Source organism: Heterodontus francisci, chromosome 33 (genome assembly GCF_036365525.1).
Source record: "Heterodontus francisci isolate sHetFra1 chromosome 33, sHetFra1.hap1, whole genome shotgun sequence".
Taxonomy (NCBI): domain Eukaryota; kingdom Metazoa; phylum Chordata; class Chondrichthyes; order Heterodontiformes; family Heterodontidae; genus Heterodontus; species Heterodontus francisci.
The window spans coordinates 43,510,154-43,632,049 of record NC_090403.1 but is presented as its reverse complement, the minus strand read 5'-3'; the positions used below and the strand labels follow the sequence as shown (position 1 = coordinate 43,632,049).

The 121,896-nt window shown below is 41.2% G+C and overlaps 1 protein-coding gene across 3 annotated transcripts; it reads left to right on the top strand.

Annotated features, from left to right (window-relative positions):
- The first annotated feature begins 1,345 nt into the window (after positions 1–1,345).
- Positions 1,346–85,889, top strand: LOC137348150 (V-type proton ATPase 116 kDa subunit a 1). Of its 3 annotated transcripts, none has more exons than XM_068013411.1 (21): positions 1,346–1,452; positions 4,766–4,936; positions 6,127–6,205; positions 6,642–6,739; positions 7,892–8,020; positions 19,330–19,412; positions 21,619–21,745; positions 23,096–23,178; positions 29,132–29,225; positions 30,171–30,383; positions 40,812–40,962; positions 41,088–41,227; positions 42,438–42,598; positions 43,329–43,419; positions 44,205–44,323; positions 45,096–45,312; positions 47,474–47,581; positions 49,890–49,997; positions 53,730–53,847; positions 63,743–63,914; positions 82,840–85,889. In XM_068013411.1, exons 2-21 carry the CDS (start codon positions 4,820–4,822, stop codon positions 82,931–82,933), a joined length of 2,502 nt encoding a protein of 833 aa, XP_067869512.1. In that variant the 5' UTR covers positions 1,346–1,452; positions 4,766–4,819; the 3' UTR covers positions 82,934–85,889. The 3 variants fall into 3 exon arrangements, with proteins under 3 accessions (XP_067869512.1, XP_067869511.1, XP_067869514.1); XM_068013410.1 differs by having other exon boundaries at positions 19,309–19,412; XM_068013413.1 differs by lacking the exons at positions 1,346–1,452; positions 4,766–4,936; positions 6,127–6,205; positions 6,642–6,739 and adding an exon at positions 6,924–7,083 and having other exon boundaries at positions 19,309–19,412.
- The last annotated feature ends 36,007 nt before the right edge of the window (positions 85,890–121,896 follow it).

Here is a 121,896-nt window from a genome sequence, read left to right as displayed (position 1 = left end):
GGAAAAAAGTGTCCTCCTATCTAACCTATCAATGCCCCTCATAATCTTGTACACCTCAATCATGTCCTCCCTCAGCCTTCTCTGCTCCAAGGAAAACAACCCTAGCCTTTTCAGTCTCTCTTCATAGCTGAAATGCTCCAGCCCAGGCTACATCCTGGTGAATCTCCTCTGCACCCTCTCCAGTGCAATCACTTCCTATAGTGTGATGACCATACAGTACTCCAGCTGTGGCCTAACTAGCGTTTTATACAGCTCCATCATAACCTCCCTGCTCTTATATTCTATGCTTCGGCTAATAAAGGCAAGTATCCCATATGCCTTCCTAACCACCTTATCTACCTGTGCTGCTGCCTTCAGTGATCTATGGACAAGTACACCAAGATCCCTCTGACCCTCTATACTTCCTAGGGTCCTACCATCCATTGTATATTCCCTTGCAAGTGCAATCAGTTTAGAACTATAAACTAAATGAGTCATCTCATTAAAGCGATCTTGAAAATCATGATAGAAAGAAATAATAATATATCTAAAGCAGCACTTGGTGAAACATAGTCTGGATTTAGACCTGGAGTAGGAATAAAAGAGGGAATATTTAACCTAAGAACAATCTTCGATAAATATCTAGAAGTAAACAAAAACATTTACATATGCTTTATAGATTATGAAAAAGCATTCAATCGTGTTTATCACCAAAAACTAATAGACATGTTGCTGAAATGTGACATTGACAGTAAAGATATGAGACAAGATAGGGACCAAATAGCAAGCATCAGGCTAGAAGATGGACAATCAGATACGTTTCAAGTGAAGAGAAGAGAATGACAAGGTTGTGTACTTGTAATACAACTTGGTATATTGGGTATAACCACAGCTTAACTCCATGCTCACAACACGACGATTGCAATTAATTCTTCCAAATGTCACACGTCCGGTCATTGGCTGAAATCCAATGTACAGTAATAAAAAGTTTAACTTATTCTCTTGTCTTGCAGCAATGGCCATGGTTACAAATCTTTATTAAGGGCTGTGTTTCAATTTCACATTACTGACTGAGCTGACAACTTTTTCTGGGAGGGCGTGAGCTTTCCTTAGCTCTTTGCCGAGTTCTGTGTAGGTTAGCATTTAAAGTGTGTGTGTTGTTGCAATTTGTTTATTTAATTGCTTTGCAGTTTTATTATTTATGAAATTGAAAAAAAAGCATTTTGCTGAATAATCACTCCCTACCCATTGAGGGCAGGATCCTGGGATGACCAAGCGTCCCAGAAGAGATGCCGGCGGGTGCGCAAGCGCACCACTTCCGTGCCGAGTTGGAATCGTGCTGGCGAGGAGGGCGCGCAGGCGCAGGCGCGCCCGGCCGTGCAGGTGGGGCGAGACCACGTCACGTGACTAGGCGCGGCGTCGTCATCAGTCGGCCTGGGGAATCAGGTGATGCGGTGGGAGCAGAGACTGGAGGTAAATTGTCTTTGTTTGTCTTTTATATTTTTTTTTTGAAAAAATGTTTTTCTTTTTTCTTCTTTCTGATAGATCGAAGAAGACGATGTGTTAAGAAATAGATGCTGTCAGCGTTGGTTTTCTGATTGCGGCAGTTTGTACAGTGTCTTCTTACGACGTGTTTAAATTGCCCTGAGAGGGGGGAGGGGAAGAATCCAGGCTAGTTTAATTGGGGGGGGGTCTCTGTGCTGGGGATGGACACTCTTCCTCTTGGACTTCTACTATTCAAATTGATAGCATTTCTGCCTTGAGTATTTTACCTTTTTGGTTCTTCCTCGTTGCATAACTCACCTGTTAAATGGACGAAAGGGAAGGTTTTTAAAAAAAAAGCCTCTATGTCAGATGTGAATTATCGATCCGCTGCTGATCGGGGTATTGTCAGTATGGTAATGCCAGATACGCCATATGCTCTTGTTTTTTGAAGAGATCCAATGGGATGTTAATACATATTTGAAAGGAACCAGTTCCTAATCTGTCTTTGTACATGTTTGACAAAGAAATGTTCAACACAGATAACGTTTTAAACATAATGAATTGAATGGATGCATTTTAGCTGGAAGAAATAATGATTCATAACATTCTTCATTTGACATTTTTGATTTTGGTTTCAAAATAAAGATATGTTCATAAAATTAGTTTGATGTAATGACTTAGAACATTTTTTTAGTTTTGTTTGCAACTTGGTGGTATTTGATCGCAGATGCGTTTCCCAGCACACATCTGCTCCAACACCAAAACTGCTAACTTTAACCTCCTTTAACATTGTCTGACTCTGTCCTGTCTCAGCTCATTTGCTTTTCATCCTTGCCTTTGTTCCCTATAGACTTGATTATTCTAATGCTCTCCTGGCTGGCTTCCCATCTTACACTCAACATAAGTGAACTCGCCCCATGTTCTGCCTATATCCTAACTCGCACCCATTCCCGTTCACCCATCACCCCTGTATTCAGTGACCTTCCACTAGTTCCTGGTCTGGCAATGCCTGTTTTCATCATTCTCAAACCCTCCATATTCTTATTCCTTCCCCTCTCTGAAACCTCCTACAGCCCTCTGAGATATCTGCGCTCCTCCAATTCTGGCCTCTTGCACATCTTCAATTTTAATTGCTCAGCCATTGGTAGCTGCACCTTCAGCTGTCTAGGTCCTAAGCTCTATAATTGTCTCCGTAAACCTCTCTACCTCTCTCACTTCCTTTAAGGCGCTCCTTAAAAACTACCTCTGACCAAGTTTTTGGCCATCTGATCTCCTTATATGGCTCAATGTTTACTTGATGCTTCTCTGTAAACGATACTAGATAAATGCAATTTGTTAGAAAATAACCTAGGCATGGTGTTGCAGTGGAGGAAGCTTTAATGTATGTTAAACAGTTTCAGATTTAGATAACAGATCAACCTAATTGTGTTTGTATCTGAAGTACAGGTGTCAAGTATATTGATAGTTCTATCGTTGGGGAATGTGTTTAGTAATGCTGTCCTAGATGCTAGTCAGAACAGGTAGATTGGAGATGTTCTCAAGTTATAGCTTTCAGAATATTAATTCTTAATTATTTTCATAGTTATTTATAGTTTAGTTTAGAGATACAGCACTGAAACAGGCCCTTCGGCCCACCGAGTCTGTGCCGACCATCAACCACCCATTTTATACTAATCCTACACTAATTCCATATTCCTACCACATCCCCACCTGTCCCTATATTTCCCTACCACCTACCTACACTAGGGGCAATTCATAATGGCCAATTTACCTATCAACCTGCAAGTCTTTGGCATGTTGGAGGAAACCGGAGCACCCGGAGGAAACCCACGCAGACACAGGGAGAACTTGCAAACTCCACACAGGCAGTACCCAGAATTGAACCCGGGTCGCTGGAGCTGTGAGGCTACGGTGCTAACCACTGCGCCACTGTGCCGCCCCAAGTTTTTAATGAAATATTCATGGCTTAACAGAAATGATGGAACATTTTTTAAACATGTTTCTGTATGTTTGTACATGATTGTAAAACATTTTTTGAAATAATTGACAATAGATCTGTATATTTAAAAAAAAATTGTGCTAGAACTTCACTTGTTCATAATTTACATAATGAACTTCAAAGCCCTGGGTTGAGAAGGAAGGGGATTGTTATGTGAAGAAAAGGTAGGGAATTGGTATGAAAAAGATTAGAACTATCATGGCTAACAAAATAGTACAGTGGGCTGAATATCGTATGATAGCTAACTTCTGTTTTTATGATGAGATTGCAATGACAAATGCATATTACTTGCTAATTATTTGATGACTTCATAAAAATTGTCTACTGCAGTGGCACTGGTTGAAATCTAAGTATCATTCTGTTACAATACTTGACTGATTCTAAAAGTAAATATGCATTGTCTGCAGGCTTTCACAGACACTGCATAAATTCTACTGTGTATGCACTGGAACTTGAAGCCTTCATGGTTGTAATTTTTGCATCAGTTAGGTCAGATAACAGGGGAGGTAATTGGCACAATTTGAAGATTTATTTATGTTGCTTGTTTACAGCTTGGGAGCCCACAAAGGGCAGGAACTTGGAGAGAGTGGGAGGTGGGGGAAGCAAGAACTTTGGGGGAGCCAAGCACGCCTTCGGTTACTGCTCACTTGCTTGCTTACACTTAACCACAGCCATTATCGTAAGCTGCACCTGTTTTGCGGACCCCTTGGAAGGTCTCTGTGCACACCAGGGGGTTTGACTATCCTGGTTTGACTATCCTGGTTTGACAAACTGTTTCTTATGTGATAAAGGGTTGGATTGTGCTTGGTGTATTCTTTTATGCAGTTCATCTGCATGTAATCTTGGAGTTTTGGTGGTAGCTTTATTGAGATGCGCAATAGGCATAAGCTAGACTGTCATAACTTTTTAAAGTATGGAAAAGTACGTGTCATTTTTTCGTGCAATGTTGCATCTGCAGTGCCATATGTTCTTCACTGCTGTGACGCCGCCACCCCATTGTTTCTACTGACTGGTCTTATCATTTGTGTGATTTTCTGTCTTTCCACCCTAGCACTTACACCTTCAGTGCATACTAAAAGTTTGATGATGGGGGCGAGAAGAGGTTGATGTGTTATATTTATACAGACGAGTGCTTAGTCAGATTCTGTCCTTGGTTGTGATCAAAAGCATGATTTGGAATTAAATGTTTTTAATTATCTTTGATTTAATTTTGGTGAGCTATTCTTTTATAATCTTGAATCAAAAGACATTCTCATTCAGTGCATTATAGGTAGGTAATATTTCCACCTTCACTTCCTTTAGATCAAAAGAAACATCACTTATTGAGAACAGTTTGTACCACTCCAGTGATACACCATGGGGGAACTCTTCCGGAGTGAGGAGATGACATTGGCGCAGCTTTTCTTGCAGTCAGAAGCTGCTTACTGTTGCGTCAGTGAGCTAGGAGAGCTTGGAATGGTCCAATTTCGAGATGTAAGTTGATGCATGTTACTGTCTTACCTAGTTGTATAAAATTAATGAGAGCTGCCTAAATGTCTGCATGAATCTGTCTTGTTTTCCTACTGATTGACGAAACTGCCCAGTTTACTTTGGGTGGGATGGTGGGGGCAGTGGTGGTTTCATGAGCCAACATGTTATATGCAAAAACCAGATGGCTGCTTATGATTTTTTTTTTTGCTGCTGTACCTTGTCTGGTGCTTCCATAGTAGGTATTACAGTAGTCCAGGGAGAATGTCATATTTAAATTAAATTTTCACTGTAATCTATTATATGCAATAGATAATCTTGGGGAATGTGGTGACGTGGTAATGTCACTGGACTAGTAATTCAGAGGCCCAAGCTAATGCTGTGGGGACATGGGTTCCAATCCCACTATGGCAGATGGTGAAATTTGAATTCAATTAATAAGTCTGGAATTAAAAAAAACTAATCTAACGGTGACATTGAGACCATTGTTGATTGTTGTAAAAACCCATCTGGTTCACTAATGTCCTTTAGGGAAGGAAATCTGCCGTCCTTACCTAGTCTGGCCTACACATGACTCCAGACCCACAACAATGAGGTTGACTCTTAAATGCCCTCTGAAATGGCCTAGCAAGCCACTCAGTTTCTCAAGGGCCATTAGGGATAAGCAATAAAATACCCACATCCCATGAATGCATAAAAAAAAATTTGTATGACTAATTTTGTGTGCACTCCGATTTTGTCAGCAGCAGTAAATTCCTAGTATTTAGATATTCAAGTGCCACAAAGTAAGCGTCTGGCTGCTGCCAGTTGTCTCAGATCAGATACCTTGAGAGAAATTGGGAACAACTAACTTCATTTTGCCTTCATACACCTCTCTTTCTGAGAGTATTTAGGATTCTGCTTGGTATATTCATCCCGATGGCTGAATTTGGTAACTCCTGCTGTGGGCAATTATGGACATATTACTAATAAGTTATTACACTTCGATCCTGTCTTCATTTTGGTTTGTTAGTTGCACCAGTAGAGATGTCACATCCATTGTATTTTGTACATCAAAATGTAGGCAAAATGTGCTTCCATGCTTTGTCAGTCAGAAAATCCTGTAACATTTTTTGCAGTTAATGTTGTGATTTATTCCAACATCATAAAATTCAACTGCTTCTAGTTAAGTTTGCTCATTTTCCTCCTCTATACAGTTAAATCCAGATGTGAATGTATTTCAGCGCAAATTTGTAAATGAGGTTCGTCGTTGTGAAGAAATGGATCGTAAACTCCGTGAGTATCTTTAGTGCATTTGTAAGTGGCACTTGCCACAAAGTTATGATATTTCCATTAGAATGTTGGGGAAGGTGCAAGGCAATTTTATCATCTATGCAATTCCGTCTGTTCTTTCCTATTTGAAATGATAGCCTCTACAAATGCTAGCAAAAGCAAAATAAATTGCTTTGTACTAAAAGAATATTAACTAACATGGTGTTAAAAATGTGCTCAGGCTCAGGAAAGAGAAATAAGAGCATTTCTTTTGAGTGAAAATGTTGAATTTTTAGGAGCCAGAAAGCGGCTTAGAAAGAAGGATTAACACAAGTATTTGTTTAACGGTAAATAACGCTACTTCTGGGTTGAATAAAAATCTAATTGGCAGTGCATATTTGCTTAATAAAATCCTTTACTGTACAGTTTTTTTTTAAACTGATCAGTTAATTGTTTACAGGCTTTGTTGAAAAGGAAATCCGAAAAGCAAACCTTGCAATTTTGGACACTGGAGAGAATCCTGAGGTTCCTTTTCCTCGTGACATGATTGACTTGGAGGTAAACAAGTTTGGTATTATAAATTAATTTTCTCTTAAGAGCAATCATTCTGCAAACATGGACAATGATTGTTTCTCAGGCTCACAACTAACTCAATGACTATGTGTATTACAGACAAGAATTTAACTTTGATTTGTGTGATGTTTGTTCAGTTAACCAGTCTTAAGTAGAATGTCACTGGGATTTCTACGTTGGGTTCCATGCTTGCATGTTCAGGAGGGGAAAATTAGCAATGAGCATTCAAGTCGCATTTCTATGTAATGTGTGGTTTGCTGTCAAGGTTGACAAATGGAATGATGTGGACGAGCTACACGAATATTGCCTCTCCTATAATGTGAATTTATGTATGAACTTTCTCTAGTAATGGTTTTATCTTTCTTTGCCAGTATTTTGTGTAACTCTTGGGTGCAATCCTCCAGACCAGGAAGTGTACTTGAACAGGTTAGGGAGGAATTCTTGTCCCTCAGTATAGAACCTAAAGGGAATTATTGAGACTGGGATTCAGTTGTACTTGTCGTCTTTACTGTTTTGTTCTCTCGGGGAATCAAGGAATATAGCGAGCAGCAGGAAAGTGGAGTTGAAGCCTATGATCAGCCATGATCGTCTTGAATGGCGACGTAGGCTTGATGGGCCATATGGTCTCCTCCTATTTCTTGTGTTCTTATTGTCAAATAACCGTGATACAAGACAGCATTCTCAGCAAATGATGTTAAGCCAGTTAAACTCTCCTCTGCAACTTTAAGCTCTTCAAGCTTTTCTTGCAACTGCACTACACTTGTTGTTTGAATTATACTGTTTTTCAGCAGGATGCAGTGAATAAAAGACATTATTGCTTCAGTTCTCATGCAGACTGTTAGGTACAGCTGAATGATGAGTCCTACCATGAGGGAGCTTCTGAAAATGGAATAAACTTGATCAGCTATAATCTTTGGAGTGTGTTGAACAGCAAATCTCTTTTTGGGTTCAGATGACATTAACAGCAGCAACGGAGCTTGGCTTGAGCTGTTTGTCATTTAAAAATCTCAATATATGACACTAGCATTGTAATCCAGTTTAAAAATACAATCTGCAATTGATATTGGGAAATTTCATTTCCAGTGTATAATACTGAATTTTAACTAAAGGTGGCACTCTTAATTTTTTATTTATCAGGCAACCTTTGAAAAACTTGAAAACGAACTGAAGGAAATCAATACTAACCAGGAGGCGTTAAAACGTAACTTCTTAGAGTTGACTGAACTGAAATATATTCTACGCAGAACCCAGCAGTTCTTTGATGAGGTCAGATTATTGTAAACTTTGCATTTTAAATCCATTGTAATGTAACTCATTGAGGATTAGTTTAAGCTTGCAATGCATGTGTGCATCACTGGCATTTTTATCCATGTTTCTGGTTTTCTGGCTCACTTTGTGATTGCACACTGCAAAAAGATGTAATAGTTCATTCCAAATATGTCAAATATTTTCTACAACTCATTTGTATGGTAATTAAGTTGCACTTATGATAAACTGCATGATTTTTAAAGTTTGCTATTTGCTTCTCTACCTAAATACTGATAATCAGGGATGCCTTGTAATTTTATTTTGGTTTAGTAATCAGTGTAATGCTTCTGAATAACTTGATAGGGTCAAGAGTCAATGCTGTTTCGAAGCTCTTCAAGTGTTAAATGTCTTTAAATGTGAACAAAATATGATACTGATGCTGAATGGGCAAACGTATTATGCTTAACCTTTTAGGAAATTTGGTGCAAATTTACACTGAAATACTTCTGTGCTGCACAAAGTGTATTTTAAAAAAACAAGTTACCTTCACCCTTGGGATGTCACAGAAGGCAGGATGATGGTTTATGATGCCGTTCCTCATCCTGCCTTTACTTTTTCAGTGCTGTATTGTCTTAAGAGTGAGGCGCTAGATGTGCTCACCCGACTGCTCTTTATGGTCAACCCTTTATGTTGTCCAAAAGCATATTATCCAACAATTTTTAAACAACAATTAAAATTATTTATAGTCAGCTGACTGGAGGAGCAAGTCACAAGGGGAGATTATTTGTGGCTGAGAACAGGTCCTGTTAGATGAAGCCTGAAATGTTAAAACAAGAAGGATTGTGTATCAGAATAAATGAAATGTGAAATTATTGCTTGGAAATAGTGTAGCCCCGTGCATTGGTGCATTAATCTCCTGATTCATGATTATCTGCTCTGTAAATGAACAATCGGAGATGATTTTCTAAGCTTGAGATAACACTTCCCACAGTTATGTACCTCCCATTGATTGGCTTGATTGCTGTTAATGCAGATCTGGAAACAGTGTCTTGATTGAAAAGTGAGCAGTAGAAACTTCTAATTTTTGGTCGCTATAGGAAATGTACTTTTCAGTTGCATCGAATGCTCAAATTTTGTAATTTGTAATTTTCCAAAATGCATTTGTTCATATACTGCCACCCCACTGGCTTGTAGAACCCATTTGGTAACCATGTCTGTATTGATGCAGCTAGTTTTTGATGTTTAAAAAATAAGTGTGACTGAAGATAAAGATAGGTGGGCAGAGTTTCCTGTTGTTGCACCTGGGCATGTTCGATCTTAGATCCTACTAATAGAGGAAAGCCAGGTCAGTAGAATCATGTGTCCATAAAAGAGCATGTTCAGTTTTCCATCCATTTAAATTATTGGGCAGGAAATTGTTGGGCTCCTTCGAGCCTGCAAGCCATCTTGCATGATTTTCTTCCAGCTGCAGCCAAGTGATTCATTATGCCCAGGTGCAGATAGAAATACTTTTGCTGATAGAACACAGGGTGGCACATTGGCGCAGTGGTTAGCACCGCAGCCTCACAGCTCCAGCGACCCGGGTTCAATTCTGGGTACTGCCTGTGTGGAGTTTGCAAGTTCTCCCTGTGTCTGCGTGGGTTTTCTCCGGGTGCTCCGGTTTCCTCCCACAGCCAAAAGACTTGCAGTTTGATAGGTAAATTGGCCATTATAAATTGCCCCTAGTATAGGTAGGTGGTAGGGGAATATAGGGACAGGTGCGGATGTGGTAGTTTAGTTTAGTTTAGAGATACAGCACTGAAACAGGCCCTTCGGCCCACCGAGTTGGTGCCGACCATCAACCACCCATTTTATACTAATCCTACACTAATCCCATATTCCTACCACATCACAGACTCGGTGGGCCGAAGGGCCTGTTTCAGTGCTCTATCTCTAAATCTTAAAAAAATCTAAACATCAGAAGTATTTCTATGTAATATATTGAACATTAAATTATAAATCTAAGGTGTGTAAATATTGTTGCAACCAGTTTGTATGAAGCAGCAGATGCCTTAGGCATGTTAGTGTGAGAAATTCAGGGCAAATGTTAAGGTATTCTTATACATGCATAAAATTTGTGAATGTTCCAAGGTGAAGGTAAAAACAAATCTACACTTGGTCTCCCACTCAGCTTCAGTATATGGATCATTGCCTTAGACATAGCTTTTGATCCTTGCCATTTTTTATTTGTTGCAATGGAGTCTGTAAGAAGGACATGCACATTTGAAGAGTTTAATATTCTCTTGTCACGGGGAGTCTGCCTATGACTAATGTAAATACTGACATAGATATGCAAAATATCTTGCAGCTGCTAACTTGAAAATGGTTAACATGTGTAGGTGAATGTTGCTCTCAATTGGAAAACCTGAAAATAGATTGGAATTAGTAAAACTACAACATTTTAAAACCATGAAATTGCCCCTAGAAAAGCAGGTATTTTTCCTCAGTATAAATGCTTTTTAGGAGAATATTTCATATACAGCAATCGGGTACCTATTGAACTGCAATTGCCCCGATTTATATTTCTGGCCATGAGTGGTGTTGGATTTGAGGAAACCATCTCTAAATGAGAGCAGATGTTAATTTTCATTCTGTAGTGCTCCCTCCAAGGTGCCTGGCTGCAAGCTGACTGAACAGGCCAGGGTTAGTTTCACACTCTGACCTTGTGCCTAGAAGTAATGCCTGTCAGCCATTTGACTTGAGAGGATACTAATATAGTTGTCTGATGTCCAGGAAATGATAAACTCTGGTATTTTTCCAAGTCACTATTGGACACCGGTTTTCGGAGCTTAACTACTTACTGTAGGTCTCAGTTAATTTCTTGACTACCAGTTTGATTTTTGTAGCTACATTAATGTATGCATCACAATTTTGCTGCTCTCCTGCCCCTGTTTGTATTAAACTGAAGTAATTATGTATTCTTGTTTTTCTGATATTGTTTGCATATGATATGCACAGATCAAGGCTCAAATTAACCAAAAACACTTGATTTTAACAGTCATGTAGAACTTGAAGGGAAATTACTGTGAACTCTTGGACTAGTTTACACCCTAAATTGACTTTCTCCCTATTAATATTTATGGTGCTTTCGTTGCAGGTTTTGACATGCACATCTTGGATCACAGCATTTATCCATGTTTGAGTATACCTATAGAAAGACCCACTTTAATTTTATGTAACATTTGAATTGGTCATGTCAGTTTCCAATCTTAAGATTATTGTCGTATATTTGTCATTGCAGCTTACTCCAATTGGGCAGTCCAGTAAAATACTCACCATCTGCTTAAAACTGTGTAGCAATAATGAACTGCCAAAGAGGCATCTGAGGAAAAATGCCTGTTAAACATTGTTAGTGACTCGTGGACATGATGAATAGCTGTATGTGTTATTAATTGTTCTCAAAATATTTCCTTCAGCATGTCAGTGGTATATGTACTCCCTGCAGAAAGCTATTAAGCCATTTTAGCTGGCAGCTGAAGGATCAAGAATGTTAATCATGTTTGTCCTTTTCCCAGTCTTCTGTTTTTTAAACATAGGCAGAACAGTAACAACGGGAGAGCTAAGTTTTGAATCTTTCAGCGTAAAGAGCCTTAAGTGCAGAAATCTAAGGAAGACTGGAAAAGTAACAGTTAATGGCATGCAGATCCTCCCTTCCCTCCCTCCCTTTCCACCTCTTCTGGTTTTTTGTGAATCTTTTTGTTTTCTTGTGCATTTATTATTTTGAGTAAACTGTTGCAAATCTGATTTGTGTTTTTTTTTCTGGTCTACCTTTGAAAATTCAGATCTGATTTTATAATTTGGTCTCCAATAAAGAGCCACATGTGGAATATTTCTTGTGCCCATTATGCAAACTGGAGCCTATTTTTCCCTGCATTATTTAACCATTTGTATTTAAAACTCTCCGAAGGAAGGCAATTATTGGCGAATTATAATATATTTTTGGTAAAAGGGTACCAGAGCTTGTGGCTTCATAGTGGAGATCAATCTTTACTCAAGATGGGGCTTGTGATGTACTCTTCTACAAAACCTTTTTTTTTACACTTTATAGAATGATTTACTGTGCCTTTAAATTGTCCATTTATTGGAGCTGACCCTTTTGCCACTCTATTGAAAATTTCTTGGGGAGTTGTTTTGGATATCTTTGGCAAATGGTTTAAAAATAAACCAGAATTCTGCAGTTACTATACTTAACTAAACCTTTATCATCCTTTTCCAAAAAGGTATGGATCCCAGATATTTTTCTCTCGCTTCTTGTGAAAGGGCTAAAATAATTTGCTATAAAGGTTGCTGCACAGGTCTAACGATCCCAGGTTTTGTGGAAATGCTGTAATTATAATCTTGAGGCATTCAATAGTAATCCCTATGGCATCTAGTTTGCAACCTACGGTCAGTTAGATTAACCTAGTATTTGGTTATAAAATTGCAGTCTAATCAAGAGCCTCTGGTAAACTTTGGAGCAGCAAAACTGAAGTTGGATGCTATTTGAAGTATAAAACCTTGAGGCTGAATTTCAGCTTTGCATGTTAGAGATATTATAGTTTTCTTGACGTGTGGCAAGTGTGCTTGCAAAATTAAGGCATAAGTCATTAAAAACAAAATTTGCACAATTTGCAAATATTACCTAAACTTTGGTTCACTACACTGAAACATATTCCCAACTGCTTGTTAATTTTTTTCTAAATAACTTTCCGCGTTTACTGTGTATTCTCTTGGAAGTTCTCCTACTTGATACTAGTATTCCTTTTTAAAGCTGTTAAGGTTTGCTGTGCAGCTTTGCATTGTGTAGTGAAGTTTTTCAAAATTTTATTTGAGCTTGTGACACAAGACGAAGGATCTTTTTTAACACTTAAAAAAAGCTTCTGTGGAAAGGCAGTTTCTATTTTACTGAGTTGTATTGGATTTGTGCATTGAAATTAATTTTCAGCCCATGGTATTTGATGAATGCACTTAATTAAGATCCATACAAATAACATTTTGCAATGGGGCAGCACAGTGGTTAGCACCGCAGCCTCACAGCTCCAGTGACCCAGGTTTGGTTCTGGGTACTGCCTGTGTGGAGTATGCAAGTTCTCCCTGTGACCGCGTGGGTTTCCGCCGGACGCTCTGGTTTCCTCCCACAGCCAAAGACTTGCAGGTTGATAGCTAAATTGGCCATTGTAAATTGCTCCTAGTGTAGGTAGGTGGTAGGAGAATTGAGGGAAGGTGGGAATATGGGATTAATGTAGGATTAGTATAAATGGGTGGTCGTTGGTCGGCTCAGACTCGGTGGGCCGAAGGGCCTGTTTCAGTGCTGTATCTCTCTATGATGGTAAGACTGCACAGTCTCTTGTGCACTCAAAGCATAATCTAAACTTTCTTATAGTTTGCGACAGTTCACTTAACTGTGTAACATAATTGCCTAGATTTTATGGTTATAATAGCGGCGAAACTGTCAGTGTGAAACTGACGTACCTCTGACGTATGCACATGTGTATTTACGTATGAAGTCTAGAACTTGCTGTCAGTGATTCCCAGCTCCTTTCAGAAGGTATATTAGTCAAGCCCCTGAAGATGGAAATCTTTTGATAACACTTGAATTGAGGTGAACTTTCACTTTCCTGCTGCTAGTCTGTCTTTTAAAGAAAAGAAAAACTTGAAAAGTTATGCCTTGTTGAATGGGATACAGATGGATTTACCACAAAATTTGTAGTAAGTTCACTCCTGAACAACCTCTCAGGCCCTGAAAAACTAATTTTATATTTGTGGAATGTCAAACTTCTTCATTATGACTCCATAGGTTTTTAATATTTTAAGGTTGATATTTCAGCTTTACCATAATCCCATGTCCAATCTTTATTGCACTTGGTAAAAAAAAATGTAACAACTGTACTTCCTGGTGTGCTGTCTGAGAATTCTTCACATTGCTGCTTAGCCTGCTTGAACAACACCACTGTTTGGGATGCTGGAGATGCTCTATAGTTGGCATCAAAATCAAATTAATGTCCGGAAAGGTGAAATCTAAACCACAGCGATCAGAAGATCTTAGTGCCCACCTTTCTTCGAGGTCAGGGGTGAGCACTGTTATTCTGCCACTGACTATAAAATCCGTGCCATTGAAGCGATGCTACAGCAATGGCTTACCTTTCCTTTAGGTGCTTTTTGCAGTCTATTTGCAGATTGCTTAAGTAAAGTCACTATTCTAAACCTCTTACTGTTTGAAAAGATCTGGTTCTACAAAAGGTGATAATTCGGTCCTGTAAGAAGGGTGAGTGAAACTAGTAATCTCAAAACCAGTACGCACATGTTAATGGCTCTGATGCCCTCTTGAGTATTCACACCAGTCTGTATGTAGTTTTATATTACTGTTACTCCTGATATGTGGGTACTGCTCAGTAAGTAGTGAAGCCCTGTGCATATTTGCTATATACCACAAGAGACACAATTCAGCAGGGCGGCTCAACGCCTTTTTCAGGCATCCTGGATTTTATTTTAAATTGTGTATATTCAGACAAAGAATATGCTATCCAATTCTTCTGCTGTCCAGTTGGCATGTTCCAGGTGTGGTCTCACCAAAGCCCCGTACAATTGCAACAAGACTTCCTTATTCTTGTACACCAGTCCCCTTGCAATAAAGGCCAAGAAGCCAGTTGTCTTCCAAATTGCTTGCATGCTAATGTTTCATGCCCAAATCTCTCTGAACATCAGCATTTACAAGTTTGACACCTTTCAAAAAATATTCTGCTTTCCTATTCTTATGACCAAAATGAATAACCTCACACTTCCCTACAATACACTCCATCTATCACCTTGTTGCCCACTCACTTACCCTGTCTATCTCTTTGCATTCTTCTCACAGCTTGCATTCCCACTGAGCTTTGTATCAAAATTAGATACCTTACTCTCTTTGTCTAAGCCGTTAATATAGGTTGTAAATAGCTGAGGCCCAGCACTGATCCTTGCAGCACCTTACTTGTTACAGCCTGCCAACTTTAAGACACTGCGTTTATCACTACTCTTTGCTTCCTGTCTGATAGCCCATCCTCTGTCTCTTCAATTATATTGCCTCCAATTCCATAAGCCGTCATCTTTTTTTGTGTAGCACCTTATCGAATGGCCTATGGCAATTCAAGTATACTACATCTACTGATTTATCCTTTATCTACCCCCACAAGTTGCATTCTCAAAAACTCTTACATTTGTCAAACACTGTTTCCCCTTGTAAAACCATGTCCACTGTGCTCAAACTATGATTTTTATAAGTGCAGTGTTGAGCTTTCTTATTAATAGATTCCTGCATTTTCATGACAACTGATGTCAGGTTGACTGGCCTGTAGTTTCCTGTTTGCTGTACAGAGGTGTTACTTTTGCTAACTTCCAATCTGCTGGAACTGTTTTAGAATTTAGGGAATTTTGGAAAATTATAACTAGCACATCCACTATCTCTGCAGCTACCTCTTTTAGAATCCTTCGATGTGGGCCATCAGGTCCTGTGCCTGGGCCTCCAGTGGAAGTATGTAAACCTGGGGTAATTGACACACGCTGTTAGATTTGGTATTGCTCTTTCAAAACATGAGATAAATATAAATGGCTTTCTGATGCCCACCCTCTGGATTGACTGCAGTTAAGATTTGTAGATTGGTTTTTAATACAGATTCCAATCCTAGCCATTTCACTTCTGAGCAGGGCACATTTATATTAGGTACTTGCTGTAGTGTTCAGTTTGATTTGTTTAATTTTGTTGCATAAAATGACTGGTTTTAGTGTACAAGACAAGCCCTTTTCATGGTCATAACAGATTTGCTTTGAAGATGTTTAATTGTGAATTTAGAAGTTGCACTGCATGCCTTTATTCTCAAGCCTGTTGCACATATGTGTAAGTGGTATGACAGGGTGCATCTGGCCCAATGTAATTTTTACTGTAGTTCTTTTCACCAACCAGTACACAAAATCAATCGACATTGATTCCTGGAGAAAAAAGTGCTTATTTGGCGGGGTGGTGGTTCTTCTGAAGCTAGAGCCAAGATAATTTGTGGTTGATATTCAACTTGCGGCCCAGGTTCAAAATTGGCATTCTGTTTAGGCTGCCTGTTATAGAAAACCGGCTAATTTTGTAAACATTTAAACCAGTTAATACGCTTTGTGCCTGACATAAGATGATGTTTCATTCCCCATTGAGCACAAAATGACAGTGATTTTATGCAGTAGGAGCTGGAAGTACCTTTTTTCCCTAATTATACTAATTTAACAATTGTAAAGTGCATGACCTGAGTAAGTGTACTGCTATGTAGAAAAAAAACTTTAAAAAGGTTGTAAGCAATGAAAATGCTCAAACTTAAATCTGAAAATAGCTTTTCTATCAAAGTAACAGAAATTAATCAAAGAATTTCACTTAGTATAGTCAAACCAAATATGTTACATAAAATGCATTGCCACACTCAGCTGCCACATTGTTAGTGTATGTTAGAGCTCATCGTTTTTTGTCATAAACTTTTGAGGCTCAAATTATTTTCCCACTGCTTGGATGGGACATCATACTGGTCATGGTGGAGTATTGGATTAAAACCACTTGGGTGATCTGGTTGGGTCTTACTCATTGTGTAAATGTGATACAGTGCTATAATATGAATGCAGTATTCTTTATATTGATAATGTGGGCTTCCCATATTTTACAACTAACTTGGCCAGAATTTCATTGCCTTTGTTAAATGACAGTTGTTTAATAAAAAATTTAAAATAGGGTGATTAAGTAATTGTTTTTAGTAATTACAATTCAAGAATAAATATGCTAAACTGGTAGAACAAATTAATATAGATGTGCAGCATAAATTACATACTTGAAGTGATTATTAGCCTAAAATTAGCAAAAAGTCCATAGCTTATAGTAAGAATGCTTCCTCTGTATTTAGTTGAATGGTGTATTTTTTTTCACCTGTTTCTCCTTTTGGGTTTCCTCCACCCTTACTTATGGGCAGCACTTGCACCCTGGCCACTGGGAAAAACTGAGCAGCGGACCTTTTTCTTCCATCTGTGTTCTGCTGATATGCAGGCTTCTAAGAGTGATCCATTGTGGAGGACCTCCTTTGCTTGCTATCCAACAAAATAGCCTGGATGAGATTAGAAGCTCATCATACGTATCTTTTGTTTGCTTTTTGAGCTAGAATTTTAGTTTAGGTATTAGGAAAATTATTTGGAACTTTGGCCTTTCTAATTCTATTTGGCAAGTAATTTTTAAAAAAAGAAAAAACAGCCTTTATTATTTACATTTAATAAATATGGAGTGGCAGCCAACTTCTAAATTTTTTCAAAAATAATTCTTAGCCTCTGTGTGTGAATTTTTCAGTCATGCATGTGATATTTTTGCAGTGGTGGAAATTTAGGAAAAGAGATACTTAACTGATCCTTAGAAAATGTACCCCTCTAAAAACAGAATTGCAGTCTGAAATGAATTGAAGGTTCAGGCCAGAACATTTGAGAGGGAGGCAAAAGAATCCAAGTCAAACACCTTCATGCTATTTCCATGAGCATATCTTTTGGGGGAAAAAAATGGTAATCAGTTTCACAATTTGTAGTGTTATAGTTTGCTATTTTCTCATGTTTTACATCTGCCTTTGCTGGCATTTTAGGCCATCAGAAAATGCTTGATTATAACTTAATATGACTGCTGTTATACTGAGGATGAACATTTTGCTCTAGTCCTGAAGAATTTTCCTAATATTGCTTTTTTGTTTTAAAAACTGCACAGCTCCCTCATTTAGGATACTTCAAATATATACCCATGGTGCATTTCTCGTTTGGAGCAGTTATTAAATATTTGTTATCCTCATTCTGTTTCAGGATTTGAAGATCTAGATCTCTGATAAGCTTTTGTAATAATTCAGTATTGCTTTGACGATGAATACATACAGTTGTAGCAAAGCAGAGGTAAAAAGATGTAACTTGTATGCAAGTTACACCATTTTCTCTGATCCAAGAAAGACATCTTGATGAATGAGGCTTTTGAAGATGGACTTCATTGCAATTAAAATATGCTCTAATTACTATAAAATCTAGTATGTAAAGTGTTTTTGACTTTCACATTGTATTTAGAATGCTTAAACTAGGTATAAGATGTATGCACAACTTTAAAGCCAGCATTTTGGGATTATCCCAGTTGCTAGTGGGTATAAGTTTGTGCTACAAAACGGTTAATTTTATATTATCAGTAAATTGGCATTAAAAACTATAGGCATGTTTAATGTAAGTTAGAACATTTATAGGTTAGAATCAAAGTGTATTATTTGAGCAGAGTGGAGTAAAGGGAACTTCCCATTGTATTTGGAGATGGTATACCTGACCTGGAATTGCTTGGAGAACTTGAATGCCAAATATATTGATCTTCCAGTACTTGCATGAGTACAGAATGTGTGTGTTTGGAATTCTTGCAAACCTTCTAGGATGCTTATACTATTGGGGCTGGCCACTTTAAATTTGTAGCTGCATGTTCCCACCCACTCAACAGTTGTGCAGTTATGTGTTTTTTTTAAGCTGTAGTAGAGTGCAGAGAAGTGGAGTTCTTATAAAGTACTTAGAAGCAAAAAGTATTGGTATGGTGTGTTAACTTGAAAGTGGAATTTTAAATTTATTGTTATAACGGACCTTTATGTGGACGAGTATTGCTTTAATGTTGTGACTGATCTTTAGGTTTTCAGAAAAATAAGATTGTAGGATATTCCTTAAGGTGCTACCTGTTGTTTCAACTATATCTGCTAGAGCAGGTGAATGAAATTGTCAGTAAAAGGTGCAACCTTTTCAATAAATCTGTTCCCTCCTTACCTTAGTTTCTGATTAATAGACAGCAGTTTTTTCTTCTCCCTATACCAATATGCAGACGCAACAAGTATTTATCAAAATAACCTCTTCCACAAAATGCAGCAAAAATGTTGCTGGGTAACTATGTCAGTATCCTATTGATTTATTAAAAAAACAAATTTCCACTTCTGTGATTGTCTATCATTGGCATGTACATTTTGGCAACAGCATGTTGATTTTTCTGATATTCTCATCTGAGTCCTTCAGAAATATCGAACCAACCTGCTTGAATGAAGCTGCCTCATCTTTTTTTTGTTTTCCTGTGCATCTTTTCTGGCATCTTTCTATTTTCAGAGTTCATGTTTTCACTGTTAGATGTGTTTTGTCATTTTGTTTTGGTCACGTTGCCGTTTTTTTTCCTTTTCCTTTTCTCCTGGTTCCTGGTTCCCCTGCATGCCGCTAACTGATTTCATAGTGTGTTAATTGATTTGTGAATTCAGGCTGAATTGCATCATCAGCAGATGTCTGATCCAGACCTACTGGAGGAATCGTCTTCCCTGCTGGAGCCAAGTGAACTGGGACGACCTGCCCCCCTGAGACTTGGGTAACTTCATTTGTTAATTGTTCTGTAATTTTAACTATGGCTTAATTCCTGTGAAGGCTGAAGTACAATTCCTGTGCCAGAATTGCTCAATTTAAGCAACGCGAATGATAATCTATTTGTGACATTACTTTAATGGATGGGTGCGGGAGTTTCATGCTCATTAGTTGAGGTTCCGATGACCTTGTAGATCACATGACCTTTGATTAAAGGAGCTGAACTGTTTATTTTCTTACTCTTGAGTTTAAATTATTTGCTTTTAAGAGCTGTTCAATTTTTTGAACAGCCAATTTGCTTTATTGAGCTGGAACTTGTGTATTATTAATTCTAATTTCTGCACTGAACTGGCATTTATATAGCGCCTTAAATGTGCAAGTCCCAAACTGTTTCATATGGATGCAAAGCCGAAGATGACGACTTTAGGTCAACCCCCCCCCGCCCCACCAACAATGTTTGGCCCAAGAGATTAGTTTTCAGGAGGATCTTAAAGGAAGTGGAGAGTCAGAGGGAGTTTAGGGACATCCCCTAACACCTTAACATTAAAATGTTCATCCTTGTGTTTAAATTGCTTCATAGGATTACCACCTCCCTATCTCTAGACTACAACCTCCTCAGAAGTCTCCATTCCTCAGACTTAGTCCTTGTGCATCTCTCAGCTTTATCTCACCGTCGACAACTGTGCCTTCAGCTATCCAGCACCCCACCCTGTGCACCCCCCCCCCCCGCAGCATTTAAACTTCCTCCTTTTATGAACCTCTTTAAAAACCACGTCTTTGATCTATCTTTTAATTACCCTGCTAATCTCCCATGGCTTGCTATCTATTATACCTGTGGGATTTAGGACATTTTCTGAAGGAAAGATACTATGTAATTGCTTTTGTTAAGCTTTTTTTTGTTGTTGAGGGAATTGTTGACAATGAAGAAAAGAAGCTGGAGCTTATCTTTGTTTTGCAGCAATATCCTAGAGTAGTGAACAGTCTTGGCAGAAGTCAATAAAGCTTGGTATGGTTCAGCCAAATCTGACCATGTATAAGCCAACTAGTTATGTGCAGGATATGTTAAATAAATGCTCCTTGTTCTTGAGGGCATGAACAGGAACAGTGCGTTTGTGAGATTGAAGGCTTTTGGGGCAAAGGCGTCAAAGGTGGAGATGATCAAGCATTTGAACAAATCAACAGCTGCAGAGCTATTATAAAATAGGGTCAAATGCTATGCAGTTAGGAGTTTGACACTGCAGGTGTAAATAATTAGGTTGTTTTTTTTTCCACTGGACATATACAAAATTCAGTTTGAAGTGGGTAGTGAGGAATAGAACTAAGTAGTTGAAGGTTCTTTTGTCAGCCATCAGGACCACTGGAGCTGCATGGCTGTGGAAGGCATGGAAGTCAATGGGTTGTAATGAATATGGTTAACTAGAGGGAAAAGTATAGAAGAGATTAATTTAGAAGAGAGGGAGCAAGCGGAGTTGAGATGGAGATTGAAATCATTTGTGGGCTTGGAGGTTCTGAGGTGGGGGCAATGAGTTATCCTGCTGATAGTGAATTTAAAAGTACACTTTTAAACATTAAAAAAAAACTTTTATTATCATAAGTGTCACCTCCGATTTTGTGTTTTATATATCCTGCTATTATGTGGTAGGATAATGGGTTTGTAGCCATTTCTCATTCTACTTCCCTACCCCCACCTTACGTCAACAAGTTAATAATCTTGAGTTGCTTGGGAGACTTTGAATTGGGGAAGTAACCTGCATTTTTCTAAAGTATTTGACCAATAGCGGCCTCAAGTAGTTTGTTGTTTGCCCACTAGGTTTAGTGTGAGTAGGTGGAGAGTGTGTGTGGGTTTGGGCATGCATATAACCTATCATTTTTAAGAAGAAGTTGGCTTTTTTAAATAAAGTAAAATCAGTATTAAAAAAAAATGATGTGCAGGCATTTCTGAAGTACAGCAGTTAAGACATTTTTCAAAATAAAAACATTGAAGAATGCTAATTGAATCAGTTGGATATGTTGGAAGAATATATAATGTATTTTGAAAAGTGATGCAGATAGAAAAAGTCGTTTTGATTTTTCTGGATTCTGTATCTGGTATTAGAAATGTTGGTTTGTCTGATCTGTTTTGCAAGCTTTGACAGGTCATCCTTACTGCACTTTGTATTTTGCTTGTGTGTACATGCAGCTTTGTGACTGTGTGCATGTGCTTTTATGTATAGCTTTGTGGCTGGAGTGATAAACCGAGAGAGGATCCCTACGTTTGAGCGGATGCTGTGGCGAGTGTGCAGAGGAAATGTCTTTCTACGTCAAGCTGAAATTGAAAATCCCTTGGAGGATCCTGTAGCTGTAAGTGTACGGGGTGAAATTTTAATAAAGTGTCAACTTAAGGTGAAAACCATTTTTTTTTTCTGTAAGGTGTAACCCCACTATTCCTGAGGTTTAATTCTGTGATAACACTGGTTATCGACAACTTTGAAATCAAGTCTTTTGACACTCCTTTATGTAGATGAGCCAGTGTAAACTATTGCAGACACTTTTCAAGAGTCATAGCTCCAGTGCCAGGTGTACAGAATGTTGGCAGCATGAATGTAACCTTAGAACAACTGTCATGGAAACTTTTGGTTCGAAGATAGGTTGGAACGTCTACCTTGGGAGTATTGAGTTATGTTACGGTCTTCAGACATATGTTGACTGGGAAAGTATACACAAGTGCAGTATTCATAGTCAGCAGTTTAGCTGTGACAGTTGTAGCTCTTCTAGGAGATAACATACAGTTGTTTTGGGTTTAAGAACAGTTAAGTGACAAATTTGTGTGGGCTGTCAAGATTGGGAATCTACAATTTGTTTGGTTCAGATTTTAGATTTAATCAGCTGATTTCCTGTTAAAACATAAACCTTTGCATACAACATTTATGACTTTAAAGCCACCAGATAATGCACAGATTTTAAGACAGAGTGCCCATCATGTGGCTGTTCATACTTTGGGTATACAAAGGTTTTTGTGTTGTAAAAAAAGTGTTTTTTAAAAATTTTTAAATGGGACGTGTGGTTTCTGGCAAGGCCAGCAGTTGTTTCCCATCCCTAATTGCCCTTGAGAAGGTATACAAAGTGACGTCACAGAAGGTATATGGTAATTCAGTAGTGGTGGAATTATATTTGGATTTGTTTTGTCTTTTAAATCAACTGAATGCTGGGGAAACATTGGTCAAGGTGGAGCCAGGGGGAGACTGCAACAGTGAATAAAATTGTTGCTAATCATGTTTATGTTTTGGATTCTATAAGCAAGAGGTTCTGGTGTGACTAAATGGCTGCACACACTAAAGGAGTGATTGCAGTTCACTGAAAATGATGCAACCCATGGTATGAAATGAATAGGCTTTCATGCCCAGTAATTAAAGTGGAGTTTGTGTTGCTAATCACATTTCAATTTTCAGCAACCAGGGACAGACAATAAACATGGCCTTGCCAGCGTTGCTCACAAGTAGTAGAGAGAAAAAAACTGAAGAAATTGGCTACTATTGTAAGTGGTAGCTGCCTCAATGTCTGAAAGGGAAAATCATGCTATTTTTCCATTGTTTGTCCCTTCACCCGGGCTCAATAATTTTGATTTGTTTCCACACAATTTTTAAGCCATTCTAAGATGTAATTTGTGCAAGTTTTGGGGGGATTTCAGTTTAATGTGTTCTCACTTTTTAGGGAGGCCAAGTGGACAAGTCTGTCTTCATCATTTTCTTTCAAGGTGACCAGCTGAAAAATCGAGTGAAAAAAATTTGTGAAGGGTGAGATTAATTTTTTTGATCATGTATAGTAACCATTTAATTCATAAGGGGAGCAGTGGCGTAGTGAAATTGCCACTGGACTGGTGACCCAGAGACCGAGAGTATTGCTCTGGGGTCATGGGTTTGAATCCCACCATGGCAGAAGGTGGAATTTGATTTCAATTAATAAAATCTGGAATTAAAATCTAGTTCAGTGGCCATGAAACCGTTGTTGATTGTCATAAACACCCATCTGGTTCACCAATGTCCTTTAGGGAAGGAAATCTGCTCTACCTGGTCTGGCCTACATGTGACTCCAGACCCACAGCAATGTGGTTGACTCTTAAATGCCCTCTGAATTGGCCTAGCAAGCCACTCAGTTGTATCAAACCGCTACAAAGTCGATAAGGAATGAAACCGGGCGGACCACCTGGCATCGACCTAGGCACTGGAAACAACAGATGCTGTTCCTTCACTGTTGCTGGGTCAAAATCCTGGAACTTCCTTCCTAATCGCACTGTGGGTGTACCTACCTCACATGGACAGCAACGGTTCAAGAAGGCAGCTCACCACCACCTTCTCGAGGGCAATTAGGGATGGACAATAAATGCTGGTCAAGCCAGCAGCGCCTACATTCCATGAAGGAATAAAAAAAAAGATTGGCTGTACAGTAGATCCTTCATCAATCATGGTATATTGAAATTGCTGCCTGAAACTTTTAATTTATTAATATTGGAAATTTTTTCAAATAGTTGTCTGGGAAGTTTCCAAATTTGTGTTTTAATTTTCTTGAGCTTTATTTAATTGCTTTTGAAGGTCAAAAGTAAAATTGTAGTAACAAAATGGGATGATAAAAAAAAATCTGATGGAAATCAAACGAAGGCAAAAATGCACAGAAAATACATCAGCAATGGAAGAAAGAAAAGAGAAGTTAATATTTTGCAACCCATGGACTGATTTAAGGTCTCAACTCAAAAGTAACCTGTCTTCTCTATTCAGGTGCTGACAATATACATCATCTTGCTTTGTTTTATTGCATTGCAGTCTTCATGCCATTTTGAATTCAGTCCAACTGATGCACTAAATCCAATTCATTTTTAAGTTGAGCAGTATTATAAAGCTTCTCAATTTAATGGTTTGGGGGGAAAAGACGAACCCACTATATACATCAAGTTCATTCCAAATGAAGATATAGCCATGTAACCTCCTCGGATTTTCAAAGCATTTTTTTAATTGAGCTGTGTTGGCATTAGGTTTGATACAATGCAAAATACAGGAGGTCAGTTGTGGCGTTATACCTTTGAATTTAGAAATAAGGTAAATTCACATGAGTTCCACAAGGTCATATGCCTATAATTTGGCAGGTAGATCCATCGTGTTGAGATAATCTTGGCTTATTGAAGAAACTGATGGTTTAATTAGTAGATTTGATAGTTTGTGTCAGTGTTGCTGACTTTAGCAAATGTATTTTTTTATTTTGTTGGGCCAGCCTTGGAAGTAGAAGTGACTTGGGAAGTGCAGTTTAAAACATGATCTATAGGGCTGAATTTTACCAGCCCCTCAACACCGTGGGTTTTGGCGGGGGGTCCTGTAAAATGCTAGCAGGAGTGGCCTGCCTCGACACATAACGCCGAGAAGGCCCCGCTGGATATTGGCGGCGAGGCCTTGGTGCTGGCCTTCATTACAATATTGAAATTAGAGAAATTGAAATCCAGATTAACCTACCTGCTGCTGCTGGCTGTCCCATGCAGATTTTATGGCCAGTCGGCTGCAACTTGCGAGCTTTCGGATCTACTTTCATCTGTGTTCACAACGGAGAAGGATGATGTAGGTGTAGAGATCAGGGAGGGGGATTGTGATACACTTGAAAAAATTAGCATTGAAAGGGAGGAGGTATTAGTGGTTTTAGTGGACTTAAAAGTGGATAAATCCCCAAGCCCAGATGAGATGTATCCCAGGCTGTTATGTGAGGCAAAGGAGGAGATAGCAGGGGCTCTGACACAAATTTTCAGATCCTCTGTGGCCACTAGAGAGGTGCCAGAGGACTGGAGGACAGTGAATGTGGTACCATTATTCAAGAAGGGTAGCAGGGATAAACCAGGTAATGACAGGCCAGTGAGTCTAACATCAGTGATAGGGAAACTATTGGAAAAACCCCTAGGGCAGGATTAATCAAGGATAGTCAGCATGGTTTTGTCAGGAGGAGGTCATGTCTAACAAACTTGATTGAATTTTTCAAGGAGGTGACTAGATGTGTAGATGAAGGTAAAGCAGTTGATGGAGTCTACATGGACTTCAGTAAGGCTTTTGATAAGGTCCCGCATGGGAGATTGGTCAGAGAAGGTAAGAGCCCGTGGGATCCAGGGCAATTTGGCAAATTGGATCCAATATTGGTTTATTGGCAGGAGGCAGAGGGTGATGGTCGAGGGTTGTTTTTGCGATTGGAAGCCTGTGACCAGTGGTGTACTGCAGGGATTGATGCTGGGACCCTTGTTGTTTGTAGTGTACATTAATGATTGAGACGTGAAGAAAGGAGGTATGATCAGTAAGTTCGCAGATGACATGAAAATTGATGGTGTTGTAAATAGTGAGGAGGAAAGCTTTAGATTACAGGATGATCTAGATGGGCTGGTAAGATGGGTAGAGCAGTGGCAAATGGAATTTAATTTTGACAAGTGTGAGGTGATGCATTTTGGGAGGACTGACAAGGCAAGGGATGGTAGGACCCTAGGAAGTACAGGGGGTCAGAGGGACCTTGGTGTACTTGTCCATAGATCACTGAAGGCAGCAGCACAGGTAGATAAGGTGGTTAGGAAGGCATATGGGATACTTGCCTTTATTAGCCGAGGCATAGAATATGAGCAGGGAGGTTATGATAAAGCTGCATAAAATGCTAGTTAGGCCACAGCTGGAGTACAGTTCTGGTCACCAAACTAAAGGAAGGATGTGATTGCACTGGAAAGGGTGCAGAGGAGATTCACCAGGATGTTGCCTGGGCTGGAGCATTTCAGCTATGAAGAGAGACTGGATAGGCTAGTGTTTTCCTTAGAGCTGAGGGTGGGACCTGATTGAGGTATACAAAATTATGAAGGGCATTGATCGGTAAATAGGAAGAAACTTTTTCCCTTAGCGGAATTGTCAGTAACCAGGGGGCATAGATTTAAGCTAAGGGGCAGGACGTTTAGAGGGGATTTGACAGAAAAATTTTTCACCCACAGGGTGGTTGGAATCTGGAATGCACTGCCTGAAGGGGTGGTCGAGGCAGGAACCCTCACAACATTTAAGAAGTATTTAGATGAGCACTTGAAACGCCATAGCATACAAGGCTATGGGCCAAGTCATGGAAAATAGGATTAGAATAGATAGGTGATTGATGGCCGGCAGGGACATGATGGGCCGAAGGGCCTGTTTCTGTGCTGTATAACTCTATGACTCTATTTCCGAGATGAGACACTGGTGGGGAGGAATAAAATTATCAGTGGGGAGCGGGGAAAACTATACCTATTGGTTGTGGGGATGGTGGGAAGGGGTTGAAGGGCAAAAGTGAAGAGATTGGGCGGGGAAGTTGGGGCTTGAAATAATGTTCATGTTTTTCATATTGCTCAGAAAACAAACATTGGGGGGCGGGAAAGGGCCCCCAGCATTTATTTCAATTTCTCCACTCAATGCAACACAATCTCACATTAAAAATTATAATAATTTCTAAGGGTTTGAAGCCCTTTAAAAAGGGCTGCACGGTGTCATCAGAAGCCTTTGCTGGGGACGCAGTGGCTGCCCCCTCTACGTCATCGGGGATGGCTGCTCCTCACGGAATCACAGAATAATACAGTGCAGAAGAGGCCCATCGAGTCTGCACCGATGCATTTCAACACTTGACCTGTCTACCTAATCCCATTTGCCAGCACTTGGCCCATAGCCTTGAATGTTATGACGTGCCAAGTGCTCATCCAGGTACTTTTTAAAGGATGTGAGGCAACCTGCCTCTACCACCCTCCCATCCCAGGCAGGGCATTCCAGACCGTCACCACCCTCTGGGTAAAAAAGTTCTTCCTCAAATCCCCCTTAAACCTCCCACCCCTCACCTTAAACTTGTGACTCCTCGTAACTGACCCGTCAACTAAGGGGAGCAACTGCTCCCAATCCACCCTGTCCATGCCCCTCATAATCTTGTACACCTTGATCAGGTCACCCCTCAGTCTTTTCTGCTCCAGCGAAAACAACCCAAGCCTATCCAACCTCTCTTTATAGCTTAAATATTCCATCCTAGGCAACATCGTAGTGAATCGCCTCTGCACCCCCTCCAATGCAATCACATCCTTCCTATAATGTGGTGACAAGAATTGCACACAGTACTCCAGCTGTGGCCTTACCAAAGTTCTGTAGAACTCCAACATGACCACCCTGCTTTTGTAATCTATGCTTCGATTGATAAAGACAAGTGTCCCATATGCCTTTTTCACCACCCTATTACCCTGCCCTTCTGCCTTCAGAGATCTATGGACAAACACGCCAAGGTCCCTTTGTTCCTCGGAACTTCCCAGTGTCAGGCCATTCATTGAATACTTCCGTGTCACATTACTCCTTCCAAAGTGTATCACCTCACACTTTTCAGTGTTAAATTCCATCTGCCACTTTTCTGCCCATTTGACCATCCCGTCTATATCTTCCTGTAACCTAAGACACTCCACCTCACTGTTAACCACTCGGCCAATCTTTGTGTCATCCGCGAACTTACTGATCCTACCCCCCAGATAGTCATCTATATCGTTTATATAAATGACAAACAATAGGGGACCCAGCCCCAGCACAGGGGTGGCACAGTGGTTAGCACTGCAGCCTCACAGCTCCAGGGACCCGGGTTCAATTCTGGGTACTGCCTGTGTGGAGTTTCCAAGTTCTCCCTGTGACTGCGTGGGTTTTCCCCGGGTGCTCCGGTTTCCTCCCACAGCCAAAGACTTGCAGGTGGTAGGTAAATTGGCCATTGTAAATTGCCCCTAGTGTAGGTAGGTGTTAGGGAATATGGGATTACTGTAGGGTTAGTATAAATGGGTGGTTGTTGGTCGGCACAGACTTGGTGGGCTGAAGGGCCTGTTTCAGTGCTGTATAAATAAAAATAAAAAAATAAAATTAAAATAAATAAATAACAGATCCCTGTGGTACGCCACTGGCTTCCAGTCACTCCCCCTCCATTTAAATGAGCCCCGCGCGTAATATCGCGGTGGCTTTTCTGTGTCGGAGGGCCGCCGACTTCACAGTGCAGGGCGCTGATAAAACTCAGCCTATAAGCTTTGCGTGGTTTTAAATGTATTTAGAAACTTCATTGAAAGTTTGGCTGTAGAATTCTGGTGACTATTTGTCTGGTTTAGCCCAAGAAGGCAATACTGCAAAATATTATAAAATGAGTTAAAATAATTTCAGGTTGTTATGGATGATTTGAAATTTGATTCATCTTAGCCTTGTGTAAATTGTGATAGACAAAGAAACATTTGATTTGATTTAAAATTGTATACTTTTGCTTACTTGCAGTTTCATTAATGGTTTGGAACAAAATGCAAAGGCAACAGTGGAGTTGTTTTTGTTAAACTCAGGAAACTCCGAGCTGCTGTCAAACTGCTTTCAGTGCACAGATAATTTTTTTGGGTGGGGTGGGGGCGCAGGGGGATGATTACCAATATTGTTTTCATTGCAGCTGAGCTTGGTTGCAGCACTTAGTATTACTAAGATTGCATGATGGAGTACAAAATCATAGGGAGTCAACATTTTATAGGATTCACTTCATAAGCTGGGGCTGCTGCTGATGAGCAGTCTTTAGTTATACTGTTGTAGTTGCAGTGACCTCACTGACCAATGCCCCTCTCTTTTATTTCCCTATATGAGACCATAAAACTAGTGATTTACATAGTAGGATCTGCTTCAAAATCAGTTACTTTAGTTGTTATTGTCAGCACTTTTAATGAGAACCTTGCTCTTACAGGTTCCGAGCCTCCCTCTATCCCTGCCCAGAAACTCCTAATGAGCGGAAGGAAATGTTAGCTGGTGTCAACACACGAATTGATGATCTTCAAATGGTATAGTATTCATTGATCTGTACTTTCATGCCTCGTCACTGTTATGCACTATTTTCTGCATAGTTCAGAGGCATTTTAAGACATCAGTGTAAAAATTATCTAGTTTTCCTCTTAAAGATAAATATCCTTGTTTCTAAATTTATGAGCATAATTTTTCTATTGTAGCATCTGCCATTTTCTGTATTATAGTACAGGAACAGAATATTTGACAAAAGCTGTAACATGAATAAAATCTCATTCTTTTTCTTACACTCCTACAATTCAGCCCACTGGTGAGACTTTTGTGTGTTTTAGTACAGTCACTCCAACAATTAATCTGTTGACCTGTGTATGATAAATGTTTAGCCAATGTATTTCACAAGTGATATTCCACCCCCAAATTAACAAACATTGAGCTGTTTCTCAATTGAAGATGTTGCTTGGAAACTGTATATGTATGTGTCTGTGCATCACCATCATGCTACCTTGGAACACAAATCATTCAAATATTTTGTGTTTGTTTAAAATCTAAGCTCCCTTTCATCAGCCACACATGTTTTGAGTGCCTGCCATTGTTTCATTAGAAACTTTTTATCAACCACTTAGAAATTTTACAAGAACTTTGAAGATGGCAAGAGAATTTGTGTTTGTGAATATTAAGTTAGTCAGGCTATGGTCAATATTTGTGAATGCACTATTTTACTGAGTTAGCACAAGAATGCTCTGCTATTTTCAAGTAACGGCTTAGACTGGATTGTTAGAAATAAGTGAAATGTAACTGCTCAGTTTCATTACTTTTTGATTCAAATGCTTCTGGTTTCTTTTGCTGCCTTGCCCTCCTCATGATTGGCTGAACTGAGTTCTACAACTCATTCTGTGGGGCAAACCCAGGCCTATTAATCTAGTACATTGCATAAATTCTGTAAATGTGAAACTGTTTGATAAAACTTTCTTTTTTCTCTCCAGGTCTTAAATCAGACTGAGGATCATCGTCAGAGGGTTCTGCAGGCAGCTGCGAAGACTATTCGTGTATGGTTTATTAAAGTACGGAAAATGAAAGCAATCTACCATACCCTTAATCTTTGTAACATTGATGTCACGCAGAAATGTCTAATCGCTGAAGTCTGGTGTCCAGTTACTGACTTGGATTCAATTCAGTTTGCCCTCCGTAGGGGTACGGTAAGTCACCATTAATGCTAATTCAAGTGAACTTAAATTCAGAAGTTTCTGTTTTGCATTCGGTCTCTGTGACTCATGTACCCACGTTGCTAAATTATCAGACTGCTTATCTGGCATCCAGTATTCGATGAGCAGAAATGTACTCCAATTAAGTCTTGGGAAGACAGAAGCTCCAAACTCCATTCCCTCGTAACCAATTCTATTCCTCTCCCTTGTGAACCTTTTCTGCACCCTCTCTAGCTTAATCACATCTTTCCTATAGTGCGGCGACCAGAACTGCACACAGTACTCCAAATGCGGCCTCACCAACATTATGTACAACTGTAACTTGACGTCCCAACTCTTGTACTCAATGCCTCGGTCGATGAAGGCAAGCATGCTATGCGCCGCCTTCACCACCCTGTCTACCTGTGTTGCCACTTTCAGGGAACTATGTACTTGCACCCCAAGGTGTCTCTGCTCAAAAAGACGCCCCAGGGCCCTGCAATTCACTGTATATGTCCTGCCCTGGTTTAACTTCCCATAATGCATCACTTCACACTTGTCTGCGTTAAATTCCATTTGCCAATCCCTTGCCCACTTTACCAGTTTATCTATAGTCTGTTGTAACCTTAGACAACCTTCTTCACTGTCCACTATATCGCCAATTTTGGTGTCATCTGCACACTTACTAATCATGCCCCCTACATTCTCATCCAAGTCATTAATATATATGACAAACAACAGAGGGCCCAGCACCGATCCCTGCGGCACACCACTGGTCACTGGCCTCCAATCTGAAAAACAACCCTCCACCACCACCGTCTGCCTCCTATCACCGAGCCAATTTTGTATCCAATTGGCTAGCTCACCCTGGATCCCATGTGTTCGAACCTTCTGGACCAGCCTACCGTGCGGGACCTTGTCAAAGGCCTTGCTAAAGTCCATGTAGTCAACGTCCGTCGCCCTGCCCTCGTCAATCCTCTTGGTCACCTCCTCAAAAAAACTCAATCAAATTCGTGGGACATGATTTCCCACGCACAAAGCCATGTTGACTGTCCCTAATCAGACCTTACCTTTCCAAATGCATATAAATGCTGTTTCTCAGCATCCCTTCCAATAACTTTCCCACCACTGATGTAAGGCTCACCGGCCTGTAGTTCCCTGGCTTATCCCTGCTGCCCTTCTTAAATAAAGGCACAACATCAGCTATCCTCCAGTCTTCCGGTACCTCACCCGTGGCTAACGATGATACAAAATTCTCTAAAATAAAAGCAAAATACTGCGGATGCTGGAAATCTGAAACAAAAACAAGAAATGCTGGATTCACTCAGCAGGTCTGGCAGCATCTGTGGAAAGAGAAGCAGAGTTAACGTTTCGGGTCAGTGACCCTTCTTCGGAAGGGTCACTGACCCGAAACGTTAACTCTGCTTCTCTTTCCACAGATGCTGCCAGACCTGCTGAGTGAATCCAGCATTTCTTGTTTTTGATACAAAATTCTCTGCCAGGGCCCCAGCAATTTCCTCCCTTGCTTCCTATAGCATCCTAGGATACATCTGGTCAGGCCCTGGGGATTTATCCACCTTAATGCGCTTCAAAACCTCCAACAGCTCCTCCTTTTATAATGTTGATATGCTCCTTGATATCGCTGATCCCTCCCTTGAACTCACTAGCTTCCATGACCACCTCCACGGTAAATACAGACGACAAGTATTCATTTAAGACCTCACCCATTTTCCGTGGCTCCACACGTAGATTACCACACAGATCCTTAAGGGGACCTACTCTCTCCCTAGCCTCCCTTTTACTCTTAATATACTTGTAGAATCTTTTAGGATTCTCCTTTATCTTATCTGCCAGGGAAATCTCATGGCCCCTTTTCGCCCTCCTAATTTCCTCAAGTGTACTCCTACATCACTTTTATGCTCCTCGAGGGACTCTCTTGATTCCAGCTGCCTATACCTGGCATATGCCGCCTCCTTTGTCCTGACCAGACCCTCAATATCCCTCGTCAACCAAGGTTCCCTCAACTTGCCAGCCTTGCCCTTCAATCTAACAGGAACATGCAGGCCCTGAACTCTTCCTATCTTTCTTGTAAAAGCCTCCCACTTGCCAGACGTCCCTTTACCTGTAAACAGCCTCTCCCATTCAACTTTTGAGAGTTTCTGTCCGATGCCATCGAAATTAGCCTTCCCCCAATTTAGGACTTCAACCTGAGGACCAGTCCTATCCTTTTCCATAACTATCTTGAAGCTAATAGAGTTATGATCACTGGTCCCAAAGTGCTCCCCCACTGGCACATCAACCACCTGCCCAGCCTCATTTCCTAGGAGGAGGTCAAGTGTAGCCCCTTCTCTAGTAGGGCTATCCACATACTGCTTCAGAAAACTATCCTGGACACACTTAACAAATTCTTCCCCATCTGATCCCTTAGCACTAAGGCAGTCCCAGTCAATATTAGGGAAGTTAAAATCACCTACGATTACAACCCTATAATTCCTACACCTATCTGTGATTTCCCTACATATATGCTCCTCCACTTCCCTCTGACTATTGCGGGGCCTACAGTATAATCCCATCAAAGTGATCACCCCTTTCTTATTTCTAACTTCTACCCATATGGCCTCGCTGGACGTTCCCCCCCGGGATATCCTCTCTAAGTACTGCCGTGATGTCCTCCCTAATCAATAGTGCAACTCCCCCTCCTCTCTTACCTCCACCTCTGTTACCCCGGAACATTGAGCTGCCAGTCCTGCCCATCCCTCGACCATGTTTCCGTAATAGCTATAATATCACAATCCCATGTACCGATCCATGCTCCAAGTTCATCTGCCTTACCTGTAAGGCTACTAGCATTAAAGTAAATGCAGTTGCACATCCCCGATTTTAATTGCTCCACCTTTAGTGGCTGTGCCTTCAGTTGCCCTGGACCTAAGTCCAGACTGGCCAAGAGAGTGTGGGAAAATGGCGCACTGACACGGAACACAACAGTCCGAGTGTATCAAGCCTGTGTCCTCAATACCTTGCCTAATGGCAGCGAGGCCTGGACAACGTATGTCAGCCAAGAGCGACGTCTCAATTCATTCCATCTTCGCTGCCTCCGGAGAATACTTGGCATCACGTGGCAGGACCGTATCTCCAACACAGAAGTCCTCGAGGCGGCCAACATCCCCAGCTTATACACACTACTGAGTCAGCGGCGCTTGAGATGGCTTGGCCATGTGAGTCGCATGGAAGATGGCAAGATCCCCAAAGACACATTGTACAGCGAGCTCGCCACTGGTATCAGACCCATCGGCCGTCCATGTCTCCGCTTTAAAGAAGTCTGCAAACGCAACATGAAATCCTGTGACATTGATCACAAGTCGTGGGAGTCAGTTGCCAGCGTTCACCAGAGCTGGCGGACAGCCATAAAGGCGGGGCTAAAGTGTGGCGAGTCGAAGAGACTTAGCAGTTGGCAGGAAAAAAGACAGAGGCGCAAGGGAAGAGCCAACTGTGTAACAGCCCCGACAATCAAATTTTTCTGCAGCACCTGTGGAAGAGCCTGTCACTCTAGAATTGGCCTTTATAGCCACTCCAGGTACTGCTCCACACACCACTGACCACCTCCAGGCGCTTACCCATTGTCTCTCGAGACAAGGAGGCCAAAGACTAAGCTCTGGAATACCCACCCTACACCTCTCTGCCCCTCTACCTGGCTTTCCTCCTTTTAAGATGATCTTAAAATGGATCTCTGACCAAACTTTTGGTCATCTGACCTAATCTCCTTCGGTGGCTTGATGTCATATTTTGTTTATAATATGAAGTGCCTTGGGAGTTCTATTACGTTAAAGGTGCTATATAAGTTATTGTATCTCACAGGCACTCATAGCAATTGACAAAGGCTTAATCTAAGTGATTATAAATTCCATGATAACACACTCGAAAAGATTCTGATAGTATGGGCTTGATTTCGCCTTTTTGCGCTTCCAACTTTGTTACTGGAACATTTTGTTAGCCATTCAACAAAAATAGTTACAATAACTGTCTTCTAAGATGTATATATTTCTGGGTAATTTTTTGTTTTTAAGTGCTTCTGATTTCTCTTTCTCCTTGTTTTCCTCATCTCCTACCATTGGTGCAGCTGAGTTCCTTCAGATGTCCAGGTCCTCAGCCCTGGATTTCCCTTGCTAAACTTCTCTGCGTCTCTTTTTAACTATTCCTTAAAATGAACTCAGTGATCAAGCTTTGTTCACCTGTCCTGCTTTAGCTCAGTGTCAGTTTCTGGCTGATTACACCCAATTTCTGTATAGTAAAGCCAAATTCAAAGTAGGCTTCTCTTCTGTGTTGCAACCACATGCCTTAATCTACATCTCAGATGTGCACCAGCATGAGTTTTGCACTTTTCACATTGACAATCTACTCGGGTTTTGAGTGAAATTGACTTTTGTACACTGGGCTGGCACCCATGAGAAACTAATGCATTTGATGTAGTCTACTTGGATTTTAGCAAGGCTTTTGATAAGGTCCCACATGGCAGACTGATCACAGAAGTAAAAGCCCATGGGATCCAAGGCACAGTGGCAAGTTGGGTCCAAAATTGACTGAGGTGGGAAGCAAAGAGTTATGGTTGATGGTTTTTTTTTTGTGACTGGAAGGCTGTTTCTTGTTGGGTTCTGCAGGGTTCAGTACTAGGTCCCTTGCTTTTTGTGGTATATACTGATGATTTGGACTTGAATGTAGCAGGTATGATTAAAAAGTTTGTAGACCATTTGGAAATTGACACGGTTTATGAAGGAGAAAGCTGTAAACTGCAGGAAGATATTCGATGAGTCAGGTCGGCAGAACAGTGGTGAATGGAGTTCAATCAGGAAAAGTGAGAGATAATACATTTGGGGAAGGCTAACAAGGCAAGGAATACCCAATAAATAGGATGCTAAGAAGTGTAGAGAAACCGAGGGACCTTGAAGTACATGTCCACAGACTCCTGAAGATGGTTGGATAGATTGATAAGGTGGTCAAGAGAAGTATAGGATACTTGCGGCACAGTGGCGCAGTGGTTAGCACCGCAGTCTCACAGCTCCAGCGACCCGGGTTCAATTCTGGGTACTGCCTGTGTGGAGTTTGCAAGTTCTCCCTGTGTCTGCGTGGGTTTTCTCCGGGTGCTCCGGTTTCCTCCCACAAGCCAAAAGACTTGCAGGTTGTTAGGTAAATTGGCCATTATAAATTGCCACTAGTATAGGTAGGTGGTAGGGAAATGTAGGGACAGGTGGGGATGTGGTAGGAATATGGGATTAGTGTAGGATTAGTATAAATGGGTGGTTGATGGTCGGCACAGACTCGGTGGGCCGAAGGGCCTGTTTCAGTGCTGTATCTCTAAACTAAACTTGCCTTTATTAGTTGGGGCATAGAAACTAAGAGCTGCGCGGTTATGCTGGAACTGTATGAAACACAAGTTTGGCCACAACTGGAGTACTGCATGCAGTTCTCGTCACTACACGACAGGAAATATGTGATTGCGATCGAGGGGGTACAGAAGAGATTTATGAACATGTTGCCTGGAGTGGAGAATTTGAGTTATGAGTAAAGATTGAATAGGCTAGGGTTGTTTTCTTTGGAACAGAGGAGACTGAGGGGAGCCCGAAATGAAGTGTATAAAATTGTGTGCTCTAGATAGAGTGAATAGGAAGGCTTATTCCCCTTGGTTGAGGGGTGCATAAGCAGGGGGCATAGATTTGGGGTAGGAGGTTTAGAGGGGATTTGAGGGGAAATTTTTTCACTGACAGTATTGGTGATCTGGAACTCTCTACCTGAAAGGGTGGTAGAGGCAGAAACCATCATAACATTTTAAAAGAACTTGGGTATGCACTTGAAGTTTCATAACCTACAAGGCTATGAATGAAGAGCTGGAAAATGGGATTAGGCTGGATGGCTACTTGTCAGCTGGCATGGACACGATAGGCCAAAAAGGCTGCCTTCCATGCTGTAAAATTTTATTATGCTATGGAACTATGTGGATGCTCACCATTTTGACTTTATAACCAACGAAGAGGAGATCTTATCTCTGCAGTCTAGTTATATTTTAAAATGCTGGCAACACTTAGCAAATCAGCCAGCATCTGTTGAGAAAGCAAGCATGTTAACATTTCAAGTGTGAGCTCTTCATCAGTGCTGATTCTTGAATATTTCCAGTATTTTCTGTTTTTGTTGCATAATTGTAGCATTTGTGGATTTTTGCTTTCTGTTTTCTGTGGAAGCTCAGTCATTGAGTATGTGAGCTCATGTCCCAGAGATGAATGGGCAGTATTAACTCATTGCACTATTCGTTCTGAGCAACGATGAGTTTAAAAATGCTCTTGGACATGTGCATGCACTTTGGTAATACATTTTGAAATACTTAGCCCAACAAGTTTGAGAATTTTTGATTCTTGATGTATTGATAAATTAGTGCGCTCTGCCAGTCAATTGGAGGAAAATACTTCAGATGTTCATTGCCGATTGTAAAGAGTTATGCAGAGCTAAAGCTCTATGTTAAGAAAATTGCCGCAGGTTGCAAGTGGTATTTATTCAGGAAGGAAGTGGTGAAGGAAGCAAAAACAACCATCAAGAGTTGACTACAGTTTGAAGATGGATGTTAGAACTAGGCTGGAGATTGGAATGGTTTTATTTCCATTTTCCACTGCAGCTTTTAATTAATTCTCTCTCTTCCCCTCCCCTCTTGAAAGAAAATCCTTGATGCCATCAAGGCATGTCAAAAGATTAAGGATGTTCAGAAGTTTTTACCCTGATGATGCTCAGAAGCTGGGATATATTTAGGAACATAGGAACAGGAGTAGCCCATTCAGCCTGCCCCGCCATTCAATATGATCATGGCTGATCATTCACTTCAATGCCATTTTCCAACACTATCCCCATATCCCCTTTTGTCATTTGTGTTTAGAAATCTGTCAATCTCTGCTTTAAATATATTCAATGACTGAGCTTCCACAGCCCTCTGGGGTAGAGAATTCCAAAGATTCACAACCCTCTGAGTAAAGAAATTTCTCCTCACCTCTGTCCTAAATAGCTACCCCTTATTTTGAAATTGTGTCCCCTAGTTTGAGACTCCCCAACCGGGGAAACATCTTAGCTATCCCTTTCAGTATTATGTAGGTTTCAATGAGATCACCTCTCATTCTTCAAAACTCTAGAGAATACAGGCCCAGTTTCCCTAATCTCTCTTCATAGGACAGTCCTGCCATCCCAGGAACAAGTCTGGTGAATCTTCGTTGCAATCACTCTGTGACAACAAATCCTTACTAAGGTAAGGGGCCCAAAACTGCGCACACTACTCCAAGTGTGGTCTTATCAAGGTTCTATACAATTGAAGCAAGACTTCACTACTCCTTCACTCAAATCCTCTTGCGTTAAAGGCTAACATACCATTAGCCGCCTTAATTGCTTGCTGCACCTGCATATTGGCTTTCAGTGACTTATTGACCAGGACATCAGGTCCCTTTGTAATCTCATACCATTTAAGAAATACTCTGCACATTGATTCCTTCTACCAAAGTGGATAACCTCACATTTTTCCATGTTATATTCTATTTGCCACGTTCTTGTCCTCTTACTAAGTCTGTCCCAATCCCCTTGAAGCCACTTTGCATCTTCCTCACAACTCACATTCCCACTTAGTTTTGTGTCATCCACGAACTTGGAAATACTACATTTGGTCCCCAAGTCCAAATCATTGATAATCTTGTGAACAGCTGGGGTCCAAGCACTGATCCTTGCGGTACCCCACTAGTCACAGCGTGCCAATGCTAGAATGGCCCGTTTATTCCTACTCTCTGCTTTCTGCCTGTTAACCAATCCTTAATCCATGCCAGTATATTACTTCCTATCCTATGTGCTTTAATTTTTCTAACCAATATCCTGTGGGGGACTTTATGAAAAGCCTTCTGAAAATACATGTTTACTAAGTCCACTGACTCCCCTTTATCAATTCTGCTCGTAACATCCTCAAAAAACTCCAACAGGTTCGTCAAACATGATTTCCCTTTCATAAATCCATGTTGACTATGCCCAATCAGATCATTATTATCCAAGCGTCCATTTATCACACCCTTTAGAATAGAGTCTAGCATTTTCCTAACGACTGATGTAAGGCCAACAGGTCTGTAATTCCTGGTTTCTCTCTCGCTCCCTTCTTAAATAGTGGGGTGACATTTGCGACATTCCAATCTGCAGCAACTGCTCCTGAATCTATAGAATTTTGGAAGATGATCACCAATGCATCCACTATCTCCATAGCTACCTCTTTCAACTCTCTGGGATGTAGAATATCAGGTCCTGGGACTTATCAACCTTCAGCCCCATTAATTTCTCCAATAGAATCTTCTTACTAATACTAATTTCCTTCAATTTCTCATTCTCCCTAATCCCTTGGGTCTCTAATTCTGGGAGATTTCTTGTATCTTCCTTAGTGAAGACGGCCACAAAGTAATCATTTAGCTTCTCTGTCATTTCTCTATTCCCCATTATAAATTCTCCTGACTGCCTGTAATGGACCCCCATTTGTCTCAGCCAAACATTTCCTTTTTTCATACCTGTAGAAGCTTTTACAGTCTGTTTTTATATTTGCTAGCTTACATTCATATTATGTTCTCCCTTTCTTTATCAGTTTCTTGGTTCTCCTTTGCTGTATTCTAAAATCCTCCCAATCCTCAGGTTTACAACTATTTCTGGCAACTTTATAGGCCTTTTCTTTTAATCTTATACAGTCCTTAACTTCCTTTGTTAACCACGGTTGATTGCCTTTACTTTTGGGGTTTTTGTGCCTTGTAAGAATGTTTAGTTGCTGTAAGCTAAGTAATATGTCTTTAAATTTTATCCATTGTCTTTGTACTGTCAGACATTTTAATGTATTTTCCCAATCCACCTCAGCCAATTTGCCCTTCGTTCCTTCATAATTTCCTTTGTTCAAATTTAACACCTTGGCATCAGGTTGAACTACCTCACTTTCAAACATAATGTAAAATTCTATCACATTATGGTCACTGATCCCCAAAGGTTCTTTTACACCAAGATTATTAATTAGCCCTTTCTCATTGCATAATACTAGATCTAAAATAGCCTGTTCTCTAGTCGGTTCCTCAACGTAGTGCTCTAGAAAACCATCTCGAACGCACTCCAGAAATTCATCCTCTACAGCATTAGTGCCCATTAGGTTTACCCAGTCTATTTGCAGATTGCAGTTATCCATGATTATTGTATTACCCATGCTACATACTTCTCTAATCTCCTGATTAATACCATTCCCCACGCTACCACTACTGTTTGGTGGTCTGTAAACCACTCCTACCGATGTTTGCTGTCCCTTGCTGTTTCTTAGCTTCACCCAAACAGATTTCACATTTTGTTCTTCCTATCTGAGATCCTCCTTCACTAATGTACTGATCCTATCCCTTATTATCAGCGCAACACCACCTCCTTTTCCTTTTTGCTGTCCTTCCTAAATGTCGAATATCCTTGAATGTTCAGTTCCCAGTCTTGGTCACCCTGTAGCCACGTTTCTGTTATGGCAATTAGATCATACCTATTTACCGCTATTTGGTCCTTCAAATCATCCACCTTATTGCGAATGCTGCGTGCATTCAGGTAGAGTGCCCTTAACCTTGTCGTCTTGACATTCTGCATTCTAAGTTTAGTTGATGCTCACTTTTGTTTCGTCCGCCTTCCAATGTCACTTGCTACTTTTCTCCCTCCTGTTACCAGCTTTACTTCCTTCCAATTTGAGCTACCCCTCAGGTTCCCATCCCCCTGACAAGCTAGTGTAAACCCTCCCCAACAGCACTAGCAAATCTCCCTGCGAGGATGTTAGTTCTGGTCCTGTTAAGGTGTAGCCCGTCCATCTGGTACAGGTCCCACCTGCCCCAGAACCGGTCCCAATGCATCAGAAATCTGATGCCCTGCCTCCTACAACAATTCTCCAGCCATGTGTTCAATCAATCAGTTCTATGCTCACTAGCAAGTGGCACTGGGAGTAATACTGAGCTTACTGCTTTGGAGGTCCTTCCTAACTCCCCAAAATCTGCTTTCAGGACCTCATCCCACTTCCTGCCTATGTCATTGGTACCAATGTGGACCACGACCTCTGGCTGTTCACCCTCCCCCCAGAAGGATGTCCTGCAGCCACTCCGAGACATCCTTGACCCTGGCACCAGGGAGGCAACACACCATATTTGGTGTTATATTTTCAGTAGTGGCACTTAATGGGCAGGAAGTAACATTTTAGGCTTTCTATTGCAAATGTTGATCTTCAGACTTTTATTTAATTTCTGAATTCTTATAGTGGCTGTTATTGGAGGCACACAGAGTCGCACCCTCAACACCTTTTCCCATGTTAATTTAGCTTCAGTTAGAGTAAATGTATTTTTAAAAAAACTCCCTCAAAATTATCTCTATTCTGAATAAGTTTATTTTGTACAGGAACGCAGCGGATCTACAGTTCCTTCCATTTTGAACAGGATGCAAACCAGCCAGACCCCTCCAACATACAACAAGACCAACAGATTTACTTATGGTTTTCAAAACATTGTGGATGCATATGGAATTGGTACTTATAGGGAGATTAATCCTGGTGAGAAACCACATTGAACAGACCTGATGTTTCATATCAAATTATATGTTTTGTCGAAAATTTGCCTTCTGAATTGTTTTTAGAAAAAGTTGTTAATATTCTCATGTATTTTCATTCTTCAACAGCTCCATATACAATTATAACTTTCCCTTTCCTCTTTGCTGTTATGTTTGGGGATTTTGGCCATGGAGTTCTGATAACTGCATTTGCTGTATGGATGGTACTGAGAGAAAGCCGGATATTGTCCCAGAAAAGTGAAAATGAGGTATCCTTTATATTAATGGTGGCCAATTCCAGATCTGCAACTTTTTGGCTGTGTCTCTGAAATATTTGTGGAGTGGAAAGTGAGATAGTAATTTCTCATGTTGAAAATTGCTTGTAATTAGTCTGAGCTATGTTTTCATTTATTGGTCCAAACTATAAGCAGACATTTTAAGAATTCATTTAGAGTTATATTTTGTATATCTATTCAATAATTACTGACTTTTTGTTCAGCATCCTTTCTTAAAGAAGACATTGAGAAAAGGTAGAACTGATTAATGACTGAAGTAATGAACTCTTAAAGCAATTTTTATGTAATTTTGTTTTGCATCCTATTTGCAAGGCTATTGTATATAGCCATTGTTCATCCAGAAGCTGATTCATTGGAGTGATGTAGGGAAGTCAGATTCAGTGTGTTCACAATTCATTTTAAGTTCTGGAATTCTCTCCCTAAACCTTCCTGATTAATACACCCCTTAAAATCTGCGTCTTTGACCAAGCTTAAGTCACCTGTCCTCCTCGGTGTCAATTTTTTTTTTTGCTAACGCCCCTGTGAAGCAGCTTGAGATGGCTAACTATATTAAAAGTACTGTATACATGCAAGTTGTTGTGCCTGCAACCCTGCCATTCTGATTCTGTGATGCTTGAATGGCTATTCTGTCTCCTACTACCTGTCTTCTACCCTGGCTCCTTCCGATTTTATATCTCGTTTCCCCTATTAAATATCTTGTTGGTCCTTCTCCAATTTCTGAATCAGTAACAGAGGCTCAAATTCTAATTGGCTGTTAAAGTTGCCATTTCAAGATCACAGCACTGCAGGAGTGAAATGGAGCAAAACTAGTAGGAATACACTAGCATGATGCTGCTGTTGGGAAAGGACTCTGAGAATGGATATATCTTGCACATAAATTAATTCCTTTACTTTTAGTCCCAGAAAGGAATGAAAATTTCTAATCTTAGTGAGTGTTTACAGTATTTAGAAATGTTGGGCAGAATTGCCAATTTTGTATTTGAGCTAATTCAAGAAGCCAAGAAACCACCATCACATTGAGAATGTTTAAGATTTCATTTTTTGGATTTTATTTCTTTAAAATAGGTTGATTTAAACCATTACAGCTTTAACCCCAATAATGTTACAGCTGTTCAATCATTGAAACAATTATGCGATTGCAACTTTTTAAAAACTTATTTTTAATTAAGCTTTGTTCTGATAGATTTTCAGCACTGTCTTCAGTGGCCGCTACATTATTTTACTCATGGGCATTTTCTCTGTGTACACGGGACTTATATATAATGACTGCTTTGCAAAGACTCTCAACATGTTTGGGTCATCATGGAGTGTCAGACCGATGTTTCAGCCAATGGGGAACTGGACGTAAGTATTGCAGAAGTAAGATCAAGATTACCAAAATGGGTTTTGTATGAATTCTTTTGTGTTACAAAGTGAAGCATGTTCATGCTAGGAAATGTAGCACTACATTTCAAACTTCCAGTGTGAAGATCATCCAATCTGGTCAGGTATAGCACAATTAAATTATTTTCTAATGTCCTAGATCAAACTTGAAAGGCGATACTGTAATTCTTTCAGTTAAGTGTGATTATAGCCAAGTTTTGATTAATATGAATTACAATTATTTTTAATCACTTGTTTGTAAAAGTCATAAGTATACTACCCCTGCACATCTTGATCAGGCTTAGCGGTATTGGATGAAAACCTGGAACACATCACCTATCTGCTCACTTGGTACATGGCCGAAGTGACAGAAAGAAAGCAATATAACTCCTATCTGTATCTCAAAAAGCAGAGCTTGCACCTTTATACACATAAAATCCCCTCTGTGTAATGTCAAAAACAATTTTTGTCCAATTTAAAAAAAAAACTTAACACTTTCATTGCAAAAGTCAACAGTGATTAATTGACAGCTCTAGTTACAAAACTTCAGTAATTCATTGTGCTGTAGTCTTGAAAGGTGCTATATACATGCAAGTTTTTTTTTTCTTTTATTGTATGTACCCATTTTGGGAATTTCTAACGCTCTGGTAACAGAAATTGCAACAATGTTGGATTAGATTTAATAGTAATGCAGTTATATTCTCTTTTGCAGAGAGAAAACCCTTCAAGGCAATCCAAACCTTCAGCTGGACCCTGCTCATCCCAATGTCTTTAATGGGCCATATCCTTTCGGAATTGATCCTGTAGGTTAATTCTGTGTTTTCTTTTAAATTTCATGTTTCATATAAAATAAAGGTCAGCCTGGCACTTCACTTAACATTCTATTTTGAGAAGTATAGGACCAGAAATCATAAATGCCAACATAGGCATCTGAATTGTAATTCAATTGCATCTTTAGTATTATTTACCTTTGACTTACAAAAGTTAAGTGTAAGTATTTTTATGGTGTTTTTTCTTGTGGACCTACAAATGGATGGCAATTATAATTCCATTGACTAAGTTTGCCTTTTGCATCCTTTGTGCTTTCTAAATGGAAGCATTGTCTTGATGTAAAAATCAGTCTGTCCACATCACAGTTTGCAGCATAAAGGCCCTGAAAGCAAATGATTAGTAGAATGCATTTTGCATTTTTTAAACTTCAAATCTGGCTTGTAAATTGCGCAGATTAAATGGGAGGAGAGCTTTATTGAGTAAGTGCAGCAAGTTGATAGTACAGCACTATAGACAAGTGTGTCTGAACTGCAGTCTTTGGGGAAACATGCTACCCCTGACAGCTCATTCTCCCAGAATAACTGAGGGCTGGTTCATCATCTGGTGATATGTTTCAACTATGTATAATTAGAAGAAATGCTTCCTGATGCCTGTTACCATAATCCATAGTTTTCAGACATTAGAGTGGCTTTGATTGATAAGTGGTACTTTAAGGGGCTACGGTATAGAAAACTATTGGCTGATTATTTAGCTGTTAACATTTCATTACTTAATGCTATGATCTTAATCAACAAGAACTTTGTAATTTTTTTCTCAGATATGGAATATTGCTACAAACAAACTCACATTTCTCAATTCCTTTAAAATGAAGATGTCTGTGATTTTGGGTGTCATCCATATGATCTTTGGAGTTTCTCTCAGCCTCCTGAATCATATGTGAGTTTGTAAATTGAATTTGAGTTCATACAGGATGGAAAGGTAGCTATTGTCTGACATGAATTTTTGAATCAAGTACCAGAAATTCAGACCTTCTTACTTATTATAGATGTTAGCTAGGAAGTAGTGACTGACATGTACCAATATTGACCCTGTTTGAGGCCAATTTCTAGAAGCTGAAATCTGGCCTCTGCTCAAACTGCAGCATTATATAATCTGAAGGTCAAATGATGCTGTATCAGCTGGTTAGTCACAATTGCAAGGTGGAAGCTGCTACTGACACAACTTTCAGAAGTTACAACATTGCTCCTCAAGAGGATCTTGGCAGGTCAGGGCTCTTTACAGTTAGGCCTGAGAGTGGAACAGATTCTTTTTTTAAAAAAAAAATCTCTTGTCGCCTGTGCCATATTGTGCAACTAAGAAATAATTGGGGCCATCTGAAACAAAGACTAAGTTGTTTCTTTAGCTCTCTGAAGTTCAAGTTCAGATTTGGTCATTCAAAGCCAAGACTTGGCGCTCAACTTTACCTTTACTGTAAGCTGACAGAATAGCTGTTCCTGTTAAATACACATTAGCTGTTTGTTACTCGATCTATCTGCCCAGTGTATTCAGGTTAACTTACCGGTGGTATTAATTAAATAATTTGGTAGGTACATTGGGAGAGGCAAACAATTTGAACTACTTTTTGCAAGCAGTTATATTTAATGGTGTAGTGCTAAATTGTTGAGCATTTCTAATTCTCATGCTGTCTCTTTTTCTCATTTATTTCTAGATATTTTAAAAAGCCACTGAACATCTATTTTAGTTTTATCCCTGAAATCGTTTTCATGCTGTCTTTGTTTGGCTACCTTGTTATCCTCATCTTCTACAAGTGGTCTGCTTATGATGCTAGCACATCAAAAGATGCTCCCAGTCTTCTCATCCACTTCATCAATATGTTTCTATTCAGCTACAATGATAAAACCATGAAATATCTGTATAAGGGACAGGTATGTAACTGCTTGGAGATGTTGACCATAGATAAGGGTTAAGAACACTTGTTCTAAACAGATTATGCTACTTTGCTGCTACTCAGTGCTAGTAATTTTAAATCTCCTTCACCCCATTTACAGTATTGTTTTTAAATGTAACTTTGCAGCCAAGAAGGTCTTGTCTCCAGTCTTCGGTCACCAGAGAGTACATGTTTGAGCCATAGCAATTAAGCCCTTTATCTGTCCTCCTTCGGATTTTCAAAATGCTCTTGCTTTTTCTCTTTCCCCACCTCCTCATCCTCATTCTCAGAACTTTTTCTGTGGAATTGCAGGATTCAACCTGTCAAACCTCACCTCAAGTGAGAATGAATGTGATATGCTACCATGTCATCTTTTGTAAGACTATTTACTATTTGAAACAAAAGTTCCCAGTTTCATTTAATTGCATAAGAAACTGAATCCTTGTGTTGAAAAATTATTCATATGGGGCTTGTCTTACCCCATCTGCACCCCATTCCCTCAAAACATAGTTTCTAGTGGAAAATTCAGCTATTCCCCGTTGGATTTCTGACTGTCAGAAACCTGAACCTGTTGATATGTCCTTACCTGGGCTGCCCAAAATGGCAACACATTTTCATTGTAAATAGAATTGAAGGTGGAACGATTTTACAATAATTTGTACTTGGTTAGTTTTGGAGCGTGGTCTGTTAAGGTTTGGCTTATTCATTTACAAAATTTGATTTGTTGCTTTCCATCCTTAAATGTCATGGTAATTTATCAAATTGTTCATTTATGTACAGGATTCTTGCATTATGGCTACGTTCAATTTGAAAGTCCCACTTCAAGCTAGTGATAGACCGCACCAGAATCCAGAGTATTTGCATTATTAAAAATAAAATTGTGATCCAGGGGCCTGATGAGGTGGTGAAAGTTCATAATGTTATAGGGCTGAATCTTGTGGTCCCGCCGCCAGGAGCGGCAGCAGGCATAAAAAAATGGTGGTCAGCACACACGGTTTGCCGCGATCTGGAGCCTGGTGGCCTATTACCATCAGTACAGCAGTTGCCCACTGCCCAATCACGTGGCAGGTGCGACCTCGGCAATGCCATGAATGGCGTCAACTGTTTCTGCGCAGGCATTGGCGCCCTTTTTAAAGGGCTGCCAGCCCTGCCAAGAAACTGCACATTTGTCCTGTTCCTTCGCCCCACCCTGTCTGACTACACTAACAATGCACAGTTGATGCGCCCCCCTGCCCCTGCTCACCAACTGTACAGTGCACAGTGGACCCCTTCCTCTCTTTCCCTGCCAACCCCCCCACACTACACTAAAAATGCAGAGTTGCCCCCTTCCCCACATCGGTGGCACCAGTTTTCCCTGCACGGGAAGTGAAAGCATGCAAGTGCCGCACATCGCGCTGAAGATCCGGAACTGCAGGTACGATCGCTACGACTTTCTTTTTAATTCATGCAAACAGCTAATTTAAATATGTAAAGTCGGCTCCCATCGCAGAGCAGCGGACAGCCCGCCACAGAACCTCCCCGCTGCCGGGAAGATCGAGACTGGCAGTCCTGGCGTCTGGTTCCGTGGCAGGCCGCTGTCGCTCCGATCTTCCATCTTCCCCACCCCGCCATGGAGCCCAACGTCGGGAGGAGAACAAGATCCTGGTTGTAAAGTGGATTTGCAATGAACCAATACCTATGATACCAGTACAGCTCTTGTACACAGAGTATTAATTTGGTATCTTTCCTCCTCTTTCCCTCCCTCCTGCCTGCCCCACCCCTACTCCCCTTGAGACCTCCTTCCAGTTTTCCTCATGGGTCATTATTCCCATGCCCTTTCAAATGGTCCGTGAGTAGTCTCTCAATAGCCCTTGAAAGTGGCTCAGGGTTGTCTGATACTTTAACCTCTTGTTTATTGTGGGATATGCCATTGTGTTTTCTCTCAGTGGCATGACTGAAATCAATAACTTCCAGTGTTGAGTGTAAAACTGCATTCGGTTATTCTCTACAACAGTAGATTGATACGCTTGTCCAAAGGGTTGAAACAAAATTCAAAATTTTTCTGTTCTGTTTTGTCTCTTTCCTCTTTCCACCAAATATAGACTAGTTGGAAAAAAGCTTTTAACTTTTTGCTGTCACCAGACTGCAGTAATACATTAGTTTTACTATTTTGTTAACAGCGAGGTCTGCAGACCTTCTTGGTAATTGTTGCTCTGCTGTGTGTTCCTTGTATGCTTGTGGTGAAACCATTGGTGCTGCGCCATCAGTATTTGAGAAGAAAGCATTTGGTAAGATTTTTTAAATATATATATATATTGCTGAATTCAAATGTAGATTTTTACATTTATCTTCCACTACTTGGGATGGCAGAAACTGCATAATTCAATTCAGTACTCCATTGTCCTTTTTGCTCTGGTCTCTGGGTTTTATTTCAGCCAGAACTAATGGAATGAAAGTCTGTTCATTGTTAGCTGTAATGCCTTACATTAAGTTAGCGTAATCAGTCACAACCCAGTGCATAGTCAATATGGACCCATCGTGCAAAAATGCCCTTAACTGAGTATTAATTGGCAGTCTCTAAGTGCAATGCATAAAGTTAATGAAGGAAAGGTTGTATGGGTGCTCTTCCATGAAAAAGGTTAGAGCATTTTGGGTGCAATAGAGGAAGCACGTGGCTGAGAGTGTTTGACATAAACAGGTTGAAAGTGTTCCGTTTTTACTGCTGAAATCCCTCACCTTGAACACAAGCAATAAAAAATTATAGTGGATACTTTGTGAAGTTCTGTTTGGGAGGATTTATGTTCCTTTGTATTGACTTCTGCTGTAATTGTTTTTTTTTCTTTTGTGTTGTGTAACTTGTACCTTTTGGTGAATATTTGCTCTTTAAGGTGAGGGGTTTGATGCTTGACGATGGAACACTTCATTATGGGCATCTGGTGTTGGCATCGCTGCATCAAGATCTCCCAGGTACTTAGCAAGGTACCGATAAAACTCCATTCAAAGAAAATGTATTCACCTCAAAAACATGCTAATTGCTATGCAACTGTGAATTTTTCTTTTTCCACGCCAGCCTCTCTCCTCCTCCTCTTTCAATGGTGTATGAGAATTGATGAATTCCAAGAAGCAGCTGAAAATATTTTTGAACTTGTTGAAACAGATGTCGAAAGGGACAAAGCATGTGTGATGCCATAAGTGTTAGAATAGTTCAGAGTGAAGATACAGGGCTGCATCCTATCATTCATACTAAGTATTGTCATGGGTTATTTTATGAACAAAGCAGTGGAAAATAGAGACAGCAAAGGTGTAGGCCATCAAACTAAGGAACTGGATGCTGAAGAAAATAATTCAGGACTCAACATCAACTTTCCCGAGGCCAAGATTATGCTTGCGTAGAAAGGAACACAACCAACTGAAGGAAGATTGAAGTAGGAGGTAGCTGACAGAGAGAGGTGTGCCACAGGGATTAGTGCTGGGGCCTTGACTTTTTACAGTTTATATAAATGACTTGGATGAAGGGACCGAATGTATGATTGCTAAGTTTTCTGATGACACAAAGATAGGTGGGAAAGTAAGTTGTGAAGAGGACATAAGGGGGCTACAAAGGGATATAGATAGGTAACGTGAGTGGACAAAGATCTGGCAAATGGAGTATAATGTGGGAAAATGTGAAATTGTCCATTTTGGCAGGAAGAATAAAAAAGCATATTATCTAAATGGCGAGAGATTGCAGAGCTCTGAGATGCAGAAGGATCTGGGTGTCCTAGTGCATGAATCACAAAAAGTTAGTATGCAGGTTCAGCAAGTAGTTAGGAAAGCTAATAGAATGTTATTGTTTACTGCGTGGGGAATTGAATACAAAAGTAGGGAGGTTATGCTTCAGTTATATAGGGCATTGGTGTGACCACATCTGGAGTACTGTGTACACTATTGGTCTCCTTATTTAAGGAAGGATGTAAAAGCGTTGGAAGCAGTTCAGAGAAGATTTACTAGACTAATACCAAGAATGGGCAGGTTGTCTTATGAGGAAAAATTGGACAGTCTAGGCTTGATTCTACTGGAGTTTAGAAGAGTAAGAGGTGACTTGATTGAAACGTATAAGATCCTGAGAGGTCTTGACAGGGTGGATATGGAAGGGATGTTTCCTCTTGAGAGAATCTAGAACTAGGGATCAGTATTTAAAAGTAAAGGATCACCCATTTAAGACATGAGAAATTATTTCTCTGAGGGTTGAGAGTCTTTGGAATTCTCTTCCTCAAAAGGCAGTGGAAGCATAGTCTTTAAATATTTTTAAGGCAAATGTAGTTAGATTCTTGAAAAACAAGAGGGTAGGTGGGAATATGGAGTCGAGGTTACAATCAGATCAACCATGATCTTATTGAATGGCAGAGCAGGCTCGAGGGACCGAGTGGCCTATTCCTGTTCCTAATTTGTATATATGTATAAGGCAAGTTGGTTATGAGAATTGACTGTTCTAAGCAAAAAGAAAAATAAATGGCTATACCTCTATGCAGTTGTGTGCATTGTAGAAGGGTTAGTTAACCACTAAAAGTCTTCTGTCTTTGACCGTTACCACCTTTCACTGTTGCCACTTCATAGGGGACGCATAACTTTGGTGGAATAAGAGTTGGGAATGGACCAACTGAGGAGGACGCTGAGATAATCCAACATGACCAGCTTGATACCCATTCAGAAGATGGGGAGGAAGTAAGTACCAGACGAAACATTAAATAGATCTTTCTTTGTTCATAGAATTTAGGTTTCTGCATTGAACAGCAGCTGTGAGGAAGTCAGTCCTTTGCCCAGTGTTGTTCCTGTAGCTTGTAGTTTGTTGAAAGTGAATTGTTCGCACAAGTAGCAGGAACATGAAGATTTGTACTGCTATAATGAATTTGTTAGTGGAGTTTTTTTTTACATTGGTGAAGTGACCCTGTCCTTTCTCGTTTGTTTTCCATTTCCCCCACTCTGAGTTTAATGTTACTTTGAAATCTCACGGGGCCAGGTTATGTCAGTTCTTGATCAGTCTTTCAGCACAGAGTTTTCCTTTCTTAAAGCTTGGAAAAGCCTGGCAGACCTCTGCAGGTATGTTGCCCAGGATTAGGATGCTGTTCCATTTGTTTATGACCTGTTTTGTGAATCCTAACTGTTGAAAATCTGTATCCAGATTATTTAAGTGGCTGAAATATGGTGTAAACAATATAATTTTTTTAATATCTAATATTAAACTCTAGTGCATTTTTGAAAGTTTGATTAGTTAAATATATTTAAAGAATAATGCTGTAAAGCTTTCCTTTTGGCTTTGACTGAGTGTAAGTATAATCCCTTTGTACTTTTGGTATTCTTCTCGTTTAAATCCCACTTCTGCTGAAAGATCTGGTGTCACTTGGGACTCAGCGATTCTGCCAATTGAGAGTTTTTTTCATTTTGTTTCCAAAAAACAAAATTCAATTTCAGCTTCAGTTTTGTTTTTAAAAAAAAGGCCAGGAACCTTTCACGCTACTGTTACAGCAGCTGCACAAATGGTCTTTCGTAAATCCCTGAATGCTGTTTGAGCAAATTAAACTTTTCACTTTTATTTTTGATTTTAAAAAAAAGGATTGTGCTTTTTATGCATATTATTCTTGCATCTTGACAACTTAATATCTACTAACTATGCATTCATGTTCTCATTGCATTTAATTGCACTAAATATGTAACTTTTTTTGCAAGCCTACTGTGGAAGAATTGGTAAGGCTGTGCTCATTGCATGTTTGAGAGTGGCTGTCCAGGCACTCTTGTTTATGTCATTATCCATTTACATAGCTTTTGCTCAGTAACTTTTTAATTGTATAATTTCCTTTGGAATTTGTTATATACTGGATGTCATTCAAGAAATTCTGAATTTAAGCACTAAGATTTTATGCTGTAATGGTGATTAGGGACTTACTCCTACCTCGCCACCACTATCGCTCTATAGTAGATGCAAGAACAGGCTGAGGTTCAGTTTCCAGGTTTTTTTCTCTTCTCTTTGAGAATGTCACAACCCTCCTCTGTTGGACTTGTGTTTATAATCTTGATGCTATTCTTTTCCCTAAGACAAAGCTGTAAGAGGCTGGGTTGTGGAGTTGGTCATGCTTTCTATAAGTATATAAAAGGGAGGAGAGTAGCTAAAGTGAATGTTGGTCCCTTGGAGGATGAGACTGGGGAGTTAATGGTGGGGAACACAGAAATGGCAGACACACTAAATCAGTGTTTTGCCTCAGTTTTCATGGTGGAGGACACTAGTACCATCTCAGTAGTAACAAGTAATGCAGAGGTGAGAGGAAGGGAGGAACTTAGAACAATCATCATCACTAGGAAAAAGGTACTGAGAAAACTATTGGGATTGAAGGTAGACAAGTCCCCAGGGCCTGATGGCCTACATCCTAGGGTCGTAAAGGAAGTGGCAGCGGAGATAGTGGATCCACTGGTTATAATATTCCAAAATTCCCTGGATGCGGGAAAGGTTCCAGTGGATTGGAAAAATGCTAATATAACGCCCTTATTCAAAAAAGGAGGAAGGCAGAAAGTAGGAAACTATAGACCGGTTAGTTTAACAACTGTTGGGAAATTGTTAGAATCCATTATTAAGGAAGTAATAACAGGACATTTAGAAAGTCAAAACCCAATCCGTCAGAGTCAGCATGGTTTTATGAAAAGTAAATCGCATTTGACTAATTTGCTAGAGTTCTTCGAAGATGTATAAAGTAAAGTAGATAATGGGGATCCCGTAGATGTAGTATATTTGGACTTCCAGAAGGCATTTGATAAGGTGTTGCACAAAAGGTTAATACACAAGGTATGATCACATGGGGTTAGGGGCAATTTATTAGCTTGGATAGAGGATTGGCTAACCAACAGAAAACAGAGTCGGGATAAATGGATCCTTTTCTGGTTGGCAAGATGTAACTAGTGGGGTGCCACAGGGTTCGGTCCTCGGGCCCCGACTATTGACAATCTATATTACTGACTTAGATACAGGGATAGAAGGTACTATAGCCAAATTTGCAGATGACACTAAAATAGATGGGATAGTGAGTTGTAATAAAGAAAGAAGAAATTTACAAATGGATATGGATAGGTTCGGTGAATGGGCCAAAATTTGGCAGATGGAGTTTAACATGGATAAGTGTGAGGTTGTCCATTTTGCTCAAGAATAGAAAGGCAAATTATTATCTAAATGGAGAGAAACTTCAGAATGCTTCGGTGCAGAGGGATCTGGGTTGTCCTTGTGCATGAATCGCAGAAAACTAGTATGCAGGTGCAGCAGGTAATAAGGAAGGCAAATGGGATTTTGGCATTTATTGCTAAAGGAATAGAGTATAAAAGTAGTGAAGTGTTGCTGCAACTGTACAAGGCATTAGTGAGACCACACTTGGAGTATTGAATACAGTTTTGGTCTCCTTACTTGAGGAGGATGTAGTTACATTGGAGGCAGTTCAGGGGAGGTTCACTAGATTGGTTCCAGAGATGAGGGGTTTGTCTTATGAAGAGAGATTGAACAGTTTAGGCCTTTACTGTCTAGAGTTTAGAAGAATGAGAGGAGATCTAATTGAGTTATATACAATGATTAAGGGTATTGATAAAGTAGACGTAGAGAGGATGTTACCTCTGGTGGGGCAATCTAGAACAAGAGGTCATAGTTTTAGGATAAGGGGTAGCAGATTTAAAACAGAGATGAGGAGAAATTACTTCTCTGAAAGGGTCGTGAGTCTGTGGAATTCACTACCCCAGAGTGCGGTGGATGCCGGGACATTGAGTAAACTTGAGGAAATAGATTTTTAATTAGTAAAGGGTTGAAGGGTTATGGGGAACGGGCAGGAAAGTGGAGTTGAGGCCAAGATAAGATCAGCCATGATCGTATTGAATGGCGGAGCAGGCTCAAGGGGCTGAATTGCCTACTCCTGCTCTGTGTTTCTTGCTCCTAGGACCGTATTTTGAATCCAACCCAAACATTGGTGATTATAAAGGTCAGGAAAGAATTGACTTTGGGGAATCTCAGCACTCTTTCAAATGGGTGTGAGTCCACAGCATATAATCCTGCAGAAATTGTCTGTTTAATGCAGATGAGACACAGATGGCTTCTGTGAAAATGAGTATAAGTACAGTAGGGATGTTCTTAGGATATGATTGAAGCAGATTGGACAGTTTGGAAAGAATTCAGTTTCCATGTTACACTGTGTTGTCTCTGATCTGAATGCAAAATGTCAAAGCGTTTCATTTTCATCACTGTTCCCCACAGTTTAATTTTTCAAAAATCAGCACTGGGCTATAAATGTATAGTTTTGGACATTTTATATGCTTTCCCTATCCCAATAATACTTTACTAGAAAAAGTTTGGCAAAACAACATATGAATATCGTTTTATGTTCTGTATTATTTCACATTGAGACACCTCTTTTCTTTATCTGTTGCTTACAGTTTAACTTTGGCGATGTTGCAGTGCATCAGGCCATCCATACCATCGAGTACTGCTTGGGATGTGTTTCTAACACTGCCTCCTATTTGCGATTGTGGGCACTGAGTCTGGCTCATGCACGTAAGTACGACATAGATTAACATTTATTCGGAGTGCTTCCTATATAATTGTGTTATTAGTAGATGAGATGGATTTCCAAACATGAGAGTGATGCTAATATGTCTTAAGTCCCTGGTGTACAATCTTATTGCATGGGTGCAAACAACAATGAGAATAATTCCAATTTGATGGGCTGGATTTTACTGAGACCATGAGATCAGGCTCTGTGGCGGTGGCTGGGTAGGGGGCTCAGAAGATGGTTGTGGCAGAGGCCCACCATGGAGCTTGACGCCAAGAGGGCCCAGCCTGATCCTCCTGGCGGTGGCGAGGCTCCATGGCGTCCCCGCCCCCCCACCCCAAGCCGCTGGGCGATGGGACCTGCATCTACATATTTAAATCAATGAAATGAATAAATTCAAATGAACTTACCCGCAATCTTCCAGGCCCGCCGCACTCCTCAGTGTGGCGGCTGGCACTCCCACGTTTTCAATTCCCCATCTGGGGAATGCCGGCATAACACAGGTGAGGAGGGGGGAGGTGTGAAGGTTTCCAGTGCTTGGGGAGGGTGGAGGATGGGGTCAAATAAATGCAATGAGTGTAGGGGATGGTGGGAAGTGGTGAACTTTAAATTTTGTGCAGTCTATGGGGTGGGGGGAAGGAGGTCAGATTTAAAAGGCAAGTATTTTTGAGGCTGGGGGGGAACGGGCAAATAGTTAATGTAATTGTTATTGAGGGGTCTTTAGAATTTTATTGATAAATTTCGGGGTGGGGGGTTGGTGGTGGTGGTGTATCTTTAAAAATGTAAATATGCCAGTAGGGCTGGCTGCCCTTTAAAAATGCACCTGCGCGCAGGCAGCTGATGCCATTGCTGGCAATGGACAGCTTGCCCCCTCACGTGATTAGGGAAGGGGAGGGGGGGGGGGGGGCGGGCCACCCCCGGATATTTAAATGAGCCACAGTGCAGGAGATCACAGCAGCTCTTCAGCGTATGGCACTATTTTTTTAGCTCACTGCTGGAAACGACGGTGGGCTGTTAAAATCCAACCCAATCTGTTAGTGGTGGTTGAAACTTTTCCCTAGTTTTCAATATTTGCTTCAACCTGTCTAGTTTCGCTCATGGTATATCCAACAGTGCAGAACTCTTTCCTACTGCACTGCAATGGTAAGCAAGATTGTGCACTCAAGTCCTAGAGTGGCCTTGACCCACTGTATTCTGACTCTGAGGTGAGTGTGTTATCTGTGTCTATGCTGACATTTTAAGAAGCAGCTGAAGGTTTCCCTCCTCTGGAAGTGGAGTAACATTGAGGATCAAATGTACAAAATGTTAGAGGTGCTACCTAGTCAATCATTTAGCTTGGCAGGTGGGAGTGTTGGAGAAGTTGAGTTTTCCTACGATGTGATACAATTTTGCTGGTCATTATTGAATTTTGTTCATGAAATAAATATTGGATATAAACAGGAGCAGGAGTGGACTATACAGCCTCTCGCGCCTACTCGCCATTCAATAAATCATGGCTGATCCTCTGCCTTAGGGCAGCGCAGTGGTTAGCATTGCAGCCTCACCGCTCCAGCGACCCGGGTTCGGTTCTGGGTACTGCCTGTGCGGAGTTTGCAAGTTCTCCCTGTGCCGCGTGGGTTTCCGCCGGGTGCTTCGGTTTCCTCCCACAGCCAAAGACTTGCAGGTTGATAGGTAAATTGGCCATTGTAAATTGTCCCTAGTGTAGGTAGGTGGTAGGAGAATTGAGGGAAGGTGGGGATGTGGTATATATTCAGTGATGGAGCATCCACATCTCTCTGGGCTAGAGAATCCCAAAGATTCACCACCCTTTGAGTGAAGAACTTTCTCCCCATCTCAGTCCTAAATGATCAATCCCTTATCCTGAGACAGTGCTCCTGTGTTCTAGATTCCTCAGCGGGGGGAAACAAGTGTCTACCCTGTCAAGCCCCTTAAGAATCTTGTATATTTCAATAAGATCACCTCTCCTCCTTCTAGACCCAATTTACTCAGCCCCAGGAACTAATCTGGTGAAATGTTGCTGTAGCGCCTCCAATGCAAGCATATCCTTCCTTAGGTTATCGGGACCAAAACTATGCACAGTACTCCAGGTGTGGTCCCACAAAAGCCCTGTGCAATTTTAGCAAGACTTCCTTATTCCCAATCCCCTTGCGATAAAGGCCCTTTGCCTTCCTAATTGCTTGCTGTACCTGCATGCTAACTTTGTGTTCCTTGTACAAGTATACCCAAGTGTCTCTGAACATCAACATTTACAAGTTTCGCACCTTTTAAAAAAAATTTCTGCTTTTCTATTATTCCAAAGTGAATAACCTCTCCCTTCCCCCACGTTATACTCCAGCTGCCACCTAGTTGCTCACTCTCTGTGTCCTCAGCTTGAATTCCCACCTAGCTTTGTGTCATCAAATTTAGATACCTTACTCTGTCTCTTCGTCTCATCCATGCCATTAATATAGATTGTAAATAGCTGAGGCCCTAGCACTGATCGTTGTAGCAGTCCACAGTTACAGCCTGCCAAATTGAAGACGCCCTTTTCGTTGCTACTCTCTGTTTCCTCTCCGTTACCCAATCCTCTATCCATGCTAATATATTACCCCCAACTCCATCAACCCTTATCTGGTGTATTAACCTTTTGTGTGGCACCTCATTGAATGTCTTTTGGAAATCCAAATACACTGTCATCCAAGTACACTAGTTCCCTTTTATCTACCTTACTGGTTACATCCTCAAAAATCTCTAAATTTGTCAAACACGGATTTCCTTTTGTAAAACCATTTTGACTTTGTCTGATTATGCTATGATTTTCTAAGTGCATTATTAAGACTTCATTAATAATAGATTCCAGCATTTTCCGGATGTCCAGCTAACTGGCCTGTAGTTCCCTGTTTTCTCTCTCCCTCATTTCTTGCATAGTGGTGTTAGATTTGCTAACTTACAGTCTGCTGGGACCATTCTGGAAATTTGGGAAAATCATAAACAGCACATCCGCTATCTCTGCAGCTACCTCTTTTTACCTCTTTTAGAACCCGAGAATGTAGGCCATCAGGTCCTTGAAATTTGTCGGATTTTAGTTCCTTAAGTTTTTCCAGTACTTTTCTCTGCTGATATCAATTACTTTAAGTTCCTCACTGTTATTAGTCCCTGGGTTACCCTCTTTCTGGTATGTAATTTGTGTCTTCTGCTGTGAAGACAAACACGAGGGCCGGAATTTTACACTCTTTGGACAGGAACCATCCACCCACCTCTGCCTGGCCCAGGGTTTAGTCTGGATTTTATGGTCCCCAAGCCCTTAATTTGTTTGAGGCGGGACTTCGACCTCAGAGGCTGGAAGTCCAGGCTAATGGAGCTGCCGGCCAATTAGCGGGCCAGCAGGTTTTAGTCCCAGCAGCGCCACCAGGAGAGCTGGGTACTGCTGGGACTGCAGCCCAGCTTTACAAAGAAGACGAAGGACAGTCCCTGCAAAAGGTAATTTTTGGGGCTTTGCTGAGGGCAATCAGTCGGGCCCTGGCAAGGCAAGGGTGGTCGATTGGGGTTGAGGGGTGAAAGGCATACAGGGCGTTGGGGGTGGTTGGGGCATCGGGGTGCCTGATCAGGAGGGCCGCCCCCCTCCCCCCACCCCGGCCATCAGAAAGCCGCCAGCTTTGGTCAGGTGGCTTTTCTCAGGCCTGGGCCGCCTGACCGGCCGAGGGTAAAATCCCTGTGGCAGCGGGTGGAGCCCCTTAAGGGCTTGGATTAGCCTGGGGCGGGTGGGCCATTTCCTGCCGCCGCCCCGTGTAAAATGGTGACGAAGGCGGGAGCAGGTTGGGAAGGGCACCCCCAAGCCTCCCACTCTATTTTACACCCCCCACCGCCCTCCCACCGCTATCTTGATATCTTTGATATTTGTTCAATGTCTCTGCCATTTCCTAATTCTCCATGATAATTCCTTCTGTCTCTGTCTCTAAGGGGCCGGAATCTACTTTAGCTACTCTTTTCCTTTTTTATATACTTGTAAAATTTCTTAGAACCTGCTTTTACATTCCTGGCTAGTTTACTCTCATTCTATTTTTTCCCTTTTTATCAACTATCTGGTGGACCTTCGGTTTCTAAAACGCTCCCAATCCTCAGGCTTACTACTATTCTTTGCAACATTATAAGCCTCTTCTTTTAATCTTTACTACCCTTAACTTTCTTACTAAGCCACGGATGGATTGTTTTGGTGAGTTTTGTTTTTTAATGTAGTGTATTTTTGTTGAACATTTTGAATTGTTTCTTTAAATGTTGTCCGCTGTTGGTTTACTTTTTGGTCTATTTACCCAATTGGCCTTAGCCAGTTCTCCCCTCTTGCCTGTGTAATTGGCTTTGTTTAAATTTTTGTTGAGAACTGGAGTATGTTGCTTTTCAACTTAATAAGGAATTCAATTGTATTGTGGTCACTTTTCTCATTGGGTCTTTTACTATGAGATTACTAATTAACCGTACCTCATTGCACAATGCTAGATCTAAAATCGCTTTAGCCCTAGTTGGTTCCACAATTTATTTTTTCCAGGAAACTGTCATGAAAGCATTCCACAAACTCATCTTCCAGATCACCTTTGCCAGTTTGATTGGTCCAGTCTATATGAAGGTTTAAGTCCCCCACAATTATTACATTGCCTTTGTTACACACTCCATTTATTTCTTGCTTCATGCTCAGTCTGAAGGTATAACTACTGTTCGGGGGCCTATAAACTACTCCCACCAGCATTTTCTGACCCTTGGTATTCCTAATCTTCACCCATACTGATTCTTCAGAGTCAAGATCCTTTCAACTGTCCTTCCGTGATCCTTTTACTACTACTCTTTTTCCATTTTCAAAATGTGTACCCTGCAATATTTACTTTCCAACCATGGTCACCTTATAACCATGTCTGTAATGGCGATTAGATCTAAACCATTTATATCTTTGTGCGAAGCATTCGCAATATCAGATAAGAGCCTTGTAATTTTTTTTTACTATTTGCATGGACCTTATTTACTGATACACTATTACCGTTAAGCTCTCTGTCCCTTCCTGTCTCACTCTGCTTGTCTTTACCCAAATTGGTAAACGGTTCTATTGTCTCATTTTTCTCTTTAGATGTCTAAATTTCCCTTCACCTGAAACCGGTCTGTGATCATAAAGAAAGTAATATTTTAAATCCTTTTTATTTTTCAAAAGAAAATGCATTGGCTGATAGTCAGATCATGAATGGTAAACCGTTGACTTCAGTGGAAAAATAATTGCCATTTACAAAATTGCACTCATTTGCTTTAGTTTTGTGCGTACTTACAAGAGATATTGTCACCTGTGCAATAGCCACCAACTTGGAATGCTGGCAATTGGGTTATCTTGTAGCTCAGCTTCCTGCTCAAATGGAGGTGCTTTTCCCAAGAAGGAATAATAGGAGAGTACATCACTCAGTGGTCAGAGTGGCATTTGGTAGAATACAGTGAGAAGTTTGCCCGGCCTTGCCATTTTGTGTGCATGTAATTATACTGAACGCCATATGTGTGAGCGGTGCAATTGACTGAACTGTTTCTTAGGTGCTAACCATATAGACCTAACTTCAGACTAATGCTTTGCCAGGAGCATTTTGTTCAGCTTGAATATTTGTGCCAGTGAATAAATTAAACCTGAAGTCAGCAATAATTTAAGTAAGATGCTATTCGATGTGAAGCATGTATGAATATTGCATTGACTTGAATCCCTAGATAGGGAGTGCATTTTATCTGTTTGTGTTCTGAATGTAAAGGACAAATGTACCAGTAGATAAATGACCCTGTGACTGTGCAAAAGTAGATGGGCTAAAATGTTACCATTTATTAAAAAGAGCCCAATACATTGTGTTTTAACTGCTGTGGTAAAATTTTACTGCCTGTCTATTGAAATGTTTAAAGTTGTCTGATTTGAATTTCAAATTTGAGATTTTGTTAACGAAAAACATGCAAAAAAAAGTCCACATGTGAGTGTTTTCTTAGTTAAATCCTTCTTTAAAAAAAAAAATTCATTAGTTCTGCAGCAATTGGACAAGCCTACTGAATTTCACTTCCTAAAAGCCCGCTACTCATCAGGGTGAGAAACATCAATGCTAGGAAATGTGACTGTTTATATTTTAGGCACATTTAGTGCTGGTGTGGAGCTGAAACTGCTATTTTAATGTCAAAACTTGGAATTTAAGTTGGTATAAAGGCAAGTTCTGTTTCTGAAGTCAAGTGGAGTGAGCCACCTTCTACAGGGAGTTTATCTCCATTTAGTACCAGTGTCACTGACTCTGGATTTAAGCGGTGTTCACACTAACTGCAGTGTTAGTGCAAAGTGAAACTTCTTCACACTGATCTCAAGATTTTTTTATATACACACCCCAAGACTATATTAAAGAAGTTTGTGTAATAGGCCATTTAGCCCATCGTGTCCATGCCAGCTCTTTGAGTGCAATTCAGAACTAATCGCACAGCCCCAAGCACTTGCTGTAGCCCTAAATCATCTCTTTCGAACGATTAGCTATTCTTCCCTTAAAAGATACAATATTGTCTGTCTTAACTACTCACTGTGGCAAAGCATTTCATCCTGTAGTATTTAGAAAATGTATGTTTTGGAGTAACAAGGCTGGAGCCAAGTAAGAGATAAAATAATGCTCTGAGTAGAGAGAATAATTGTAGCCCTATGAACCCTGGAAGTAGAAAAGTAGATGTTTAAAAAAACAATCAATATTTATGTAATACCTTATTGCATCTTTTGGAAACGCTCCAAAGGTCTTTGAAATGCAGTTACTGTTATCTTGGTGACACAGCAGTCATTTCGCACACAACCCCAAGCCATCAAATCAGGATTCCCTCCAGGCAGTGTCCTAGGCCCAACCATCTTCAGCTGAATCAGCTGACCTTCCCTCCAGCATAAGGTCAGAAGTGGGGTAAAAACAAGAAATGCTGGAACCACTCAGTAGGTCTGGCAGCATCTGTGGAAAGAGAAGCAGAGTTAACATTTCGGGTCAGTGACCCTTCTTCGGAACTGGGGTGCTTGCTGCTGATTGCATATTGTGCAGTTCCATTTGCTACTCCTAAGATAATGAAGCAGTCCGTGCCCACTTCCAGTCTTGAGGTGATAAGTGGCAAATAATGTTTGTGCCACAAAAATGCCAAACAATGACCATCTCCAACAACAGAGAATCTAAGTAGTTCCCCTTGACATTCAATGACATTACCATCAAATTTCACCCATTTCCTGTCTCTTTCCCCCCCCCCCCCCCCCCCAACAAATCAGCATTCTGGGAGGACTGAACCAGTCACATAAATGCAGTGGCTGCAAAAGTAGGGAGGCTGGGTATTCTGAGTGATTCACCACCTGACTTCCCACCATCTATAAGACACAAGTCTGGAGCATGTTGCAATACTACAACAACACACAAGCAAAATACTCCAGATGCTGGAAATCTGAAACAAAAACCGAAAATGCTGGAAATACTCAGGTCAGGCAGCATCTGTGGAGAGAAAAGCAGAGTTGACATTTCATGTTTGTGACCTTTCATCAGAATTGTCAAAAGTAATGTAATAGGTCTTGAGCAAATGAAACGGTGGAGGTGGGGAGGCAGAACAACAAAAGGGAAGGTCTGTGATAGGGTGGAGGGCAGGACAGATTAAATAACAATAGGTTTCATGGTACAAAGCCATGGTACATATGGTGTGCTGCAATACTCTGCTTGCCTGGATGAGTGTAGCTCCAACAACAGTCAAAAAGCTCAATGCCACTCAGGACAAAGTAACCTGCTTGATCATCCCATCCACCTCCTTAAACATACTCTCTCCACTCCTGGCATTGCATGGCTGCAGTGTGTACCATCTACAAGATGCACTGCAGCAACTCACCAATGCTTCTTTGACAGCACCTTCCAAACCTACGACCTCTACCACCTGGAAGGAGAAGGGCAGCAGGCACATTGGAACACCATCAAGCTCCCCTCTAATTCACACCATCCTGACTTGGAACTGATCGTCACTGGGTCAAAATCCTGGAGCTCCCCACTGATAGCACTGTGGGGGTAATTTTATCACATGGACTGCAGCGGTTCAAGAAGGCAGCTCACCACCACCTTCTTGAGGACAATTATTGTTGGGCAATAAATGCCACCGTGTCCTGTGAATGTATAAATAAGAAAAGGTAATAGAAATAAATAACCAGTTGATGTATTTTAGTAGAAAGAGAAATGTTGACTAGAACACAGGAAGAATTCCCTACTCCTCTTCAGATACGTGTTTGACATTCTCTTGAGTAACTGGAACAGGTACACAGGGATTTGTTTTAATATCCTGATCTGAAAGATGGCATCTCTGACAATGATGCATTCTCTCAATATTGCACTGAAGTGTCAGCCTAGTTTCACGTTTGCTGTAGGCAGTGCGTTATAATCTACAATTCCCCTTGCATCGGTTAATGTTTTAAATGTACTGAAAATAAAAATTTTTTTTATTGTAGATGGCTTTTTCAAAAATCCTGGGCCAGTGAACAATACTGTAACCGTGAGCTGACAAGCTGCTTGTGACTTATACACAGATCTGAAACGTTAACTCTGCTTCTCACTCCACAGATACTGTCTGACCTGCTGAGTAGTTTCAGCACTTTGTGTTTTTATTTGTGACTTAAACAACTTCTGGAATAAACGTTAACTTCAAATAAAGCTACATATTAAGTGATATGGGGTAAATTCAAGTTTGGAATTTAACCCAGATGACATAAGCCATGTCTTCAATTGCTTCTCCCAGTGTTCAGTAACTGAACCTCTTGATTAGGTTATCGCTCCCACATTTCTGTTGTTGCTCACTGAGGCTTCATTACATATTACATTGTAGTTCGAGCTTAATAATGGTTAACAGCTGCATAAAATTAGCCTTTTTTGAAATGGCGATTTTCCATGTGAAAGTTTTTGAGTAGCCTGTTAGCAGTCATTCAGTTTTTTTTCCTGCTAGTCATTCTTCCATTACCTCTTTGTCTGCTCAAGAAGGTGACTCATGCTGGAGTTTAGTTCTACATGCAGAGCCCTGTGTTATCTTACCCAAAGTGCATATTCTTCACTGGAGCCTGGACAGTGAGTGGTAGGCAACTTGACTTACGGCAAGTCTAAGTTTGATCCTGTCCTCCTCTTGCACCTGAGCATGCACGCTTCTAGTATTAAAGTGACGGGTAGTGATAATTGTGCTTGTACATTTTTTCCCAACTAATTCTTTCATATAGTTGAATTGTACTATGATTTAGACAATGTTTCAGACTGTGCAACACAGAACACATGCTAAAGCCTGGCTACTCGACCAAACCCGACTACATGTGTTGGGTTTGGGTTGGGTCTGTATTCTGCATCCAGCGTTCGGGTCGGGCTGGACTGTATTGTTTGGTTGCGTATTGTTTTCGTTTTAATGTACAATTTTTTTTTCTGTTTCATTAATATGTTTGTTGTTGTCGGGTCGGGCATTTAAAAAAATTAAAGGACACAAGCCTGGTTTGGATTGGCTGTTGTCGGGTCGGGCCTGGGTCAGGTTTTAATTTTATACCTGAGCCAGGCTTTAGCACATGCTGCCTTGCAGATACATGCATTGAAGATCATAAAACTTACAATGGGTGTAAAAAAAAATTGTGGAGCAAAATATGGTTCTTCCATGCATGTGATTTTTCTTTTTCTGTAATTTACCATTAAAAATGAAAAACACTGCCACATTCTAGGCTATATTCTTTTCAGGCCCAGGGCTGTGTGACCCCATTAACTGCTTAAATAGTGGGAATGCATTTGACTCCCACTGTCCCTATTTTTCTGGGTTCTGAGTTAAAAGCCTACTGATGTTTATCAGACTTTTTCAGCTGTGCTAAAACAAATCTATGAAATTGATGAATTTAAACAGTGTATTTATCTGTTTCAGAGCTCTCTGAAGTGTTGTGGACCATGGTTATGCACCTTGGACTATCAGTAAACAACTTTGGTGGATCTTTTCTCCTCTTCTTCATATTTGCTGCATTTGCTGTGCTGACAGTAGCCATTCTTCTCATCATGGAGGGTCTTTCTGCATTTCTGCACGCTCTTCGTTTGCACTGGTAAGCACTTAAACCCCAACCTTTGCTCCATCTGATGGGAGTTGTCATATTCAAGGAAGCTTTTACAAAAACAAATCTTCACCCTGGGTTGATGAATGACTGACTGACCAGATGCTATACATGCTGTGATATTGAGCAATGCACATCATGAGGTTCTGGGTTTAGCCCCTAGTTTGTGCTAAATTACTATATCTTGGAAAGGGCAGTAGGGAATGCTATATTTAACCTCTGTCACCAGGCTAGGAAAAAACACAGCTGGAAGTCACATTACAATCAACAACAGCAACTTCAATTCATATATTTATGTTACAACAAATGTTAAAGAGGCATTTCACAGAGGTGTAATTAAACAAAAATGGACAATCTTTTGAGTTATTCCAGGTGGAAAGTGCATGTGTTTGTTGAGGTTTGAATCCTGCTTGACTGTGTTGCCTCAAATTTGAATTGCCAGATTGCAGCTGACATTTTGGCTTCACTGATAAATGTACTGGCAAACTGTTGGCTTTTGGGGATCCATATCCCATTGTCAGAAGAGAACAGATGAAAATTAGTCAAGGGAAAATAAACAGGGAAAGCACAAGAAGCTCAGAGGGATCAAACCGAAGAGACCAGAGATTTTTTTTTTCATAATTGATTTGATTCTTCAAAGGAACATAGAAGCAGCAGTAGGCCATTCAGCCCATCGAACCTGCTCCGCCATTCAATACAATCCTGGCTGATCATCCACTTCAATGCCTTTTTCCCACACTATCCCCATATCCCTTTATGTCATTGGTATTTAGAAATCCTGCTTGGCTGTTTAATTTAATTTATCTTAATCTCAATCAAATATAAAATAAGACTTGATCAATTCAGTATTGTATAAACTAAAAACTAAAGTGGATTTTATAATTTATAATAGAGTGAAAGAGAGACCAGCAGGGAGTGTATTTGCTCAAATTCGGGCAACTTAATACATCTGTATTCAGTATTCGGGTTTATCAGTATTTCTAAGTTTTACTAATAGTAGTAAGGTTTATTAGAATTGCCCAGCTTTATTAGAATTGGTACGGTCTACGACCAGTAGGAAGGTTTACATATCTGTGCAATCAAGAAAAGTATAACTTTAGAACAAGTAAGGAGCTGGTGAGTATTTTTTTGAGTAAGCTTTATTTTAACTAGTGAACTGTATTGAATTTTAGAAGGATTTATCATTACTAGTAAAGTTTTATTAATTCTAAGGTGTTGTAGTATTGGTAAGGTTTTTCTTTAAGCAGTAACAAAGGGGCAACTAATAAATAAAGGAATAGCAGGGGTGCTTCAGCTTCGAGCATGCACCTCCTGTGCTATTTGGGAGCTCCAGGATACTTCCTGTATCCTGGAGAACCATTTGTGCAGGAAGTGTTGTCAATTGCGGCAGCTTGAGCTCTGGGTTTTGGAACTTCAGCGGCAGCTGGCGACACTGCAGTGCATTAATGAGGATGAGAGCTATGTGGATAGCATGTTTATAGATGTGGTCACCCCACAGCTCGAGTATGCAGGGAGAGGGAATGGGTGACCACCAGGCAGTTGAAAAGAATCAGGCAGGTACTGCAGGAGACCCCTGAGTGCATCTCGCTCTCCAACAGGTATTCAGTTCTGAATACTAAGGAAAGTGATGCTTCACCTGGGGAGTGCAGCCAGAGCCAAATCCATGGCACCACGGGTGGCTCAGCTGCACAGTGGGGTACAGGGAAGACTGGAAGCGCCTTAGTGATAGGTGATTTAGTAGTCAGGGGAACAGACAGACGTTTCTGTGGCTGAAGACGTAAATCCAGGATGGTGTATTGCCTCCCTGGTGCCAGGGTCCACGATGTCACTGAGCGGCTGCAGAGCATCCTGAAGGGGAAGGGTGAACAGCCAGCAGTTGTGGTCCACATCGGAACTAACGACATAGGTAGAAAGAGGGATATGGTCCTGCAGTCAGAATTTAGGGAGCTAGGAACGACATCAGCAAGCAGGACCTCAAAAGTAGTAATCTCTGGATTACTCCCAGTGCCACGCGCAAGTGAGTATAGAAATAGAAGGATAAGACAGATGAATGCGTGGCTGGAAAGATGGTGCAGGAAGGAGGGCTTTAGATTCCTGGGACATTGGGACCAGCTCTGGGGGGAATGGGACCTGTACAGGCCGGACGGGTTGCACCTGAACAGAGCTGGGACTGAGTTTCTTGCAGGACGTTTTGCTAGTGCTGTTGGGGAGGGTTTAAACTAGTTTGGCAGGGGGACGGGGACCGATGGTAGACCAGTTGGAACAAAATCAGAAATGAAAATGGAAGGCAGAAAGTTAATGTATGCATCTGGAAGACAGAGGAAACAAAGGTTAAAAAATAAAATTTAAAATTTTGACTGCTCAAGGGTATCTATTTCAATGCAAAGAGTATAGCAAATAAAGCAGATGAGCTGAGGGCACAGATAGACACATGGCAGTATAGTATAGCTATTACAGAAACATGGCTTAAGGAGGGACAGGAATGGCAGCTCAGTGTTCCTGGTTACAGGGTTTTCAGATGCGATAGGGCAGGGCAGTGGCAATTTTGGTCAAGGAAACTATTACTTTTGTGAGGAGGGATGATATGTTGGAAGGTTCATCAAATGAGGCCATATGGATTGAGCTAAGGAACAAAAAAGGGAAATCACACTGCTGGGAGTGTACTATAGACCCCCAAACAGTCAGAGGGAGATAGAAGAGCAGATATGTAGGCAAGTCTCTTGAGAAGTGCAAGAACCATAGGGCAGTAATAGGGGATTTTAACTACCCTAATATTAACTGGGATAGTTTTAGTGTGAAAGGAATTGAGGGAGCAGAATTCTTGAGGTGCATTCAGGAGAACTTTTTTGCCCAGTATGTAGCAAGTCCAACAAGAGAGAGTGCTGTTTTAGACTTCATTTTAGGAAATGAAGATGGGCAGATGGAAGGGATGGCAGTGGGAGAGCATTTTGGTGCTTGTGATCATACTTCAGTCAGTTTTGACATAATTATGGAAAAGGACAGAGATCGAGCAGGAGTTAGAGTTCTCAGTTGAGACAAGGCCAATTTTACTTAACTGCGGAGTGATGTAGCGAAAGTGGACTGGAAACATCTACTTGAAGGTAAATCAGTGTCAGAACAGTGGGAGGCATTCAAAGGGAGGATTCAGAGTAAACATATCCCCACAAAGAAAAAGGGTGAGACGGCCAAATCTGGAGCCCCATGGTTGCCAAGGAGCCTACGGGGTAAGATAAGGCAGAAAAGGAAAGCTTATGTTCGACACAGAGAACTCCATACTACAGAAAGCCGAGAGGAGTATAGAAAGTAGAGGGGTGAAATCAAAAAGGAAATTAGGAAAGCAAAGAGAGGGCATGAAAGAATATTGGCACGCAAAATCAAGGTGAACCCAAAGATGTTTTATCAATACATTAAGAGTAAGAGGATAACTAAGGAGAGAGTAGGGCCCATAAAAGACCAAAAAGGTAATTTATGTGTAGGGGTGGATGATGTTGCTATGGTTCTTAATTAATACTTTGCGTCTGTCTTCACAAAAGAGGGGGATGATGCAGATAATTTAGTTTAGGAGGAGTATGAAGTATTGGATGTGATAAACATAGGGAGAGAGGAAGTATTAATGGGACTAGCATCCTTGAAAGCTGATAAATCACCAGGGCCAGATGAAATGTACGCGAGACTGTTAAAAGAAGCAAGAGAGGAAATAGCAGAAGGTCTGTCCATCATTTTCCAGTCCCATCTGGATACAGGTGTGGTGCTGGAAGATTGGAGAACTGCTAATTTTGTACCTCTGTTTAAAAAGGAGCGAAGGATAGATCGACTAATTACACACCAGTCAGTCTAACCTCAGAAGTGGGAAATTTATTGGAATCTATTCAAAGAGACAGGATAAACTGTCACTTAGAAAGGTATAGGTTAATCAAGGATAGTCAGCATGGATTTATTAAGGGAAGATCTTTTTTGACCAACTTGATGGAATTTTTTGAAGAAGTAACAAGGAAGATAGATGAGGGTAGTGTAGTTGATGTGGCCTACATGGACTTTAGCAAAGCTTTTGACAAGGTCCCACATGGCAGACTGGTTTTAAAAAAGCAAATCCCATGGGATCCAAGGAAATGCAGCAAGGTGGATATAAAATTGGCTCAGTGGCAGGAAACAAAGGGTAATTGTTGACGGGTGTTTTAGTGATTGGAGGGCTTTTTTTTTTTAGAGATACAGCACTGAAACAGGCCCTTCGGCCCACCGAGTCTGTGCCGACCATCAGCCACCCATTTATACTAATCCTACACTAATCCCATATTCCTACCACATCCCCACCAGTCCCTATATTTCCCTACCACCTACCTATACTAGGGGCAATTTATAATGGCCAATTTACCTACCAACCTGCAAGTCTTTGGCTGTGGGAGGAAACAGGAGCACCCGGAGAAAACCCACGCAGACACAGGGAGAACTTGCAAACTCTATTTACAGTGGTGTTCTGCAGGGCTCAGTGCTGGGTCCCCTGTTTTTTGTGGTATATGTTAACAATTTGGACGTAAATGTAGGGGGCATGATCAAGAACTTTGCAGATGACACAACGATTGGCTGTGTGGTAGATAGTGAGGAGGATAGCTGCAGGAAGATATTGATGGTCTGGTCAGATGGGTAGAAAAGTGGCAAATGAAATTCAACCTGGAGAAGTGTGAGGTGATATATTTGAGAAGGTCAAACAAGGCAAAGGAATACAAGATAAATGGAACTATACTGAGAAGTGTAGAGGAAGTGAGGGACCCTGAAGTGAATGTCCACAGATCCTTGAAGGTAGCAGGATAGGTATATAAGGTCTTTAAGGCATATGGAATCCTTTTCTTAGCCGAGGTATAGAATATAAGAGCAGGGAGCTTATGCTGGATGTGTATAACTCATTGGTTAGGCCACAGCTTGAGAACTATGTGCAGTTCTGGTTACCTCATTACAGAAAGGATGTAATTAAACTAGAGAGGGTACTAGGAGATTTACAAGGATGTTGCCAGGACTGGAAAAATGCAGCTATGAGGAAAGATTGGATATGCTGGGGTTGTTCTCCTTGGAACAGAGAAGACTGAGGGGAGATCTGATTGAGATGTACAAAATTTTGAGGGACCTGTATAGAGTGGAGATGAAGGGTGTGTTCACCTTAGCAGAGAGGTCAGTGACAAGGGGGCATAGATTTAAACTGATTGGTATAAAAATTAGAAGGGAGACAAGGAAAAGCTTTTTCACCCAAAGGGTAGTGGGGGTCTGGAACTCACTGCCTGAAAGGGTAGTTGAGACAGAGACCCTCAACACATTCAAGAGGAGTCTGGATATGCACCTCAAGTGCAGTAATCTACAGGGCTACAGACCAAATGCTGGAAGGTGGGATTAGAAAAGGTGGATCGTTTATCGGCCAGCACAGACACATTGGGCCAAGTGGCCTCTTTCTGTGCCTTAAACTTTGTGATTCTATGATTTCTAAATCTGTCAATCTCTATGCTTACTCTGACTGAGCTTCCATAGCCCTCTGGAGTAGAGAATTCCAAAGATTTACAACCCTCTGAGTAAAGAAATTTCTCCTCATCTCTGTCCTAAGTGGCTTCACCCTTATTTTGAAATTGTGTCCCCTGGTTCTAGACTCCCCAACCAGGCGAAACATCTTAGCTGCAGCTACCCTGTCTATCCCTTTAAAGTATTTTGTAGGTTTCAATGAGATCACCTCTCATTCTTCAAAATCTGGAGAATACAGGCCTAGTTTCCCTAATCTCTCTTCATAGGACAGTCCCGCCATCCTGGGAATAAGTCTGTTGAACCTTTGTGGCACTCCCTCTATGGCAATAATAGCCCTCCTAAAGTAAGGGGACCAAAACTGCACACAGTACCCCAGGTGCAGTCTAACCAAGGTTCTATACAATTGAAGCAAGACTTCATTACTCTTTCACTCAAATCCTCTTGTGATAAAGGCCAACATTCTATTAGCCTTCCTAATTGCTTGCTGCACTTGCATGTTAGCTTTCAATGACTTATTGACGAGGACATTCAGGTCCCTTTGTACATCTACATTTTCTAATCTCTTACCATTTAAGAAATACTCTGCCCATCTGTTCCTCCTACCAAATTGAATAACCTCACATTTTTCCACATTCCATCTGCCACGTTCTTGCTCACTCACTAAGTCTGTCCAAATCCCCTTGAAAGCTTTCCATAAACTTCAAAATCAAATGTGGTGGAAATGAGCATCCAAAACTAATCTTCATGGATACCTTATCGCTAATTTTGCAAAGGGATGTGATTCTTTGTCCAACTCCTTTGTACTTAAGTGAGTGCAGTAGTTTAGAATTTTAATTTCTAATCCATAGAAAGTGTCCCGTTCCATTCAGCAGCCTACAGCAGAATCTAGAGAACATCCAGTTTTAGACTGTCAAATAGCAGGCATACAAGTGCCAGATAGTGACCATTCCCAACATGAAAAGGCTGTAACATCGCTTTGACCTTCAGCAGCAGCACCAACACAGAGTTCCCCTACCACTAACATTGACCAGAAGCTTAACTGCACAAACTATGTCAACAAAAGCAGGGCAGAGGCTGAGTTCTTACGAAGGATGATTCACCTTGAAAGCCCATCTAAACTTTTCAAAGCTCAAGTCAGAAGTGTGATGTACCACTCACTCAGCACTTGCTTGGATGTATTCAGCTGCATCAACATGCAAAGAGCTTGACACTAGTACAGAACAGACTGCTTGATCAGCACACCTTCCACTGGAGTCGACATTCACCCCCTGCACGATTGGTGCACTTTGGTTCACTCCATATGAAATTAAGAAGTAGCCATGTGCACTGGACACAATAATGACACTGGACCCAGACAGTATCTGAGAATATAGAATATCTGAGAAACTTGTGCATCAGCTGTTTCTTGGCCAAGCAGTTTCATTACAGCTATGACACTGGTATTTACTAGGTAATATGGAACATTGCCCATTATGTTCTATCCACAAAATAAAGGATGAATCTAACCTGGCTAATGTACAGCTTGTCAACCTCTTCCCAAAGTAGAATTTCTATTGTCTGCTTTAATTTTGCAAATGTCCATAGGAAGCAACTTGTTACTATTGACAGATGCAATGGGCAAGAGGAAAGAATCTCATCCTGAACAAAAAGTTGACTTTTTTTTTGAAGAATTGGAATATGGAAATTAGCTATTGATTGGAAACAGAAGGTGATGGAGGAACATATGGAACTAATTGGCTCCTATAGTTTGGAAGTGCTTAAATTTGTAAAGGGCAGCCAGCCTGAGTTAAGTACTGGAGCTATACGAATCGATACATATCGTAGAATTAATTAGATTTACATTTGGAGGAAGAGGGAATATTTATACAAAGCTTTTTAATCAAGATTAAATGGACAGGATGGAAGTCATGATTGTATATGATTGATAGAGTGTGCGATGGGTTGAGTGGCTGTTCCTTGAGTTGTGATCTGTATTAAAGAAATGGATGTGTGTGAAATGCTTTGCTGCATTCTATGCACAATGCTTACATGTGCTCGATAGAACACTGCAGAAAGGTTGGATAGCTGAACAGTGATCTTTCAAAAGAACTTAAGAATGTTGACTCGTGGGCTCTTCATCTGTTCTGGAAGATTGTCTTTGAAGTCTCCTTGTTTGTATATGTTTACTTTATTGCTTTCCTTAACTGAATTTTTATTTAGAGATACAGCACTGAAACAGGCCCTTCGGCCCACCGAGTCTGTGCCGACCATCAGCCACCCATTTATACTAATCCTACATTAATCCCATATTCCTACCACATCCCCACCTTCCCTCAATTCCCCTACCACCTATCTATACTAGGGGCAATTTATAATGGCCAATTTACCTATCAACCTGCAAGTCTTTGGCTGTGGGAGGAAACCGGAGCACCCGGCGAAAACCCATGCGGTCACAGGGAGAACTTGCAAACTCTGCACAGGCAGTACCCAGAATTGAACCTGGGTCACTGGAGCTGTGAGGCTGCGGTGCTAACCACTGCGCCACTGTGCTGCCCATAAAATATTTATAAAATATTAAAACAAGTAGACATTTTATTCTTTGAAGTTCTGGTGAACTGTAGGCTGATGAGAGAACTGAAGTACTGAATTTTGGCCTGCCTTTGCTGATGATTTTGTTTGTAAAAATCAACACCACTTATTTTTAATTCTTTAAAAAAAAAAATTCCTTCCTTTAAAAGTGAATAATTTTGGTCAGTAAAGTTTTAAGTAGTAATAAGGCATTAATTAGCAGAAGTGTTTATGTTTACATTTTATTTGTATTTTGTGTGAAATCTTCCAACTGTCATTTTGGATGATACAATTATTAATTGTGTTTAGCCATTTTTCTCGCTCTGATCTTTTGTTTTTGCTTAATTAGACATCCTTAATATTTAGCCATTTCCTATTGGAAATGGATTGATTTCTAAGCATCCTTGTTTAGCAATGTGCCGATAAGATCTGTAGACTAAGGTGCATTTTTTTTTAAAAAAAGCAGCACTTGGGTGGTTACTAAACTGATTTTTCTTAATGGTATATCGGTTTTGGGTTTTTTTTCCGGCTGCTTGTAACGATACACTTTACTGCAGTAGGGTTATATGATGCTCTCTGATGTATGGCATATGACTGCTGAGATGGCAATCCTCAGCCCTCCATTGAAAGTACTCAATTATCTCTGATGTGATTTTTTTTTAAATCAAGTATGTGCAGAAATCATTTGGACTTCCACACATCACCGAAAAATAATACTGAGAAACTAATGTCATGGTTCAGTGTTTTGGCGCAGGGGAGGGAGAAGAAAATGGGCTTAAATTTCAGATTTCTCCTGCAAATGTAGAACATAAGTTTGAGAGATGCCACGGTTGAAAGGTTACTTATGTTTTATTAATTGTCAGTATTTATTCAGTAATTGTTTCCTGATTGGGACTCCTTTAACTGACACAACAGGCTAATTTGAAGTTGGCAATAAATAAAAAGGAAATTATTCCATTGCCAATATAGAAAAATATTGATAAACTCCAAACTAAAGTTCTGCAAGATAGTTTAACGTTGATCACAGCAGTGCCTTCTGATCGTCCATTTAAAATCAAAATTGCTAAAATTTTCAGTTTCCTTTTTTTTACAGCATATTCTATATTTAAATTCTGGGGCGCACCAGCTTTAATCAATTTAAATGCTGTTACTTTATCTTAATGTGTGGACCTACTTGTTGACCAGAATTCACAGCTAAGTTAGTTGTAAATGGTCTCCATGGGATTGCAAGGTAAAGTTACAAATAAAATGGCACAAAATGTGGCAAGTATTTTTCTTAAAGTATATGGAATGTAACAAGATGCATTTTTAAAAAATTATTTGCCTCGAGCGGATTATGCCATATCTGGCCACTCTTTCCAACTTAGTCACTTAGCAGTTATCATGCAGTTTCTTACTGCCAGATGGGAAACTTTTAAAGCAGCCTTGTATTTTGCGGGCCTGATTTTCATACTGTAATTAAGGAATTACAGAGGCAGTGGCTTCCTCTAGCTCCGTTTGCTGAAATTGCTTATTGACTCGCCTCCCTTGCAAGGAATGGGTAGTAGAATTGGGCACTTTGGAATGTTTTCAAGATTAAATTATGTTTCTGAAAGGGTTATTTGCTCCAGTTATTCCTGGGATCTGAATAAAAGCAGCTGGCATTTATTTTTTTTTTTAGATTTTAGATTTAGAGATACAGCACTGAAACAGGCCCTTCGGCCCACCGAGTCTGTGCTGACCATTAACCACCCATTTATACTAATCCTACACTAATCCCATATTCCTACCACATCCTCTCATGTTCCTGTATTCCCTCACCACCTACCTATGCTAGGGTCAATTTATAATGGCCAATTTACCTATCAACCTGCAAGTCTTTGGCTTGTGGGAGGAAACCGGAGCACCCGGAGGAAACCCACGCGGTCACAGGGAGAACTTGCAAACTCCACACAGGCAGTACCCAGAATTGAACCTGGGTCGCTGGAGCTGTGAGGCTGCGGTGCTAACCACTGCGCCACTGTGCCGCCCCTATTTGGCACCTTTGCCTTAGTAAAACATCAAAAGGCATTTAAGTAAAACATAATGGTGGATTTCTGAATTTACCAACTTGAATTGTGGAAAAAGAACCAGTTGTACTAGCAGATTTTTCTTGTCCCAAACTCCTGTCAGAAGAGAGTACTTTGTGCTGCAAAACCCTTGAGTGTGTGTAGTGGGTCTGTTTTGAGGTGTTCCGTATCTCACAAGAACTGTACTGGCAGAATATTTAAAACATGTTGACTGAAATGTTATATCTATCTGGAAAGGATGAGAAGGCTTAGGTCTCCTTTGCTGTTGGAGAGAAAAAGAGGGGGTGACCGATTAGAAGTTGTTTAAATTATTGAAAGTTTTGCTAAACTGTGTTTCTGCTTGTGGGGAAGAGCAAAACTGGAAGCCACGAAAATAAAATAGTTACCAAGAAATCAAAAAGGAAATTCAGAAGTAACTTCTTTACCCAGAGAGACTGGTGAGAATATGGAACTTGCTGCCATAGGGAGTGGTTGAAATGAATATGCCTTTAACAGAAAGTTAGATAAGCAGATGAGGGGGAAGGAAATAGACGATTATGCTGATAGGTAAGGAAGGTTGGGAGGAGGTTCAAATGGAGCACAAACACTGGTTAATTAAAGGATAAATATTAGCCAGGACCCTGCTGTTTGAAATAGGGATCTTTTAGCCTACCTGAGGGAGCAGATAGGGCCTCGGTTTAACATCTCATCCAAAAGATGGCATCTCTGAAAATGCAGCACTCCCTCAGTACCATTTCAGAATAGTTTTAATATGCATTTACTTTAAAGTTAGGTTAACAATTCCAGAGCTGTTCAATGCATTAAAGAATACATTTGCATCAAAGCCATCCTTTGAATATAGCTGTGGTTATAAACTTGTGGTTGTGGGCAGTTGGAAGGAATTGACCTTTTATCTTGGAAGCACACTTAATTCATGGCCTGTATTGCTTTGTGCACCCACGCACATGTTTGGGCTATTGAACACATTTAATCATATTCTGCTTATAGAAGTGTGTGGGATGTTATTAGAACAGTTGGCTGTCTGTAAAGCTTCCAGTAATCCAAAGAGCATTGGCATGCTTCATCTCCATCTACAGAAATATAGCATCTATAAAAGAATAAATTTGATACCTGCAAACTGATGTTTTGTTTCTTCCTTGCAGTATGTAGTATTGTACTATTTTGTTTTTTGAAAAAGCCTTAACATGAAATTTTTGAAGCATTTAATATCTAAATACTCAGTTGAAATGAATGATCGGTTGAAAAATGAATCCGAAGTCACACATTGAGCAATTAGATCATAGCAAATTGGCTCCTGTAATAAATCAACACCATTTAGATACATTCATTTGATAGCAACAAACTTTTTGAAACCAAACTAGTTTGGTGAACTAACCTGTGGGATGAAATTGCATTAATCATTCTAGCATTCCCAAACTGATCCTATCCTTGAGAGAAAAACACATATACAAATACAGATACACTGTTCTTCTGGCAAGTAGTCAAATATACACTATGTGTATGATAGTCGTCCATTGTGATATTTTGCTCCTGTTTCTCAGTGGGCAAGTATTTGGCCTCCACTCAATCTTGTTGTCTGACGCAGCTGAAGTTGCCAACTTGTGTGTGTATGTATATTATATACTGATTGCAGTAATACATAAGCATAATCCTGCTAAAATGGTCTGTAATCTGTTAAACTCCATTATTTGTTTAAATGTGGCGGCCATTGATAGGTAATTCAAAAGAAATGCTTCTAAATTTGAAAAAACATTTTTATAAACTTCTGATGCTGATCAATGTGCGGGATGTTCATGAAGAGGAAATTCTAGCACTTCCAAATTAAGATAGTACATTTGGAAGCAGATTCACACTCCATGTTCTTCTGTGCCCAATATTGTGCTTAACACTTATCTTTGGAAGAAAACTTCTGCCACCATCCCCACGGCTGCTGAGTGAGATTGACTCGTCGTAGCTCTTGTTAAATTATGGACAACTTCTTACTGTGGATACAACCAACTGGTAACTGACTTGAGAGAGTTTTAATTTTTTTTTTACTGCTTATCCTCAATTGCTGTAAAATGTTTTCAGCCTATCATTCATTGCTGTACACAAACCCAGGACAAAGAACATTTCGCTAACCTGTTGTGCCACCTACTGTCCGTGTTGCAGGCTTTTCCTGATGGGCAGTCAATCAGTTTGCATATCTTATGCATTTATGAATGTTGGAAATAGTTCCTTTTGTAAGCAATGAATGATGAAACCTAATAAATATGAACCTTCCAAAAATATTTCTTGTATTTTAGTTATGAAGTAAATGCATTTACAAGTAGAGATTTTTTAAATCTTTAGGCCTGTTTGCTCTCTTGCAGAACATCTATTGTATTCAGACTTTAGCAGTATCAGAATAAAGCAATATTATTTTCTAGTTCATCCATTTTAATGCGAATTTAGCCTACTCTGAACTCTAAAGCACACCCTGCATTTAATACTTTCCAACTGTGCCCTCATTTTATTTGGAGGGAATGGCTGTTTGTTAAAGAGTAAACACCAACTGTTTGAGATTAAACCTAATTGTAAAATTTGGGTTGATTGTATTGCATAGTTACAGAAATGTTGTAGAAATTCCATGTCAAATCCAGTGACTGGATATTGCAGCATTCTTGCTTGTGGTTCAAATGGATCCAAAGTGTATCTTAGTAGCTCTGTCCTGCTAAGGTGAATTGCAATCCCTGGTCTATAGGGATGATCTTATTGTTTTGTGGTGCCTTTACTGAAATATTAATTAAATCTGAGAGGATGAGAAGATGACGTGTATATAGTGCCTTTTATGATTTGCATTCCTTCCTGCTGGGCCATCTGTGAAAGTACTTTTATGGCACAAATGTATACTGCAGTTTTTTCTTATTAAAATTATCATCTGCTTAAAATGTCATGGAAATGTGACCCTAACATTCCTGTTGGATGGTGTACGAGATCCAGTTACCTCTTGACACAGAATGCCTTCTCTTTAGAAGGGTGTGGGGGTGTATTTTAGAAACACTAAGGCCTGGATTTTACCCTTGGTGAAAGGCTCCCGTCCACCGACTGAAAAGTTGGTGGCGACCTCGCTTCCGCCTGGCCTGGGCATCCAACTCGCATTTTGCAGGTCCCCTGCCTTTAAGTGTTCTGAGGCGGGACTTCCTACCACTTGCAACAGGAAGTCCTGTCTAATAGAGCTGCTGGCCAGTCAGCGGGCCGGCAGCTCTCTGTCCCAGCAGCGCCACCGGGAGCGCAGCCCAGCTTCGTGAGGAAGATGTTGGGGAACCCCGGAAGGTAGGGGGTGATTGGTCGGGCCCCGGCAAGGCAAGGGTGGTCGACTGTGGGGGGACGGGGGGCATGTTGGGTGCTGGTGGTGGTTGGGGCAGCGAGGGCGACTCTCTCTCGGGCACATAGTGCCTGATCATGAAGGGCCCTCCAGGCCATCAGAGAGCCGCCTGCTTTTAACAGGCGGCTTTTCTTGGGCCTGGGCCACCCGCTTGACATGGGTAAAATCCCCATGGCAGCGGGCGGAGGCCATTAAGTGGCTGGTAAGTGGCCACTTAAGGGCCTTGATTGGCCTGGAGTGGGCTGGCTGTTTCTCGCTGCTGTCGCCCTGCATAAAGTGGCAGCGGGAGCGGGTCGGGAAGGCCTCCCCTCCACCCCAAGCTTTCCAATCCATTTGACGCTACCCCCCACCCCGCCCTACTCTTTGGCGGGGGGTGGTGGCGTAGAATTCCGGCCTAAATCTCCAAAATACATGGATGGCTTGTGGTAGATTTAGCGTTGGTTGTTCCACCTGTGGGTCAGACTCCATTCTCAGTTTTCACACACAAAAACACTTTCACGACTCTTCTGGAAAGTGAGTTTTCCCAGCGTGTTAGTTCACCTGAAGAAATGTTATTTGTGACACTGGTCAACAAGATCCACCTTGGTTTCTTTTCCCCCTACTTGTTTGGCAGCTTCTTGTACTTCACCTACTATTCCATCTCTTCTGCCTTTTTAAAATGCTATTGTCTGCAACTGCCAAAAGCCCAAAACTGAGTTTTTCTTTCCAGATATCCTCTGTCCTTTGCTGCTTCAGCTTCTGCACAGTGACTTTTCATCCCTGATGATTTCAGTTTCTATCTCTGCTCCCCTTGCCGCCTCTCTTCGGAACTTGCCACCCTCAAGCCTTCTCTAAACCTCTCCCTCCACATGAGCTGTTACCATATTCAATGCCACTCCCACAATTTTGACTGCTCTTGTACACTCTACTCCCATTTAAATCATTGGCAAGGCCAGCTCTGACCACTGCTTTCTATCCCTCAATGCCCACATTCCCAATCTCACTTTCTTCATCAGAAACAGGAAAAAAGCGTCCTCCAAGTTGCTTACAACTGTTTTTTCAAACTTCCACTGTCTAGCTGTCTCTTCACCACAATATCTCTTGTACCCACCGCTGTCTTGGTGCCCATTGAATCTTTCACTTTTCCCCCATCGCCGTCGCTCCCCTACTATAGCCATGTTTGTTTTCCTTCCTTCAGCTCAAGGGATGTATACTTGTTTTGTGCACAATTGGGTCTTGCCATCCATTGCTTGAGCTGGCTGGACCATATCAAGCTCGCTCAGGCCACATTCCCCTCTGCCGAAATTACACACTACTGTAGGATTGTTCTGGAAAGCACAGATAATCCCTGGTTGCTGTTCTGTTGCCAATTCTCTCCTTAAACTCTCCCATTTTTTCTTCATCCTCATCTCTAGCAGTGAGTGAGAGGAGATCAGGGATTACTTTGCCACCAAGGCAGACTGTTGATTGTGCTTCCTTGGTTGCTTTCAGTCTGTCCCTTTACCTCCCAGGCCCCCATTGCTCTCCTAAGCTCATTTAAGAGATTCACCTCCTGCTGTCTTGACCCCCATTCCCACTGCTGAGTGTTCAACTTCTCATGTTGACCACATTCCATCCTCCCACTCCACCATGCTAGCTGATGTTTTCAATGGTTCCTTCTCTTCCTCCTCCCTTTCAAAACTGCTTTCACCACCTTTTGTTAAAACACTGTTTTGACTCTTCTGTGGCACCCCCACCCTTACTTCATTTTCCTCTCCAGTCCATGGATGGTTATGTCCCCTCCAAAATCCATGCCCATCTCTCCTGCAACTCACTGGCTGATTCAGTCCAATCAAATTTCTGCCCTTCTCTCAGCAGTGAAATAGCCCTAACCAAAGTTCACAAACAATGTCCTCTATGATTGTAACTGTGGGACATTTTATCAATGGGACTGCTCTTGGTTTAGCCCTTAACTAAGGAACTGTAGCCAGAGTATCTTGGCTTCTCTTCATGGCCTGTCTGTTACCTCTGAAATCCCCTAAGGATCCACCTATGGCCCCTTGTTTTTCTCATCTATATGCTACCCTATTGGCAACATCATTTGCAACCATGAAGCTTATCTTCCACATATGCATTGAGAGCTAGCTGTACTCTCCACTGGCGCTGAGCTGTTGGCCTGTATTTTTTCAATGTCCTGTTTTGGATAAGCTGAAATTTTCTCCAGTTAAGTATCAGAAAGTAATTGTCTTGGGCCCCCATCCCACTTCAAGGCTGAACCAGATAGTTTGAGATGGCTGCAGACTATAAGCTGTGTTTCAGACCTCATCCTCTTCATCACAAAGACTGCCTTTTCCCACCTTCTTAATGTTGCCTCAGCCCATCTTCCACTGAAACCTTCAGCCATGCTTTAGACTTCCCTTTCACTGCTCTTTCCAGCTGGCCTTCTATCTGCCATCTGTAAACTTCAGTTCATCCAGAGCTGCTGCTGATATCCTATGCCTTATTAGGTCTTACTGGTCTATCACCTCTGTCCTTGCTCTGGTATATTGGCTCCTGATCTTCTAATATCTGAATTTAAATCTCTATTCCTCCTGATTCTGGTTTGTTGTGCATTCCACCCTTTCTTCACCCTCCCATTGGCAGTTTCATCTTCAATTGCCAAGGGACCATGCTTTGGCATTTGTTCCCTGAACCCCTCTGCTTCTCCACCTCCCACTTCTCCTTTAAGCGTCTCCTTAAACTCACCTCTTTGACCAAGATTTTGGTTGCCCATCCTAATATTTCCTCCTTTGACATAGAATTGCCTTTGTGAAGAATCTTTGCACATTTTTTTGTTAAAGGCACTATTTAAAGGCAAGTTGTTGCTTAGTGGTAAGCTGACCTCCCCATTAATACACACGTAGGTTTAGAGGCATTTTGACAAAAAAAATGCATTGTGTGGACGAAAAGGAAAATGTGGAATAAGTGCTAAATGCGTTGCCGTAAAATATTTGATTCTAAAACAAAATTAAATGAACAAAGACTACATTTTCACATTTAACTACATTCTGAGGAAGAGGAAAGAACAAAGCATATTATTGTACAATAGAAATTTTGCAGACCTTACAATAAAATGAAAGCTTTTTGGTCCTTTAACATATCTGCCTACATTAGTGCATCAGTATGTACCTTAAACTATGTTCATAGTGGATTAACTTTTCGCACGACATACTTCATTCAGTGAGATTTGAAAAACTGATTAGACCTACAGTGTGAACTGAATTGAGGTGCTACATTGGATATAGAATACCAATGTTGGGTAAGTGTGCTAAAATTAAGTGTTATGGGTAAGCGAAAACCCAACAACTGCTGCTTGCATTTATATAGTGTCTTTAACATAAGATGTCCATAGGCATCTTACACCTTATCAAACAAAATTCGACACCGAGCTGCATTAGGCCAGAAGCCCAGCCAAAAGAGTTGTGTTTTAAGGAGCATCAGAAAGGAGGAAAGAGAGGTGGAGAGATTTAGGGAGAACTGTTACATAGAAAATAGGAGCAGGAGTAGGCCATTCGGCCCTTCGAGCCTGCTCCGCCATTCATTATGATCATGGCTGATCATCCAATTCAGTAGCCTGTTCCTGCTTTCACCCCATACCCTTTGATCTCTTTAGACCCAAGAGCTGTATCTAACTCCTTCTTGAAAACATACAATGTTTTGGCCTCAACTACTTTCTGTGGTAGCGAATTCCACAGGCTCATCACTCTCTGGGTGAAGAAATTTCTCCTCATCTCAGTCCTGAAATGTTTACCCCGTATCCTTAGACTATGACCCCTGGTTCTGGACTCCCCCACCATCGGGAACATCCTTCCTGCATCTACCCTGTCAAGTCCTGTTAGAATTTTATAGGTTTCTGTGAGATCCCCCCCTCAGTCTTCTGAACTCCAGTGAATATAATCCTAACCGACTCAATCTCTCCTCATACGTCAGTTCCACCATCCCAGGAATCAGTCTGGTAAACCTTTGCTGCACTTCCTCTATAGCAAGGACATCCTTTTTCAGATAAGGAGACCAAAACTGCGCACACTATTCCAGGTGTGGCCTCACCAAGGCCCTGTATAATTGCAGCAAGACATCCCTGCTGCTGTACTCGAATCCTCTCGCTATGAAGGCCAACATACCATTTGCCTTTTTTACCGCCTGTTGCACCTGCATGCTTACCTTCAGTGACTGGTGTACGAGAACACCCAAGTCTCGTTGCATATTCCCCTCTCTGTTTATAGCCGTTCAGATAATCTGCCTTCCTGTTTTTGCCACCAAAGTGGATAACCTCACATTTATCCACATTATACTGCATCTGCCATGCATTAGCCCACTCACTCAACTTGTCCAAATCACCCTGAAGCCTTTCTGCATCCCCCTCACAACTCGCCCTACCACCCAGTTTTGTGTCATCTGCAAATTTGGAGATATTACATTTCGTTCCCTCATCTAAATCATTAATGTATATGGTGAATAGCTGGGATCCTAGCACCAATCCCTGCGGTACCCCACTAGTCTCTGCCTGCCTTTCAGAAAAAGACCCATTTATCCCTACTCTGTTTTTTATTTTTGCATGGGTAGCTGTAAATGTCAGAAATAAAACCTGTTTTTCAGTAACCTATTTCTAAATTGGTTATTGAATCAATTGGGGCCTGTAAATCCATAGCACACTGTTCATAGGCTGAGAAGGTGGTCAGAGGTCCCCATTACTAGCCCTTTGCCAGTACTGGTTTATGGCCAAGGCCAACTGGTAGTCAAGGATAGGGTGAGAGCCCTTGCATTATTTTTCATTCATCCCACTGGGTAGTTGTGCAACATCCCTGATGCTGAGACTGAACCCAGTGGTGCAGTGGTTAGCACCGCAGCCTCACAGCTCCAGCGACCCGGGTTCAATTCTGGGTACTGCCTGTGTGGAGTTTGCAAGTTCTCCCTGTGACTGTGTGGGTTTTTGCCGGGTGCTCCGGTTTCCTCCCACAGCCAAAGATTTGCAGTTGATAGGTAAATTGGCCATTATAAATTGGCCCTAGTATAGGTAGGTGGTAGGGGAATTGAGGGAAGGTGGGGATGGGGTAGGAATATGGGATTAATGTAGGATTAGTATAAATGGGTGGTTGATGGTCGGCACAGACTCGGTGGGCTGAAGGGCCTGATTCAGTGCTGTATCCCTAAATAAATAATAAATAATTCATCTGAAATTCCATTGCTGGTTGAAGCAAGGCATCAGTCTCTTCAAAGCAAATGGGTTATTTTCTGTGCTAAAATATTCATAGGAATTTCAGATGAACCTCTTAAGCTTTCATACCTGATATCCACTGCATAACTATAAATGCTGTTATATTTGAAATTGTGATCATGAGTCTGACTTATTAGTTGTATAACATGATGTATTGGTATACTGAACAGTGTTGTATTGTGGCCTGGTGTGATCAGTTAATAGCTAAATGTTTTGTTTTTTCAGCCATGAGATATTTAACTCGTATATTTGTTTTCGCAGGGTTGAGTTCCAAAACAAATTCTACTCTGGCTCTGGTTACAAGTTTGTTCCCTTCTCATTTGAAAGCATTTTTGAAGGAAGGTTCGAAGAGTAAAACTGCACGTTAATTTTCAAGATCTGTCTGCCTGTGTTGTAAATGTATGGATTGTGGTGTGTATATAGATCATGTATTGTACTCCTTCTGTATCCTAATACAATGTTGCAGCTGATTTTGATGTTACCTTTCTGCATGCACTGAAGCCAAATGGTTTCCCTATGTCAATCAATCCAGCTGTGAAGTGTGACTATTGCATTGTAACTGAACTTCTGTCCCACTCAGTGTTCACTTAATGGTTTATTGCAGTATCCATTTGGTCAACACTTGTTCATGTAGATAAGCTGTTCATTTTTGTGTCTTGGGAAGGCTAAGACTAATCTGCAGTATTAAGACAGTATTGCAGTATTATACCTCCTTGTTACTAACTACCGGTTTATTTATTTAATTTTATGTGGAAGGTGAAGGGCAGAGAGTCAGACTTCAAGGAAAAGGTAGAGATGGGTGGGCATTAGAATGTACCATTTGGAAGGATGTCTTGGCTCTCCAAACATTAAAAACAACATATGCTATGTAACTTGTAAATATTTCTAGTCGTAGGAAGCTTGAGCGGTCACAATCGGGTAGGGTAAATGTTCAGTGCACAAAGCAGGACCTTGTATAGAAAATATTAAACTTGACCAAATGAGTGGGTTTCACTTGTCTCTAAGCTCACTCTTGGGAAAGTTATTCTGGAACAGTGTTCAGGATGCCCACCTTTGCAAGGAAATTTACTCTGGTTGCTATGTAGTGAAATTCTAAAATTACTCCTTGAAAACTTCTGTAAAGGTGTACCAAAAGAAGAATTGCTCTGGTCATTCTGCAGTTGCACTTGTTTACTTGGCTTTTTTTCCCCTCTGGTTCTCCTTCAAGTTGCAATATTACTGATTGCTCCTAGATCAGTATCTCTGTTATTTCGTTGAACACACTTCCCCCATTCCTTACCCACAACCTGTATACTTATTTACTGATTTTTATTCCCCTGTCCAGTATAATGAGGACATTTCCTGTAGTTGAGACTTGAACTCACTTCTCATTTGGATCTAAAGGGAACATTATGAAGAGAGGCAAAGAAGTGTCATATTCTGTTGGCTTAAAGTTTACAGCAGTTCATTTTAGTTGCTTTGGAGATCCTGGTAATTCTTTGAGTTGATCTAAAAATACAAGGATCATTTAATGAAAAGCTATCTGGTTCAGTTTTAAGCTATCATTGAACGTCACAAAACAAATTTTTTCAGCAAAGTAATTCCACCAAGTATATTGGTCTGGTTAGGGGTGAATGCCCTCATACCATTGATGAATAGTCAGTCCTCTTGGGTTGGTGTTGGTATGAGCCTGAAGCTACCTTTACACCTCTACATTTCCAAGCAGCAGAAGATGATGTGGAGGTGAGGTCCTCGCATTGCGATTTTTATGTGTGCGTACATACCTTTGCACATGTTGAAGAGACCACATCCGTCCCAGGACTGTAAGTGAGATATCGCTGATGTCTTACGATTTGCCTCAGCTGTAACCATAATGAAACGGGGCAGTGTTCATGCATCAATTGAATAATTCTCCCATGTCCATTAGAGGGGCTGGCTTTCATTGATGGACTGCAGGTTATTTTTGTGAAATCCTGGCATCCCTACCATCATTGTGAAACCTACGTGTAATGCCATTTTTGGGATGACCAGATTAATGGATTTCTTTTGTAAGAGTGTTGCAGAATGAAACTTCACAGATTTAAATCTGGGATGTCCAATACAGCAGCCATCATAATTTGTAATTTAATGCTTTTTAAAAGATGAAAATGACATTCTGCTCTTCTCTTACCCCTTCACCCCCTGCCCCCTTCTCCACCCCCCACCCCCCCTGTAAAAAAACCTTTTGACCCCACACGCCATTTTTGGGACATTTTTTAAAACACAGTAGCCTCTGTTTTGTATGAGATATATGGACTGCTGTAGTGGTGGTTGGTGAAGTGAACTGTTAATACAGGTTTATCCCTGTACTGTTATCTTTAAAATTTACGATACATAATTTGCTATTGGAGTGATAGATACTGAATATTGGAAATGCTCACAGTAATTGTATCACCATTGTAACTTGCAGAATGTTTCTCTTAATGCAGATTAGAACATTCAATAGCCAAATTAAAGCTACGTGCCCTCGCATTTTTAACCAAATGATTTGCACTGATCAAGATTTGCATATCCTGAAATATTTGGACCAATCTAACCAATAATATTCTTTCACTTTCTTGCTTTACTGCAATATTTATTTTTATAATTAGATCCTGATGGATTTTCTGATTTACTCAACTCAATGTATGAAGAAGCTCATTTGTTTTTAAAGTAATCTTTGCCACTGTGACCCTTTTGACCTGTTGCACAATGATCATGCTACATGTCATTATGATGTGGGGTAGGGGAAATAATTAGCATTAAATAAAATAGTAGTTACGCTTAGATTTAGTGGTTTTTGATCAGGAGAAGTCGATCTTTGTACATTTCAGTATATTCTAATTTAGGCAAATAGTAATGACTTTTAGAAGTTAGCCTGCCCTTCACCAAGTGACTTGTACTATGATGCACCTGAATATTTGAGTTGTACTGGTTGATGTATATTGTTGATGTAAGCTGACTGTGATCCCTGACATCAAACCATCAATGTTTCAAATTGCCACCCCATTCTGTTTAGTGAGAACATTAAATTCCAACTTTAAAATGTCACTGTAACTTTGTGTATATACTTCCAGAATGGCGCTGCCAGGATTGATGAATCCTAGTTGTTTGCTAATACATGTTCGCTGTTGTGATTTTTGTTTACGTGTTTTAGCGGTTTACAGCTTGTGAATGTGCATCCAGTTGAAGCTGAAGGGTTCTTAAATCACCTCGTTGTCATCATTTCAGAAATATCATTCCAATCTGATTGAAGTTTGTGCATAATATCAACATGTATTTAAACAGAATAAAAATGTGGTGGAATGTAAAAATGCCCATTAACACTTTTGGTAGTTTTTGTACCTACTTGCAACTTGTTTGTTGGCCACCTGCCTACTCATCATCCTATTGTTCAATAAGTGATTTGTTTTTATCAATGATATTTGAACACCGTTATTACGCATCCTCATTGAGTGCCGTAGGAGAGCTGCTTTAAAAATGCACAGTAAATCTGAGTTTTTAAATAAATGGCTAGAATCCATAGGGACTGGACATTTTTTCCTTGTGACTCGGCTGTCTCATTTTTAAATCAAAATATTTCTAGCATTAAAAAGTCAAGCTATGAAAATAGAACTTGGAATATTTAAAAATAAAATTACTTCGGGGAAAATGGACAGTTATGGTGTTTAGTGGCTGTAGAGTGTATTAGGACATCCCGAAGTCATGAAAGGTGCCTTATAAATAATACAAGTCCCTTTTTGTAAAACAATTGAAGTTTGTAGTGGAGAGCATGAAGTTTGTTTTTATGTACAAAACGTTATACAAGTTAGTGAAGACAAAGTGCAAATGGTAGCAGCTGTTGTGTAATTCCCAGTGCAGATATTAAATTCAGCATGCATTCGAAAAAAAAGATTTGATAAATTTTCATTCCCCCTAATAACGTACTCTATAGCTATCTCATGCTACCCCAAAATGGGGTCTTGTATGAAGAACTAAATTGATACTAGCCCTGCAGCTGCATGTGGATAGCTAGAATCCCGAAATACTAAGGTGCTAGGCATCACCCCACCCCCGAATAGATTTCCAGATCCAGCCTTGCCATCCTCAGCCAAGTAACACAATTCCCCATTCTTCTTTACATTTTCGTTTAATCCAATTATTTTGTAAGATTTAAATCTTGTATTTTGTACAAGGTTTCAATTGGTTCCAAGGGTAGGGCTGCCACCTTTTGCCAAGTTCAAAATACTGAACGGAAGATGATTTAATTGCTGTTTAAATATTGACTGCTGACTGTTCATTGTTAACTTAAAAACCTAAATGATGCTTCATTAGAAGGTCTGGAAGCAAGTGTGATTTCTATTTAAAAAGTTAAATTGGTTCAGTTTACATTTTTCATGAAGTCCTGCCTATATCTACTCTGAGCTCCCTCTACAGCTTTTGCAATGGAGTTTTACAACAGTTCAGTTAGATTGGTTGTCCAGTTATCATTTTCCAATGCAGCAAACAATATTTTTGAGTTGATTATAAGGCTTAGCCTTTTTTGCACAATTCCTTCAGATTGCATAGAGATTTAAAAAATCAGAAGATGTCTGCATTTTTCAATAAGGTACCAAGATAAAATGTTCCATAATGATCAATGTCTGAGCTTGTGTGTCTGAATTCTTTTCAGAAAACTTTGGTGCAGATAGTTCTAATGAAGTGAGGGGGTGACCAACATTGAGTAAAAGGAGTGGCAGGTGCAAATGACCAAGCTTGTAGTCATTGCCCTAATATCGCCTTGTGTGGCTCTGTCAAATTTTGTTTAACACTTGCTATGAAGCACTTTGGAATGTTTTTCCAAGTTAAAGGTGCTACATAAATGCCAAGTTATTGTATTGTTACATGCACATTTTGTGGTAATGTTACAAAACTAACGTGTAAGAAATTACTTCAAAGGGCACTGGAGCAATGTGTACACTAAATTGCTGCTTAAAGAATGCTGACTCCCCAGAGCACAACAATATTTGTGTCTGTTTATAAGTTGTAAGTTCTTGTTCTGATGAGATTATTTTGAAGTCTGCCGTGCTGAGTTTAGCCACCTAATTTAGTCTGCAGTACTATTTATTGACACAGTCCATAATGGCAGTAACTTGACTATGCCAGTCAGTGACACATGCCACACTGAGTATTCAGTTATGTCCTCTTCATGAGGGATTATGCCTGGGGCCTTGCTCTGAAGTTTCTGCTTTAAATATCTAGACAGGAAGAATGAAGAATATGTCTCTGTCAGATTTGTCCTCTTAACGTTCCTGTATCTTAACACACAAAAAGATTCATTTTGCTGGACTTACATTCAAAGCATTTTATAATTTATTAAGATTTAGCTACCAATTTATTTTGATGTTTTTGCACTGTATATGTACTGGTGGCATGCAGCAAACTGTGGTAGAGTTTCCACTTTGAGTGCAATCGGCGAACTGGCGCAAATTTACACCCAGAATTGTGCTAGTTTTTGGGAGTGTTTTCCTCGCTTTTTCACTCATTCATTTGCATATCAACAAATGTAAAATCTGTCATGAACCAGTGAAATTAGGCAGCATTTTAGAATTAATTTCAAAAAAAAAATTTGCTTCAAAATATTTGTTTGGTAACAGGCTGCAGTTTGATTTAATGCAGCCGAAAATGGGTTTATTCAATTAGCTCATGGCTGATCATCTATCTCAATGCCACTTTCCTTTGCTACACCTATATCCCTTGATGTCATTAGTATCCAGATATCTATCGATTTCCGTCTTGAATATGCTCAATGATTGAGCTTCCACAGCCCTCTGGAGTAGAGAATTCCAAAGATTCACCACCCTCTGAGTGAAGAAATTCCTCCTCATCTCACTCTTAAATGGCCTAGTCCTTATTCTGAGACTATGTTCCCTGGTTCTAGACTCACCAACCAGGGGAAACATCCTATCTACATCCACCCTGTCATGTCCCAGAAGAATTTTGTAATTTTCAATGAGATCATCTCTCATTCTTCGACACTCAAGAGAATGCAGGCCCAGTTTCCTCAATCTCTCATAACACAATCCTGCCATCCCAGGGATTAGTCTGGTGAACCTCTATTGCACTCCCTCTATGGCAAATATATCCTTCCTTAGATGAGGTGACCAAAACTGGACACAATACTCTAGGTGCGGTCTTGTCAAGGCTCTATACAATTCTTGTTTAACTGAAATGCTATAGTTGTGTCAACAGCATAAGTGAGCTATGTTCTGGTTTAGAGAATCTCTATGCAGTAACTCCAAAACGCATTTCTGCCAATAAATCAATGTTTGTTTATCTCATCTTTAGTTTGCTATTCCGATATAAAATCTCAGTACCTACTACTGATAATTGCTTATGAAGTAGCGAAACAATGTAATTTCACATGGATCATGTTGGATTTGGAAAGAGGATGATACCAACTACATCTATTCTGTGCAATTTTGATCAAGCAGCTCACAGAATAAAGCCAATAGTTACATAAGAATTTCAAGTTCTTGGGTGCAAACAACACAGACTAATGCAGTTTTCTCTGTGTATGCAATATCTTGGAAATTAGTCAAATACTACAATACTGTGCCATGCAACCTTTTAAAAAGCAGCATTTTCTGTTGTCACAAGAGTCTCTTTTTTTAAAGTAGTAGAACAGATGCAGTTGACAGCCAGAGCTAATTTAGGTTTGAATATTTTAAAATGTTAGATTTTCTGGTAGGTTCTGATGCCGTTCAGGAATTTTTCGTCACTTTATGGAAACAAAATGGAGAAGTGCAGAATACCCAGATAAAACTGAAACCTTGTCCCCAAAAAATAATTTCCAAAACAATAAAATAAAAGCAAAATACTGCAGATGCTGTAAATCTGAAATAAAAACATAGTGCTGGAAATAGGCAGCAGTCTGGCAACACCTGTGGCGAGAGAAACAGACGCCGGGACTTTACCCGTTGTGGACGGGAGCTCTCCACCAAATGCAAAGTCAGTGGCGATCCCAATTCCGCCTGGGCTGGGGATTCGATCTGCATTTTGTGGTTCCCCGGCCTTTACTTGTTCTGAGGCAGGACTTCCACCTGCTTCTGGCAGGAAGTCCTACTGACTGGAGCTGCCGGCTAATCAGTGGGCTAGCAGCTCTTCGTCCCAGCAGCGCCACCGGGTATGGTGGTCACTGCTGGGACTGCAGCCCAGCTTCAAGACCAAGATGTCGGGGAGCCCCGGTACCAAGGTAGGTTTTTGTTGCCTTGCTGAGGGTGATGAGTCGGGCCCCGGTGAGGCAATGGTGGTCAATTGAGGGGACAGGGCACCTGATCAAGAGGGCCTCCCTTCCCCCTCCACCCCCCCCCCCCCCCCCCCCCCAGGCCATCAGAGAGCTGCCTGTTTTTGTCAGGCTGCCTCTCTCTGGCTTGGTCATCCAACCAGCCACAGGTAAAATCCCCGTGGCAGCGGGCAGGGGCCCTTAAGTGGCCACTTAAGGACCTTGATTGGGGCGGGAGGCCCATTTTTCACCACTGCCACCCTGCACAAAGTGGCAGCAGAGGTGGGGGTGGGTCGAGAAGGGCCCCCCGAGTCTCCCGCTCCATTTTACGACCCCCACCAACCCCCCCGCAACCTTCCTGCTCTTTGGTGGGGGCGGGGGTGTAAAATTCCGGCCTGAGTTAACGTTTCAGGTCTGTGACTTTTCATCAGAATTTATGATCAAGCTACTTAGTTCTGATGGAAGGTCACAGACCAGAAACATTAACTCTGTTTCTCTCTCCATAGATGCTGCCAGACCTGCTGTGTATTTCCTGCACTTTCGGTATCCAAAGCATAGTGAACAAAGGACCTGTAGTCCAAACCTACTCCGGACATGATATCCACACGTCTTCCTCTGGGTGTCATAATGCAAACTTCCCCATGATAATGTCCAGCAATGAAGCCAACCATTAATTGTGTCCCTGGAAGCAGAAAACTGACATTTGTCTTTGCTCCTAGATCAAAAATTCTTTCATTTGCGCTTGTGGAAAATCAGAACCGCATTAGAGCAGCTGTGTTGGATACTGTTGCAATAAATTATATTGCTAAATACTAGACTATATTGTACTTTAAAATACTGGAAATCTGTGCATTGTGTTAGAACTGTTCATTTGAAAAATAGGTCACTCCAAATTTTGCTGTACAATAGCTCTCTCTTGTGGACAAATCTAATCATTCAGAGTTGACAGAAGGGCAGTGTGCTGTTCTCTAGTGTATAATTAATTGTTTTGTTTTTAATTATCTGTGGTATATCATTTAAGTGATGTATGTATAGAGCATTCTAACACAGGAGAATTATTTAATCAGAAAAACACTTTTAAATGTGCAGCAATGGATATTTAAAATCACAAAGAACTATGAATTCCAGGTTTACACTGGCGAGGGATGTTGGATTGATCCTTTTATGTGAATAATTGATGGGTTAGTATTTACAAAGGTGGGGTTAGGGGATCATCATAGTCCTACTTCTCTGTGTGTCCCCTTAACTGGATCACTACATGTTGTCATTGAAACGCCACATTTCCAGCTTCAAGGTTTTTTCTGAAGCCATGGCTGCAGTCGTGACAATGTGTCAAATTATGCCATTGGCAATGAATGAGTTAAGATGCGGGGATATTTTATTTCTAAATTAACAATATACAATGATTGCTGCAATGACAGAAAGTGGTAAAGCGGCTTGCTTGCAACTATGGCTTCGTTTCTCAACCAAATGGGTAGATTTCTGTATTCGCCAGGGCCGTAATCTGCCAGGTGAATTGCTTTTATAGAAGCCGCCTCAATTTCGTTTCATTCCATTAAACTAAAGGGATAAATCTGCCTGTCACATTAGTGTCTGTGCACAGTAGCCAAAAATCTGCCTGATTGTTTCTTTGGAGCTTGTTCCACTTTGCAGTTTTCATTTACGACTAAATAGCGACTATGATGCTCCCCACATTCAAGCAACCTGCCACAACTTATTGCTCCGATATGGTCCAAACAATGGAGGACTGCTGGCCCCCATGGAGCTGTACTCAAGAATTAGCCACTTCGGCAGAGGAAATGAAAGAAAACTGGCAACTGAACACTGAATAAAGTGCTTGGTTGATCCTTCATCAGGAGAAGGAGTCTCTTTGTCAGTGTGCTGTTGGGGTAGCCTGGATCAGTGTTGTAGAGTCTCATGAACATATTCTCTGTCAGGAGATGGAGTATGGCAGAACAGTAACTTCTTTCAGATCTTGGACATCTTGTGAGGCTATTCTGTGCTTTCACCATTGACCACATATGTACACACCCATTTTTGAAGTGTTTTCTTTCTTCTTTCTATTTCTCTTGATTCCACCAGCTCCTACTGCACACTTTATGTGGGTTCCAACTGAACCTCTCCTGTACCCTGGGATGTATGAGCCTCAGCATTGTATGTCGACTGATAATTTGACTGAGGGGGAACACACAGTTGAAAATCTTCACTCCATGTGCAAATATGCACACTTTCAACCAGTGGTCATGAGACAGCAATCAGGTGTGGAATCCCACCCATGTTGCAATGAACTGTGGTGACCCAACTGCCACCTCCCCACCCCCGCACACACCAGTAGTTAAAACTGCGATCTCCTGGCCTTAGTGCTTCACCAACCGAACTATCAGGTATGTTCTTTCAGTTGTTCTTGTCACCAGGTAAAGCACCTTGTACCTCAACCACTTGCTCTCAATGAAAAAAAGTCTCCAGTCATTCTGAAAGCATATATTGCAGGTAACTCTAATTCTGGGAAACCAAAGATGGCATCAACCTGACCTATATAGAAAATACATCTCCTGTTCAGAATTGACCAACTGGGGATGTTTCTTTTGGTGGGTGGTGTCCTGATAAATTTTTCCTGCCCTTTGGAATGGAAAGGTTCACTAGAAATTCTCCACCCAGAAGAGAACTGGAAAAGCTAATTTGTGATGATAAGGTCATGACTGAGTCTGGGGTTTGAATGCATGCCCTCTGAATGGGAATCCACGTCTACAGCTGTTTTGTTGGTCTACTTCTACTGCTATTTCTTGTGTTCTTGTATAACTCCGGCCTTTTCAATGTAATTGAGGTGAAGATAATGGCAGTGTTTACACCTGGTGATGGAATGCTTCCTGCAGTCTTTGCATTATTTGTGACTCTTCCTGTTAACATTGGTCTGTTATAGACATTTGAGATGCACCATGTGTATATTCTGGAAAAGAAGAAAGTGCTGCTGTGGGGAATGTATCCAACATGTGCTGGTGAGGCCAAAATACCACCATTAACTAGAAAGTTATGACACTTTGTCTCCCTTTCAGTGAATTGAGTAAAACTAATTGTGAGTACCAGCCATTGCCTGTATTTGAGAGATAGTGACAGGTCACAGAGCACTAAAGAAATGGGGCAGATTGGTAAAATAATTGTGTTGAGTACTGAAATGAATAGGAAGCTCATTTCTTTGCAAGGAAGGCAAATAAAATTAAAATACATAAGTTGTAATTGGATCAGTGGACAGGTGCCTTGCATTTTCTAGGATTCCCACTAGATGGAGCAAGAGAACAAGGACTCAACAATATGGTAGCCGATGAATGGTACTCTGATGCAGCAATACTTCAACTAAAAATCATGGATGCAGATATTTTGTCTCAAGTGATTTGTATAAGAAAAAACAAGGACAGTGTGTATACAGTATGGATTTGCACTGTAAAGCTTCTTCCTTCTGTAATTGTTGAAAGTAGTGTTGATAATGTCAGGAAAATGTGCTATGCTGAATGATGATTTTTAATTCATTGGTTAGAGACATAAATTAAACTTTTAAAAATGAAAGCTGGAATCCTACATTCAACTTTTAAAAAGCTGGCAGCCAAGATAGCTACCACAATTTGCATTGAAATACCTCACATTCCAAGGCATCAAAGTGGAGATGCATGTTGAAATAACTCTCATTCAGAACAATGGCTTGAACAGTTGAATGAACTACCTAATCGCTTTCTTTGGAAAAGCATTCAAAGGCATCTTGGAAGATTAACCCTTGTGGAGATGAGCCTCTAGGGGGTAATTATTGAAACAATAAGGCCAGAGAGAGATTGAAATTCTTAGACTTTAATCTCATTAAAGTGCAACAGAGAATACACTCACTCAATCATGTGACAGTCTGTCCATCTCTGTGAAATTTGGAGTTTCTTTTGGACACAGCAGACTAGCTTTGAGAGCTAATCATTGCGGGACCCCAGTGGGTCTGTCTGTCTCTCTCTCTCTCTCCAGGTAATACTGCAAGTTTCGAACCCTGTCTACGCTCTGGAACATCCAAGTCTATCATTGCTACAGACAGAGACTCTGGGGAGAAAACTACCGACATCACTATCTCCAAGTAAACCCTGAACCAAGGGGGCCACTTCTACCAGCCAGGAACTTCAGGACCAACTGAATTACCAGATGCCACAGACTGTATATTATTTTTAATTGTTCTGGACTCTAATAACCAAACTATTCTTCATAACTGTAACCTATTTGTGTGTGTGTGTGTGTGAAAGTTGGAGTGTAGTTTATTATCTTTACTTAGATCGGTTTTGATTTTAAGTAGAATAAACTAATCTCTTTCTTATTTAAACTCAAGAAAATCTGTCTGGTTCTTTTATGATCATAGCACAAAAAGGGTTAAACAAACTGAATTGGTAAGTTAATTCACTGTTAAAAAGAAAGAAATCCTGTTGTGGTCCAACAAGGAGAGGGACAAGAGGGGAGCCTTTCGACCCCTCCTCACTTGATTGTAACAATTTTATGTGTTCAGAAGAACTTGCACATTAGCACTTTACCAAAATTACTGAAATGAGGTCAACCCCAGTGGTGGCCATACATAATTATAGATGCAATTAGTTTTGAAAATTGAGTGCATTCCCGCTCTTGCATCTCCCTGATTTTAATGCATTTAAAAAAAATTATAGAGCGCAACTCAAAAGCTACAGCAACTGTGCAATTTTTTTTTTTTGCGTTCTCCTACATACACAATCTGTTTTTCTTTAGTTTTAAAAAAAGTTCTCTTGTTTTTCCAAAATTATTTGTAAACAAAAAAGTTACTGGGCAGAAAATGCTACGAGGTAAATAAAAATATCCCATCAGTGGAGATGCCTGTCATTAAAATATTGAGGGAAGCGAGGAGATAACGATGAGTGAATTTGAATGGAAACATTGTGAGAACCATGTGACGCTGCAGCTTTAAATCACAAGCTAAACAAGTTCAGAGGTACACAATAACCGGAGCTCAGTGCTGTAAAGTAAAGCTTTCACAGCTGGTTGTGAAAGGAGGATGCCCAGAAGAAAGAAAATGTATGTGCTCCATTGGTCAATCATCAGCCTTAAATACTTGTACGCTGCTGGTACATTTTGCAGTTTCCTATTCCTGTCTGTTTTAATATGACAGATATGACACAAGTCAGTCATGATGATTGCACTTGGATATTCAGCATTTCCAATGGGTAGAAACACCTGTGCCAGGAAACCCCAGTGAATGTGGGACAGGGAAATGAGGCCATTCAGCTCAAAGGTGCTAAAGTGTTGTTTTTAATGGAAAATATCAGTGCCATTTTTAACTCCGCTCTGTGCTACTTTGTTGTACGATTGCCTTAAGAGTGATTTTCTTTAAGAACTCAGTAGGCCAATGAGCTAAGTACCAGGACATAGTCATGTGACTAGAAGCCATAGTCTCTCTGCAACTGTAACACCCTAGACAAGGTTTCTGTACATAGCTTGCTCTGTATTGTATGTACTAGTTTAGCTGTTAATAAATCTGTTCGAGATCTTCAAGGCCCTAGAATCCATGTACCTCATTGTGTTGCTTAAAATCACACAGAGAACACATGACAACTTAACCTCCACTATTTGGATTCATTTTCATTTTCAGATTTCAGTGCTTGATGCTGATGTGAGCTGACTAATATCCCCTTCCCTTCTTTTTAATTGTTTACTTTTAATGACTGGCCATTGTCACCATATTGGAGCACAGCTAGCACCAGACATTCCACCACAGCATTGGCTGACACACCAAGAACACGCTGTAACAACAAAAAATATATATCTTACTTACTGTATCTTTCATTTCATTCAAATATGTTTACATCACTAAACATAATGGGGTAGTCTCGGATAGTAGTGCTACTATACTTTGTATCTGTTTTACTAAGGAAGACGATGCTGCCAAAGTCATAGTGAAAGAGGAGATAGTTGAGACATTGGATGGGCTATAAATTGCTCTAGAGGAGGTATTGGAAAGTCTGGCTGTACTTAAAAAGTTGATAAGTCACCCAGGACTGGATCAGATGCATCTGAAGACACTGAGGGAAGTAAGGGTGGAAATTGTGAAGGCACTGGCCATAATCTTCCAATTCCCTTTAGATACAGGGTTGGTGCCTCAGACTGGAGAATTGCAAATGTTACACCCTTATTCAAAAAAGGGTGTAAGGATAAACCCAGCGATCACAGGCCAATGATTTTAACCTTGGTGGTGGGAAAGCTTTTAGAAATGATAACTAGGGCAGCATTAACAGTCACTTGGACAAATGTGGATTAATTAAAGAAAGTCAGCAAGGATTTGTTAAGGGCAAATTGTGGTTAACTAACTTGACTGAGTTTTTTTGATGAGGTAACAGAGAGGGTTGATGAGAGTAATATGGTTAATGTGATGTACATGGACTTCCAAAAAGCATTTGATAAAGTGCCACATAACAGGCTTGTCAGCCATAGAATAAGGAACAGTGGTAGCATGGATATGAAGTTGGCTGAGTGACAGGAAGCAGCGAATCCAGTTGTTTTTCAGACTGGAGGAAGATCCAATGGGGTGCCCCAGGGGACGGCAGTAGGATCACTGCTTTTCTTGATGTATATTAATGACCCAGACTTGGGTGCACAAGGCACAATTTCAAAATTTTCAGATGACACAAAACTTGTAAGTATTGTGAACTGAGGAGGATAGCGATAGACTTGAAGAGGACATAGACAGGCTGGTGGAATGGGTGGACAAGTGGTGGATGAAATTTAATGCAGAAAAGTGTGAGGTGATTCATTTTGGTAGGCAGAATGAGGAGAGGCAAAATAAAGGATACAATTCTAAAGAGGGTGCAGGAGCAGAGGGACCTGGGGGTATATGTACACAAAGCATTGAAGGTGGCAGGGCAGGTTGAGAAAGCAGTTAGTAAGGCATACAGGACCCTGTGCTTTATAAATAGAAGCATAGAGTACAAGAACAAGAAAGTTATGGTGAACCATTATAAAACACTGGTTTGTTCTCAACTGGAGTATTGTGTCCACTTTTGGGCACCACACTTTCGGAAGGATATGAAGGCATTAGAGAGGGTGCAGAAAAGATGTATGATAATAGTTCCAGGGATGAGGGATTTCAGTTATGTGGATAGATTAGAGAATTTGGGGCGGCACAGTGGTGCAGTGGTTAGCACCGCAGCCTCACAGCTCCAGCGACCCGGGTTCAATTCTGGGTACTGCCTGTGTGGAGTTTGCAAGTTCTCCCTGTGTCTGTGTGGGTTTCCTCCGGGTGCTCCAGTTTCCTCCCACATGCCAAAAGACTTGCAGGTTGATAGGTAAATTGGCCATTAGAAATTGCCCCTAGTATAGGTAGGTGGTAGGGAAAATATAGGGACAGGTGGAGTTGTGGTAGGATAATGGAATTAGTGTAGGATTAGTATAAATGGGTGGTTGATGGTCGGCACAGATTCGGTGGGCCGAAGGGCCTGTTTCACTGCTGTATCTCTAAACTAAACTAAACTAAACTAAGATTGGGCAGTTCTCCTTAGAGAAGAAAGGTTGAGAGCAGATTTGATAGAGGTGTTCCAAATCATGAGGGGCCTGGACAGAGTAGATAGGGAAAAGCTGTTCTCATTGGTCGAAGGGTCAAGGACCAGAGGACACCGATTTAAGGTGAATGGCAAAAGGAAAATCCTTTTTTATGCAGCGAGTGGTTAGGATCTGGAATGCACTGCCTGAGAGTGTGGTGGAGGCAGATTCAATCGTGGCTTCCAAAGGGAATTGGATATTTATCTGAAGAGAAAATATTTGCAGGGCTATGGGAGAGGCTGGAGAGTGGGACTAGCTGAGTTGGTCTTGCAGAGAGATGGAACAGACATGATGGGTCGAATGGCCTCCTTTGGTGTTGTAACCATTCTATGATTCTATAAATGGGAGATTCCACATTGGCTGGCCTGTTACACTGCATCTCCCCTCCCTCCACTTGATATTCAATCCTATTGAATATCAGTTGAATATCAGCCGGAGTATATAACAGACGACAGATACGATACCACCCATTTTATGCTACAGCCCAGGACAAGCTTCCAACCCAAGAACTGTTTGCACTGCTGCATCTTCCTCTGGATATAAAGGTGGGAACAAAATCTTTTTTTATTGTTCTGTCTTGGGATGTAGGCCTCGCTGGCAGACCAGCATTTGTTGCCCATCCCTAATTGCCCTTGACAGCTCAGAGGTTTGCTAGGCCATTTCAGAGGGCAGTTACGAGTCAACCACATTGCTGTGGGTCTGGAGTCACACAGGATATACTGGCACTGGAGATGGTGCAGAGGAGGTTCACTAGGTTGATTCCGGAGTTGAGGGGGTTGGCTTATGAGGAGAGACTGAGTAGATTGGTATTATATTCATTGGAGTTCAGAAGAATGAGGGGGGATCTTATAGAAACATATAAAATCATGAAGGGAATAGATAAGATACAAGTAGAGAGGATGTTTCCACACGCAGGTGAAGCTAGAACAAGAGGGCATAGCCTCAAGATTAGAGGGAGCAGATTTAGGACTGAATTAAGAAGGATCTTCTTCACCCAGAGGGTTGTTAATCTATGGAATTCCTTGCCCAGTGACGTAGTTGACGCTTCTTCAGTAAACGTCTTTAAAGCTAAGGTAGATATCTTTTTGAACAATAAAGGAATTAAGGGATACGGTGGGAGCGCGGGTAAGTGGATCTGAGTCCACGAAAAGATCAGCCATGATCTTATTAAATGGCGGAGCAGGCTCGAGGGGCCGGACGGCCTACTCCTGCTCCTGGTTCTTATGATCTTATGTAGGCCGGACCAGGTGAGGACAGCAGATTTCCTTCCCTAAAGGGGATTAGTGAACCAGATGGGTTTTTACAACAATTGATGATAGTTTCATGGCACCATTACTGAGACTAGTTTTCAATTCCAGATTCTTATTAATTAATTGCATTTATTAATTAATTGAATTTAAATTACACCAGCTGCCACGGTGGGCAACAGGTATTACCTTGAGATGGACATTCCTATATAATCTCTAATGGAATGTATCATTATCAGACCCAAGGATGGGTTTGTGACCTGCTGCGAGGTATTTGATATCGTCAAGCCAGTCTCTAAAAAGACGACAGTAAATTTACAGAGTGCTCACCCTTCCCTTTTGGGAACTTCCTGGCTTCAGCTCAGAGCCTGAGCATGATAGCACAGGCCACAATTGGGAAACTAGCCTGCAAGAAAATGCAGGAATGAGCCTGTTTGCTGTCATTCAATGACTTAGCACTTTGGAACCATAAAGTGTTGCACAATCTTGCTATGGCATGTGTAAAACATTATAATTTGTTGCAATTTTAACCTAATGACTGGTTAAAACAGGAACAATACACATTCAAATTCCAAGAGGCTATGCTATACAATTCTCAGGACAGTGTGACGCTCACAAATGGTTTGATAACTCAAAAGTAAGGGTATAATTTGAAAAATCTTGGTATCTGAATTCAATGAAATGCTTATCCATCTATTTGTGTATTATTTGGACAAGGGAATAAAATAGTTCCAAAATATATTCAAACTGTAAATTTCAAAGATGGGCTTGTCGACCTTTTGCCTCTCAGGTTTCAGGGAAAGATGTAGGGATGAATCAGCAACACTTCAGACAGTGAGATTGCAGAGATGTCAGTAATATTAAAAATAAAAACAGAAAATTATTTCTCTGTCACAATATGGGTGGCACAGTGGCGCAGTGGTTAGCACCGCAGCCTCACAGCTCTAGGAACCCGGGTTCAATTCTGGGTACTGTCTGTGTGGAGTTTGCAAGTTCTCCCTGTGTCTGCGTGGGTTTTCTCCGGGTGCTCCGGTTTCCTCCCACCGCCAAAGACTTGCAGGTGAGAGGTAAATTGGCTGTTATAAATTGCCCCTAGTGTAGGTAGGTGGTAGGGCATATGGGATTACTGTAGGGTTAGTCTTAATGGGTGGTTGTTGGTCGGCACAGACTCGGTGGGCTGAAGGGCCTGTTTCAGTGCTGTATCTCTAAAAAAAATATATATTACTGGTTTGGCCTCTGTAATTGATGTTGGAGAACAAGTCAAAAGCAAAAGTAGGTGAACAGATTCTACACAAAAGAGGTCCACCTATCTGAATTATTTACCGCAAATAGAGTTGTCAAAAATTGGCAATTACAAAATGCATGAAGGTGAGGGCATGATAATATTGAAATGCAGATGATGTCCTCAAAATGACCGACATTGAAAAGTCTGGGACCTACATATTTAAATATATCATGAATAAATAAATGCAGTGGATTATTTAACGAGAGGTAGAATTACAATCCCACCAACAACTTTGTCACAACGTCCAAATGAATTTGTTCCATTTTCTTGTTGTAATATAGTTTTGTTAAGATCTGGAACTGAGGACTGAAATGTTAAGCGTATTAGTATTGTTGCTATAAGAACATTCTGGGCTTTGACATATTGTCTGTTCAGTAGAATGAATGCAGACAATGTATAAACTGATAGATCCAACCTTTATAATTAGCATCTTAGAACAAAGAACAAAGAAAATTACAGCACAGGAACAGGCCCTTCGGCCCTCCAAGCCTGCGCCGATCCAGATCCTCTATCTAAATATGTCGCCTATTTTCTAAGGGTCTGTATCTCTTTGCTTCCTGCCCATTCATGTATCTGTCGAGATACATCTTAAAAGACGCTATCGTGCCCGCGTCTACCACCTCCGCTGGCAACGCGTTCCAGGCACCCACCACCCTCTGCGTAAAGAACTTTCCACACATATCACCCCTAAACTTTTCCCCTCTCACTTTGAACTCGTGACCCCTAGTAATTGAATCCCCCACTCTGGGAAAAAGCTTCTTGCGTTCCACCCTGTCTATACCTCTCATGATTTTGTACACCTCAATCAGGTCCCCCCTCAATCTCCGTCTTTCTAATGAAAATAATCCTAATCTACTCAACCTCTCTTCATAGCTAGCGCCCTCCATACCAGGTAACATCCTGGTGAACCTCCTCTGTACCCTCTCCAAAGCATCTACATCCTTTTGGTAATGTGGCGACCAGAACTGCACGCAGTATTCCAAATGTGGCCGAACCAAATCTTGTGGCGGAGCAGGCTCGATGGGCCATATGGTCTACTTCTGCTCCTATTTCTTGTGCATTTCTTGTGTTTTTTTGTAGTTTCTGCAAAATGTCCCTGTAAAACCATCAAAAAGACATTTGAAAAAGTACTTTCATTTTTATGCTGTGCTGTTTTCCCATCTTTCCTTATATTTTTTCCTGCAATAGTTTGCTGTGGCCCTGAAAAAATGTTTTGATCTTAGTACCTGCTTATTACTGAGGCTCTACACACTTAATTGTAGCATTTTATCTTTGTGGATGTAGAGGACAGTGTTTATTTCTGTTTGATCAATATTTGAAAATTACATTAATATTCATTGTTATATTGCACCCGTGAGAATGGTTTTGGTAATCTTAATGTAAAAAGGATGTTTGAATTTGAGGTGATACTGACTATTTGAAGGATTCCCTCTCCAGTAGCCTTACAAACTTGCAATTATATCATGTGATGCAATCAGACGTTACAGATAAGGTCTAACCTCACGGTTGACTGATACTTGTCAAGATTATTGCAAATATGTTGCAGCCCAGATGGTTTTGTGTCATTTGATTATGTCTGATTTTATCAATGTTATAGATAGAAATTCAGTTTTGGACAGGATATTGATAGGTGGGTGGGATGGGGTTACCAGTTTGCTTCAGGCACCAGGAGTGAAGCAGTTTCTCAGTTCCGCCAGTAAATATAACCGAACTTAATTCTGAGCAATGATTAGGAACTAGGTGGCTGTAAGACTGTGAAACATGTATTTACTGCCCACTTCAGGACTGGATAGGATCCCACTCAGTTTAGTATAATTGTGCTCACTGACCCACAACCAATTTCTCTGCAAAGTATGAGTACTTAACAAAGTTAAATTTAGCTAAAATCAAATTGCTCTTATTCAAACCCACAGCAATATTTAAATAATGTGCCTATTGCATCAGGGCCTTGTGTATCTTAAGATATGAAAAATAAGTTTATCAACTGGATAAAGTCATGTATAGCTTGGCTATACAGGTTGAGGCATCAATACCCAGGGGATAGCCATCCCTCTTCCAGGAAATGTTGTTTAAATCTTCGTCAAGGTAGTCCCTTTGATCATTGTTGAACTTGCGATCACATAGCACCGCAAATCTGTGGAGTCCACCTCCAGGGACATGTGAAATGAGGGGGACATTGATGTGAGAAGGTGGAAGCCATCAATGGATCCTTCGACAGAAAGGTGTATGGTGAAGGAAATACGGGTTAGCTTGTCTATTCATTGGTCTAAGTAATTACTTCCAAACATTATTTAATTCTTGTATAGCCTTACAGTTGGTGTAAAAACAGAAAGTGCTGGAAATACTCAGCAAGTCTGGCAGCTTCTGTGGAGGGAGAAATAGAGTTAATGTTCCAGATCCGTGACATTTCATCTCCACAGATGCTGCAAGACCTGCTGAGTATTTCCAGCACTTTTTGTTTTTATTTCAGATTTCCAGCATCTGCAGTATGTTGCTTTTACCTTACAGTTGGTGTGCTTTCCTCTCTCTCTCTCTCTGTGAACTTGGATTATTTAATCAGCTTGTGACCATTAAATTGATCACGCTTCCCAAAATCATATATATGCTACTGGTGTATGGACCAGCTAATGGAACTATTCTGTAAAGAAGAGTGACATATAATGCAATATCAGAAGTAGAGTGTGTGAAGCTGTTTAACTGTACAGTACTGGTCTCCTTATTTAAGGAAGGAAGTAAATGTGTTGGAGGCAGTTTAGAGAAGGTTTACTAGACTAATACCTGGAATGGGTGGCCTAACTTATGAGGAAAGATTGGACAGAATAGGCTTGTATCCGCTGGAGTTTAGAAGAGTAAGAGGCGACTTGATTGAAACATAAAGATCCTGAGGGGTCTTGACAGGGTGGATGTGGAAAGGATGTTTCCCCTTGTGGGAGAATCTAGAACTAGGGGTCACTGTTTAAAAATAAGGGGTCGCTCATTTAAGACGGAGACGAGGAGAAATTTTTTCTCTCAGAGGGTCGTGAGTCTTTGGAATTCGCTTCCTCAAAAGGCGGTGGAAATAGAGTCTTTGGATATTTTTAAGGTAGTGGTAGATAGATTCTTGATAAGCAAAGGGGGTGAAAGATTATCGTGGGTAGATGGGAATGTGGAGTAATCAGTTCAGCCATGAACTTATTGAATAATGGAGCGGGCTCGTGGGGCCGAGTGGCCTAATCCTGCTCCGAATTCGTATGTTCGTATGTAAACTAACACCTTTGAGTTGTGCTAGAGCTGCATCTTGATGAAAGCACAGAAACAGAGGTTGGATTTTTTGCAGCATGGCATGCAAGGTGGATGTTTGGGTATTGGCCGGAAAAAGATGAATAATAACAACTTATACGTCACCTTAAAATGTTCCAAGGTGCTTCTCAGAGGAATAATCAGATGCTGAGCCAGTTAAGAGGTCTTGGGAGGGGTGACCAAAAGCTTGGTCAAAGAGATAGACTTTAAAGACGGTCTTAAATGAGGAGAGGTAGTGACATTGCTGACATAATGCGAAGGATTCACTTATATGCAGTAGCAAGCCATGTTAAATGGAGAAGATTGAAAAGGACAGGCTGTTTCAGTTGTCTTGGGGGCTAATAGAATGGATATCAGGTAGGGACAGGAAGTTGTAGGGGCTGTCAGAGGGAGGGCGTTGACAAGGCCATATGGCATCAATGGCCAGTCTGATTGACAATTGGCTAACTGAGAAAAATAGGCATTACAAATAACATTAATTCAGAATTTTGGTTACAATGATGCCAGTCACCCTGTTTCCTACTCTACACAATTGTCTTGTTATCTCCAAGGCTTTGTGGTATATCCTCTTACACCTAATGTTACACCACTATTTTAAGAAGGGGAGAGGGATGAACCAGGAAACTACAGGCTAGTCAGCCGAACCTTGATGGTGGAGAAACCGGTATCACGGTCAAAATAAACTTCCATTTGGAAAGGTATGCTAGTTAGGCCTCAACTAGAGTATTGTGGAAAAGTTCTGGGCAGCACACTTCAGGAAAGATGTAAAAGCCTTAGAAAGTATATGGAGGAGATTTACCAGGACGTTATCAGGGATGAAGGTTTTCACTTATTAGGAGCGGTTGGTAAAGTCAGGACTGCTCTATTAAGAGGTGACCTATTAGAGATTTTCAAGATGATGAGAGGTTTTGATTGAGTAGATGAAGAAAGATTATTCCCTCTGGTGAGTGGGTCAATAACCAGAGGTCATAGATTTAAAATCATTGCCAAAGCTGTAGAGGGGAGAGGAGGAGAATGTTTTTCACTTAGACACACCAGGATCAGGGGAAAAGTTTAGGGGGGATATGCGTGGAAAGTTCTTTACGCAGAGGGTGGTGGGTGCCTGGAATGCGTTGCCTGCGGAGGTGGTAGACGCGGGCACGATAGCGTCTATTAAGATGTATCTAGACAGATACATGAATGGGCAGGAAGTAAAAAGATACAGACCCTTAGAAAATAGGCGTCATGTTTAGATAGAGGATCTGGATCGGCGCAGGCTTGGAGGGCTGAAGAGCCTGTTCCTGTGCTGTAATTTTCTTTGTTCTTTGAACTGACAATGTGGAGGAAGCTGATTCCATGGATAATTTTAAAGGGGAGTTGGACAGGTACATGAGGATGAGGAACTTACAAGGTTATGGACAAAAAGTGGGGATGCAGGACTAAGCATGACTGCTTTTGCAAAGAACCAGCACACGCACGAATGGTTTCTTTCTGTGCCTTAAGTTTCTATGATTCTATAACCTCCATTTAACTACACAACATGAACTGTGGACACCCAGAGGTAATGGGCTGGATTTTAAGGCGGCCTCGATGTTGGGATCCACGGCGGAGAGGGCTTGAAGATGGCCCCGGATGAGGCCCGCCATGGACCTCGACGCAGGCAGGGCCCGGCCCGGCCCAATCCTCTCAGCGGCGGCGAGGCATAATTTGAATATTTAAACCAATTAAAATAATTAATTTAAATAAACTTACCTCGCCTCCTGATGTCCCGCTGCAATCTTCGGCCCAGCGGCCGGCACTCCCGCGCCTTCAGATCCCCGTCCGGGGAAATGAGGTGCAACACTAGTGGGGAGGGGGGAGGAGTTAAATTTCTCAGTGCGGGGGTGAGGGGGGGACGAGGTCAAATTATCGTCGTGGGTATAGGGGATGGTGGGAAGGGTTATAGTTTAAAGTTTGTGCAGTTGTGGGGGGGAAGGTCAGATGGTAAAGGTAAGTGTTTTGGGGGGGGGAAAGGGCAAATAATTTAATTGTTGGGGGGGTGGGAGAGGGCAAAAGAGATGTATTTATTTAATTTCATTAAATCTTTCTTTAAATATTGAAATATGCTGGTAGGGCTAACAGCCCTTTAATTATGGCTTCAGTGCCTGACGCCATTACCAAGGACAGACAGCCTGTCCCCTCCATGTGCTCGGGGGAGTGCGGGGGTGGGGGTTGGCCCCCCCCAGCTATTTAAATGAGCCAGCGCGCTTGGAATGGTGGCGACTCTTTGGCATGCGGCCACCATTTTTTTTGCCCACTGCCGAATGCTAATAAAATTCAGCCCCACATCTCCTTTGTTGTTGATCCTCTTTTTCTAAGAGTGATGGAGTGATGTTTTCGATTAACCTCTCATAAAGATTATATTAAACGATTAATATACCACTTGCCTGATATAGAACGATAAGTAGGGATGACATTAATGCTGAAATACCACATCATATGCACCAAACATTAACCCTTTTAGAATTGATAAAAATTTCTGCAATCTTTTAATGCCTCCTTTAGATCTTTTTTGAGTTACCTAAAGAATTATAAAGAGCAGAATGTAGGACGTATATTTTCTTTCACTATCCTGTTTCATCACTCAGTTTAATATTTGCAACTCCCTTGAGAATCATGCAGGTAGCTTAGTTTTGCTATGGTAAAGGAGGCCAATTAAACTGACCTCACTGCCTATGGAATATGGAAAAACCTTTAAGTCAAGCAACAATGCAGTTAGATTGTCTTATGCATCCCATATAGAGTTGCCCTGGGATAGCTCAACCTTGGGAAACCATGGCACAGGTTAGGTAATCTACAATTCTATCCAGCACCAGGGTTTCCTGAGCATTCCCATGGCTTTTAAGTTGACTGAACTCATGCGTTCTCACTATTTCCCATTGTGCAATTCTGGGATTCTCGTGGGTGGTCTCTGCCGATGTCATTACCAGAATAGCCCAGCTGTAAAGGAGACACCCCTGTCAGTAAAAACATCAAGAAAAATCCTACTGCTAATATTTTTCCATTAAATGAAGAATATTTTTAACATGTCGATAAATCTCTAGTAACTCATCCAAGTAATTACTTTCATCTGCGAGACTTGATTACCACAAGGTTGTTCAAACATGGGGGCATCACAGCTTAACCCAATCCATACATGTTTCTGGATAGCAATCAAGAGTCGAAGCCCTGGCCTATGTTCCCTTCACTAATCTAGAGGCACTGAGACCAATTACACTCCCTCGGCACAGAATGAGATCAAACGTGGGTCCTTCCTTACATGGCCCAGCTATTCACAGGATAAACTCACTAAGTCATCAAGATTGCAAGTGAAACGATGACTTGATGAATATTCACGCGTGTGATTCCCCTGCAGCATGAGTGTCAAAGCTTTTTGTCTTCATGGACCATGTACGAACATAACCTGAAGTCTCCAGGGTCCTGATACTGGGAAGGAAGAGACACACTCTCGATCACAGGAACATAAGGCTCACATATGGGAACAGTTGGCAACATTAAACTCCAGAAATATATCTACAAAAAAGCATAACAAATCCCAAAAATTAATGCCTCTGCAACACGACAGACATAAATGGAAAAATGATCATTTTAGTAAAATAAGACTTCAGATTTACATTTTAGAAATTGCAGGACATCTCACTGAAAAAACAAATATTCCATTGAAATGGCCACCTTTCAGCGATGTATGATGCTTGCACACTATCAGATAAAGAATTTGTTTATCAAGAAAGTGCAGTAAGTCTGTTGATATTCTAAGAATAAAAGCTAAATTTTAATTGCAATATATAAACTTATTTGAATTGTAGTTGCCTTCATATCAGGTAAGTAGATATTTCAAAAGAAGTCAACTGCAGCTGTTTGCATTGTCCTTTACATTTTTTGGTTTACTGTGAATGGACTTCATCAGATACGTTCATTATGAGACAGGAACAAAATAATTGGATGTTTTGTTCTAATATGGTCCTATGTTGTAATGATTAGCCCTCTGGACTTTGAATCCAGCAATCTGAGTTCAAATCTCAGTGGGACATTACATGTTAGAGAGATTGCATAGATGAGATCTATATTTTTTTAATTTAGAAGAACGCAAGGTGATCTCATTGAAACATGTAAGATTCTTAAGGGGCTTGATAAGGGTACGTGATGGGAGGTTGCTTCCTCTGGCTGGGGAGCTTAGAACTCGGGGTCACAGTCTCGGAATATGGGGATAGCTATTTAGGACTGAGATGAGGAGAAATTTTGTCATGTGAAGGATTCCAAAGAATCTTCGGAATTTTCTACCAGAGGGAGCTACGGATTCTCAATCATTGATTTATTCAAGACTGAATTTGATAGATTGTTGGGTACTAAGAGAATCAATGGATATAGGGATAGTACGGGAAGGTGGAGTTGAGGTAGAAGATCAGCCATGATCTTATTGAATGGTGGAGCAGGCTCGAAGGGCCTTTGGCCTTTTCCTGCTCCTATTAAAAGGACTTTGTTGGCACTAAATAGTATTAGATGAGCTTTCCTATATTTTATAAGCACACTTTGTGGTGATATTATTTGAAAGACTTCTATCAAATGGTGCTTTATCACATCAAATAAAGCACTTTATTATGAATTATTTTGGAGTGTAGTGGTTGTTAAGTAGGCCATTTTTGCACACACCAAGTTCCTGCAAAATGCAATGAGGAATGGCTCTTTGCTTCTCTGGCAGAGCTGTGATTATTAAAAACAATTCGAAGGAAAGAACCTTTCACAACATCAGGATATCCCAAAGCAGTTTGCAGCAAATGAAGTACTATTTTGAAGTGTAGTAAATTGTGGGAAACTAGGGATCTGTTTGTCAAGTGATAATATTATCCACAACCAGATGCCTGCTTAATCATGATTAAGCTTGGGTCTGCTGGGAGGGGGAGCTATTTCCAAGCTGTGGGCCCACACACAAAACAGCATTTATTTTTGACTTTGAAGTTACATTGCACTTACTTTGAATTGGCACATGTGGTATTTGAAGTTTACATTAATCTGGAGTTCTAAATTCAGGAACAAATCTAAACAATCAGATTTGACCAATATGGGTTCAAAAGTGAAACTATTAACTATTCCTAATTGGGCAGTACATGTGTTGAACAAATGGTGGCAGTAGTGCCTCTATCTCAACTAATGCGTTTGCACTAATAGATGTCACTGAAATATAAACATCGATTTAATACAAGCACTAAAAATTTCGAAATAATTTACGTTCATTTATTTTTTTAAATCAAATTGCCAAATAGATTCCCTCAATAACAGGATGTGAAAGGAAAATAGAGTGGGAAGCAATAGAGCTGGAAAACTCTACAAATGAATCTGTAACTCGTGAAGTACAAGGCACACCTCTTTCTAAAGATGTCACCCCCACTGTCCCCTAACACCCCCCCACCCCCGCCGACCCCTGTTATAGCCCAGATTTCAGCTTCTTCACTTCCATTGAGAGGAAGAAGAAAGACATACGTTTATACTGCGCCTTTCACGACTGCAGGACGCCCTAAAGTTCTGTGCAGCAAATGACGTACGTTTGAAATGTAGTCACTGTTGTGATGTCGAAATGCAGCACTCAATTTTCACACAGCAAGCTCACAAATAGCAATGTGATAATGACTAGATAATCTGTATTTTTGTGATGTTGATTGAGGGATAAATATTGACCAGGACACCAGGGATAATTCCCCGGCTTTTCTTCAAAATAGTGCCATGGACATCCAAGAGCAGACAGGGCCTCAGTTTAACATCTCAAGTGAAAGGCAGCACCTCCGGCAGTGCAGTGTTCCCTCAGTACTGCACTGGAGTGGGAGTGTCAGCTTTGATTTTTTTTGCTCAAGTCGTGTTGAGAGGCAGAATTCCGTGTTCATTGTCTCCACATTGGTTGATTACTGAGGGGGATGATTTCCAGGCAGTAGGTTGGGAGTCTGCTCTGTTTTATTTTTATTTTATTTTATCTTATTTAGAGATACAGCACTGAAACAGGCCCTTCGGCCCACCGAGTCTGTGCCGACCAACAACCACCAATTTATACTAACCCTACAGTAATCCCATATTCCCTACCACCTACCTACACTAGGGGCAATTTACAATGGCCAATTTACCTATCAACCTGCAAGTGTTTGGCTGTGGGAGGAAACCGGAGCACCCGGCAAAAACACACGCGGTCACAGAGAGAACTTGCAAACTCCTCCTGATGATGTCAGGCAGGAGGCCCAATCAGTTTTCATGGTTGGCCCTCATTTGAATGCAACAGGCTAGGTGCCAGTGCTGTTGCCATTCTTTATAGGTAGCTCGCTGATTGGGTGGACGGGAAATCTGGCTACAATTTAAAGGCAGACTGCAACCCTTAAAGGGAAGGTATACTTTTCAAAGGTGGTCAGCGGAAAGCAAGTTATAGAGACAGCAGGCATTATGAGGACATACTCACCCCCTCCTCCCCACGATTCTCTGATCCATTCGTGGAGGTGCTCAAAGGAGATCCACTTTCTCACTGATAGGTGACAGGTGTCCTGTCAAATTAACCAATAGCAATGAGGAGATGTGACTGAGCAGGTCATTGCCAACAGTGCAGTTCCAAGGCCTTGGCTGCAGTGTAGAAATAAATTTCACAACCTCTCCAAAACTGGCAAAGTAAGACTCTCCTTTATATCTCTCTTATTCTCTTCCTGCACCAACCTACTTTAGCCCCAGCATCATCAATCTTTTTGTCCTCTGCTTCCCATACAATCACAATGGGGCATCACTACACCCCCGTCTCTTGCATTCACACAGTCAACACCTGCCCTCACAACTACTTCTCTCTCTTCACCACACCTCTGTCTTCTCCTCTCAGGATACACATTCTGCTAAAGCTCCTCACACATCTTCAAAGCCCTTCAAAAGTGTACACACTAACTCACTATCTGCCACTCTTCTTGGAGGAGAAGCTGACCCACAACTGAAAAGAAACTTCAAGTACAGTAGGAGGTTCTGGTAGGTTCTGACACTAATGGAGGATGCAATCACCAACGTCATTGACAGATGCAGTGATGAAGATGGTGAGGCAGTAGGACACATAGAGCAAGGTGTAGGGGCATCTTCTCTTCCTTTCCTCTTTCTCCTTAACTCTGCTCACATATTCACACATATACACACTCACACAGCAAGATAAGCTGGTATTGCGTTGTGCAGCCACTGATCTTCTGTTGTTTCCACTTGTCATTGCATGCCCACCCTTGCCCGTTTTCTGCGTCCTTCAGATGACTTGGGGGGCCCAGCAGCCACACAGGCTGAGGTGGAGAACCTTTCTGAAGATGAACAAGGCAGTGTTGTGCGAGCTGAGGCACCCTGGCTGCAACTGTCGTTGCAGGGGATGAAAAAAGTTTTGTGACAGCTTCCCTAGCGAGGTGCAGCTTCCTGGCACATTGGTCTCAGGGAACTGCAGATATGCTGTCCTGGGCCTATACCTACAAACACCTCTTCTATTTGGTCTCCCTTCAGCTGCAGGCTCAATTTTGCTCCTTCCTCCTGCTACTACTCTTCCTCCTCCTCTAGTCTGAGTAGAATTGCAAAAACACCTCTATGAAGAATGAAGTGCTTTGCCAGAAATCCGCCAAGAGCTCATAACATTGTACAGCCACTACAAGCACTTTAAAATCATTCTAAATAACAAAGGAAAACTACTGAATACAACCAAAATGTCTTGAAACCTTTGCAACATTTTAGATAAGAGCAGGTGAGGATCCTTTTAAGTTTCACTGGAAATGGCCATCTCCCAACTTGTAGCACTCATGGGTCAAGGAAGCTGAGGTAATAATGTGCGTAGAGATGAAAGCTACATTAGGGTCACTTGCCCGCGATTTGTTTACATTAATGAGGCCCTCTGGCTGTTTCCAGTACAACCTCTGGCTGCTTAATGCAAGGCTTGCCCGGAAATGGAAACAGGTGAGCCTCCAGTGGTAAGATGGAAGTTCATCATTTTCTGCAATTTTACTCCTGCTACTATCCTGTTTTTAGGCATATATCGGGTGGTAGCATTCAAAAAAATTGTCCGCCGTGTGCTTAGTTCTGATGAATTCTCTTCTTGCACTTAAATTTCTTTCGAAGATAATGAGCGTTGTATGTGTGGAACACTACATCTTGTGGCCTGACAGATGAGTGGAAAAACTCATCCATTAGTCAAAAGAATTGTTTTCAGAATACATCCCCTTAAAGTCGACATCAAAGGCCATTACATCCTCCATAGAATGCTATCATTTCTATGATAGAGAATCCAATGACCCATCGTAAGAAGTGACAATAATTACATTGATATATTACTTGGAACAAAAGTAATTGAAACAGGCCTATGCTCGAGTTAAGATTTCCTTCTGTCATCTCCTCTCCTGAAGGCACTACTAACCTATGCTGGGAAATAGTTCCATCGCTGCTGATAACCTTCTTGTGACCTGAAACAGTAAGTGGTGAAAAGCGGTTTAATATGGAGGGCATCACAGGAGAGACCGAGCGGAGTAAAAATTTGCATTCATTGCGTCCATTTTTTGAATGCAAAGCTTGCCAATTGAGCAGTGCTCAATCTGCACAGGTGTTGGTCCTCCCACTAAATTTTTAGGGCTAATTTTTTTAGGCAGATTAGGCAGAATCTAAAACAGGTGATAGGCCCTTGCATGTGTAAATACGAGGCCAAGTGCCAGTTCAAGGATTCCTTTTCAAAATGAGTCAGTTGTCGTTTCCGCCTGCTCAGGTTGAGATTTCCTTACAATCGAATGAATGGGATTGTTGTACTGGAGTCCAAATTGGGATTATACTTGGATTGGCATACCTTTCGATTGAAGTGAATTTAAATGTCAATCAAAATTTGATTCTTTTTTAGTTACAGTGTATAAGCCAAGATTCTTTTTAATGGGAGTGCCTCTGCTCACACTAATATATTTTTTCAAGTCCTATAACAAGGCTGACAGCAGAAGTATATGAAAACACATGTTGCTTAAAATATTGGATTTGCCAAGGATTGAAATCATATCAAAGTTCAGCCTTCTCTTGTTTATTTAGTGGATGCCAACTGGTTCAGGAAAAGACCAGAACATGAAGAACTCTGATTTGCTATACGACCACAAGCACAGCATCCAGTTAGAAACCACATTTCTTCATAGTATATCCAGAGAACAGTTTGCAAACATACCAAGTATAATTTTGAATAACAGTCCATGTTTTAGGAGACTTAGGGAGTTTTCGATTTTAGAACCCAGTATTTATTAATTTAAATAATATGTCTTGCAGACAGCACAGTTCAGGCTGTGCTGGGCCCCAGCTTCCTGCTATTTGATTTACAGACATCAATGAGACTAGTTGAAATAATTGTGTTAAAATGGATCCCTTTTAATAGGAAGGAGTTTGCTACTTAACAATCACCGCACTTCAAAGAACTTTACTGTATACAAAGCACTTTGATAGTTTCTGAAAGACATGATAAGGGTACTGTAAGAAGGTAAAGGTGTTTTTCTTTAAAACTAAGAGGCTGTTAAGGTCCACTGTCTCTGATAATGGATAACTTAGCATGTTGTGTCAAAGTTTTTATCAAAGGCCTTAGCTTCAAACCATTTTATGAGATCAATTTTCTCGGCTTTAAGAGGGAAATATGGCAGGGAGCCATTTAGGTGATCCAAACACAAGAATCGTTGCTTGAGCACACTAAGAGGTTGTTAGATGTACATCCTGGTTCTGATATGGACAATCTGTATCTTTGTTGTGGTTGAGTCTAGGTGCTCATCAGAAGGGCCATCAACACAGAAAATGGCCATTTGGCCCTAAAAGTCCATGTTGGCATTTGCCCTTCTTAACCGCAAATACTTCTAACCACACTTACTCACTTGGTTTGTGCATCCCTTCAGCCCCTTTTTCCTTCCTTCACCTCTCCAAGGTACAGCTCTGAACCTCCTAGGCATGAATACTCCTTTTCTAGAGCTTCCAGTATCTTTTCTTCCACTATGTCGTAATTCTGGATTTTAAAATTCGTTCGGGGGTTGTGGGCGTCACTGGCTAGGCCAGCATTTATTGCCCATCCCTAATTGCCCTTGAGAAGGTGGTGGTGAGCTGCCTTCTTGAACCGCTGCAGCCCATGTGGGGTAGGTACACCAACAGTGCTGTTAGGAAGGGAGTTCCAGGATTTTGACGCAGCGACAGCGAAGGAATGGTGATATAGTTCCAAGTCAGGATGGTGTGTGACTCAGAGGGGAACTTGCAGGTTGTTGTGTTCCCATGCATCTGCTGCCCTTATCGTTCTAGGTGGTAGAGGTCGCGGGTTTAGAAGGTGCTGTCGAAGGAGTCTTGGTGAGTTGCCGCAGTACATCTTGTAGATGGTACACACTGCTGCCACTGTGCATCGGTGGTGGAGGGAGTGAATGTTGAAGGTGGAGGGAGTGAATGTTGAAGGTGGTGGATGGGTTGCCAATCAAGCGAGCTGCTTTGTCCTGGATAGTGTCGAGCTTCTTAAGTGTTGTTGAAGCTGCACCCATCCAGGCAACTAGAGAGTATTCCTGACTTGTCCCCAGTAGATGGTGGACAGGCATTGGGGAGACAGGAGGTGAGATACTCCCCGTAGAATTCCCAGCCTCTGACCTGCTCTTGTGGCCACGGCATTTATGTGGCTGGTCCAGTTCAGTTTCTGGTCAATGGTGACCCCCCCCCAGAATGTTGATAGTGAGGGATTCAGCGATGGTAATGCTATTGAATGTCAAGGGGAGATGGTTAGATTCTTTCTTGTTTGAGATGGTCATTGCCTTGCACTTGTGTGGCATGAATGTTTCTTGCCACTTATCAGCCCAAACCTGGATATGGAAACGGGCTGCTTCAGTATCTGAGGAGTCACGAATATTGCTAAACATTATGTATTCATCTGCGAACATCCCCACTTCTGATCTTATGAAGGACAAAAGTCATCAAAGAAGCAACTGAAGATAGTTGGACCTGGGACTGAGATGATTGACCTCCAACAACCACAACCATCTTCCTTTGTGCTAGTTTGACTCCAACCAGTGGAGAGTTTTCCCCCTGATTCCCATGGGCTCCTTGATGCCATACTTGGTCAAATGCTGTCTTGATGTTAAGGACAGTCACTCTCACCTCACCTCTGGAGCAGCTCTTTTGTGTATGTTTGGACCAAGGCTGCAATGAGGTCAGGAGCTGAGTGGGCCTGGCGGAACCCAAACTGAGCGTCAGTGAGCAGGTTATTGCTGAGCAAGTGATAGCACTGTTGAAAACCTCTACCATCACTTTGCTGATGATCGGGAGTAGACTGATTGGGTGGTAATTGGCGCAGTTGGATTTCTCTCCTTTTTGTGTACAGGACATAGCTGGGCAATTTTCCACATTGCCGGGTAGATGCCAGTGTTGTAGCTGTACTGGAACAGCTTGGTTACGGGCATGGCTGGTTCTGGAGTGCAAATCTTCAGTACCATTGCCAGAATGTTGTCAGGGCCCTAGCCTTTGCAGTATTCAGTACCTTTAGCTGTTTCTTGATATCACATAGAGTGCATCGGATTGGCTGAAGACTGGCATCTATGATGCTGGGGACCTCAGGAGGAGGCTGAGATGAATCATCCACTCCGCATTTCTGGCTGAAGATGGATGCAAATGCTTCAGCCTTGTCTTTTACACTGATGTGCTGGGCTCCCCCATCAGTGAGGATGGGGGATGTTTGTGGAGCCTCCTCCTCCAGTTAGTTATTTGATTGTCCACCACCATTCAAAACTGGATGTGGCAGGACTGCAGAGCTTAGATCTGATCTGTTGGTTGTGGGATCAATTAGCCCTGTCTATTGCATGCTGCTGCTGGTGTTTGGCATGTAAGTAGTCCTGTGTTGTAGTTTCACCAGACTGGCACCTCATTTTTAGGTATGCCTGGTGCTGCTCCTGGCATGCCCTCCTGCTCTCTTCATTGAACCAGGGTTGGTCCACCAGCTTGATGGTAATGGTAGAGTGGGGGATATGCCGGGCCATGAGGTTACAGATTGTGGTTGAATACAATTCTGCTGCTGCTGATGGCCCACAGCGCCTCATGGATGCCAAGTTTTGAATTACTAGATCTGTTCAAAATCTATCCCATTTAGCACGGTGGTAGTGCCACACAACACGATGGTGGGTATCCTCAGTGTGAAGATGGGACTTCGTCTCCACAAGGACTGTGCAGTGGTCCCTCCTACTAATATTGTCATTGACGGATGCATCTGTGACAGGTAGATTAATGAGGATGAGATCAAGTAGGTTTTTCCCTCTTGTTGGTTCCCTCACCACCTGCTGCAGACCCAGTCTAGTAGCTATGTCCTTGAGGACTTGACCAGCTAGGCCAGTAATGGTGCTACCAAGCATGATGACGTACATTGAAGTCCCCCACCCAGTGTACATTTTGTGCCATTGCTACCCTCAGTGCTTCTTCTAATTGATGTTCAACATGGAGAAGCACAGATTCATAAGCCAAAGTGGAGGGTGGGTGGCAGTAGGTGGTAATCAGCAGGAGGTTTCCTTGCCCATGTTTGACCTGATGCCATGAGACTTCATGAGGACCAGAGTCAATGTTGCGGACTCCCAGGGCAACTCCCTCCCGACTGTATACCACTGTGCTGCCACCTCTGGTGGGTCTGTCCTGCCGGCGGGGCAGGACATACCCGGGGATGGTGATGGCGGTGTCTGGGACATTGTCTGCAAGGTATGATTCCGTGAGTATAACTATGTTAGGCTGTTGCTTGACTAGTCTGTGGGACAGCTCTCCCAACTTTGGCACAAGCCCCCAGATGTTAGTAAGGAGAACTTTGCAGGGTTAATAGGGCTGGGTTTGCCGTTGTCGTTTCTAGTGCCTAGGTCGATGCCGGGTTGTCCGTCCAGTGTCATTCCTTTTCTTAGACTTTGTAGCAGTTTGATACAACTGAGTGGCTTGCTAGGCCATTTCAGAGGGCATTAAAGAGTCAACCACGTTGCTGTTGGTCTGGAGTCACATGTAGGCCAGACCAGGTAAGGACAGCAGATTTCCTTCCCTAAAGGACATTAGTGAACCAGATGGATTTTTACAACAATCGACAAAGTTTTCATGATCACCACTGGACTAGCTTTTTAACTCCATATATATTAATTGAATTTAAATTCCACCATCTGCTGTGGTGGGATTCGAACGCATGTCCCCAGAGCATTAGCCTGGGGCTCTGGGTTGCTAGTCTTAGTGACAGTACCTCTATGCCATCACCTCCCAGTTTGTTCTGGCCCCCAATCTGCAAATAGCAAATCTACTCAAAGGAAAAAAAAAGTGCGACATCCTCAGTTTCACCCAGTAATATTTCATATTCCAAAACTAGCTTCATGCTGCCATATATGGCTGTATTGCCCAAATGAAGAGAAGGTGAATAGCAGTGGTAAGATCTGGTGTGTTAAACAAATACTCAAACACCGAAGCTTCATTCAGTTGAGCGTGGAGGTATTTAATTCACAAATGTGCCCCTCCATATTTCAAGTTCTCCACCCTTTGGGCAGAACACCCATATTTGGCACATTAAGTAGTTTGGTGCACTTCTGATTGCAGTCAAATGAGAGAGTCAGTTAAATTGCAGGAACATATCGTGATTGCACAATTGAGGTATGATGAATGATTACATCATGTGATATTGGCCTGGACTTTGTAGTAGTGATGACAGCGAAACTGTCAGCATCTCCCATCATTACTCCTTGGGAAAGTGACAGCAACTTCTGGAGTCTGCACATGTACAGTTAAACGCAGACGTCCAAAAATTGCCGTCAGTGATTCTATGCTTCTCCAGAGGGTGCGTTGTTGAAATACGCCTAGACTGCAATCAATTAGAAATCACGGAACTGGTGAGAACTTTCCCTCTGATGCTATTAGTCTGGCTGTAAAAACCCATGAAAAAGTTACACCTTGTTGAATGAGGTGTAACTGGATGTTTAACAGCGTACTAAGTTCATTATTACTGCTGAACAGCCTCACTGACCCTAAAACCTAATTTTATATTTGTGGATTATCATTTTTCTCCATTATGATAAAAGATCCAACATATTTTTAACACTTTTTTAAACAAATTTCAGCTTCCACCTTAATCTCATGTGTCCGCCCCAATAACATTTTACAGAGAGCAAAACAAATGAATTAAAACTGAAGGATGATCAGTGCAATTTACTTCCTAGTTTGTTGTCTGTGAGAATACTTCAATGTGATTGGCTGCTTACCCTGCTTGATGACATCAGAGTTGCTGGATGCCTTGAGATTCCCATGGCTTGGTACCTGTTACGACCAGGTGATAAAGGTGTCTAGGGGTCTTTTACTGTCTTCACCTGGTCTTATTGCAACAGGGTTTAATTTTAAACACACTGTGTTTTGAGCTCCCCCTTTGGTGAATTAAAGTGTGTCTACCCGACCTGAACCCGACCAGACCCAATGACATGTGTCGGGTTCGGGTCAGGTTGGGTCTCCCTTCCGAGTTCAGCATTCAGGCTCGGGTCAGGGAGAAACTGACAAGCCCAGGGAAGATACCAGTAACTGCACTAAGTACAGAAACATTAACTGAGTCCTTGCTTTAATCTACACTTGGCCCAAGGAGTTAAAATTATCTGGAAATAAGAAGGTTAAACTTCCCAACCTGAGCTCTCTGCAGAGATTTTTTTGTTAATGGCATCGGAACTTGATACAGTTCAGAAGCTTATGTGTTACATTGCATGATTTCCTAAAGTGGATACGTATTATTTCCCCGCGAGTGCTCAGGGTCGTGGTGCCTTCACCTGTTCGAAATCAGTGTTTGTTGTTTTTTTTTTAAACTTTATGATGTTAATTGAACATGGGTACATCAACAACTGGCACCTGTACTCGATCACTGATCTAAAGCCTGGCTATCCAACCAAAGCCGAATACGTGTCGGGTTCGGGTCGGGTCGGGCATTTAAAAAAATTAAAGGACTCAGGCTCGGGTTGGGTTCGGGTTGGCTGTTGTCGGGTCGGGCCAGGGTCGGGTTTTAATTTTATACCCAAGCCAGGCTTTATTGTGAATCCTTGTTCACCACTTTCCAATTATAAGGCAAAGAAATGAGAACACCAGGTTTTCTTAGGTTTAAAGAAGAAAAGTGAAATTTACTAAACCTTAAACTTAAACTCTAATTCGGTTAATGCCTACGGATACACACCGCGCCCCTTGCTAGCATACATATGCCATACACACATGCAAATAGAGACAGAATAGAGAAGAAAAATAAAATGGAGAGGTTTGAGGCAATCTCTGAAGAGGGTTTTTTTTTACTGTGCTTCGAGCTTGCTGTTGAGTCCTTGATTGTAGGTAGTCTTGCTTTTCGTTGGGGCCCAGTATTCTTCTTAAACCTTGTTCACTGTAGGAGACCTTTCTCTCTTGGAGTTCATATGTCTTCAATGGTTTCTGAAGTTGGTGAGAGCGAGATGAGAGCAGACAGGAGGTAGGTCTTTTCCAATCCAGGAACAAACAGCTTTCTGAGTTTTAACCATGTGGCCAGTTCAAATTCAAAAAAACTCCAACAGTCAGTTACTGGTTTGACCACATCTGTTTGTGTATTTGGCCATCTTAGTAGTTAACTTGGAATGCTTCAAAGTCTGGTAATCAAAAGTCCATTGTGGATTAAATTGGAGCAGGGAGTGGCCTCTTTGTCCATTCCAAGTACTGTCTGTTACTGTGCAAATGTCTTTCCAGTCAGGGGTTTAGCAACTCCTTGTGATAGGCCCTCTTTTCTTCCCAGCCACAATTTAAAGTTTTAATGTTCATGTGGCGAAATAATGTGTGCCTCAGTCTTGGCAGGTGGTGGGGGGGGGGGGGGGGCTTGCCTGATACACCAGATTCCAGCTAACATTGGGAAAGGGGAAATCCAGGCCACAGAGGGCACTAGATCTTTGTGGGCAGCCATCACTTCACCACTTACTATGAAAACTGCGTTCCTTGTTAAAGTGCACAACTTTGTGAGTCATTGCCTTTGTACAATACATTGTAGGAGAAGATGATGATTTATGTGGTTGACAGAATGTTTTACACAATGTTGCCTCCCAACTGAGATTTGCCACATGTATACTTAACTATGCTATGAGTGGTGATTTGTCCAGCTAAGAAAATACATTCTCATTTCATTGACTGGATATCAAACTCCAGTTCCACAGATCAAAATAGGATTTGTACAAAGAGACCATGACTGACTGTGAGGGGCATGTGTGGGTGTGGAATTGATATTGGGATTGTTACTCGTACCCCTCAGAAAGCAGTCCACAACCCTTCTTCAGACAGAGCAGCCTGCCAAAACTTTGCTCTTTAATATTTGTAAGATAAAAGAAAAATTGTTTATCTAAATTTTCATTGGTTTATCATGACTCTAAAGTTAAAGGAAAATTATTTTACTATAGGCACAGAGGGAAATATATGCTTTGGACTGCTTCATCTGTAAATTAATGTCTAGTCTGACTAAGTAACAATGGGGTGATTTATACAATTTATACAAGTGTAATCTCAATGCTGAAGTATTGCCAAAACATGCAGACACAATTAGAATTCAGATGCTTAATAGTTCAGATATTATAATTTGGGTAGCTTCTAATGTTCTTTATTCATGTGCTGTTCATGAGTTACTTTCCACAGACACTCACATGCTTCCAATGGACAGAATATTGATCTTATGCACTTGATATCTGCTGTAATATAGGGTGAACAATTAATCTGTCTACTTATGTGGATATGTTTTTTTTATTCGTTCAGGGGATGTGGGTGTCGCTGGCTATGCCAGCATTTCTTGCCCATCCCTAATTGTCCTTGAGAAGGTGGTGGTGAGCTGCCTTCTTAAATCGCTGCAGTCCTTGGGGTGTGGGTACATCAACAGTGCTGTTAGGAAGGGAGTTCCAGGATTTTGACCCTGCAACAGTGAAGGAACAGTGATATAGTTCCAAGTCAGGATGATGTATGGCTCAGGGAACTTGCAGGTGGTGGTGTTCCCATGCATCTGCTGCCCTTGTCCTTCTAGGTGGTAGAGGTCATAGGTTTGGAAGGCGCTGTCGAAGGAGCCTTGGTGAGTAGCTGCAGTGCTTTTTGTAGATGGTACACACTGCTGCCACTGTGTGTCGGTGGTGAAGGGAGTGAATGTTTGTGGATGGGGTGCCAATCAAGCGGGCTGCTTTGTCTTGGATAGTGTCGAGCTTCTTAAGTGTTGTTGGAGCTGCTCCAATCAAGGCAAGTGGAGAGTATTCCATCACACTCCTGACTTGTGCCTTATAGATGATGGAGTCAGGAGGTGAGTTACTCGCTGCAGAATTCCCAGCCTGTCACCTGTTCTTGTAGCCACAGCATTTATGTGGCTGGTTCAGTTCAGTTTCTGGTCAATGGTAACCACCAGGATGTTGATAGTGGGGGATTCAGCAATGGTAATGCCATTGAACATCAAGGGAAGATGATTAGATTCTCCCTTGTTTGAGATGGTCATTGCCTGGCACTTGTGTGGCATGAATGTTACTTGCTACTTATCATCCCAAGCCTGGATGTTGTCCAGGTCTTGCTGCATATGGGCATGGGCTACTTCAGTATCTGAGGAGTCGCAAATGGTGCTGAACATTGTGCCCATGTTTGACCTGATGTCATGAGACTTCATGGGTTCCAGAGTCAATGTTGAGGATCCCCAGGGCAACTCCCTCCTGACTATAAAGCACTGTGCCGCCACTTCAGGGATGGTGATAATGGTGTCTGGGACATTGTCTGCAAGGTATGATTCTGTGAGGCTGTTGCTTGACTAGTCTGTGGGACATCTCTCCCTTTTTGGCTCAAGCCCTCAGATGTTAGTAAAGAGGACTTTGCAGGGTTGACAGGGCTGGGATTGCCGTTGTCATTTCCAGTGCTTAGGTTGATGCTGGGTGGTCCATCTGGTTTCATTCCTTTTCTTAGACTTTGTAGAGGTTTTTTACAACTGAATGGATTGCTAGGCCATTACAGAGGGCATTTAAGAATCAACCACATTGCTGTGGGTCTGGAGTCACATGTAGGCTAGACCAGGTAAGGATGACATTAGTGAACCAGATGGATTTTTACAACAATTGGCAGTGGTTTCATGGTCACCACTGGACTAGCTTTTTAATTCCAGATTTATTAATTGAAGTCAAATTCCATCATCTGCCGTGGTGGGATTCAAACTCATGTCCCCAGAGCAATAGCCTGGGGCTCTGGGTTACTAGTCTAATGATATTACCAGTATGCCATCGCCTCCCCTATACTGGAACAAAACCAGCCTTACACAATGTCTTTCCAATATCTGCAAACCAGTGGAACATCACACTGCCAGACCAAGTCGTTCAAGCTACAAACTACTAATCCATATTTATTTATTTAGAAATAAAATTATTCAGAAACAAGGGTGGCGTAGCAGATAAGCATCACACAAAATTAAGTTTACACTATCTGTTCCAAAATAATAAAAGATTTGAAGCTTGAAGTTCTTTCAGTAACTTTTGAGTATGATTCCCTGATGTGAAGCTTTACATGGGACATGAACCTCACGGAATCCCTATAACATCTGACTTGTATTGCATCAAAGTGAAATTGGAAACTGAAGAACACGGGGTGCCAACCTGGCTGTATGTCACTCCTATTGGTTAATTCTTTTCAGTTGTGTGGCTTTGTATCTTCCGACACTTGTTAGACAATGC

Excerpts from the sequence above, each read along its gene's own strand:
- LOC137348150 (XM_068013410.1), top strand. The coding sequence starts at position 4,820 with ATGGGGGAACTCTTCCGGAGTGAGGAGATGACATTGGCGCAGCTTTTC. Across the intron at positions 21,746-23,095 it reads CCTTGGAGGATCCTGTAGCT|GGAGGCCAAGTGGACAAGTC; the intron begins GTAAGTGTACGG and ends CTCACTTTTTAG. Across the intron at positions 23,179-29,131 it reads GTGAAAAAAATTTGTGAAGG|GTTCCGAGCCTCCCTCTATC; the intron begins GTGAGATTAATT and ends TTGCTCTTACAG.